The sequence below is a fragment of the Indicator indicator genome, chromosome 34 (genome assembly GCF_027791375.1).
Source record: "Indicator indicator isolate 239-I01 chromosome 34, UM_Iind_1.1, whole genome shotgun sequence".
Taxonomy (NCBI): domain Eukaryota; kingdom Metazoa; phylum Chordata; class Aves; order Piciformes; family Indicatoridae; genus Indicator; species Indicator indicator.
In genome coordinates this window covers 498,913-637,756 of record NC_072043.1, presented here as the reverse complement: position 1 = coordinate 637,756, position 138,844 = coordinate 498,913, and the positions used below count along the sequence as shown (strand labels likewise).

At 53.9% G+C, this 138,844-nt stretch overlaps 1 protein-coding gene across 1 annotated transcript; it reads left to right on the top strand.

Moving 5' to 3' along the window:
• The first annotated feature begins 42,023 nt into the window (after window positions 1-42,023).
• On the top strand, window positions 42,024-117,009 carry CADM1 (cell adhesion molecule 1). The gene is made up of 13 exons (XM_054395551.1): window positions 42,024-42,109; window positions 72,966-73,165; window positions 73,404-73,556; window positions 77,255-77,392; window positions 79,121-79,276; window positions 86,843-86,942; window positions 89,832-90,004; window positions 93,725-93,796; window positions 102,640-102,672; window positions 107,735-107,788; window positions 109,636-109,716; window positions 115,529-115,660; window positions 116,783-117,009. The coding sequence occupies exons 1-13, from the start codon at window positions 42,024-42,026 to the stop codon at window positions 116,899-116,901; spliced, it is 1,497 nt and encodes a 498-aa protein (XP_054251526.1). The 3' UTR covers window positions 116,902-117,009.
• The last annotated feature ends 21,835 nt before the right edge of the window (window positions 117,010-138,844 follow it).

Sequence of the window (138,844 nt, the reverse complement as noted above, 5' to 3'; positions counted from 1 at the left end):
ATGACTAACATCTCAGCTCTGCACTGCCTTGCATAAACCTATTATGAGTGTAAGGCAATGTTCGCTCTGAAAAGATTGATGGCCGTGGTGGGCAGCGAGGAGGCAATGCCTGCCAGGGAGTGCTGCTGCCTGCCTGTGTTCTGAAAGTCAACCAGAGAAAGCGAAACATCTCCCCCAGCACTGCTGAGCCTGGCTCCTCCCAGCCCCCAGCCTGCTGGGGGAGCAGGGGGTGCACTGTGAGAGGAGGAATGGGTGAATTATAGGCTTTTGCTAATGGGCTCAGCACAAAGAGGTTGTCTAAAGGGAGGTTGTCTAAGAGAAGAGGTTGCCTGCAGCCGTGGTGAGCAGCCTGGGAGCCCTGGCAGCAGGGGAGCTGCATGCTGGGGGCGAGTGGAGGAGCCACACGAGGGGCATGGGGGAGCCTTGCTCCGTTAGGTGTGTGGCAGCTGAGGGGTTTCCAGCCTGCCTTAAACCACGGTGGTGTCAGTAACGTGCTCCCTGCATGCTCTGTGTCCCCATGGCTCCAAAGCTGGAGGTGCACAGCTGCAGTCCAGTGCACAGCTGCAGTCTAATCTGTTTGCTGCACACGTGGGCGGTGCAGATGTGTGTCGGGAGGGCAGCGTGGGCTGGGTCATGCCAAGACAACGTGGGCAGATCTTCAGCTTGCTTCCAGACCTCTTCTGTGTCGCCAGTACAGACTGTGGCAGTCTCTGCTTCCCTCTCCTTTCTGGCTTCCTCTTTTCCAGCCACTTGTCTGTGTGTCAATGACTTTAGCACCATGTGGGCCAACTGTCGAGGTGATAAAAATCCATTTGTGTGCCAAATGCTCCATCCTGGCTTTGGGAGGCCATGAGGAAGGGTTACCAAAGATGGTCATTCTCTGGGCAAAGAAATCTACCTCAGCTCTGGGGAATTTGGAAATACCCAGAGGTTTTGGGATTCTTGTGAGGTGATTCACTCTCAGGACACAGGGAATGCAGGGAAATGAGGGGAAGTGTAAGAATATTTGAGTAAAAAACCCCAAACCAAGCAAAGAAAACCACAGGAGATGTTCATTTCCAAGTGGAAATGGAGCAGTTTTGGCTTAACTTCTCAGGGACAATGGACTCTTCAGTTTGCTAAGGCTGATCTCTGCAGACACACTGTGGATAAAAGCTGCTGGAAAGCAGATGAGGTAGAGGAGTCTCTCCCTCAAACCCCTCTCCCAGGACAGGGGTGATCAGGAAATGCTATTTTAAGGAGAGGAAGCCTCAGAAAACTCCAGCAGAGGGAGTTTGGCTTTCCCCTGTCAGCCGTGGGCTTGCCAGGGCATTGGGATGGTGGCCTGGCCACCCCCTGCATTCCCATTAATATCTGACATGAATAACCAGGCCCTTTAGCCACTCAGTGCCTAATCCCTTCTGCAGATTGCAGGTTGGCTAATGAAGGGATGCTTGGAGCACTGCAGCACCTGGGATATTTGGAGATATTTTTATTGTACTCAGAGTAATCGTGGAGATCTGATAGGGAGAGACACAAAAGGTGAGTTGAAAGCAGACAAGAGCTGAATCATTGAACTGAATTGAGAAGGAGCTGCATTGTGTGAGCTGTAATGCTCCTTTCCATTCATTACCCCAATTATCTTTGTGGAACCCAAAGCCTTTAATTGGCCTCACAGCCTCTCCAGGCTGAATAGATTGCATTGTTGCCATCTAAAACAAAAATACCCTCTTATGCATTGCAAATACTGCTACGTGTTGCTCTCTGCTTCTCGAGAGGTTTCTTTGTTTATGTGATGGGCGATTAACTGAATTATGGATCTTCCCCACGTGGTGTCAAGCTAAAGTCAAACGAGGAAGGATTCTTCCCTCTGCATCAGATGAAATGGGATACAACCCTGGAAAACACAGCCCAGAACACCAAAGCCCAGTGGGGTCAGGGCCACTGCAAGAGGTTTAGGAAGGCTTGGAAGTCTCTGGGTTGTTGGGATGGTGCTGCTGGCACTGCCTGGCAGGTGCCTTCTCCCAGCTTCGGTGAGCCAGCTCCCAGAAACGGCTTAGGTTTGGAAGGGACCTCAGAGATCTTCTACTCCAACCCTCCTCCCCTCAGAGTCTTCTCCTCTCCAGGCTGAACACCCCCAGCTCCCTCAGCCTGCCCTCATAGCAGAGCTGCTTCATCCCTTGGATCATCTTTGTGGCCCCCTGTGGACTTTGTCCAACACCTCTGTGTCCTTCTCATGTCCTTCTCACCTTGTCTTGCTTTCTGTAGCCCTGCTCTTGGTGCATTCCACCTGGCAGGTGCTGCCAGGGCTCATTGCAGGGCAGCAATTGCAGCTAGGCCCTGGTGAGCCCTGCCCATTCCAGCAGAGCTCATTTGTTCTCCATTAGCAGCAGGGAGGTGCAGAAAGGTTTGGGTTTTCCAGCCTTATTCCAACATCCCCTGGGGCAGCACTGATCCTCTGCTGGTCTCTGGATGCTTCCCACAAGGGCAGGCTGGTGGCTCCTGGTCTGCCCAGCTCATTGCTTCCCATGGAGATGGGTTTGTAAATGCAGCATCCCTGCTGAATTGCTGCTCCTTGTTGGCTCATCTCGGCTGAGGGTGGAGGGGGACGAGGCCTGAGGCCCTGCCACACAAAGATGCTGTGTGTAGCACTTGGCAGAAGGGCTTGAGGCTGGGTGAAGAGCTCCCCTTGCAGCCAGTCAATGTCTGTGGTGTTTTTATAGCTTATCTCCATTCATCTCTGTTTGCAGGGCTTTGCTTACCAGCCCTTAATGTAAACACTCTGGAGACACAGCTCCAACTGCCTGCTGCAGATCCTGCTTTTATAAGGTGGTGCTGAAACCTCCCAGCACCAACCTGAGAGAGCCCTCTGGTCAGCACTGCTGGAGGCAGCTGGCAGCTTCTGTCACCTGTGTCAGAGCCTTTCCAAGCACCACAGCCACCAGTGGGGGCTCAGCAACATCCTCTGGCTGTGGAGCTGCTGCTTCAGGCTCTGGTGTGGGGCTGAAGTGGGTCCTTGCATGAGCAGTGCAGCTAATGGTGCCAGCTGCTGGGCTCACCACTGGGTTCCCCACGGTGCAGGTTGAAGCTCTGTTTGTGATCTCTCTCTGCCTCAGAGGTTCCTGCCTGACCAGGGAGTCTGCAGACCATGTGAAGATCACTCTTTGGTCTCACTAATTGGCCATTGTCTGCTGAACACAAGTGACAGCTTCTGCCAAAGTGCAACCCAGAGTCCTTCTGGACAGAGCTCCTTCAAACCATTCCCCCTTGTCCTGTCTCCAGACACCCTCAGGAGATGTCCCTCTGCAGCCTTCCAGCAGGATCCCTTCAGGTACTGGAAGACAGCTCTAAGGTCCACCTGAAGTCTTCCCCAGCCTCATGAATGGCCATGTTCCATGGCTCTGTGATCTGCAGGGCTCTTAGGAACTCAGTGTCAAGTACTGCAGAATATTTTGTGGGTCAGAGCCTTCTCTTGTTTGTTTTGGGATGCTTTATGACTGGGGGGGGAGGAAAAAAGGAGTGTTTAAGAAAGCTCCTTGGAGAGCATGAGCAGAAGTGAATGAAAAGATAAAGGCAGAACTTCCCAGGGGAGATGTGGTGTTTGCTTGGGAAGGAGATGAAAACCTGCCTCGGAGCATCTGGAGGCTGTGAATAGCAGGGGGCTGCTTCCCTCCCCTCTGCTCCTGCTCTCTGGCAGCTTGTTCACACGTTAAAGACTGTTAAAGAGCCTGCCCCGGGGGCAGCTCCTGTGCTGGGGTGAGCTGTGAGCCTGCAGTCACTGCTGAGGGCACTGCTGGATCCAGAGATCCCTTCTAACCCCTACCATGCTGTGGTGCTGTACCAGCAGTGCTGTTTGGAGAAGCTGCTTCTGCCTTAAAAGTAGAACTATCTCCTTGAGAAAAGAGGCATGAGAGGAGGGCCACAGGAAACCCATGCCAGGATGTTAAGTTTGAGAAACTGGGAGCCTTCTGAGAAGGCTGAGGGTCAGGCAAGAACCTGAAGCTGGCATGGAGGGTGGGAAGCAAAACACTCAGCTCGGTGGTGTTTGTTTAACAAACACTTTGTGCTGGTTCACAGTGAAGCCCCCTGGAGCTCTGCAGACCTTACACAGAGGGTGCATTCCATGGTCCTTTTGGCTCATTCCTGGGCAGCTGAGGATCAGCTGTGCTCTGCCGGCTGGTGTGAGCAGGGCTGTGATCAGCTCCTGCGATGACAAATGGCAACTGTCGCTTAATTTTTATCCCCAATTATGGAGCTCCAGGCTCCATTTTTCAGGTGCAGTGCTGGAGCCATTAAAAAGAAATAAGTAAACTAGGCCCTGTTCCATCATTTTTGGCAGCTACCCAGTGGCCTGCAGCCTTAACGTGAGCGTTTCTCTCGCAGGTATTTGTCATGAGGCTCTGAGGTGATGGTTTAACACTTCCCTTGTTGACTTGGCTCCCAGAAGTGAGGAGTAATCAGGAGCCTGGTGTGGAGCAGGCAGGGCTCTGTGCCAGTATTCAGAGATTCATAGATTGACAGAATGGGTTGAGTTGGAAAGAACCTTAAAGAGCATCCAATTCCAACCCCCTGCCATGGGCAGGGACACCTCCCACCAGCCCAAGTTGCTCAAGGTCTCATCCAGCCTGGCCTTCAACACCTCCAGTGAACCTCCCTGTGCAACCTGTTCCAGTGTCTCCCCACCCTCACTGGCAAGAATTTCTTCCTTATCTCCAGTTTCAGTCTGCCCTCCTCAAGCTTCAATCCATTCCCTCCCATCCTGGCACTCCCAACCCTTGTCAGAAGTCCCTTCCCAGCTTTCCTGGGGCACCTTGAGGTACTGGAAGGCTGCCCTAAGCTCTCCCTGGAGCCTTCTCTTCTCCAGGCTGAATAGCCTCAGCTCTCACAGCCTGTCCCCATAGAGGAGGTTCTCCATCCCTCTGATCATCTTGGAGGCCTCATCTGGCCCCTCTTCCAACAGTCTGATGTGCTTCTTGTGCTGGGGGTTTGCAGGTAAATCGGTGCTGGATACATTGAATGCTTTCAGGCAGGAGGTGACACTGTTGCTCCATTGGTTCTTCTCATCCGATTAGAACTGGGTGGACTGGGCTGGGCTTTGAGCTGCTGGGTGGTGCAGAGGTTTGTGCTCACAGCTGTAAGTGGAGGCTGCAGAGCCTTTCACAGCAGCATTAATGCACCGTGCAGAGCTTTAAGCACTATCAAGCCTTGCCAGCTGCTCCTGGCGTTTTCCTTGGAAAGCAGTGGAGGCCACGGCTCCAGGATGCTGTAACCTTCAGTGAGGAGTCTTCTCATCCCCTCTCTTGATGGGAGGGGATCAAGGGTCCTGTGTCATCTGGCCAGGCAGGATTTCCAAGCTGTTAGCTTAATTTCCAGCAGCAAGCATTAGTGGAGTGCTGCAGATGACATTTGTAAAGGTCTTCTGAGGGCAGCTGGGTCACCTCAGGGGAAGCTGTTCGTGGTGTGGGCTTTGCAGTCACTGCAGGTTTGCTAAGGAAGTTTTAGCTTTGCCAGGAGCCTGCCCTGGGGCTGTAGCAGACCCTTTCCCTCCCAGGCTGTGTGTGGTTTGTGAGCGCAGAGCTCCTGTGCAGAACGTTTTAAGAAGGAGCTTGGGGGTGCTCCTTGTGAGTGCCTTCAGTTCTGCATTTGATGTTCTGCTCTTCAGTGGCTCACAGAGAGTCTTTATGACCTTAGGCAGTTGCAGGAACAACCTGCAGGCTGCTGTGTGTCTCTAGCAGGTGGATTTGTATTTGTGCAGAGATACAGAGCAGCCTGAGAGCTGCTGAGCAGCTGCTGTGCTGGGTGCGTGCTGGGCTGGTGGGACACAAGTCCCTTGCTGCTCTTGACATGATGAAGATGCTCCAGTTGGTTAAGGCAGCTCCTTCAAAGGCAGCACTGCAGATTAGCATGCGATAAACTTCCTTCCCAGAGGGGATGTTTTGACAAAGTTGTTGTCTGCAAGGCAGAGAGTATATTCTCAGCCTGCCATCTCTGAGCGGAGCACGTCCTGGCTTGCCCCTGTGTGTGCATGAGAGAGGAGGAGAAACGTGAGGTCAGGAGTCCTCCCATGCACCTGCTAGGTGTTGGTCCTTGCCTACATTCTCCTAGGACATAGATTCATAGAATGGTTTGGACTGGAAGGGCCATTAAAGCTTAAAGTTCCAACCCCCTACCATGGGCAGGGACACCTCCTACCACCCCAGGTTGCTCAGGGCCTCATCCAGCCTGGCCTTGAACACCTCCAGAGAGGGGACTTCCACAGCCTCCCTTGGCAACCTGTGCCATTGTCTCCCTACCCTCACTCTCAAGAATTTCTTCCTCATCTCAGTCTGCCCTCCTCAAGCTTCAATCCATTCCCTCTCATCCTGTCACTCCCAGCCCTTGTCAGAAGTCCCTCCCCAGCTCTCCTGGAGCCTCTTCAGATACTGAAAGGCTGCTCTAAGGTCTCCCTGGAGCCTTCTCTTCTCCAGGCTGAACAGCCCCAACTCTCCCAGCCTGTTCCTATAGGGAAGGTGCTCCAGCCCTTGAGAGACAGTGGAAGTCCTTCTTGGGACTGTGCACCTTCTAGATCTTGGTTCTTCCCCACATCCTCTTTGGACATGGAGACCCCAGAATTTCAGTGGGCAATGTGGTGCTGTGGTAGCAGCTTTCTGCATGAATGGTGAGCAGATGGATAAGCACAGGGAAAAATCCCACCCCAAAATAGACATCCCAGGTGTCATCCTCATTCACAAACCACTTCATCTCACACTACCAAGCCCCATGTCCCACCTGGGGTGTCAGGTTGAAGAGCTTAAGTGTCCTTGTGTGACAAAAACGCCTTCCAATCTTCCTTTGTTGCAGATCAAGCCTGGCTTTGCTAAATGCCAGCCTTGCTGACATCAAGTTTCCAGTGCAGGTGTCGAGCCCAGGATTTGAAATGTGAAGTTTCACATGAGGAAAGCACTTCATGTCCTTTTTGAAAGTTATTTTTCTGTGTAATGGGATTGGAAGGAGTGAGAAACTGTAGCTCCTTGCACGCTGCATGATTTAATTTTTCTGTGCAGTGGAGAAGTTCACACCTGATTGTGTTTGCTCGTCCCTCTCTGTTATTCTTTGCAGTTCTGGGCTCAGGATTATTGTGTCTGCAATTCCTGGAGCTGTTAAAATTACTGCTTAAGGGAAAGCCCTGGTGTGAGGTTGTAGCAGGGTTATTAAAATCTATGCCCCTTTCAATAAAGGGATCTTGGAGATTTATTTCCCTGCAGCAGGTTTTGCTTGGTGCCTGTCAGTGCTGCTGGCCATGGTGGTGCTGGGTTGATGATCTGAGAAGGCTCTTCCAGCCTTTATGAGTCTATGAAACTCTTCCTGGTACAAGCAGCCAAGCTAACAGGCAGGGAGCTGAGAGGGGCTGCCTCTGTTTCAGACATTTCAGGTAATCCCTGGTTTGGTTTTGAAGACCCTGGGCTCCTGTAACACTTCCTGGCAGCCTCTGCCTGCCTTTGCCTGTCCTTACAGGGTTGGATTTGTAGTTTTTCCGACTGCTGGGTTTAAATCTTCCCTGCTGAAGAGGTGTCTGCTGCAAAATGGGATTTGAACACACGTGCAGCACGTGGCTGTGGGCTCCAGAGCTTTTTCCTTTCCCCGACCTTGGCTGGGGAAGCCCAAGGCTTCTGCAGGCATCCTTCAAGACAGAGCCATTTGCTGCAAAGGGGAAATCATTTCAGGGTGTTGAGCTCCCAGTCCTCAAACGCTGTGGATAATTTGCCACTCTCCACTACGAGCAGTGTGTCCCTGGCTTGGATTTCCTGCTGAGAGCAGTCCTTGAACAGAGCTCTCCCTGCGCAGCTCCCGCGCTGCAGTGGCACCGGCCCCACCATAAATCCAACTTCTCGCTACTCCGGAGCCACCACCTCGGGCTCGGGGCTGGCGTTTCCTTCACGCTGCTGAGCAGCCCTGACACTGCTCCTCTGATTTGTGGCCTTGTTTGCTTTGGGTGTTGCTCACTCTCTGCTGAAAACAATCCCTGCGGCGTGGCTCTGTGCATCGGGCAGTAACCGGAGCCTCGCCGCCGAGCTCCGTGCCGGCACCGCGGGGCCCCGGCACGCTGTGTCCATCCGCTGCTGCCACAACCACCGCCAGAGCGATTGCAGCCTTGCCTCCTGGCGCTGGGCAAGGTCAACTCTGTGTCATTGTCACTGTCCCCGGCGTGCCTGGGCCGTGCTGCCCTGTCCCCGTGGCTGTCGCTCGCCCAGGGGCTGGCGCCGATCGGTGGCGATTTTGTCGTGGGCCAGAAATGTGCCCTCAGCTCCCGGGGCCCTGCTGTGCCAGTCCGGCTCCGCCAGGACTTCTGCTTGGCAATCAAAGGCATTGCCAGGGGGTTTTGTGACCACCTGTTCAGGGGGAGGTTTTTAATTACCTTTTTGATGGCTGGCCAGTGTGATAATGCCTGAGCACGTTGCTTCTCCTCTCTTTGGTTCCCCCAGCTTGAGCACAAAGCCAGCATTAAATTGCCTTTGCAGAAGTGCTGCAGCCCGTGGCACGGTGGCTTGCCCCATCTCTTGGTTGCATCTCACAGCTTCCAGTGCAAGGAAGTAGAATTTCAAGGGAGAAACCTCAGAAAAGGCTCTGGGAGCAGCTGGCAGCCTCCCTGCTGCTGGCCCTACTCAGTTTGTGTGCTGGAGAGTGGCTTGGGACAGGCAGTACCTTGCTCTGACTTTGATGCCAACCACCCCTGCAGTTACTGTGCCCTGTCCTTCCCAGCACTCTGCTGGGAGCCCAGCTGGGTGGAGGTGCTGGGGGACCCAGACCTGCTCCTGCCCTTCCCGGGATGTGTGACCCCTTCCCAGGGTGAGTGCTTGGCAGCGGCCCTGCAGATGAAGCATGGGCTGAGAATGCAGCCACTTAGGAGACGTGTGAATAACTGGGCTGTAGCCCCTCAGGGCAGATTCCTTCCAGTCTGCTCTGGAATATCTTCTGTGACTTCAGAAACAGCTTGGGTCCTGCTGAGATGCCACTTCCAGGTGTAGATGTGGCACTGCTTTGTGCCCTGCAGCATTTCATGTCCAGAGTAAGAGCTCCACCAGTCCGTGACACCTGGGCCTCCACGTTCCATTAATTTATGGCTTGGTTGAGTTTCACCATGGGATGTTGAAAGAGGGAAGGATTAATCTGTGGGATTTGGCTGCTCTGTCCTGGTGTTTGTGTCACAGCAGCAGAAGCAGCCTTAGCAGAACCAGGTAGGGAAGGTCTGAGGCTGTGCCTGGAAACTCATTCCCAGAAGTTCGTATTGTGCCTGACACCCTGGAGGGTGGGAATTGACTCTTTGCCAGTGAGTTACTTAAACTTGGGAGATGTTTGCATGCAGTAAGCTCCTCTGGAGTGCTGGCAGCCTGATCAATTCTGGGCCTGCTACAAACACTGCCAGGCTCAAATGTAATCCTATTAAAATAATTGAGTATTTTCAGGGCGAAGAATCCCCTCAGCCCCTGTCCCTGCTCACAGCAGAAGACATGAAAGGCAGGCTGAAGTGTCCTCTGCATATCATTGAGCTGGAATTCCTCTGGAATTCCCAGGGGCCAGGGCTTGGCTGACTGCAGACAGATGGAAAGCTGGCAGTGGAGGATGCAGCGTGCAGTGCATGCCCATTTTGTGCCCTCCTTGTGGGTCCTTGCTCCCTGTTTGGAGTGGGCTGACCCACCTCGATTAGGATGGGAGACCACTGTTATCCTCTGGGACTTGTACCTGGAATGTGAGGAATGCCAGACCTCACCCAGGGTGTCGTCTGGCACTCCCAGATGCATCATTGCTGTGGGGTTAACAAACAGGAGGCTGCTGAGCCGAGTTTCTGCTTCCCTTTGGATCCTCAGAGGCAGCTTTGGGTTTGGATGTGTGCTGGCAGCTCCCCCACTGCCTGTGGCATTCCCTGGTGGAGGCATGGCTGAGTTCTTTGGCTGCTGTTTTTTCAGCAGAGCTGGGGCAATGCACTCTCCTGCTGGTGAAGCCCCCAGCACATCAAAGCAGAGCCTCTGTTGGCTTTTTAGAGAAGACAGCTTCTCCACTTTGCCTTTTGATAAGCTTCAAATGCAGGCATGGCCTGAATTTACAAAACAGAGAAAGAGAAGGAGAGGAAAAATATCTCAGAAAGCTTTTAAGGTGTCTTTGACAGCAGTAAACTAGAGAAAATAAGCACGAGTTCCTGTCTCTCCCCTTTGCTTTTGTAGGTCACTTCAGGGGAAATCTGAGCAAATCAGAGAACTTCAAAACCAAGCTCCAGCCCAGTTGCTTCCACCATCTACCCAAAAAAAGCTCCCAGCACACAACCCACAGACCTCAAATTCTCTTTGGCAGGATCCTGTGAAAACCATCTTTGAATAACTTGCCTCAAAGAGGACACCAAGTTCCCTTGGTTTGGGAAAGCAAGCACATTTATTTTTGTTTGCAGAAGCTTTGCCTGGTGCAGGGCTCTGGCAGGGAGCTGACCTTGCTCTCTGCCTTTGTGGGTTGAAGCTTGGAAGAGGGGAAAAGGTGGGCATGAGATTCTTTTTTGGGTTGAGCCTTGGAAGCTTGAAATGGGGGAAAATGGATATGAGGAAGAAACTCTTTGCACTGAGGGTGGGGAGGCACTGGAACAGGTTGTCCAGGGAGGTTGTGATGCTCCCTCCCTGGGGGAGTACAAGACAAGGCTGGATGAGGTCTAGTGGGTGGTGTCCCTGCCCATGGCAGGGGGTTGGAACTGGATGATCTCTAAGGTCTCCTCCAACCAAAACCATTCTGTGAAGCTATGACAAGGGGGGCATGAGAGGGGAGGATGAGCTGTGTAGGTGGCTCTTGTTATCTGTACCCTAGTGACCATCAGGTGTGATGCTGCTCACCCTGCTTTTTCCTGAGGAGCATGACCCACAACTTGAGCAGCAGAGCCAGCTGGGCCTCGGCACGGTGCCTCCCCCGCCAGCTTGGCTTGCCTTGAATCCAGCTGGTTTATGGCACACTGCTGTTGCTGAGGCAGGCTGGGAGGTGGTCACATAACTCAGCAGGGCTTGCGCTTGGAGTGATTTAGGTGGGCTGGATGATGGCCCAGGGGCTGGCTTGATCTGGAGCTCCTGCTGGAGCTGCCTTGGGAAGGGGCTGCAGCTCCTGAGCAGAGTGGTACCAGCACTGCTGTGGATGCCCCTGGTGTGTCCCTGTGCCATGGGGACAGCTGTGTGGCTGTGGCCAAGATACCTGCTCTTGGTTATCAAGGGAGAGGCACTTTCCTGCAGTGCCTGCTGTGAACAGGCTATGTGATGATGCTCTGGGCTGGTTATGTGGAGCTGTGGCTCCAGAGATGCTTCCCTCACCGTGGGATGGGGCTTTGGAGGCTGCTTTCAGGTGCTCACCAATTCTGGCTTGAAACGTTGCTTTGCTTGGATCATTGTTGGAGTTCAGTCTGCTCAGAGCTGGCTGGTAGCAGGGATCAGCTGCTCCAGGAGCTGCCCCATGTGTTAGGCATGAAATGGTGTCAGTCAGGAAAGCAGGGAGGAGGAAATGAACCCCTCCAGATTTCTTGGAATGGGTTTGTCCGTGGAGCTGAGCTTGTGGGAACAAGTTTGATGCCATCACAGCTCGGTGATGTGCATCACTGGAAGCGGCTCTGAGCCCTGTCCTGTCCTAGCCACGCTCTTTGTGGTGGGAAATACCCTTGGAGTGGGATAACTTCACAGGAACACTTCCACACAGACCATCTGAAGACAAAAGCTCAAAAATTTACTGTCTTCCCAGGCCTGCTGGCAGGGATGTTCCAGGAGCTGCTCTCCACCTCTCCTCCGGCGGCACTTTGCCTCCTCGCAGCGCATCCAGGCAACAGACTTCAAAGGGTGCTGCGGGGCCGGGCGCCTTGCAAACAAAGAGAGCTGTTTGCAGAGAGTGCCGCGGCCAGGTGAGGAGGAGACGAGTTCACAAACACGCTGCCAGGGAAATCTTCTCAGCACAGCACCGGTTACAGCCTGCGGCTCCCAGCACACGCTCGGAAATCAACCTGCCGGCGGCTCCGGCACGGCGCAGGCAGCTCCTGGCTCCGCTGTGTGCAGCGAAGCGCTTGGGCAGGCAGCAAAACCCCAGCCGTGGCTGAACGTCCTGAAGAGCCAAATGCTGGAAGCTGCTCGGCCGGAGGGGTCAGCAGCAGCAGAAGGCTGCTAGCAGAAGGGATGAGGCTGAAAATCCTCCCTGTTAGTGCTGAGAAGAGGCTGCCTGACGAGTTCCAATTCCTGAGCCACACTTGAGAGCTGAAGCTGATGCCCCTTCGTGTCCCAAATCCCAGGCTGCCCTATTTTGCACCTTGTGTTTCTGTGCTGCATGGCAAGGCTAAGACTTGCAAAATATTCCAAATTACTTTGCAAAGGAGTGAAATGAGAATAGAGACAGCCAGCAGAAGACTTAAGCCTGAGATCTGCCAGGGAAAAATAGAAAAAGGGATTAACCTTCCTGGCTGGCAATTTAAGAATACTGGTAATTGAAGGAAACAAAATCTCCTTTTCAGCATTTAACCCAGGAGGAATAGAACTGAGCGGCTCTCAGGGCCACCAAAGCCTTTTGGACATACAGCCTGTGGCCAGATCACCAGGAACCTGCCTCTCCTAAACCTTTACAGAGGTGCATGGGACACAGGGATGGTGCAGGTGTTTTTCATAGAATGGGTTGGGTTGGAAGGAACCTTAAAGTTCCAGCCCCCTCGCACAGTCAGGGACACCTCCCACCAGCCCAGGTTGCTCAAGGCCTTATCCAACCTGGACTTGAACACCTCCAGGGAGGAGGCATCCACAGCCTCCCTGGACAACCTGTTCTAGTGTCTCCTCACCCTCACTGTCAAGAATTTCTTCCTAACCTCCATTCTGAATCTGCCCTTCAGGGGTTTTGGGCAGGGGGTCCCAGGCACCTTCTGCTTGACTCCTGGAAAGTGAGCAGCGGCCAGAGGCTGCCAGTTGCTGCCTTCCAAGTTTTGCCTGATTCCAGGCTTGCCATGAATTGCAAACCTGCAGGCTGTCACAGAAGCTCTCTGTGCTGCCATGCAGCCATCCTGCTCATCTTTCCCATCCTGTCTGCTGTGCCTCAGAGCCCTGGGAGCTCCCTGTGGCATTGGAGCTCGGCAGAACACTTTCCTCCGTGTGCCGCTTCCTGTGCTGCGTCCGAGCCGCAGTGATTAATCATCCCTGCTGCCGGGGCTGACATCCCGAGGTGGGGAAACGACATCCTAAATGAGCAGAGCTGATTACCTGGGAAAGCAATTCCTCACCATAGCCCTGCTAACGACTGGCTCCAGCTGCTCCAGGCCCCCAGCCCCGGCGGCAGGCTGCAGCTAACAGTCACGGCACAGCTGCCAAGTTTGGTTGTCACCAGTTACAGCCAGGGAAACTCTTCACTATTCCTCTCCCCTGTCTCCCTGGGAAGCTGGGAACCTCCCATCAGAAGGTCTTCAGCAGCTTCTGACAGCAGAGCTGAAAGTTAGATCTGGCCTGAAAAGAGCAAGCTGATATTTCAGTCAGGGCTCTGCCAGAGCAATCTTGTAGCTCCCCTGTCCCTGTTTCCAAGCAGACTCAGCAGCCTTCTGGCCCCAGGGCTGCTCAGGAGGGCTCTGCCCACCAAGGATGGGCCTGCCCCAAGGTGTTGGTACACTGAGGTGAAGCACAGACACTGCCAGATCGTAGAATCACAGGAGAAAAGGGGCAAATCCTGCTGGCATTGCCATGGGCTACGTCCCTTCAAGTGTCCTCTGTTCTCTGACACCCCTCAAGGGCTTTGGACTCTTCCTTCTGCCCACAGGGTGCAGCTCCATGCTGGGGTCCGCTGATGCTCATTCCCCATTTGCAGCTGCTCTGTAGCAAGGTTTTGTTGTTCCAGCAGGAAAGGGCAGGAGCTCTTGGTGTTGCTTCTTGTGTCTTTGTTCCTGGGGGGTTAAGGAAGGAGTGAGCAGGGGGTGACCAAAGCTTCAGGCTTTGGGAAGGGTTTCTCCTGCCTGTGCTGTCCCTTACATCTTTTTGCTAGCTGAGATCCCCTCCAAGCTGTGCAGATGTTGCCTGCTAATTGTTTGCCTTGGCTCTGGGAAGGTGACAGGGCCCCAGTGCTCAAGTAGAGTGGCAGGAGGAGCAGTAGCTAAGGTTACACCAAGGCTGTCTGCAGGAGATGTCCTCCTGCAGGTTGCTTGCACCTTGGTTTTGCCTCTGCTTGACCTTGTAGCTGAATGAAGCAGGGTTGGTGGTGCAGCCAAGGGTCAGGTTGGGAGGCTGGAAGTGCAGCCTGACCAGGGTTGGTTGGTGGTTGGGGCCTTTGTGCTGGCACCTTCCCTGCCTTGCCCTCCTGCTCAGGCTGAAGCTGGTGATGAGGAAGGTCCCCAAGAGCCAAGCTGGGCTGCGTGTTGTCAAGGAGACAAGCGGAGGCTGTTGAGCTAAAACCCTGCTGGAACTGGCAGGGCTTCCTCCTGCTTCTAGAAGCACTTTGGGGCAGTGAAGTTCTCCAGATGTTCTCCACAGCTGTTGCCTTTGCAATAGACATTTCCAGGCTGCACACCTGAATACCAAGGAGCAGGCTCCATATCCCCTCCCATAGCCCTGCTCCCAGGGAATTCTCAGCTTGCCTCAGAAATGCCATTTCCTAGTGGCCAGTCTTGCTAATAACTGGGGATGATGAGAGGACAGGAGCAGGGGCTCTGACTGGAAAGGAAACAGCATTTAAGGAGTGGGAAACTGAAGATGCTTTCCATAGGCAGTGATGGAAAATCAGCCTTCTAAATCCAGGGGCTGCTGAAGTGCTTTCTCCAGGGAGGAGGGAAAGGAATCACTGAGCAGGAGGTCTTCTATCTGCAGAGGGAATCAAGCTTGGCCTCCACCAGCCATCTACCACTTTCACCTCCTGCCTTTGCTGGATTGGTTAGCTACAGGTGTGAGGACACAGGGACTGAAGACCACGAGGAGCACTTCTGTACTGCTTCCTACTGCCAGAGGGTGGGCAGAGCTCTGTGACCACCATGAACATGTCTGGAGTTTGGGAGCAGGGAGCAGTCTGCAGGTGATTCCAAGTGGTGATCCTCAAGGACTGCAAGGCAGTTACGAAGTGCAGGGACTTAGAGCCCTCCTAAGAACCTTTATTTCTGGATCTCCTTGCCTGAGTGGATCTGGATGATTCCCATAATGTTCCCGTTGGACATTGCAGCTCTGGAGCAGCTCCTGGCACTCTTCAGCAAGAGACTGAGATGTAAAAGCAGCTGATGGCAAAGCAGCTCCTGGTCCTGGCTAACCTCACAGCAGGGCTCTGCTCTCCTGACTTTGCTGATTGCAGAACTTTGTTGTCTTCTGTCCAGCATAGAAACAGAGAGCCTTAGCTCCAGACAAGGAACACAAACCCAAGGATGGAGAGGATGTTGCCTGTCTCTCCAAGCAGAGGACAACCAAGCCACTGAGAGCCTGGCTCTTCTGCTGCTGGCCTGGGCTTGGAAGGACCCCAGATGTGTACCCATGGGCATGGCTGCCTCAACGAGAGGTGACAAATTAGTGACAATTAGCAGGGCCTCTTGTTTTACCAGCACAGAACTCACCTTTGTAAAAGCCAGTTTGGTTTCATCTGTGGCCTCTGGAGCTCTGAGCTCGTTCCTAATTGCTTGGTTTATAGGCAGAGGGAGGCTGCACCAGAAACGTCAGCGCAGAGCCTGGGCTGGGGCTGCTGCTGTGCTCCAGCAGTCGGCAAAGAAGGGGCACCACGGAGTGCCCAAAGCCCCCCAGATCCCAGCTTGGGTGAACTTTAACGAGGCCAAGGGCCAGGTCCTGCACTTGGGTCACAGCAACCCCATGGTGAGTTACAGACTTGGGGATGTGTGGTTGGAAAACAGCAACTTAGAGAGGGACCTGGGGGTGTTGGTTGGCAGTCACTGACCATGAGCCAGCAGTGCCCAGGTCACCAAGAAAGCCAATGGCATCCTGGCTTGGATCAGGAACAGAGTGGGTGGCAGGGACAGAAAGTGACCATCCCCCTGTGCTTGGCACTGGGGAGGCCACACCTTGAGTGCTGCGTTCAGCTCTGGGCCCTTACAGGAAGGACATTGAGGGGCTAGAGGTGTCCAGAGAAGGGCAGCGAGGCTGGAGAAGGGCCTGGAGCACCTGAGCTAGAGGAGGGGCTGAGGGAGCAAGGGGTGTTCAGGCTGGAGAAGAAGAGGCTGAAGAGGAGGTTCAGGCTGGATGTTATGGAATATTTCTGCTCTGGAAGGGTTCTCAAACGTTGGAACAGGCTGCCCAGGGCCATCCCCAGGGGTGTTTGTGGCACGTGGGCTCGGTGCTTAGGGACATGTTTTGGTGTTGACCCTTCAGTACTAGTTCAGAGGTTGGACTTGGGTGATCTTGGAGGTCTCCTCCAACCAGGCACGTTCCATGATTAATAATGCAGCCACTTCCATCCATCCCATAACTAAACACAGCAATGAAATTTGATGTGGAGTGGGGAACATCCTCCGGCTCGGAGCTGCTGCGCTTCCGCCGAGTGCCACAGATTGTGTTAAATGGGCCTGAAATAATCTGCAGGAGGAGAAAATCGTTTCCTATCCTTCCTGACACCAAGAGTTTGTCACAGGCAGGCGGCCCCAGCCCTGGCTTGTTAGGGAAATCATTAGAGTTTGCATTACAAGTTTGATGCAAATCCGCCGGTTTGCCTTGATTAGGTTTACATGAACAAGCTGTAATTAGAGGCTGAGGTGATATTAATGTGCAACAATTAAATCTGTAATTACTAAGTGTAATTACCAGGTGTAATTAAGGCTTTAAGAACGCCTGGTCCCAGTCCCTGTGCCGTGCTGACGTTGGGGGTTCCCTTCCCGGTGCCGGTGTGCGGAAGGGGTTGGGGGCTCCAGCGCTTGGAGATGGGCAGAAGGTCCCTTCCCAAGCAGAGCCCAACCTTTGTGTGGGTAAAGGGAGGCTGTGGGGAGAAGCTTCCTGCTCAGAGCCTTGGGGACTCTGCAGGGCTGTGCCTGAGCCTTGCTCTACCTGCTGCAACTTGGAGCTCTGCTGAAGAGGGTGACTTGAGTCTGGAGAATAGGCTGAGGGGAGACCTCACTGCTCTTTAGAACTACCTGAAGGTAGTGAGGTGGGGTTGGTGTCTCTCCCCAGTCTCACGTGATAGAAGGAGAGGAAAAGGCCTGAAATTGTGCCAGGGGAGGGTTAGGTTGGAGAGGAAGAAAAATTTCTTTGCTGCAAGAGTGGTCAGGGGTTGGAAGGGGCTGCTCAGGGAGGTGGTGGAGTCCCCATCCCTAGAGGTGTTCCAGAAACCTGTGGCCGTGGCACTTGGGGCTGTGCTTTGGTGGCTGTGGTGGTGTTGGGTTGCTGGTTGGACTGGATGACCTTAGAGAGCTTCTTAGAGAACCCAACCACTTCTGTGATTCTGCCTCTTCAGCCTCCTCTCCAGGCTGTCCAGAGGTGTCTGTTGTAGCTGGTGCTGAGGACAGCTGGGGGTTGGCTGCAGGTGGCTGTGTGGAGATGAGCTCTGCTCTCCTCTCTGCTCCGCTGCTGTGAGGAGGATTTCACTCTAGGTCCTTTCCATTGAAGCCTGGGCCAGGCAGCAAGAACACCTGGGGGGGACATCTTGAAGAGGGCTACCATGGAGCAGATGAAATAGCAACATTTTTTGTGCTGGAAGCATACCAATGAAGGGCTTGAGGAGCCTCCTCAGCTGGGGTTTTCCCTCTGCTCAGGAAGCATCCAAGGAAGGCAGCAGGTCCAGTGGAGCCGGAACAAACCTGCTGCCTGCTCAGCTGTGAGGATGCAGCTGTGATGCCCACAGCATCCCAGCTGGGAGAGGGAAGAGAGCGTGAGGCCATGGGAATGAGTTTTTAGCATCCTGGTGGGAAGCCACTTGACGGAGAGGCAGAGGACCTGCTCTGTGAGTGTGCAGTGAGGATGGATGTTCCCCAGGAGGACAAAGTGAGAATGGACCTCCAGGACTTCCTCTGTCTTAATGAAAGTGATTTACACAAAATGATTTACAAAGCATTTACAAGTGGCACCCTCAGCTGCAGCGTCCAGAGCTCCATGCTGAGCTTCAGCCTTCTTATTGCTGGGAGAGGAAAAACTCCTCCAGGTGCTTCAGCTCCTGCTGGACACCCACATGCCCCTTCCTGCCATCCATGGGCCTGAGTGAATGCAGAGCCTTCATCTTCATCATCCAGTCGGATGATTTTCAGTTATCCTGCTCCTGTTCCTGCTCTCACCCCTGAACCACAGGTACCCTTTGAAGTCGCTTGTGTAAGGAACCCTTTTTCCAGGTGGCTTCTGTTCATCTCCTCATGCCCGTGGCCTACCAGGTTGAAGCAAATAGACCTTGCTGCTCTGCCTGGCACTTGCTGCATTTGCAGTTGGTGCTGCAGAAAAATAACCCACACAACAAAGCAAAGAAAACAAAAAACAAACCAGAAGCTTAAAGTAGAATTGGGGACCTCAAGGTACCTGCTTGAGTTCTCCTGGCAAAAGGTCAGAGGAGCTCTGTGATGGCTGAGCTGCTGAGAGGTCTGCTGAGGATATCTTGGGCTGGCTTTGGGAGTGCTCAGAAGGGTTTGTTGTGGTTTGTCCCTGTGGTGGGAGGAGGGTTTCAATATCACCAACCATGGAAATGTGCTCGTGGAGGTGACTGTGAATAATGAGCAGATGAGCTGGCAGTGTTCTGCTTTCACAGCAGCCTTGTCACAGCTCCCATAACTGCAGCCCTTTGTTTTTGGGTTCCAGTGGATTCTTCTGCTGGCTGATAAGGCAGCCAGCCCTCTTTGGGGGAAGAGGGGGAGCACAGCCTCTCCTTGCTGCCTTCCAGCTTCCCAGAGCTCTTCCCAGAGCTGGGATTGCTGATGCCAAAGCACCACTCACTGCCTGTGGCTGGGAGGATGTTATTGTGCAGAGTTGAAACTGACCTATTTCCTTCAGGCACAGAGAGGTGAATGTTCCAGAGTGTAGGAATGATTGGAGAAGTATTCTGCACCAAATGCCCTCTTTATGTGTGTGTGTGTCCAAATAAAAGGCCTCAGAGGTCAGCTGGGTCTTTGTTAACCTCTCTTCTCCTTCAGGGTCCAAAGGTGGCTGCAGGGCCTTGCCCAGGGGGTTCAGCAGGGGGCTGCTTGTGTCAGTTGTGTTGTGGTGTTGCAGGGTTCCATGAAAGCTTCCTTCCTGCAGGGTTTTGTGCCTCGGGTGCCAGGGCCATCCTAACCCTGAGTGTTCTCTGCTCTCTCTAGGTAAGTGAACACCTTCAGCCACTTCATGTGCATGGTGATGTTCTGCATGGGACAGCTGCAGAGCTGGAGAGCATAAGCCTGTTGTGAGCCGAGGGAGGCGGCGTTAGGAAGTCTGGAACTGCCAGGTGATGCCAGCTGTGTTGTGCCCACCACGTGGACCAGGGTAGGACAGCCTCAGGTGCTCAGGGACGTCAGCTTTGGGGGTGTCCAGAGCCTGCTGGGGCAACCAGCAGCCTCCGAAGTGCCCTTAACCTCAGATGGCTCCTTGGCTGTTCAGAAAACTGTGAGAAAAATGCTCCAGCAGCTTTTGGAGGCTTCTGGGTCTCTCCCATTTGGGTGAGGAAAGGAGGACTCAAACACTTCCTCTTTTGAAGACTTCTTCCCCTCCTCTGTTCCTGTTTTGTAATTATTGTTTCCCATTTTGTGACTCTTGCTTCCCATTTTCTGTGCTGTATTTAGGGACATCACTCTTCCAAGAGCTCCTTTTAAAGCCAGCTCAGTTCCTCAGCTTGGGAGCGGAGCAGGGAGCAGGAGGCAGGGAGACTGTGCTTTGGTTTCAGTAATGCTTCGTCTGGAATTGAATTCAGAGGAGTGCCTGGAGAAAAGGAGATCTCTCTGATCAGATTCTTCAAATAGTTTTTGTCTTCTCTAATCAGCAAGAAAAGCTCATAGAGGGAATTCTGTCCTGGAAGGGGAATTTTAATGGCAACAGATATGCAAAGCGGGAGGGATCTCGTGTGAATAAAGAAGGAGGTGGTGAGCAGTGGATCATTGCCATGCTTGGGGAGCACAGCCTCTTGTGGCAGGGACAAGGCTCTGCTTACTGGGGAGAGTAAACCCTGGAGCTTTTGGGGTGGTGAGGATCTTGGGTCCCTGCTGAGCTGGGCAGAATGGTGCAAAGGTGCAGGAGAGGTCCCTCATGCCCAAGGAGTGGCAATGCCCAGGCTGCCTTGCTCAGCCATGATGTTCCCAAAGGATGGGGCTGGTGAGCTGCAGCAGGAGATGGGCTCCTGCTCTTCTCCCCAGACGTCTGGAGAGGTCTGTCAAGGAGAAGGGAGGAGAGGACCAAGATAAATGAGTATGGTGAGCAGGACCCCTCTGGTCCCAGCCACTGGTGCAATGCCTGTGAGCCCCACTCGGAGCAGCAGCAGCAGTACCCTGGCCATGGCGTTCAGCCACCGTAGGGAATGCATCCCTCTGAATTCCTGCTGGGAGCTGTTCCATCGAATGGCTAATTGCTGGAGATAACTGAGCTCGTTCAGAACTTCTCCTCTGCTTCTGCTGGGCAGCCCTAATCCTCTATTTGTGCGGCTGTCATTCCCATGGCAACAGACGAGTGTCTGAGGAGGAAGATTATTAAATACAGAGCAGTGCATTAAAATAATGTGAAGGTTCTGACTCGGAGACTTTCATACGGGGGCAAACTTCAAAAAAAGAGAGAGCAGGGCTGTGCAGAAAGCAATTTGCTGCTTGCTGCTGGGCTCTGCTCCCGCAGCCATGGCTGGGGAGGTGTCTGAGCAGCAGCTCCCTGGCAGCCCATCTTCTCCCGCTTCGCAGAGAAATCCTCAGCCGCTGCTTGTGTCGTCAGTCGGTTGCTGTGGAAACCTTGTCACAAATGTCTCATGACCTCAGCATGGGTTGGCACAGGGGGAAGCTGTGGGCTGAGAGGAGATATTAGGAATGATTAGTGAAAGGAGGAAAACAGCCCCCAGCCAGCCTGGGAGCATGGAGCAGAACCCAAAAGAGGGGAAGGAGGCCGCTGGTGCAGGGTGGGTGCAGCTGTGCTCACCTTGGACCCTCGTCCCTGCTGGCAGAAGCTCAACCACTGTGCCCCGACAGAGCCCTCACCTGGTTATTGACCTGTTGGGTTCATGGCAGTGTCATGAATCTGAGGTGGCAGCAGCCAAAGGAGGAGCAGATCATTCCCTTCACCTTGTGGTGTGACCAGCAGGGTTGGGGGTTGATGGTCACAGCACCTCCTCAGGTCTTTGGAGCATCCGGAAGCTCTTCTCTGCCATGTGTCACACTTAGGGGAGGCTGGAGCAGGACCTCTGCTGCAGTAAAATGAGTTTCCCAAAGAGGGGAATTTGCCCCTGTAGGTGCTGATGCTGCTTCCCTGGACTGGGAGCAGGCTCTGCTGTAGGGTGGTAGCTGCCTCAGCTCTGCTTCTTGCCAGGACAGGGAGAAGAGCAGTGTAGGGCTTGGGGCTGGATGTTGCTGAACTGCTTGCCTTAGGCTTTCGGAAGGTGCCTGTGAAAGCTCCTGGAGCAGGCAGCAGAGCTGATGGTGTTGGATTGTCTGATGTCCAGAGGTCCCTTCCCGTCTCTACCATTCTGTGATTCTGTCTGCTGCTGGGCTGTCATCTTCCTCTGGGGCTCAGAAAGGGGCTGATGGGTTTGGATGTTTTCCTGATCTTTTTCCAAGATGTGCGTTGGGACACAGTGTTGGAAATTTGATATCTGTCCAGTGCCAGTGGCCAGCAGTGTCAGGGACAGGCCTCCAAAGGGGCTTCTCCTCCTGCTCTCCGCTCTGTGTGTGTGGAGGCTGCGTGGGCAGGGCTGAGGACCGAGGTGCTCTGAGCTTGATCTGCAGGAGTGGAACTTGGAGCAAGTGCTTGTAGCAGGCTGTCTTTGAGCTCAGATGTTGACTAAACATCAAACCTAGCGAGGCAGGGGGATAAAAATAGCCAAAGCTGCTGCTGCTGCTGCAGCCTTATCTCCTGGAGCAGGTGCTCAGAGCAGCGCAGCCGCGTGGGAACGGCGCAGCCCTCGAAGCCTTCTGGGGGTCCCTTTGGAGTCCTGGTAGGATCTGTGCACAGCCTGAGCTGTGCCATAGCAGTGTCCACAGCTGGGGGTGTGTGTGGCTGGCATGCTCTGTGTGGCCACTGGAGGTGGGCAGCACCTTGTCTCCATCCCTCACATCTCCAGAAGATCCTGCAGAGTCTGTTTTGGAGATGATTTGAGGCTGTGGCCAGGGCAGGATAAGTAGGCAGTGTGGAAAACCCCACTCAGGATGTTTCTTGTGGTGGGCTGGGGCAGTGTTCGTAAGAGCAGCACAGATTTGTGGAATCATGGAATGGTTTGGGAAGATCATCCAGTTCCAAGCCCCCTGCCATGGGCAGGGACATCTCCCACCAGTCCGGGTTACTCAGAGCCTCATCCAGCCTGGCCTGGAACACCTCCAGGGAGGGGAAGGGACATGCACAACTTCTGTGATCTTAGAGGCCTTTTCCAACCCTGATGATCCTGTGATTCTAAGTTTTCCCACTCATTGCAGGGCTGTGTGTCCACTGTGAGACTCCTCCTCAGGTGGATCACAGGTGGGGGAAACAATGAAGTTGGCAGCAAAATCCCCTCTGAACGTAGGGCACCCTGGCGGCTGCTGCTGCTGCTGTGTGAGTGCAGCCTTGCCCTGCCTCCCCAGCCAGCCTCTGCCTCCTGGGGATTTGTGACCTTCTATACTTGTCTGTTGGATGGGAAACATGTGCTGGCAGTGGCTGCCCTCACTAGGAAGGGAGCAGGGTAGTGGGAAGAGAGGTGCTGGCATCACATAGTCCCCTTTGCTCAACTCCTTTAGCTGGATCACTGCTACTTGACCCAGGGTTGTTGTTTGGGATGTGAGGGTTTGAGGCTGAGTGCATCCCAGCCTCTACCTCCCCTGGGAGGCAGCCTAAGGCCATGGGCTTGCAGCTGCACGAGGCACTGAGCTGTGGTCCTTGGCATGCTCTGCCCAGTTGTGATCTTCCCCTCAGCCTTGCCAGTCTGAGTTGGAGGTTGTTGGAGGCCACGAGCCGAGCACGACCCCTCAAGTCATGTGCCTGCTGTGGGCTGAGTGCCTGTCAGCCAACCCTCCTCACGTCCTCTCCTCTGCCTCCCCTTCCAGTTCAGCAGCCTTGCCACTGTGCTAATCCCTGGGCTGCAGGAAGAGCTCTGGAGCAGCCAGGCAGGGCGAAATCAAATTGGCAGCAGGGTCGCTGGTGACGGAGAGTTGAGATGCTACCTTCCCTCAGTGTCAGCTGCCTTCCAGAGCAAACCAGTTGGAGGTAAAAGTCTTCCTAGAGAGAGGGGGGAGAAAAGCAGTGAGGCTTGCAGCAGAGCGCTCAGCCTGAGCTCATTGTGCTGGGGCTTGTGCAAGGATCTCTTCCCACATTCAGTGACACCACTTGGAGATGGTTCTGCAGTACATGAGGAGGAGGCTGATTCTCAAGGGGGGCAGAGAGCTGCTCTGGGGGTGTTCTACAAAGCCCAGGCAGCAGGGAGGTGGAGTGCAGGGAGGCTGTGTGTAGAGGCTGTGTTGGGAGGCTGGTGGCTGTGTGGGGAGGCCGTGCTGGAAGGCTGGCAGCCAGCAGGATTTAGGGGCAACTTGCCTGCATTTCTGCTGGTTTTAGAGGAGTTCTCTGGGCTGTTTCTAGTTGTGCTTAGTCCCTGCCGCCTGGCACAGGTGGGTGAGGTCTTCCCAGGCAGTGCTGCTCATTGGTCTCTTCCTCAGGCTTGGAGGCAATCATCAATGTGTAAAGAAGGTGCAGCTTTGGTTTGCTGTCAATTGTGGAGGGGTTGCATCTCTGCTGCTGGATTATTGACAGCCTTTGAATTGATCCAGTTTGGAAAGTGGATGAGGAATTAGCATGGACACCTCGCAGCTGAATTATTAACTGTGTGGTTGGCTGCTGGCTGCACTGCACTGATGGGGAAGCTGTAATTAACCATTGCAGCGACTGGGGAGGGGCTGCAGAGCTCCTGTCAGGCACTGCCCTCATGGATTTCCCTTCCCTGTGCTCTGGATGTGAGGAAGCTTTTAGGGGGATGAGAGAGGAAAGCAATGGAGCCCTCTTTGCTTTCTCCCTCCTTCTCCCAGAGGTGTTCTGGTGGCTCCCTCAGCTTGCTGGTGCAGTGATCCTTGCTGCTTGCCCTGGTGAAGAGGAGCCCTTGGGTGTCCCAGGGACACAGGCTCCTTGTGAGACCTTGCAGTGACAGCACAGAATGGGATTTCAGCTGTGGCTCAGGGGGATGGGGATAAGTGGGTTTCATTCCTTCCATGCACAGACTCCCAGTGGCTTCAGCCTGCCCTGCAGTGCTGTCCTCTGCTTGGCCTCAGGCCACCTCCAGCAGCCTGGCTGGGGCTGGCAGTGCTCTCTGATGCTCCTTTCTGGCTTTTCTTAGGGCGGTGCAGCCCTGCCTGGGCTATTTGTCCTACAAACTACAGGTGCCACTGACACTCTGAGAGAATCAATTTCTCCAGGAAGATCCCAGCAAGGCTCAGAGATGAGCAAAGGTTCCTCGGTTCAGTCCCCGGGATGCTGGCAGGTGTCCACAGATGCCAAAGACATTAAGGGTGATGGGCAGACACTTCCTTGGCACAGCTGCCCAGGCCTGGTGGAGGCATCCTCTGGATGTCTTGGGAACTCACAGATGGAAAGCAGCACGACATAAACACTTGGTAGGAGCAGCCCTGCAGCCCCCTCCCCCCCCCAGCTCCACGGCAGAGCCTTGGAGGGACAAAGAAGCACTTCAGTGAGAGGTCAGAGTGCAGAAGCTTGTGGCAGAAGCCTCTCTGCCAGTTTTTGGTCTCTCAGCCTGGTGAGGCAGCAGTGACCATGTGCTGATGTTGGCATCTCAGAGCTTTGGGCACAAGGGTGTGGTGGGTAGTAAGCAGGGATTAGGGAGCAAATCCCTGGGTTGTGGAGTGCTGCCAGCTGTTAGTTCCAGCAGACCACAGCAGCCTGGTTTCTGGTGGGGCTCTGGGTGGTTCTGCACCAAAATAACTTCTTGAAAGCTGGGATCACATGGCTCTGGGTGATGCTGTAAACTGGGACAGGACGGATTGCATCTCCACAGCAATGTGAGCTGTGACTCTGTGGTACTGGGAGCCCCTTTGAGACAGGCAAGGAGAAGCTTCTCATGCAACAGAGCCAAGCTGTCTCCTCACACAGCATTGCATCAGCTCTCTTCAGTTCCATGTGGTACCAGTAGTGGATTTTGCTGGTTCCAATGCAGTTCCTTTTTGCTACCCACACAGCCAGCTGGGCAGCAGAGGCTGAAGTGGCTGGGAGTGCCACTTTGCTGCCAGGTGTCTGAGGAGTGCTAGGAGCAGGGGAAGCCATCCATCAACCCCACAATCCTGAATTTGAGGCTTCTATTTAGATTAAGCAGGTTAAGAAAGATGGATGGGGAAGGAGTTTCAACAGTGCTGTCCCCACACCAGAGTGCAACAGAAAGGCTCTCGGAGAAGGATCCAATTACAGCAGCACAGGGCTGGAGCAGGAGCTGGGTGAGAAGGGAGCTGAGGGGAGCAGTGGATGCTGGAGGTGGATTGATGGATTTGGAAGGTAAAAACGTGGTGCCCATGAAAGCCTCCTGCTCACATCACATCCCTGCCAGCTGCCAGCTTGTTTGCTGTGGTTTATGGAGCCCTGCCTGCAGGTTTATGCTGCTTCCCACGTGCTGCACACACAGTTTATGTGTCTGGCACACTTCATCCCTGCCTGTAAGGAGCTTGAGGAGCTCATTGTGTTGTGGTTTTGTTGGGAATTGTTCGCCTGCTGGTGCTTTTTGGGTGCTGGTGCCCTCTGGGTGAGCCTTTGCTCTCCTTGCAGCCCAGACCTGCTGGTGCTTGCTCTGTGGCTGAGGCTGTGCTGCATGGTCTGGCTTGCAGGCAAATCTTTGCGGGGATTGGGTTTGCTCAAAGGACAAAAGCCTCTGCCCCTTGGTCCTTTGCCTTCAAAGATTCTTTTGCTGGAGCAAGATTCTGTCAGCAGCAGGGAAGCTGCTGCAGCAGGTGGCTGGGGGTGATGTTGGCATTTGGCACCTCAGGTGCCCAGGATGAGGAGAGCTGGAAGCCCAGCTCTAGCCTGGGATGAGCTCAGTGTTCTCCCAGGGCTGTGTTCCTGAAGTGCTTTAACAGGACCAGAACAGGGAGGGTGGTCTTCGAAGCATCAGAAGAAAGGAAGAAGGCTTCTTGATGTGTAAAGGGTGAGCTCTAAGAGGCGAAGGCAGAAGCAGCAGCTGCATTCTGTGGCTTCCTGGGGAAATCACTCTGTGCCCAGGACAGATGTTAACAAGGAGCTGGATGTTGTGCCACGATGTGAGGTTCAGGGGGCCATGGGCTGTGAGGCTGCCCATGCCAGGGCTTGTGAGCTTCCTTTGCTGCAGCTCAAGCTGTGCAGTTACAGCCAGGCCCTGCTGCTGAGATCTTCTCTTCCTCCTGACATAGCTGCAGTGGCTCCAACTTTGTTCTTCTCCTCCCAGTCTAGCACTTGGCAATTAAGAAGCCCATCTGATGTTTGTGCTTTGATCTTCTTTGCCTGCCTCTAAGAACTGCAGCTGCTGTGGTGCAGAGGAGGGAAGGTGTTAACCATTGGACCAAGGGCTGGGGCAGTATTTTGTTCTCAGGGCAGTGCTTTGATGGTTGTGTCTGTCCAGTTTTCTCCTCATGAGCCCAATTTCCTTAAATAAATAACCCCCCAGACCATCCTCTGATGGTTTCTCAGCTGAGGCAGCTCTTGGAGGGACTTGGAGAGCAGCAAAGACATAAGGGGATTTTGTTCTCAGCGGTTTGTTCTAATTGAAATGATTTTTCCCTTCAACAACTTCTTGTTCTGCCTGTTCAGTTGTGTTCTCCTCATTCTGACAACTGCAGAGCCCAGGTGACAATTCTGGCCTTGCTCAGCATTCAGTCTTGGGCTAAATTCAGATGCAGGGTCAGCAGCTGGTGTGACTGTGTCCATCCCTAAGATTTCTGAGCCTTGTGTGCAGGCTCTCTGCCAGAAAACTGCTTGGTGCTGGTTCAGGCACTGCAGAAAAAGAGGCCCCAGGCTGAGGCTTTTGAGCTCACTTTGTGATCCTTTTTCTCTGGGGCTTTGTCACTTGTCTGTTTGTCAGGAAACAACAGAGAGGACAAACCAGGCGACCCCCACAATTGTCTCCCTGCAGTATCTCCCCTTCCAGCCCCTGGATGTGCTGCCTCCAGGGGATACCTCACCTGCAGTTCCCCCTTTCCTGTGCTTTAGGCAGGTCTGAGTGTGTGTGGGACACTTCTGCCATGGAGACACAGTTGCCATGCCACGAGCCAGGTCCTCAGCCTTCCCTCCTGGTTCTTGGAGGTGGTAGCAAAAGTTGTGTAGGTCAGCTTGGAACCATCATGCTTGCAAGGAAGAAATCTAAACTGACTTCAAAGGACAACTCTGACACGGTCAATTAATAATTAAAACAGTTTTTTAATGAGCTATGCAATTACCTGTGTGTCCCTGGAGAGGATAGTTTATGGTATTATTGCTCAGTGCCCTTTCTTTAGTCATGGCAGATGACATCTGTAATTTAAAGCAGGCGAGACATTAAAGTGACAGAACTTTCATTAACCTTGTCTGAAGTTTGCTAATGACAAATGTCTCCTAAAAACAGCTATTGTCACACCTCCTTCCGGGCCAGGAGAGGAGCCTCTGCTGCTACAGCCTGGGGCCTTCCTCTGGGCTGCTCAGCCTGCATGAGGCCTCCTGATGGCCAGAGGAGACCCTTTGCTTCCCTGCTCATCCCAAACTCTTGGGCTTGAGGAATGGCTTCAGGCAGAAGCTCAGGTGTGCAGCTGTGGCTTGGGTTTGGTTTCTTGAGATGAAAAATGTGGTCCTGAGACCCTTTTAAAAGCAGGACAGTGGATGGGAGAGGGCTGGAGGTACAGACCCTCAAGCTCTGTGCTGGGCTGCTGCTGATCCTGATCAGATTGCTGCACCTCTCTCCCTAGCTGTGGAAGGAGTGCTCTGTGTGTGCTCCTTGTGTGCAGGAGTGCTCTGTGTGTGCTCCCTGAGTGCAGGAGAGCTCTGTGTGTGCTCTGTGTGTGCTCCCTGTGTGCAGGAGTGCTCTGTGTGTGCTCCCTGAGTGCAGGAGAGCTCTGTGTGTGCTCTGTGTGTGCTCCCTGTGTGCAGGAGTGCTCTGTGTGTGCTCCCTGAGTGCAGGAGAGCTCTGTGTGTGCTCTGTGTGTGCTCCCTGTGTGCAGGAGAGCTCTGTGTGTGCTCTGTGTGTGCTCCCTGTGTGCAGGAGTGCTCTGTGTGTGCTCCCTGAGTGCAGGAGAGCTCTGTGTGTGCTCTGTGTGTGCTCCCTGTGTGCAGGAGTGCTCTGTGTGTGCTCCCTGAGTGCAGGAGAGCTCTGTGTGTGCTCTGTGTGTGCTCCCTGTGTGCAGGAGAGCTCTGTGTGTGCTCTGTGTGTGCTCCCTGAGTGCAGGAGAGCTCTGTGTGTGCTCTGTGTGTGCTCCCTGTATGCAGGAATGCTCTGTGTGTGCTCTGTGTGTGCTCCCTGTGTGCAGGAATGCTCTGTGTGTGCTCCCTGTGTGCAGGAGTGCTCTGTGTGTGCTCCCTGTATGCAAGAATGCTCTGTGTGTGCTCTGTGTGTGCTCCCTGTGTGCAGGAGAGCTCTGTGTGTGCTCTGTGTGTGCTCTGTGTGTGCTCCCTGTGTGCAGGAGTGCTCTGTGTGTGCTTTGTGTGTGCAGGAGTGCTCTGTGTGTGCTCCCTGTGTGCAGGAGAGCTCTGTGTGTGCTCCCTGTGTGCAGGAGAGCTCTGTGTGTGCTCTGTGTGTGCTCTGTGTGTGCTTTGTGTGTGCAGGAGTGCTCTGTGTGTGCTCCCTGTGTGCAGGAGTGCTCTGTGTGTGCTCCCTGTGTGCTCCCTGTGTGCAGGAGTGCTCTGTGTGTGCTCCCTGTGTGCAGGAGAGCTCTGTGTGTGCTCTGTGTGTGCTCTGTGTGTGCTCCCTGTGTGCAGGAGTGCTCTGTGTGTGCTTTGTGTGTGCAGGAGTGCTCTGTGTGTGCTCCCTGTGTGCTCCCTGCATGCTCCTTGCGTGCTCCATGCTTGCTGGCTGCTCCTAGCCCTGGTTTCTCACTGGGGCTTTGCTCCCCCATGGTGTGTGGAGCAGAGGTGCCCTGCACTGTCTGTCTGCAGCTCTGCCTTGCTGTATGCATGGTGTGGAGCTGCCTGCTGAGCCCTGCTGATGGCTTCTCATTTGGTTTTATTTTTCTGTGCCGCTGCAGTTCCTGACCTGGGTGGCTTTTGGGGGCTGGTGTGCTTGGGGGAAGGTGAGGCAGGGAGGGACAGCTTGCATCCCTCCCTGGCTGAGAGGGTTGGGATGCTCTCCTAAATGCCTTCTTGTAAAGCATTGGCAGATCTGACAGCTGAGCTCCTCAGCAGTGACTTCTCTGCTGTGGTGCTTCCTGGCAGAGGCCTGGAGAAGTTAATTTAGTTTCCACTGGAGTTTAGATTAAAGACAGAAATTACCTGCTTGAATCATGAGCAACTTTGCAGGGAAGGGATGAGCCACAGGAAAGGCTGGTGGGGAGAGATGCATTAGTGAGGAGAAGGCTTTGAAAAGGGTAAGTTGGATCTTAGCATCTCAGTGCTGAATGTCAGGCTGCTTGGAAATGGAATTTCTGCAGCAGCACAACAGGGCAGACACTGCAGCAAGGAAACCTCTTTGGCATTCTCAGTCTCCAGTATGGAGCAGGCAGGAAGCACCAGGAAGCAGGCTGTTTGTGGTGGCAAAGTGGATTTCCGGAACTTTCTCCTGCCAGAGGGTTTGGTTTGGCCTGAAGGAAAGGTTTGCTGTGCTTGCTGAGACCCCCTGGGTGTGTGTGCAGACATCTGGGTGCACCTACACCTCTGTGTGCAGACATCTGGGTGCACCTACACCTCTGTGTACACCCATGGGACTGTTGGTGTGTCTGGGTGCCAGGTGTGAGGCTTTGCTTGCTGCTCTGTCTCCACTTGGTCAGGGTGTGAGGTGCAGCAGGCTGTGATTCAGGTTTCTCCTACTGATCTTCTCCGTGCACGTCTGCAGTTGGCCTCTCATCGGCCTGAGATCGATGCCAGATCTAATTTAAGAAGGAAACAAAACGCCTGCTGGTAACTGTGAAGGCAAAACTCAGGCAGCCTCTGCTTCCCACACTCTCTTCAAGTTCCCTGGGAACAAAGCTCCAGCAGAAGTGTCCCTCTCGGGTGCAGGGTGGGCTCTTAGGAGGACATTAATTGTAGAGCTTTTTCCTGAGTTCCTGGTTCTGCTGCAGAGTGCAGCTTGTCCTGAGCCACTGCTTCTCCACAAAGCCAGGACCAAACAAAGCAGATCCTGTGGATTACCAGCTCCGGAGCACGGAGAGGGCAGAGGAGGTGCTGTGGGCAGCAGTGGCCTCAGCCAGCTGGGAAGGCAGCATGGATTGTTTGCAGCCTTGCCTGGTGATCCCAGGAAGGCTGCTGAAAGCCTCTGCACAGCCAGAGGATGAAGCTCCATTTCCCACCTGGCAGCTCTGACCTTCCTCCTGGTGCAGGCAGTGAGCCAGGAGGGGATCAGTCACCCTGTGTGGTACTGGAGCTGCTGGGATAGATGGGGAGCAGCTGCTCCCTGTGCTGACCCAAGCAGGGCACAGTGTGTCCTCCCTGGCTCAGTGTCACCTTGCCAGGCCTGTGCCCATGGATTGCCCTCACTGCTTGTGCCAGTGGGCTTGCAAGGGCTCCTGGCTCTGGGGACAGGACTTGGGTAGGAAGCAGCCCAATGCTTGGAACCAAACCCTTTTGAATGGATCTGAATCTCTCATTTCTGAGAGGGGAGCTGCTCTGGGGTAAGAAGTGGGAGAGGGCAGAAGACTGAGGTGAGGGAACCAGGACACTGGTGCAGCTCACACAGGCACTGTGCCAGGTTGGTTCCCAGCCTGTGGTGCTGAGTCCCAGCAGTGCTGGTACTGAGGCCTGTGCAGGAGAGGTGTGACCATTGCTCTGCTCTCTCGACCTTGGGGTGAAGTCAGAGTGGCTGTTCCAGGAGCATGAAGGGAAGTTTGTGTGAGGGGTGAAGATGTGCCTGCTGGGGCTTGGCTTTGCTTCAGGGGATGGTGGGCTGCTGGCTGGGCACTTCCCTGCAGTGGCAGCTCTTGACTGCATGGTTTTCTTGCAGGCAGATCAGCTTTTGTCAGTCCTGGGGGTAGCTGAAGCAGCAGCAGGCTTGGTCTGGAGGCTGCAGGAGTAGCTGCTGCCTGGCTGCCCACACCCACGGCTGCGCATCCTGGGGTTTATCAGCACAGAAATACCAAAGGTGCTGTGGTTCAGGACTTGTGCTGTGGGGGGAGCAGGGTTAAGCAGCATCTCACACCTCTGCCTTCACATCTCATTATTCACTGCTAATGGCAGCCCAGACCATCTGTCTGGGTGCAGGGCTGTGACAGGCATCGACGGCTCCCAACTTTCCGAGATGTTTATTTCTGGCATCTTCTGCTCTCGGCCTCCCTCTGCCTCCTGCAGCTCCTCAGCCCTCACAGGCAAGGAAACCACCAGCTCAGGGGCTGCTGCCAGGAGCTGCTTGGGATGGTGTGGCTGAAGTGTCTGCTCTTGGGGCTACTGAGAGCTCAGAACCTTCCTTCCTTGCCTCTGAAATTGTGTGGACTTGCAAGCAAGTGCCCAGAAAGCCCCAGGAGCTGTGGTCACACACTGGAAACACCTCATGGTGTGCTCTCCCTGCTCCTGGCAGGTTGTGTGGTCCCACCACATGAAGGCTTTTTCCTTGGAGCTGTGTGTCTGCCTGAGGCTGGGGTGTGGGAAGCAGAATAATCTGTGGAGAGCTGGCTTTGAACTGGAAGCGGCTCAGTTTAGATCACAGAAACATGAAGGCTGGAGAAGGACCTCTAAGATTGAGTCCAACCATCAACCCAGCATCACCAGGGCCACTAAACCACATCCCAGAGGTTCAGGTAGTTGTTTTTCTGCATCCCTGCCGAAAATCCTGCTCGGAAAGAGGATGGAAATCTGCACTTTCCTCCTGCTGGTGAATCTGCAGGAGAACAACTGGTTCCATACAGGAGGCTGGTCTGGAAATGAATTCCCTGGGCAGCTGGAGGAGGGGGGGAATGGTTTTTATCTTGGTGAGTGGCAGGTCTGAGACAGGAGGTGAAGCAGTCCTGGTGCTTCTCTGTGCTGATGGATGCCACCGGCACCTGTTGTTTGGTGCCGAGTGAGAGCAGCTGAGCCTGGCCCTGAGCACTCTGTCTTCATTGCTGCTGCCTTCCTGCCAGCATCTCCTGGGCTTCTCTTGTCAGCTGCAGCAGCCTCAGCCTGTGCATCACTTTCCTCCTGCTGGGCTGGGGGAAGGGGATGCATGTCCATGGCAGAGGAAGGTGCACATCCCCTTCCCAGCTCTGGATGAGAACCCATCCAGGTGAATAATTCATCTGGAGGTTCTGCAAACCTTGGCCTTGCTCCACGCAGCAGGGAATGGCTCTGTCCATGTGGGTAGCAGGAGAACATCTACATCCCATCCACATCCCCTCTGCTTGGGAAGAGGTCACTCCAGAGGAGGATGCTGAGGGGAACTGTGGGATCAGATGAAATTCTAGACTGGGGTTTGAGGTTCTGGAATGAATTAATTTGGATGCAGTCATGAAAGCTGGTAGAGGAGAGAAGTTTTTGTAGGACAAGGAAGAAGTTTATGAAGCTGCCCTCTGCAGTGGATCTCCACTGGCCCCACGTGGCCCCACATGGCCAGCTGTGTGTTTGGCACTGAGCTGGGACATTGTTCTGGGTTGTAGGGAGGCTGTTTTTAGGCAGCAACATCTGTGGAGCAGCATTCCCTCAAACTTTCACTGCCTTCTGACAAGGCACAGCCAGATGTGACTTGAGCATAGTGGAGGGAGAGGAAACAACACAGGGTTGTGTTTACCAGAAATGCAAACATGACCTTTGCAGGATGAAGGCAGCCTTCGGTCCCACCCCGGTCACAGGCAGCAAGGGAAGATTGATTTGATTTGATTTGATTTTCATCCTTGGCATGAAACCCCTCCCAGCCCCAAGTCCTGGTGTGATGCCTTGGCAGGAGTCATGCTGAGCAGACCTCTGCAAAGATCCTGCCTCCTGTCTCCTAATTTCCACCCTGGAGAGGACAATAGTTGAGCACTGCCTGCATGTTCTCACCCTGTGTGCCACCTTCTGTGTGGAGGCTCCCTGGAGCCATGAGCTGGCCTCTGCCTGGGAAGGTTGTTCTCACCCTGCTGCTGGTTCTCACCTTCTCTGCAGCATCCAGCTGTGGGAGCAGAGCATTTCTGCTGACTGGGAGTTGCCAGGAGCCCCTCACAGTAGCTGTGGGGTTTGGTTTCCTGTCCATGTCATGGACAGCTTGCCATGGAGAGTCTTCTCCTCGCAGGATAAGGAGTGAGGAAGCTGGAGAGCACTGCTGGCTTTTTATGAATGGTGAAGGCTTCCTCACTGAAGCTGTTTGGGTGTCTCCAGTTTGGAAGCTGTCACGGTTCCAGGATTGCTTCACCATCCCTTACTGGGGGAGCAGCAGCTCTTCAGCTCCCAGCCCTGCCGTGGCACAGACTCCCCTGCAGCGTGGTAGAGGTCTTGCTGCCATCACAAGTGTCCCATGTGGGAGGGGAAGGCTGCGTGGGAGCGGCTGGCAGCTCAAGCTGCTGTCACAGACAGGCCTCAAAGACAGATCTGGCTTGGAGTCAGCTGTTAACTGCTACAGCCAGGAGCTGATTTGTTCCTTAACTCCAAACCATTGGACTTGTCCAAGGAGGAGGAAGGACCCTGAGGCTGGTGGTGGCTCTTTGAGACCTCCTGGGGTGGTTTTGTGGTGCCAGTATCACCTCTGAACCATCACAAGCCCAAGTGGAGGAGCCATGGCAGGCTGTGTGGGGAGTTCTGCTGCAGGGAGGAACCTGCTGCTGAACTAAGGGCATCTCACCCTTCAGCAGGCTCAGGTGGAGCAAACCAGCCCCCAGAAGATGCTACCTGCCAGGCTTCTGACTTCTGCTAGAGCAGGAGTCAGACCTTGACATTTGATGTCTCTGAAGCAGGTTTTGGCTTAAATTCAGTTGTTTACTACTGCAGTCAGGAGCAGATTTGTTAGACAGGGCTAATTATATGTGCATGTTCCAAAATCATTTGGAAGCTGTAACATTTGTTGCTTTTCAAGCGCTTTAAAGGATGCAAATATTGTAGGCGATGGAGGGAGCTGATTGCTGCTGCAGCCCACAAAGGGTGGAGCAGCCAAACGTGGCTTTGGAGGTGGCCCACAGCCAGTCCCTGAGGTCCCTTGCAGTGAGGGGGAGGAGGGCAGGGAGGGTTCCCTTCGGTGCTGTTTGTGTGAAGCTGCAGAAGCCCTGGGGAGAGTGGAGCAGGTGGAGCCTTTGCTGCTGCCCTGAGCAGGGATTTGTCAGACAAGGACTGGGAAGGTTACCAGGGAAGGCTTCCAGCTGCAGATGCAGTGAGGAGTGCTGCTGCTTCTTGGCTGCTTCCTGGGACCATGCAGCAGCTGATGGGCTTCACGCCGTCGTAGCTGCACAGAGAGCCAGGGGCAGGGTCCCCTTTGGCAGCACTCTCAAGCTCCAGCCTCACAAACTGGAGCTCCTCGAGCCACAGTGCTTGAGATGTTTGTGGGGTTCCAACTCCAAAGCACTTAGCTGGTGCTCCTTGAACACTATGTGTGTGGAGAGCAGCCTTGGTTAGCTTGTCTGGAGGAAAGGAGGCGCAGGGGAGACCACTCTCTACAACAACCTGAGAGGAGGTTGGAGCCAGGTCAGGGTCAGTCTTTTCTCCCAAGCAACAAGTGACAGGAAGAGAGGAAATGGCCTCAAGCTGCCCCAGGGGAGCTTTAGGTTGGATGTTAGAAGAAACTTTTTCCCTGAAAGGGCTCACACAGGCTGCCCAGGGAGGTGGTGGAATCCCCATCCCTGGAGGAGTTTCAAAGAAGCAGAGAGGTGGTGCTGAGGGCCGGGGTTCAGCAGCAGCCTTGGCAGAGTTAGAGAAGGGTTGGGCTGGATGACCCCAAGGGTCTTGCCCAGCCCAACTGATTCTGTGACACCCTGGTGGCAGCACAGCGCAGCCTGGCTTCCTCTCTTCTGCCCCACACAGAGTGAAGGGAAACCTCTGGAGTTTGGTCTTTTGGATGCTGTGCTGAGAGTCCAACATCCCCAGACCACCTGAGCAGCAAAGCCTGATGGTGCTGGGATCCCAAAGCACCTCCTCTAGGGCCAAAGTGTCCCAGGGGATGAGCTGCTGGGGAGCCATGGGTGGGATCGGAGTCGCCGCTGCTCTGAGTGCTTTCAGCCTGGGTGGGTTTTCAGCAGGCTGCTGATTTTGTTTGTTTCTTTGCTGGGCACCTTGTCATCTGCCAACCTCTCTGAAATGTCATGATGTAATTATTCTGGCAGGCAGGCTGGGTGCCTTTATTTGGGGGATATTAACCTTTCTAAACAAAGGAAATGTTAATACATGTTGGAGATGCAGCTAATGGGGGTTCATTTTTCTTGTTAGAGCAGACTGGAGTCCTGGGGGGACTGGGAAGGAATTCAGCAAGAGGAGTGATTGCCTTCAGCTAATCCAGGCCAGCCGAGGCGAGCACAGGGCCATTATCAGGCTGCATGCACTGGAGAAGGGCTTGGGCTCTCCTTGGGTTTGGTTTGCTTGGGCTCCACTGAGTTGGAGGAGGAGAGCAACTCACTGAGCTGGAAACAAAGAGGACACTAGAATGGCTCAGGGTGGAAGGATCTCAGAAATCTGCTCCAACTTCCCCACCCTGGGCAGGGACACTTCTCAGCTAGACTTAGTGCCCAAGGCCTCATCCAGCCTTGCCTTGAACAGTGCCAGGGAGGGGTTACCAGGAAGATGGAGACTCCCTTCTGACAAGGAGTGCCATGAAGAAGCCAAGGGGTGATGGGGACAAGGTACTGCTGGAGACATTCCCATTGGAATCCAGAGGAAAATGTTTCCCCATGAGAGCAGTTGAACACTGGAATAATCTCCCAAGGGAAGCAGTGGAGTCCCCTCCATTGGTTAGATATAAGACTCAGCCTGGCAGGGTCCGGGACCAGCTCATTGCAGCTCTGCTGTGACCTGGAAAGGTTGGAGCAGATGACACTTGGGGTCCCTTCCAACCTGGTACTCTAGGATCTTTGCCTGAGAGCCTGGGAATTCCAGCTGGCTTTATGGGCAGCTGAGCTGAATGGTTCTTGAAAATTGGACTCTTGGTCTCTCCATTTCTGGGAAGTTCCTGTTGCCTCCTCTGCTGGGGACTGGAGGCTCTCTAGGTGGGAGCACAGTGCTGGGATCATATTTTACAGCACCTGGCTGGAGCTGAGTGCATTAATTAAGAGTGGATGTGAGCAGGCTCTGCTCAGGGCTGTGTGCTGCTTACCAAGCAGCCATTTGGCTCCTGTCTCATTGTCAGTGCAGACACCACTGCCTTTATGAGCTGATGCTGCACTTCAGGTCCTTCCTCTCTCCCCACAGTGCCTTGCAGCCCAGATAAATCACCCAGGTTCTGAGGGATGCCTCTGTCAGTTGTGTTTGTGAGGAACTCTTTCCAAGCTCTCCCTCTCCCCTGCCTGCAGCCAGCCTGGTGTGCATGGCAGTGCTGTGGCTGCTCCAGCACTGTAGCTGCAGTCGAGGGGAGCAGCACTCCCTGGGACCAATCCCAGAGCAGGATTGATGCATAAAGCAGGAGAAGTGGAGGCAAAGTCTCCTACGTGTGTGGAGGACAATTGGTGCCTGATTTATGCTCCACTTTTAGTGTTGGGGTTTGTGCCTGGTGGTGAAATGCTACAGTAGCATGGCTCTCCTCAGCGACACGCTGCTAGCAGCCCTGCTGCTGAGCCTCCAGATCAGCCTCCTCCTCAGCCTGGCATCCCTGCAGTGTGCTCTGGGTGACAGCAGTCCTGCTTCTGACACCTTCACAAGAAGTCCTCAGGTAGGATTTTCCTTCCTTTCCCCTCCCCAGCCTCAGAGATGCTCAGGAGCAGCTTCCCCTGCTGCTGGGCAAGGAGGGAGCAGCATTCCATGGGCTGAGCAGAGGCCAGGCCTTAGCCTGGCAATTTGCAGGCTCTGGGAACAAACTTGTGAAAGTTCTCTGCAGCAGCAGGAGCCTCTTTCTGCAGCAGCTTTCCTGCAGCTGCTGTCACTTTTTTCCAGGCAAGGAAGTTCTGGGATTCTTACCTTGATGCAGCTCCTGACGGCTCCATGCTCTGTTCCACTTTTCCAGGGAGCCTCTCCCTAGCTGGGTGCCACCAGTGAGTCACTGCCTGCCTTCATTCCTGGTGGGTCCCTGTCTGCTTTGCCAAATCCCCCAAGCCTTCTTCCCGAGCTGGTGCTGGGTGGTTCACCACCACCCTGAGCCTGGACACAGATTTTCTGTGGGATTCTTGGGTTTCTCTCAGGCACTGCTGAGAAAACAGTGGCCATATGTAGCAGCCTCTTGTTCCAAAGTGGGGAGAAGCTGTGGAGCAAAGTTCTCCCAAGTCTGGCTGGAGCTGACATGGATCCACAGTGCTGACGCAGAGCTGAAGCTCCCCAGGAGCCAGCAGTGCCCCCAGGAGCCAGCAGTGCCCTCATGCAGCCCAGCAGGCAGCTGTGTGCTGGGCTGCAGCCAGAGCAGTGTGGGCAGAGGGCAGGAGAGAGGATTCTGCCCCTTGGCTCTGCTCTGCTGAGACCCCACTCCCAATCCTGCCTCCAGCTCTGCTGCCTCAGCAGGAGAAGGACACAGAGCTGTGCACTGAGTTCAGAGGAGGCCACAAAGATGATCCCAGGGCTGGAGCAGCTCTGCTGTGAGGCCAGGCTGAGGGAGCTGGGGGTGTGCAGCCTGGAGAGGAGAAGGCTCCAGGGGGACCTCAGAGCTGCCTGCCAGGACCTGAAGGGATCCTGCAGGAAGGCTGCAGAGAGACTTTTGGTGAGGGTTTCTGGAGGCAGGACAAGGGAGAATGGTTTGAAGCTGAGGCAGAGCAGGGTTAGACTGGAGCTGAGGAAGAAGTCCTTCAGCAGGAGGGTGGTGAGACTCTGGCACAGGCTGCTCAGGGAGGTTGTGGCTGCCTCCTGCCTGGGGGTATTCAAGGTCGTGTTGGATGAGCTCTTGAGCACCTGAGTCTGGTTGAGAGGTGTCCCTGCCCATGGTGGGCAGCTTGGAGCAGATGATCTCTGAGGTCCCTTCCAACCTGAGCCATTCTGTGATGTGCAGGAAGCTCTGCAGCATCACCACAGCTCCACATGATGCTGCCAAGCTGCTTTTGGCTGTACCAGGAGCTCACCAAATGAGCTCACCAAATTCACCAAGTGAATGACTTGGTCAGGCAGGGAGGGCACCATAGGTGTGGGAGGGTGCCACCAGGGAGGACACCAGGAGGCTGTGGGTGCCCTGGCAGAGGCAAGGACAGCAGGGGGGAGGAGGTGCATTATGCAAATGTGGAGCTGGTGGAGTTGTGCTGCTTTTGTAGATAAACACCCAGACAGCTGCTTTCAACTTCACATTCTTTAACCTTGTCCTGTTCCTTGCTGAGTGCTGACACTTTGAAGGCAGATGAAAATCAAACTAAACTTAGCAGCAAGCAGAGCTCCTCTTCTTCCTCCCTTCCCCCATGGTGCCCATTCCAGGCTCTGCCTGCAACGGCACCATGGGGAGGGGAGGAGGAAGAGGAGCTCTGCCTCAGATGTGATGGTGAATCCTTGGTGTAGCTGCAGCCAGCCTGGGGAGCCACCATGCTTGGACCCTACACTGATGGCTCCCCACAGCATGGGTAGAGTGCCTGGCAGGGAGGGCATGGTCTGCCCATTCCTGCTGTATGGGTTAGTTTGGGGGTGTTTGGGAAGGGGGAACAGATGTAGATGGCCACTCTTGAGGTCATCTTCAGTCCTTTCCAGATGGGAAAACTACTTTCTGGTTGTCTTCCCTCACACTTTGGGACCTCTGGTTGGTTTGTCCTTGAGAGAGGTGAGGTTTTGTTTGGTCTTGGTAGAGGATGGAGCTGATCAGAGGAACTTTCCTAACCCTGAGTGCTTCGTTGCAGTGCTGACAGCCCATGTGCATGCTGCTCCTCTGAGGAGCCTCCCTCAGATATTCCCCAGCCCCCTGAGCCTCCCCCGGGTGGTTGTTTGAGCAGAGATTAATTGTTGTGCTGTGTGGTGGTGGCTGTTCAAACCTGAGTCCTCAGGGGAAGGGATTTTTTGTAAGCCTCCAGACATAATTGGAGCTGTTGTCTGCATTTCAGCAAACAAATGGATTGACCCTTGGTAGCTGTGAGCTCTGCTCCAGATAAAGACATCTCAGCTGCTTCAGGTGCCCTGGAAGTGGGCAGGAAAAGAGGTGGGATGGGTAACACAGGGTACCCCAACTGCCCTTTGTACCACTGAAAAGGGAGACTTGAGGGTCAGGAGACGATGGCCACCAGCATCCTGGCCTGGAACAGCAATGGTGTGGGCAGCAAGAGCAGGGCAGGGATTGTCTCCCTCGACTTAGCACCAGGGGAAGTTTAGACTGGACATTAGGAGAAACTTCTTCCCTGAGAGTGCTCTCAAGCACTGGCACAGGCTTCCCAGGGAGGTGGTTGAATCTCCCCATCCCTGGAGGTGTTTCAAAGAGGCAGAGATGTTTGTCATCAGCCTGGGTGGAGTTAGAGGATGGTTGCCCTGGATGAGCTGAAGAGCCTTTCCCAGCTGAAATGGTTCTGTGTTTCTGTGCTCTTCCCCTTCTGTCACTGGGAGCTCTGGGAAGGGTTTGGTTCCCATCTGGCTGCTCCACTGCAGACAGCCCCTGCCGAGCTGCTGCCCAGCTGAGCAGCAGTGTGCTGGGTCAGGAGCCCTGCCTCCCCCGGTGACCTTCACAGCTCTGTGCTGCTGCCAGCTGATTGTTCATTGTTCTCCAGCCTTTCATCTGGCACCATTTGGTTTGCATTTCTAATGAGGAGGAATTGGTGACAGCTCTGGATTAAACAACCCCCATGGCTGGCCAATTAAAGGCCTCTGAGTGCTGAGCTGCTGCTGCATGGCAGGGCTGCCTGGCTATTATTAGGCTGCAAGATGCAGCTGAGAAAAGAGCCTGGCTATGCCCTTATCTCCTGGAGCCACTTGAACCTGCTTGTGCCCATCTGGGCAGCAAATGTACCTCTCCAAATCCTATGCCCAGCACCAAACAGAGGCCAGGCCAGTGCTGAGCTGCTGATGCTGAGCCCTCCTGCCCTGGATCAGGATGTGCTGGGTGCCATCGGGTTTTGCTTGGGTGAGCAGAATCTGTTTCCAGCAGCTGTGGGACAAAGAGGAGCAGCCCTATAGGGAAGTTTGTGTCTGGGAGGTTGCAGGGGGGGGTCCAGTTCCTCTGTCACTGCTGTGCAATGCCTGGGCACAGCCCCTCAGGTGCACTGGAGCTGTCCTCATTCAGCCATGGCACTCTGCATGTGCCAGTGGTGTGTGAAGCACCCAGCCTGTGCTCATCTCCCACAGCAGTGGGGGGCAAGAGGAAGGGGCCAGGCTCCTTGCAGTGGTGCCCAGTGATAAGAAAAAAAACAACAGGGACAAGCTGGAACCTAGGAGGTTCCACCTCAACATGAGCAGAAACTTCTTTGGTGTGAGGGTGCTGGAGGCCTGAAGCAGGCTGCCCAGAGGGGTTGTGGAGTCTCCTCTGGAGACTTTAAAGCCCCATCTGATGTGTTCCTGTGTGCCCTGCCCTGGGGGCTCCTGCTCTGGCAGGGGGATTGCACTGCATGATCCCCAGAGGTCCCTTCCAACCCCTCTCATTCTGTGATTGTGTGAAGCTGGAGTTGAAACACAACTTTCCCAGCCCAGAGCTTCATTTCCTTCTGGCTCTTGTGAAGCCCCTCCAGGACTTCTGCAGGTTCTCCCCCACAATTGCTGTGTTCTGTAGCTGCTGTGCTGATAACATTCTGCAGCCCTGGCTCCCCAGCATGACAAATTGGCAGTGTTTTTAGGCCCTCTATTAGCTGTGTTCCCAAGGAATCAAATTAAAGTCATCTTCTTTTATAGCAGGGTAGAAGCTGCACATGCAGCTATTTTTTATGGCCAACAGAGTTCTTAAGGTAAGTTGAAGCTGTTCCAATGGCTGCTCCTCCACACAGCACCAGCCCTGACGAATGGCTGCTGTGACTCCTTCCCTCAGCAGACGGGTACAGAGTGAGGATTTTCCATGGGCTGCTCAGAGAATGCATAAATTTCTAGTTTGGGAAGAGGGAGGTAGCTGCTGAAACGTTTAACCTGACAAGAAGACAGAGGATTGCTCTCTGATCTTGCTGGCACTGTAAGGGAAAGCTCAGCTGATGAACTTTGTCAGCAGCTTGCTGCTGCTGTAGAGTTTTTGATGGGAGGAGCAAATAAGCCATGAGAGAAAAGTTTCTTGGCAGGAGTTCTGCCTTTGTTGCCCCAGGAATCATAGAATCACTGAACCACTCAGGCTGGAAAAGACCTTTTAGATCATGGAGTCCAACTGCCATGGCCACTAGACCACGTCCTGAGGCACCACATCCACAGCTTCTTGAGCACCTCCAGGCATGGTGACTCCACCACCTCCCTGGGCAGCCTGTGCCAACCCCTCACACTCTCAGTAAGGAAGTTTGTCCTGATGTCCAGGGGAGGGCTGTGGGAATGTCTTGTTCTGAAAAGCAAAAAGCAAACTGCTCCAGCAGCAGCCTTCTGCCAGTTCAAAGGGATGGTGATGTTTGGGTTAAAGCACACAGCAAGGAGCCTGCTTGGGCTGCCTGAGTCCCATGGGAGCAGCAGAAAGGACATCCCCAGACCGGGATGATTTGGCATGGAGCTGCGGTGCCAGCAGAGGTGATGGGAATTAAAGCCCTACTCTGGATCCTGCTCTGGGCCCATGCTCTCCAGGCTGGATCCTTTGGGGCATCGTGGAGCACAGGGTGCAGACCTAGCCTCTTCCCCAGCATCCTTCTGGATGGATCCTTCTGACTTCGCTTGGAGCCAGGCGATGTCAGCACGAGGGCCTCAAGCTTTGCTGCTGTGCACTTTTTTTCCTGCATGGAATGAAGTTTTATTTAGCAGGATATTAATTGAGCATTGCCCTTCAGAATGCATCCTCTGATCCTTTCAGTTGGGGAGATGGATGAGAAAGGAGCGACTCAGTTGAAAGGCAAAATGACACTTGTGGCTCCCTGGCTGCGCCTGCAGCGCTTCGACTTTCATTTGTAAGAGGGGAATTTGGCTTCAGATTTTGCCAGCTAAAAAGAAAATATTTTGATACAAGCTCATGAGTCATGGAGATAAAAGGGAGGAAGCCTGAGCACTCGAGCTGCCTGAGCTTCCCAAGCAGAGAGGGAGAGGCTGAGGCTGACATACGGCACGACAGGGCTGAGGGCTGAGGAGCAGCTTGGTTGCTTCTGCAAAGATGGGAAAGGGTTCTGGGCAGGCCAGTGGAGAGGCTGAAGAGCGTGAGAGGGCTCTTCCAATTCTCATTCTTGAAGCACCACTTTTGAAAGGATCCTCCTGTCCTGCTCCTCTCTCATGTGGCTGCTCACAAGAGAAGGTTCTCGTTTTCCACCCCAAAGATCAGCTGTGTCCTGTGAGGTGGTGGCAGGAAAAGTGGCTCTGAGACTAAACACAAACGTGTCAGGCTGAGGCAGCTGAGCAGAGGAGAAGGCAAGGGAGAGGCTCTCAGATGGAAACCAGGTGGCTGCACCTGGTACCGTGTGCCTGGAAGGCTCCTGTCTGGCAGAGGCAGAGGAGCAGGCACAGCTCTGCCCATGTGTGGCACCCAGTGGCCTCTGTGGCACAGGACCCTGAGCGCTGCTTTGGCACCACACTGCTGCTGGTTCTGTGCTGATGTGCAGATGAGAAGGCTTTGGTTTTCTGGGCCCTGTTTGTTCAGTGTAATTTCAGCTCTAAACAAATGCAGTGGCCAGAGAGCTGTAAAATGTGCAGGCGAGAGCAGGCCTTTAATATTCATCATCTTGAAGTGGCACCCAGTGGCACCCAAGAGTGCCTGGGCAGAGCTGGGTGCCAGGCAGACCAGGGAGCAGGGAGCCTGCCCTGCTGATTGGTATTCGAGATGCAAATCTGAAATTAGTTTGAGGTTTTTAAAATGGATTTTTAAATGCCAGGCACATGAGAGGTGGAATTGATATTGATATTAATATTAATAGGCTTTAAAAGATATTTAGTGAAATATTTGTGTAATTTAATTTTCTTCCTAAGCAACTCAGGAAAGCATCTCCTGGCCATGGGGCTCAGGGAGCTCTGCTGCACAGCCTGGCTGAGATGTCACCATCAGCTGAGCCTAGCTGAGAGGTGTCCCTGCCCATGGTGGGGAGCTTGGAGCAGATGGTGTCTAAGGACCCTTCTGACCTTAGCCATTCTGTGATGATGACGATGATGATGACGATGATGATGATGATGATGATGATGATGATGTACCCAACATGGACAGGGGTGGCTGAGTCCTCCCTCATGGGTACATCCCTGTTCCTGCCCTTTGGCTGCCATCGAGCTGTCAGCATCAATTCAGTGCCTACTGAGGGGCTGTGCCCATCCCACTGCTCTGGGACAGGAGTGTGGGGGAGAAGGACTTCTCCAGCTCCAGTCCTGGCACACTGCTGAATGGGGTGAGGAGCAATTAGCACAGCTCGGCCCAGATGCAGGGGGAGGGCTTCTTCTGGGGGCCTGCAGTCCCACAGCAGGGAACCTTCCTCCGGGCACAGGGGAGCTGGGGAGGAGCAGCAGTGGTATCCTGCAGATATAAATAAAATGAGGACAGTTGCAGCAGGAGGAGGAGATGGGAGAGAGTGAAATATTAATGACGATATAAAGCTCTGCACCTACAGTGAGAGCAGAGTGATGTTCCTGCTCATGTCTTCATGTTCAGCTAGCTGGAGCTTTAAATTTTAAAGCCTGGGTGGAGAAGAGGGGCAAGGTTAGGCAGCTCGTTAGAGAGCTGGAGCTGTGCTCAGATAGCTCAGCAGCTGGAAGGGGAAGGAAGCCTTTGGTACAGAGATCTGGCAGCGTCCCTGTGTCTGAGCTTGGGCTGTGGAGCACCAGGCTGCTGTCCCCCCCCCAGGCACTGCTGTCCCCAGATGCTGCTGCCCTGGCGCAGCTCTGCCTGGGAGCAGGATGAGGATGGGGCTTCTGGGTGGGATGACTCTGCTGGGCACCATGAGAGTGAGGGCAGGGCACCCCTTACTGACCTGGACAGTACCCACTGGGCCATGAGAAGCTCAGGGAGGTGAAACAGGGCATTGGAATGCAGTGTGTGGGTGAGCAGCATCTGCCCAGGTGGCATTGGTGGCAATGGACTTGTGAGGCAAACCCACCATGAAAGGTCTCCTGCAGGGAGTGTCTGGGGGCAGCTGCCCTGCTGGGGGCTGTCGACCATTGTGTGGGGCTGCAGCGAGATCCTGCTCTGGGCATTCACTTCAGCCTGGCTGGGCTGGCAGCAGTGAGGATGTTCTTCTGCAGGAGAAGTCATGGTGCAGGAGAGGTGTGCTGGCACCTCCACAGCTGCTGCAGGTACCTGTCAGCTCTGGCTCCCAGCTCCTCTTTTCAGCAAGGAGTTTGCCTCCACCTACAGGAAGCAAAAAGCAAGAGAAAGGCCACAGTGGCACAGCCTGGCAGTGCTCATCTTCCTGAGGAGCTCTGGAGAGCATCTCAGTGGTGTCTGGGGCTGTGTGGAGCACTCAGAGATGCTCCTGCAAGGTGCCATGGCAGCCTGGAGAGCTCCTACCCATCAGACAGGTTTTAATTTGCCTTTTCTCATGGTCCAGACCCCACAAGAAAGCAGGTGACGAGCTGCTAATGGCATTGGGGTTGGCATTTGTGAGGCTCCCACTGGGGTTGGTGGTCGAAAGACAAAGCAGAGCCCTCTAAGGGGAACCTGCACGGTGCTGGGAGGCTCTGGGGGAAGCAGAGCTTCCCTGCCTGCTCTGGAGGCACCACTGACTGGCTGGAGTGGTGGTGGTTCTGGGGCTGAGCTCAGCCAGGCTACTGCAGCCCTGTTCCCTCTTTGCAGGGCTGGTTCCTGTTTCTCCCTACATCAGAAGGGGACACTCAGGGGCTGCTTCCTCCTGCTCTGCACAGAGCCTTTTGCTTCCTGCTTCGTTCCCAGCATGGGGAACAGCCTGAGCCAGCCTCTCCTCGTTGGGTGCACAGAAGCTGCTGTGGGTGTTGGGATGATTTTGCAATGTGGCCAGTTTCTAACTCAGATGTCCCTGTGCAGAGCACTTGTAGGAGGCGCCACACCAGGGACCTGGCACCTCTCAGGCATTGGTGGTGTGGTTGTGTGCAGCTTGGTGTGAAAGCAACCAGCAGGGAGCCAGGGCAAAAGCTCTGAGTTCAGGGAGGGGGAAGTGGTGGAGTCCCCTCCATTGGACAGTTTGAAGACTCAGTTTCCCGGGGTGCTGGGGCAGCTCCTGTCAGCTCTGCTGTTACCTGGAAAGGTTGGACTAGGTGGTCCTTGGGGTACCTTCCAACCTAGCGCTCTGTGACTGTGAGATGTTGTGGATGGGCAGGTCCTGGTCCTGCTCTTTGGAGCAGAGTTCTCTGGATGCTCAGAGCCAGAACAAGGGGGGACGTGGATGGCAGGGAGGAGATGCTTGCTATAGCTGGAGGAGCAGTCTGTCCCCTTCGTCTGTCAGTCCAAGAGCCAGGCCCTGGAGCTGGTGCCACCCTGCTGGAGAGGTGTCCTTGTGTGGTGGGCAGCAGGAGCAGTGCCTGAGTGGTGCCTGGCAGAAAGGAGCTCCAGGCTCTGTGTGTCCTGCTGAGGCTACCTGGGAGCAGAGCTGCGAGCTGACCTTTCTCTTTGTGAGCTGGAAGCATGGAGGAGCTGTGGATTTGGGTTTAATTAAGCAGTAAGGCCCAACAGATGGTGCTTTTCTGGGTGATTATGGAAGGTCTCTGCCGTGACTGAAGGCGCAGGAACGCGGCACTGGGCTGCGTGGTGCGGCTGGAAGTGGCTGAGGTCTCAGGGACTTGAGTGTGGTGAGACGTCTGCCATCACTTCTGCTGCCACTCAGGCATCTGCTGCAGTGCTTCCCCACCCCTGTGCCTGGCAATGCTTCCAGGCCCCTCTGGCCAAGGTGCTTGGGTGCTTCTGGACAGTCACAGAGTCATTAACATCTCTGAGGTCATCAGGGCCAACCTTCTACCCAGCACCTCCATGCCCACTAGACCCTGTCCCAGAGTGCAGTGTCTACTTGGTTCTTGAACACCTCCACCTGGGGACTCCACCACCTCCCTGGGCAGTCTCTGCCAATCCCTGACCACTCTTGCAGCAAAGGAATTTTTCCTAATCTACAACCTAACCCTCCCCTGGCACAGCTTCAGGACATCTTCTCTTATCCTGTCTTTACTTGGGAGAAGAGACCAACACCAGCTGCATGACAGCTTTGCATGGAATTCTCTCTGCTGGGTGCTTCTCTGCACGCTTGCAGCTGCCATTTTGAGGCTGGAGGACATTAAAAAGCAGCAGAAGCAAGGAAGGATGTGGAGTTAATGGGGCAGATCTGGCCCTTCTGCAGCTCTTGGAGCAGGGGCCAGGCACTGAGCTGGAGCTGTGGCTGCTGCTGCTGGCATGCCCCAGCCTTCCCCTTTTCTTGCCCCCAGCACCATCAGGGGTGGGAGCTGCTGGCAGCCTGGCCCTGAACTTGACTCCGACAGTATCGGAGATCAGTCGCTAATGCTCCTCAATTTCTCTCATTAATGGAGAATTTGAAGAGCTCAAACTGAAATAGATTCACTTGCTGGCTGTGAAGCTGTTAGAGGGATGATCTATGAGAGGATGTTGTGGTAGCTGTGGTCTTCCCAGGGAAAATCACCTGTTGGGCTTCCATCCCCCGCTGCCAGAGGAGATCCAGGGTTGTGCCTCAATGGGGTCCATCCCCTGCTGCCAGAGGAGATCCAGGGTCATGCCTTGAATCAGGAGTTGTGCAAGAAAGCTTTAAAATTGGAGTTGGAGAGGCCTTTGTTCCTCCTCGACCTTGCCACTGGTCTAATGAGCTGTGTCCTCATTAGCCCTTGTTGTGGGGTGGTCGCCTGAGGAGGGATCTGGTGTGCCCCACGCAGGGTCACTGCCCCTGGCACGGCCGTTCTGAGGGCACCAGATTGGATCCATGCAGCACTGTGGAAGGCAGCTCGTGGTGGCAGATGAGCTGGCATGGTGCCACTGTCAGAGACAATGTCCCACTTCAATATCCTGCACTGGGCTGGGAAGAATAATTGCTGCTATGAAATAATTCTGCAATTAGGGCTGTAATTAAGGGCAGTTTGTTAATGAAGGTGCTGGGTGAGTGATGGCTGTGGGGTGCTCATGTGCCAGGCGATTGGCTGGGGCGCTGGGGGTGGCTGGGGACTCGGTGACACAGCTGCCAGGCTGGCAGGATGGATGGCAGTGCCGGCTGCTGCTGGTGATGAAGTGCTGTCATTAGCCTCCTGCCCCGTGGGAACTGGGCAGGCAAGGAAAAGGAAACTGCAAACATGCCAGGGAAGGCAGTGGCTGGCCAGGGCCCCTCTGCCCCACCGTGCCCACACCACATGCAGATGCCCTTCCCCAGCTGATTCTGTGCCTGCTTCTGAACCTCTGGGTTTGTTTTGCAGCCACAGGAGCTTCTTTGGGCTGAATCTTTGTAGCTCATTTCAAGCTGCCTTTGCTTTTCCTCTTGGAACACAAAGCACTGCAGGCTGGGCAGGTCAGGGAACAGCAGTGCCAGGAGAGGCTGAGATGTTGGCTGGGAGGTCTGGCTGGGGTCTTGAAGCAGTCTTGGGTATAGGTTTGTATGTTCAGGGGCAGGAGTTAGACTGCCCAATGCCTCAAGGCATTGTGGGGAGGCAGCTGGCCATAGCCTGAGGGGCAGTGAAGGTTCACTGGAGCCCTGATGCCATCCCTGAACCAATACTTGAGTGTCACTCGGAGCTCTTCGTGGGGCTCATGGGCAGAGCTTCCAGCATGAGAGAAGGGCTGTGGGTGTCTCATTGTCCCTAAACTAGAGGAGACTTTCCCAAGAACTCCAGGTACCAGGTTGCTCTTCTGATGGTTTTGGTTAGCAACCAGAAAGCCAAATTCCCAGGTGGTGTTTCTGTGGGCAGCAGTTACAGCACCTCTAGCCAGGAGGTCAGGAGTGTTGCCTTTTCCTAGTGGGAGCAAAGGGGAGGAAGCTGTGGTAGAAATGGGAACAGGACAGATTTCAGATTCACTGAAGAGCAAAGCATGGCTCAGGGGATGAGGTCTGAGGTGCCAGTTAAAGCCCAGAGGCATGCAGTGTGCCCTTTGGTGTTTGGCTACAGAGCAGCTCTCCTCTGGCTTCCTTTACCCCACCACAGCCTGGGCAGGAGAAGGCTTCCCGCCAGCAGCAGTCCTTGGCAGGGCAGGGAGGTGTTGTCTTTGGAGTCATTTCAGAGATGAGGAATTTGTGTTCCCAGCCTCATCACTGGGCTGCTCAGAGCCTTTTCTTTTAATTGGATTTGCAAGCATCCCGGAAAGGATGCTTACGTGTGCCCAGCAGGGTCTGTGGCACTGCAGAGATGTTCTTCTGGCTATCACAGAATGGGAGGAGTTGGAAGGGACCTCCAGAGATCCAGTCCAACCCTGCTGCCAGGGCAGGAGCACCCAGGGCAGGTCACACAGGGACACATCCAGGTGGGTTTTGAAAGTCTCCAGAGAAGGAGACTCCACAACCTCTCTGGGCAGCCTGCTCCAGGGCTCTGTTACACTCACCACACAGAATTATCTCCTCATGTTGAGGTGGAGCCTCCTGGGTTCTAGCTTGTACCCATCAGGGTGAAGCAATCCTGGCCCCACAGGTCAGTGTGCTCAGACTGAGGTCCAGGAAGGGCTGACCGAGGTCCAAGAAGGGCTCAGAGGGAAGCATTCCTGCAGTGGCTCCAGGTGTCTTTCACGGGAACGCTGGTGGGGAGGGAGGGAAGCAGCCTGGCTGCTGGGTTTACAACAGGCTTGTCAGGGGCTGTGTGGATCTCCATGATGGAGATGGATCAGGTTCTTCTCCATGCCAGTTGCTGTGTCAGGGCACTGCTAATTCCCAGGGCCCCACGTGCCGGGAGCCTGCCTGCCTGCAGCCCGTGAGCAGGCTCCAAGCCGCGCACAGCAGATCCGATCCAGGCAACTTTTCCGTTCTATTTTTGGAGAAGTAGTTAGTAAAGGAGAAGGGAATTGATTTTGGTGTCAGAAAGGACATTTCTGACAGGAGCATACTTTGAAATGATTCAAGGCATCTGTTTCTGTTGCAGACACCCAACGCTGCTAAGAGCTGTACCTAAATTAAACTGTTGGAGATGTCAGCTCCGGGTGCTGAGGCAATTTGCATCCCGCCAGCACGGGGGGAATTTTTATCATCTGGTGAACAAAGTCTCTCCCACGGCAGCTATTTCTGTTGGACCTGCAGACCTTCACGTGCACTTTGGGTGCTGGTGGTGGGAGCAGATGGGGCAGGGTGTGAAGGTGCAGGCAGGCTGCTGGAGCTTTGGGCTCAGCGGTGGCTGTGCTTGGTGGGTTAGTTTTGGCACCTTCCTGCTGCGGTCATGGTTCTCCCACGGCAAAGTGCTGGGAGAAGTGCTTCAGCTCCCTGAAGCTGGAGAACACCTTCCCCACAGAGAGCATGCCCCATCTTCCATGCTCTGCTGAGGGCCTGAAGAAAGCTGCTGTCTCAAGGTGGATGATAGATTGATAAGAAAGGCTTCTAGAGCTCCACAATTAAAAGGTTTTTTACTTCCCCCACTTCCGAAGAGCTCTGCTGGTTTACTGCTGGAGCCTTGGCTGGGAGCCTGGCTGACCTTGGATCCATGCCTTTGAAGCACCAGCAGGGTTTCTTGTGCCCCATGGTGGCCTTTTGTGTGCAGAACAAGCTGCTCTTGTGGCCATCAGCTTTGCAGAATATGGGGTTTGGTTAAGCCCTGACTTGAGGCAGTGGATTACCTTTGATCTCATGAATCAATAAGCTATTGATCAACTGATGGGCAATGCTTCGGTGAAGGTGAGCCAAGGAGGGCTGGCACTGGTGAATCTGACTCTGGCTCTGCCCACAGAGGACAGCTGCCTGTGGAAGATGTCCTAGGTCAGCCCTAGCTTCCCAGGGCCTTTCCTCCTTGAGACTGCAGCATTCAGCTGCCCTGGCTGCTGCCAGAGGGAGCATAATTCCTGCTCATTGAGCTGCTGACCGAGGTGACCCAAGAGCCGCTCTGAACCTCGGCTTCATTAGGTCTGTGAAGGTAAAGAGTGCTCCTGAGGGACCAGCTCTGCGTTCAGCTCACAGCTCCTCAGAGAGCCAGCAGGCAGCTCAAATGCACATTGCCATTGTCCTCCCCATAGCAGTGTGAAGGAAGGAGATAAAGCAGAGGACCTTGTGTGCTTGTGGCTGAAAGCTGCCGGACAAGATGTCCAGGAGCTGTGTGCAGGCAAAGCGATAGGCACGGCGCGGGCAGGGAGAGCTCTGCTCACCGCCTCCAGGAGATGGTATCTCAGGAAACAGAAAGGGCCTTAAGCCCTTGAGCCTTTGAGTTCCTGACCGTGTGGCCTCCTGCATTCTCCACAGGTCTTTCAGTGCAACCCTGTGGTGCTGCTGCTGCTGGTCTTTGGCATTCCAGCTGCACGGCTCCAACTGCAGCGATCGATCACAGCCCTGCCCTGCCTGCTGTATTGACAGGCAGCTTAAATAGGGCTCATTTGAGGAAGTGCAGCATGGATAATTAAGCAATGCACTCTACAAGTTGGTGATCAGCTTCTGGTGGAGGACCAATAATGAATAAAAAGTACATTAACTAAATTAAACTCTTGATGCCCGTAGGTCTGTAACTGTAGAGCTGCCTTTATGAAATTCATTACAGTTTCTAAGAGTCCTGTTAATCAAAAGGCTCCTGCAGAAAACATTCTGGGAATTAAAGTTTATTTTATTTCCGTGTTGTTTAGGGCAGAGATGAGCCTGGCTGCTGCTGCTCTGCCTGAATGCTTAACTGCTCTGACTCCAGGCCCATCAAATGCAGGGGAATGGAATTTAAACAACTAAATGGTCTCACCCCCTCCCTGAAATCTGCATAACGAGAGTTTGCGGTGGCTGCTAATGGCCTCTCCTCCTCCGTGCTGTGCCTGCCTGTGTGGTTAGTGCAAGTCAGCAGATTCCCAGCCTGGCTGTCTCAGCTTCTGCAACCAAGGGATGCTGCAGCAAAGTTCCTGTCAGTGAGTGCTGCTGGAGTACCTGCTAACTGCTCCAGCTTCATCCCCTGTTGATGGACACACCTGTGCTTGGATTTCTTTCTCTGGGGCACTGAAGTTGTGTTGTTTTCCATGGAGGACACAGAACCCAGGCCAGGAGCTGGGATGGCCTCTGTGAGCAGGACCAGGGACATGTGTGCTTCCCGAGGTGCCCAGCCCTGGAGCCAGGCTGGCTGCAGTTAATTGGTGTCAGAGATTCATCTTCTTCACGCTCCAGAAAGCAGCTCTCTGATTCTTGTACCTTTTTTTACCCAGTCCTCATCAAGCAGCCAAGGTACAGCAGAGAGGGAGCTGAGCCAGGCTTGCTCCAGCTAGACCACGGTGCAGGCAAGGTTTGGGATCTCAGAGCACAGACATGGGCAGGACTCGTCCCTGGCACAGCTTCACCACTCACCAGGGCATGCAGCAAAGCTTCCCCTGCTCCTGCCTGCCTCGCCAGGATGCTGAGTTGGGGCTCAGCACCTGCTCCAGAATGGGATTTGCATGGCTGTGATCATGCTCCAGCTCTAACTGTGTAATTTAAGTGCATGTAGACATGTGCTCATGAGCTGCCCTCATTGATGCCCTGGAAGCTCTTTCCCTGCAGACCTCTCCACCCAGCAGACACTCTTCTTTCCATCCAGGTGTGGAAGTGGTTTGGACCAACATGGGCAGGCTACAGAACCTGTGTTCGCTCCCCCCCTGCCCTCCCAACTTTTATTTTTTGCTGGTGAGAGGCTGCCAACAGCAGACTTGGATGGGAGCCATTTATTTGTGGCACAGTCAGTCTTCCCTTAGAGAAAACCACCAGTGAATTAGCTTTTGCATAGTGTTTCAATCAAAGCACTTGATCCTTGTTTCTGCCAGATAATCCTAAGAACTTCTTATTTGGAGAATAGAAGACTGTGATGGATTTAATTCATAAAGGGAAGCAGCCGTAAGGAATGTAAATGTAAGAGCCTGATAAGGGAGGATTTCCTAGTTGCTATGACAACCCCTGGGTCATGAGCCTGAGAAAATGTAAAGTAAGTCCTGGAGCTCTGAAGATGATTATAAAATTTAACTGTCATTCTTCATTTGGATTTGATGGCAAACATTATTTACTTAAGTTTATCTCCAGGCAGGCGAGGATCCTTTCTTCCCACTTTAGATGGGAGCCTTGGATCACAGGCGAAGGTGTCGCGTGGCGCTGACGTTACAAAGCCAGCCTGCTGCTTGTCGTTCCAGCCAGAGAGCTTGCATGGCATATCCCCCTGGATTCGGTCATTCCCCCCCAGGAAGCAGAGGTGTTATCCCCTGCATCCTCAGGAAAGCCTCCCTGATGCTGCTTGGCACCGAGGGATGCTCCCAGCATGGGGTGGCTGTGCCAGCTGCAGCTCCTCTGCCCCGGGGATGCCCTCCCTGCTGGTTCCTTAACCTGGAATCCAAATGTTGGCTTCCACAGGGTAAGGACTGCTCACACCTTAGGAGTTGTTCTGCCTTGTGGTGAGGAATGAGGAGGCATCTGTGGCCATCCCACAGCCCATCTCACCAGGGCACCAGAAAGTTTGGTCTGTTTGGTTCTCTTCTTTGTTGTTCGGTTCTCTTGGCTCTGTTTGTTTGGTTCTGTTTGTTTGGTTCTGTTTCTGTCCTCTGGTTTAAAACCAGTGGATGGTTCCTCTCCCAGCCCATAGAAGTTGAGGGCTGAAGGAGTATTTCCAGCTGGAATAGAAGAAAGATAAAGTATTGCTGTGTGAGCTGCTGCCATCCCTGGATTAAGGGCTTGGGGAACTGGGCACTGCCTGGGTGTGTGGCAGTGATGGAACAAGCAACTGCCTGCTGCCAGGTTGTCCCAGATATGCTGGCTGCTGCAGAAATGCATATTAGGGCTGTACCAGCCTGTCTTAAGCTCTCCAGAGAGAAATCAGGGACTCCCTGGCTTCCCAGAGTCCCTGCTGTACATTTAGGTTTCAAGCATTCCTGGCACCGTGCAATCAAAGGTAACTCCAGTGAGCACCACTGTGCTGGGTGCAGAGTGAGGGATGCCAGCCCTGCCCCTCTGCAGGGGCCTTGGGGCTCTTCTGGAAGGTGGAGCTGATGCTGTGGGTGGGAAGGGTGAAAGCAGCTGTGCAGAGAGGACCTTGGGTGTACAGGGAAGTTTCACTGAGATGATGAGGAGTTGGCACAGGCCCAGGGAGGTGGTGGAGTTGCCATCCCTGGAGGTGTTCAAGAAAGTGTAGGTGTGGTGCTTCAGGACATGGTTTAGTGGTCATGGCAGTTGTGTTAGGGTTGGACTTGATGATCTTGAAGGTCATTTCCAAGTTTAGTGATTCTCTAAGATACAGACAGTGAGTTGTCCCCCATGTAAGGTTAACCCTTCTGCATCATCTCCACCCTCTGCTCAGAAAGAGAGGACAAACTGTGAGGCTGTTGCAGCTCTGCTATCGGAATGTCTGACTCAGAAGAAGAGCACTGAAAATCATCCAGAATCTCAATCTGAACTTTTTTTTTTCTTTTTTTTTTTTTTAACTCCATTTGAAAGGTTTTTCTCTTGCTGTTCAGCCTTCCTCAGGGTGATAAAAAGTGGAGTCATTTGATTCAAAGAGTTCACATCAACCAAATTCCTTTCAGCGGCACCACGAGTTAAGGCTCTGCTATTTCTGAGGCCACTCTCACAATTGCAATTGGGGGAACTCTGTCACCTTGGTGGCTTTCATCCTGCAACAGAGCTGGCATGGATGGATTCTGGTCAGGAGCAGAGTTTAGAGCCATTGATAAAGAGAAGGAGCTCTTGTGGAAATGGAGCAGAGAATTATTGCTGTGCTGAAAAAGCAGAGCTCGGTGCTTTTGCTGGGGTAGGGACTCGGGCACTGCGCTTGTCCACGTGAAGATTGAAGCAACCTGAATCATGGAATCACAGAATGGTCTGTGTTGGAAGGGAGCTGTGAAGGTGATCCAGACCCACCCCCTCTGCAGTCAGCAGAGGCTTCCTCAACTAGATCAGGTTGCATGAAGTTCCCCTCGGTGCTTTTTCTCTCACTCAGCAGCTTGTCAGGGAACACATCCCATAGACAAGGGACCAGATCTGAACCAAGGCAGACACAGTTTTCCACATACAAAATCTGTCTGGGCAGGGAAGGAGCTGCAGCTAGTGCCTCTGTGTGTCAGTCCTGTGCAGCTTCCCCCAAGAACTTCTTTCCGGCAATTCTCACTTGCTCTCAAAGTGGTGCTTTTCTGCCTGCAGCAGAGAGATGTTGGTTTCCCTCTTTGTAACCCAGTTTAGCTGGCATAAAAATAAAGCTGCGCTGTTTGCATCTGCCGATGCTCAGCTCAGCTGAGCCCAGGAGGAGGGGTCTGGGCTGCTTCCACACCCAGCTTACTTTCAGGGGCTGGGAAGTTTGGGGTTTTTTTTTTGCCAGGTTTGGTTCGCTTTGCACACTTTGCTCATGCTCAGATGCAAAAATAACCTTTTTCTTTGTCTGTGTGAAGGCCTTGCCCACTGCACATTTGCCTCTTCCTTCCTTCAGCAGAGTGGTTCTGGGGATGGTGGTGGGGAGGTGTCCTGGTGCTTGGCATCACCTTCATCAGAAAGGTGGAGAAGGCTCCAGGGAGGACCTTGGAGCTGCCTTCCAGTACATGAAGGCATCCTGCAGGAAGGCTGCAGAGAGACTTTTCATGAAGGTATCTAGAGACAGGACAAGGGGGAATCATTTGAAGCTGAGGGAGAGCAGGGTGAGGCTGGAGCTGAGGAAGAAGTTCTTCAGTGAGGCTCTGGAACTGGTTGCCCTGTAGATGATCTCCAAGGTCCCTTCCAGCCTCAGCCATTCTATGATCTGAAAGGGCATTTCCAGCCTAAGTGTGATTCTATGAGCACATTGCAACTGACCCTTTCCCACAGGAGCCCTGGACCAGCCCAGTGCAGCCTGACCCCACAGCACTGGGGTCACGCCAGACCCTCCTACAAAATGGGGATCTGGAGCAGCGTGCAGGAGGCTGCACGTGTAAAGGCGAGCCCGGAATAGCTGCTCCCCAGGCAGTAACAGGTAGCTGCCATTCTCTTCAGCTGGCACAGCCGCCGGCGCTCCCGCCACGGGAGCTGGCAGAGCCTTGCAGTGGTGGGTGGTGAACAAAGGCTGCTCTCAGAAACATTTTCCAGACAAAGCGAGAATTAAAAGCAGGGAGCTGGTGTAAAGCACCGGTGCTAACGATCCGGGTGGAGGGAGTTGCTGGGAACACCCATGCTCGGCTGATAGTGGTGAAATGAGAGCTCTGCCTGCTCTTGGGCTGCTCTCTCCTCTCTGCGAGGTGTGGGTTGCTCCTGAGCTGCTTTGCCTCCTGTTGATACCGCAGCAGAGATCGATGGTGTGAGAAGGTAGAGCAGAATTGGCTGCTAGGGTGAGGCCTCTCGGCGGCTCAGGTGTGATGGTGCTGCTGGACCCCCCAGCCCAGCATGGGCATTCTGCAGGATGTTGCCCTCTGAGCCAAGCCTTTGACTCATCTCTGACTAGCCTCCAAAGGGCTGGGGGTGGGTGCAGAGGGACGCTGTCCCCTGACAGGTCTCTTTGGAGAGCTCCAGCCCCTGACGCCAGCTCCGGCACTTGCCTCCCATAGCCCCTCCCGCGCTGCCTGCAGCTCTTCCCTTGTAAACACTCCGACGGTGTTGGTCCTGACAGCTCCACGGAGCCCACTCACCACCCGCCCTGCCAGCAGCAGCCAGGGAAGGCTGCTACTAGCTTCCCTCTTTTGGCAGGGGGAGGAACACGGAATGTTCTGGTGGGTTCTGCTTGCTGGCAGCAGTGTGGGCACTGGGGTGGTGTCAGCCCCACAGGGGCTGTCAGTGCTGCTCCTGTGCTGTGGGTTTGTGTCTCTTTTGCCCTGAGTTCCTTCTGTTCAACGTTTCCTGCAGACAGCAGCACACAGAAGCCATCAGGGCTGTGTTGTGTCAACCCTTGTTGGGATCAAAGCACTGCGTTCATGCCACCTTGTTCCTTATCAGCAGCACTTGTCTGTTTGTCTGTCTGTCTGCCTCCTAATTACCTCAGACGGATCCCTCCAATTGCAGGTGGCTCTGTTTGTGCCACCTGCCTCTTCATCCTTGTCACTCAGGAGTACCACAGGCCCTTGAGCAGGAGATGCCCAACTGAGCTCAGCTGAGGAGCAGGAGACCTGCAGGGACAGGTTGCTGTCCCCAAACTCCATCCTGGCTGGACACTTGGGACCTTCTCACTCCCATTACTGCAGCGCTTCAGCGTTCATGGCAGAGAAGTTCAGCCCTTGAGCTCCAGAGACTTGGTAAAAGGTTTGCATTTAAAAAGGTGAGCTGAGGGAGTCCTTCTGAAGGTTTAGGTGGTGGCAGGGGTGTGACTGGGCTCAGGAGAAGCTCAGGGGAACCTCTTAGCTAATGGTCACACCCCACTGTCACACACCTGCAGTTTTCATCGCTCTCTGCCTGTAATTGCAGGGGCTGAAGACCCTCAGCAACACGAAACCCCAAAGAGCTCATGGAGACATCGAGGGGGGCTTTGGTAAAGTGTGTTGTGATGGCACCAGGACTGGGTTTAGTCTGTGGCCCAGAAGGGCAGTGAGTAGATGAGGGGCAGCCATGGCTGTTCTCTGGGTAAGGGCAAGGTCACGGTGTAGAGTGCAGCAGGGAGGATCTCTGCAGGACCAGCTCCTGTTTGTGAAGAATTAGAATGAGGCTTGGGGGTTTCTTTCGTTTCTGCTTGTGACCTTTAAAGATGCTGCTCCTAAATTGATAAGCAGGCTGATGCTTTTAGCAACCCAATCCAACATTTCTTCCTCATAGAAGGACCATCTTTCAACCACCGTGGGGACCGCTGCCAGAAACTCTGCCTGTCTGTAACCCGCCTGGGGAAAAGCAGGGAGGCACTGAGGGGATCTGAGCTGACAAACAAGGGAAATGCAGCTTTATTTCAAAGGAGGACAAAGATTGATTTCCCCAGAGCCTCAGCCTCAGAACTTTCCATGCATTACTTCTTCCAGCTCTTTATCATGAGATGCTGCTGTTCAGTGGGACAGTAGAGAAGGCTCAGGGAGGTTGCCTGCACATCCTGAGCCAGGAGATGCTCTTTTACCTCTGTGCTGGTGAGGTGGATTGCAGAGCCCATGCAGGTGTCTGTGGGTTTCATGTGGGCTGTGCTGGTTCTGCTGGCTGTCCCCCTGCTTCTTGTGTGCCTCTGGGTGTCCATAGGTTCTCTCAGCTTCCTAAGCCTAAGTGCTGTTGTAGTGGGCTTGGGCCAAATCCACAGCTGGACCTGGATTTTTCCACCCTCTCACGGCTCTGGTGGGTTGCTGGACTCCCAGCAGTAGGGATTTCAGGAAGCCCCAGCCCAAGTGGTGAAAATAGCAACAGCAAATGTGCTGAGCTGAGAAAAATACTTTTGTTTGTGGTGAACAGCAGTCCAGTGTCTTCCAGGTGTGTGCTGCTGCATCCCAGTGATGAGCAGAGGATCCCTGATGCTGCCTGGCTCCATTGGTGAGACGAGGGCAGGGCTGGCATCCCCAGCTTGCCAGCCTGGCTAAGAGGCTTTCCCTGTGTTTCTTCTGTGTTCCTAGAGTGCTCCTTGCATGCAGGCGATGCCGCTGCAGACACCCTCAGTGCTCAGACTCCTCCAGCAGGACTTTCTGGTGCTCTGCCTTCTGCTGGTTGCGTTCTGCAGTGGATCTGGGGTTGTTCTGGGCACTCACACAGGAGCCTGCTTTGTGCAGTTGTAAATTTATTGCAGAGAAATCAGCGCTCTTCTGGTGGTGTCTCCTCGTTGCCCTTGGCCATCCCTTATCTTCCAGCCCAAGCAGGAAATGGAAGGTGTGGCTTGGATCCACACTGTTCTAAACCACACCAGAGCTGTGGGTAGCTCCACCGTGGTGCTTTGTTGGCCATCAATAAGGGGATGTTGTTGCACAAATGCTTCACTCCCGGCTATCCCAAGACCATTTTCTGACCAGCTTCTCAGTTTTGTGAGGTTCACCTTGATTTTCTCTGTGATGCCAAAGCTCTTGCCCATAACGTGGTTCTCCTCTCCAGTACCTGTTGGTCTCTTGTGATGAAGGCTGCCCCTAAGCCCTGATGACTCTGACCCCAGTGAGGGAGGGGGTGAGCCATGATACCCAGCCTGCCCCAATTGGCTCTGCAGCTGGATATTGCTTCCTCTCAGCAGCAAGGTGTTTGCTGAGCTAAGATGCTCCAACTGCTCCTTCTCTGTGGTCAGAAGATGCCTTCACCTTTGCACTTGGGCAGAAGTTTAAGCAAGGAGCTGAATTTCTTTCCAGTCCCTGGACAGCAACAACTGTGAGCAAAAACCTTCAAGTGGTAAAAATGGGTTTGGGGAACAAACTCAGGGTTGTAGAATGCTGTCAGCAGCTGAGTGGTGTGCTGTGATCTGGTGGTCAAAGTGACCTTCTGAGGCACCAGAGTGTGTGCTCCCCAAGCCTCTTGCTAAGGAGGGGCTCTGTGGTCACCTCGCCACAAGCCACTGTGGCTCAGAGCCAGGAAAGGGCTCTTGCTGGAGTGGAAGAGCTGGCAGAGTGCAGGTGTGGTGGCTGTGCCCTCCGTGCTGTGCCCTCCGCACTCGCTGGAGCTGCCGCCCGTGCCGGAGCCGTGGCAGCCGCACCGGGCCGGGCCGGCCGAGTTTCCTGGCGCCGAGCCAGACATCTGGGGTTGGGGTTTTCATGGCTTTCTTCAGCAGGATTAGAAGAGCTCATAAAGCAGCCTCTCCGGGGCATTGTGCTCAGAACCGCATTCCCAACCAATTACAGAGCTGGGCGCCGCGGGTAATGAGCCCTGGCTCGGGGAAGGGACGGGGAAGACAAAAGCAGAACTTTGAATGAGAGCTGCGGAACCCTTCGCCGTGAATAGCTGCGGGCTGTTAATTGGGATCCCTTTGGAACGGTCCCGTTGGCGGAGCTGCGTGTCCCAGGCTCAGCCGGGGGAGGGTGGTGGGGCTGAGGGAGAAGGGCTGAGGAGCTGCAGCCCCCCTGGATCTGGGCGCTGGGGGGTTCCAACTGAGCACTTTTCAGAGCAGAAAAGCACCGCGCAGTGCCTGCTCAGCCGTGCGGGGCTTGTCCTGGCACAGTGAGCACACAGCCTTTGAGGGAGCTTTGCTTCCCCTGCCTTCAGCACCGGCCTCATTAGCTCTGATGTTGGAGGAGATGGAGGAGCAGCTCCAGCTCAGCTTTTTATTCCCTAAGGCCCGGAGCCCAGCAAGTCTTTGGAAAGCTGCAGTCAGGATAATGAGTACAGGCTGAACACTGGTGAGGGGCTCTGCCATACAGGCTGGTAGCCCTCCTCTGTGCCTCATGCCAAGGGTCCTGTTCAGCTTATTGGTGTGCATGAAACCAGGGCTCCTCCACCCTGCCAGAAAGCGCTGGGACACAGCAGGCAAGGATACAGGGAGAATGTGGCTGGAGCTGCCCCATGCATGACCCTGCTTTGGATGCTGCTCACAGCTGGAGACCAGTCTCAAAGCACCCAAACCACCTCGTCTGCAGCCAGCTGGGACTGGCAGCTTGGAATAAGGCAGGAGCTCTGTGGTCACCAGGTTCAACCCCATATTTGCAGCTAATCCTGAGCAGAGTTGCTGAGGTGATGTAAGAGTGTGGTTGGAGCAAGGGCAGGTCACTTCCAGGTGAAGTGTGTCATGGTGTGGATTTCATACACAGCCCCTTGCTTGCCTGCAGCTGTTGATGATTCAAGGGCTGTACTCTGGTGTTTGCAGGCTTTCTGCTTGGGGATGTTGCTTTTGGAAGGTACCAAGGCATAAGTGGAGTTGAGTAAAAATTCTTTTGGCTTCTGCAGTTAATTATTGCCAGGTCTGCTCGGAGGTGTGCATCTCCACACAGGCAGCTTGCCTAGCAGAGCACGTTTTGCTGGTGTTTGTTTAGAAAACAAACCAAGAAACCCTCTAAGCCAGCACCAAGAGCTCATCCCACTGGGATTTTGAGTGTGGTGACAGCTGCAGTCTGAAGCCAGCAGCAGCGCCACTGCCCTCAGGAGGTTTTGTGTCCTCTGCAAATCGAGGGTAAATGACCAGAATCTCATGAGTTCCCCCTGGAAATGTCTGGTAGGAAGCTGGGGGGGTGGCAGTGTTTCCCATCCTGCAAACCAGCACTCACAAGCTGGCAGCAGGGCAGGACCTGCTGGGCTCATCCCTGTCAGTGCTGGATCAGACATTGCAGCCTACTCCCAGCATCGCTGGTTTCTGGCCACCGGTGGGTGAAGAGTGAGGAGTTTAATTCCTTCTGTTGTATTTTGGGTGGAAACAAAGAACATGGCAGATGAATTTTCTCCTTTTCTGATTGCCTCCCCCTGTTTGATTCCTCTATTGTTTCCTTGGATGTGTGATGATGGAATTTGACGTCCCCCATTCTCCGCTGTCCCCCTGCAGTGCCTCCCCGTCCGTGCCTCCTGGGCGTGCTGCAGCACCCTTGGCTTTGTGCAACCAGGTTTGCTAATGAGCAGAGGGCAATTCAGCTTCTTGAGGAAATTACAGGCAACGGCATCGCCATAAAACCTCATGATTCATGATGGTTTGTTTTGTTCTCATAACACAACCCCAACTCAGAAGCCATTCATCACCCTGCAAAGGCTGCTCCTGGCTGTCTCTGGGCAGCAGTCGGAAGATAATTCATCCCCAGCCGCAGAGGAGCTCACAATCCATCCCCAGCTCCATGTCTCTGGATTCAGGGCGGTGACAGGACGATGAGCTGCTCCCAGATCAACCCCAGGTGGTAGCAAAAGGGAGGTTTCCTGGTTGGAGGAGCCCAGCTCCTGTTGGGTGCTCAGCAGATGGTGCCCATGGCACAAAACTGGAGTGCTTGATCTCAGCAGCTGAGCTGCATAAACCCTGCTGGCTCCACGGCGATGGGTTTGAAGCAGCAGCCCCAGGAGGCTGCTGGAGGAGCCCTGCTCCCACCCTGCACTTGTTACAGAAGATGCTGCTGCTCCAGCCTGGTGAGTTATTAAGGTAACTTTGGAGGTGGAACCCACAAGCACCTTGCAAGGACTTGGTGATCTGTGGTGCCTGCAGGCCAGTGCAACCCTCCCAGACAGCAGCCAGCCTCCCTGGCTGAGAAACAGGCACAGGCAGCAGTTTCAAACCTGGAACAGGCTGCCCAGGGAAGTGGTGGAGTCCCCATCTCTGGAGGGGTGTTCAAGAAACCTGTGGGCTATGGGACATGATTTAGTGGCCATGGTGGTGTTGGGTTGAGGGTTGGACTCAATGATCTCAGAAGCTTTTCCAACCCAAACAATTCCATGGTATTCCTGACAGGCCAAGGCCTGTCACAGGGCTCTATAAAGGGTTTCAAATGCGAGTGAGGCAGGGAGGGAATTTCTTTTGCACTCTAATGAGAGTGCAGCTCCTGAAGAAAATGGCTGCAAACTTCAACTTTCCTGACCATGCTGCTGAGAGATTTCTTGCAGAGCTGTTCCAGTAAAAATAGGTTTTAACTCTTCTGCCCTTGATGTAGTGAGTGGGGGGCAGCCTTCCCATCAGCAGAAAGAAGCAGCTCTCCAAGCTGCTGGGCTTTGAGAAGAGTGGTGAAGAATGGGGTAGGGTTCAGGTTATTCTTTCAAGAAAAGCTAAGCAAATGTCTAGTAGATTTCCAGCTGCTGTTGGCAACATCTGTGAAAGGTCTCCTGACTCTCTGGTGACATCTCAGCAGAATACTGGAGTGTGCCGAGCTTTGAGGGTAGGATAAGATAAGCTGGGAAAGTGTTTTGGGTTTGCAAGACAATTACTGTGTTTACACATAAAAAGAGAGGAGGCCATGCATTGTTCTCTCCAGCCCAGCCACCTCTGCAGGGTCCCCACCACAGCAGCAGCAGCAGCACAGGGTTGGTGCTGTGTGATCAGAAGAGTCTGACCTGGGGATACAGGGAAGGGGCTGCTCCCCCTTGGGCAGTGCTGGCACCAGCGAGTGGGTTTGTGCCAAGCTGCAGCCATGAAGCAGTTTATCAGGGTTCTTCTGGCTGCTGCTACTGCCCAGGCTTGTGCCCCTGATGATGGGGCTTGGCAGGGAGGAAGGGGACGTTTGCAGTGGTGGTTGGGTTCTTCCCTAAGCACCTCCTGGCCCCACCGTTCTCAGCTCCTTTCTATGTACCTTTTGCTTCACAGCCATTGCTGTCCCAGCTGCACTCCCATCAGAAACTGTCACTGCATGGCTTGGACTGGATATCTGCAGAGGTCCCTTCCAACCCCCTCCAGGCTGTGGTTCCATGATGGGGGTAGCAACTGCTCCAGTCCTGGCCCAAACCTGCTTGTAAAGCCTTTGTGGCTTCCCATCAGGGCTGCAGACTGTGCCTGTAGCTGCTCTGGGTGGACAGCTCCGTGCCAGCCACAGCTTCAGAGCCTTCAGGAGAGGTTCCGAATGCAGAGCAAGAGAGCACTTGGTGTTTCAAGCACGGCTTGACGGCTGCGGTCCTTCCTTCCTCACCCCCCGGGGCGCAGCCACGGAGCTGGCTCCCGGCGCCCTGCGCCGCCGTTGCCTTGCCAACACGGAGCGGAGCAGACGTCGGAGCACAGCGAGGTGGTTGTGCTGCAGAGCCGCGGAGCCAGGCGGAGCAGGGCGCAGGGGGAGAGCAGCAGGAGGACCTCAGGCTCCTCGCAGCACTCCTGCAGAAAGGGGAATCCATAAATACTGGCAGCAAGGTTCAATATTCGCTCCTTGCTGCTTCTGCCGTGGCACAACAGCATAATTCTGTAATGAGGGGTGATGAGGAAGCCTCCCTTCCCAGCCTGCCTTTTTGTGCCTTTTCTTCTTTCTTGAGCTGCAGAGTCAGGGAGCTCGACATGGTTTACAGTCGACTGGGTGCCTGCGATCCTTATTGATGGAGCTGATACCTGCTGGTGTTTACCATGTGAATATCAAGGAGGAGCAGTAAATTGCAAATTGCTGCTAATGGGCTTGGTTTGCATGTTTTAATGCTTCTCAGGAGACAACCAGAAACGTTGAGCTTTGAAAACAGAGCTGGCACAGCAGTGTCTGCCAGCACACGTTGCTTCTGTTTTCCTTTCTTTGCAGCTCACATCCCTTCTGTGGAGCTCAAACAGCCCCTGAGCTACAAAGCAGGCACAGAAATGTCCCTTTAGCCCAGAGCTCTCTCCTGCTGCAGCAGGAACATCCTGTGGCGCTCAGGACACCACGGAGTGGTGACGGTCCCCCTGTCCCTGAGGAGGAGGTGGTGGTGACATGGCCCTGCTCTTGGGCAGAAGGGCTCTTGGTTGTCGGTTTGCATCCTGCTCTGTGTTGGCAGCCAGGGATGGGTAGCTTGAGAGGATGAGAAAGCAGAAGGTGCTAGAACAAAACAGGAGCCTAACGAGCAAAAGCAGAAGGTGCCGGTTCCTGCTGCCATGAGCTGGTACCCAGCAGCTCATGGAATCACAGGATGGAGTCACAGGATCCTTTGGGCTGGAAGAGACCTTTCAGATCATTGAGTCCAACTGTTAACCCATCGCTGCCATGTCCACCGCTGAACCATGGCCCTCAGCACCACATCTACATGACTTTTAAACTCCTCCAGGGATGCGGACTCCACCACTTCCCTGGGACAACCCTCAAAGGGAAGAAATTGTTCCTCGAATCCAACCTAAACCTCCCCTGGGGCATCTTGAGGCTCTTTCCTCCTGTTCTGTGGATGGCTGTTTGGGAGAACAAGCCCCACCTGGCTCAAATCTCCTTTCAGGAAGTTGTAGAGAGTTGGAAGTTATCCCCTCATCCTCCTTTTCTCTTTCCTGCCTCCTTTGCTGCAGGTCCCTGGAGCGGTGCTGGCCATGCCGGTGCTGGCCTGGCAGAAATGCCTTTGGTGAGTAGTTGTTGGAACCAGGGTCAGGATGTTCTATGAGGCTGCTGGTCCTGCCCGTGTCTGGGGCTTCTCCAACGCTTCGTCAGCCTTGGTGCATAGCAGGCACATGGGACCCATCCTGCTGAATGCGGTAACCTGGTAGAAAATTAACATTTCAGTGAAAAAGATGAAAATATGGCAAGAGAAGGCTTTGCTGGCTGCCGCCTGCCTGCGAGCCGCCGCTTCAAAGGCAGCAGCGCAACAGAGTCGTCAGGAGCTGTAGCTGTCTCCTTCTTTCTTCAGGCAGTGTTTTGATAAATGTTGATGAGTTTAACTGTAAAACTAAATGACATTTAGAGCAGGATGTGTGCTTTGCCCAGCGCTTAATTAGCTCTAATGGTGCTGGGTGGAAAATGCCTCCTCCGTTGCGCTCCTGCTGGAGACGCCAGGCCTGAACCTGGGGGCCTGTGGGGCCTGCGCCAGGGCGGTGCCTTAATTAAAAATTAGAGACAATCTGTGTTTGGAAGGCAGCCTTGAGGGATGTGAGATGATGCTGAGGGAGGTGGGTTTTTTTCATGAGCAGTGCAGGGTCTCTTTTCCCTCCCTTCCAGCTTCGACCCTGTCCCAGGAGCCAGCGCCACACCGCAGGGTCCCTGCGGGGAGAGCCAGGGATGGGTTTGTGCCCAGCGAGCTGCCTATGCAAAACCAGCCCCTGGATTAGAGCTTTGTGCTGCTGCTCATCTGGCAGAGCACCCAGAGCAGCAGCAGTGTGCTCAGGAGCATCTGCCCTTTCTCTTATTATCATGGCTTTAGTCAAAGCAAATCCCACAGATGAAGGGGAACCAAAAAATCAGACAAAAAAAAACTGAAAAAAGACATTTTGTTTCCCTGTGCCTGGCTGGAGGAGCTGCTGGGGGGTGCTGTGGGGGCCAGGCAGGTGCAGAAGCTGCAGCGAGCAGATTAATGTTCCACGATGTTAGCATTGGTCTTTTGCTCACATTTATAAATCCAAGGGGTGGCAGTTTGAGAGCTGATTCCACATTTTTCTGCCTCTTCTGTAAAATAATAAATATGGTAAAATAGCTCTCAGAGCTGCCTTTATCGTGGGGATGAATCAGGACAGTTGGTGTTGTAAGAGACTTAAAACTTACAAATATGTTGCCCTTTGGGCTCCCATTCATCATTGTGTCTGATCCAGGATCTAGACTAACAGCTTTTGTTGGAAGGTACCTTTTTATCCCTCCTCAGCAGGATAAATTGAAGGCAGGTCTCACTTTGATCCTGCTGCTGCTGCTGCCATTTATTTTTCCCCTTTCTTTGGGGGTGCATCCCCCTCGCTGATGGGGTCTGCAGATCAACACCAGATCTTGTCTCTGGTCTCTGAAAAGAAATAAAGGGGGGAAGGACCCTTAAAAAAATAGGAAGGAAAGGGAAAGGGAAAGGGAAAGGGAAAGGGAAAGGGAAAGGGAAAGGGAAAGGGAAAGGGAAAGGGAAAGGGAAAGGGAAAGGGAAAGGGAAAGGGAAAAGAAGAGACTCCAAAGCCAGGGCACCTTGCTCAAGGAAGGCTGTGTGCAGGTGATGTGTGGCGGTCTCAGGGGCCTGGCTGGTCCTGCACCAAAGGGCAGCAGAATGCCTTCAGTGCAGGCATGAAGTGGAACATTCTCAGCTCTTTTATGGGAGTCAGAAGGTGTTGAGCAGAGGCAAATAGCTCCAGCATCCTGCTGCCAGGGCCAAGGCACACTGATGGCACCAAGCCTCCAGCTCCCCTTTGCCCAGGCTCAGGTGTGGCTCCTCCTCGGCTCCAGCAGGATAAGCTCCAGTAATGCTTGGACAGACATATCAGAGGCAGGGTCAGGTGTGCAGGTTCAGGCTGCTGTGCTTGGGAGCTTTTATCACTGTGCTGTGCTTCTGGCACTGCTGCTGTTTCTGTCTTGTGCTGAGATGTTGCTGATTCAGTTTATTGAGCCTGGTTATGTGTGAAGCCCCCAGCAACTGCCAGCAGCAGCTTCCACCCCTAGCCCTGCTCTCACTGGCAGATAGCAGCAGTGCTTTTTGCCTTATCTTGGGGGGAAAAGGGCTGGGAGAAATTAAATGTGTGAATTCTAAAGGCTGACAAAGCCAGAGGCACCTCACTTCTGAATCTTCAGCTACCCAAAGGGTTTGCTTTTTGCCCACTGCAGGCACAAGGCAGAGCAGGCAGACAGCTCCTGCAAAGATGTCTCACTTAGGTTTGGGTGCAGCCAGAGGAAGGCTCTAGGACCCTGCAGCAAGGGGTTTCAGCCTGAGCTGGCTGGGAGCAGAGGTGCTTTGCCCTCGGGTAGGAGAGTTCCAGCATCCATGACTGGGAGATCAGATCCCATCCCAAAAGATAAACACTTGTGAAGGAAGAAACTGGGAGCACTGGTGTTTGAGTGGGAATCGGGGTCTGCTTTTCAGTGGCTGCAAACTGGGATTAGCTTTAAAGGGCAGAATATAAACTCAGCTTAATCCAGGGAGAACTCATCTGGGCACCTGGGAGGCTGCACAGAGCAGGCAGCTGAGGTGGCCACACTCTGGGTCCCTGCAGCTGGTGGATGTTTTCCTTCTTATTTGCTGTGAGGGTGAATGCTTTGGAGAGGAGTTCTGCAAGGGTTTTATTGAGGGCTGGGAGAATAACTTCTGTGGATAATGCACAGGCAAAGTGCTGGGGTTTGCAGCTGGCTGCATTCTGCCTTAGCCTGCGAATGGCAATTGGCCAGGACACCCCAGGAAAAACCTCATTCCAGCTGATTCCCTGTTATCCCACCATGCCCCAGGACATTTCTTGCATGCTGGTTATTAATTTTTTCATTTATTTGTTGCCTCTTGCAGGGCTTCAGCTTGGGTGTGCAGGCAGTTAGGGGGGTCTGTCCTTTAGGAAGGAGAAAGGGCTGCTGGTGATCAACATTCATCTCGGGTGCTTTATGGAAATAAAGATTTCTTGGGTTTAAAGGAGATTATTAAGCTGCATATGGTGACAGATGCTACTGGCAGTTAAAAATAAAAGAAAAAGAAATGTTAAAAAATCTGCAAGAAATGGGTTGCAGGTAAGGCTGCAAGAGAACTCTGCTCCTTAGAGTAAAACCAAACCCAGAGTCTGACTGGGAGTTTTTCTTCTTACTTCCCATTGTTCCCTGGGGGTGGGGCTGGGGGTGTTGTGCCTCAGGCAGCTGCTGTAGTATCAGAGGGTTGAGTGTGCAGCAAAATAGCTTTCAGTAGGAGCAGCACCTTCAGGAGGTGCTTGGAGATCACAGAAGGTATCTTGGAGATGGAAGGTTGGGGTGGTTGGTGTCATGTCTGGGTGCGCCCGCCTGCTGTGCCCCTTGTCCAGCCCTGGCACCTGATGGATGCCCAGGTTTGCTGGGCAGGGAAAGGTGGAGGAGGAGCAGCTTGGGTGAGCTTCCTCCACAGGCCAGTTCAGAGTGTGCCCAGTGCCGTGCTCAATGGGCAGCATGTGACTGCTGCCAGCCAGGAGGAGGAAAGGTGACAGTGCAGGTGACAGACCTGCAAACACCTAATCCTCACTGTCCATGCTCAGTCTTAGCAGGGGCTGCCACAGCTGCAGGCCCCCCAGGAGAGCCAGGGAGGACCCTGAGGCAGAGGAGCTGTTGGCCAGACTTGTGCTGACTCCATAACCGCCCCGAAGGTGCTCAGTGTCCATGCAGAGCAAACCTTTCGGCAGAGCTCCCTCCCTGCTGCCCGCCAGGCTGGAGCTCCTCATGGAACCAGGCATGGCAGAGAGGGGAACTTCCACCTGTGCTCACACTCTGGCTTAATCACGGTCTCCTTGCTTAGATCTCTGCCGTGGGTGTCCTTGGCAGTGCTGTCTGGGAGATAAAATGCAGATAAGGAATTGTGCAGGAGGTGCTGTTAATAATAAATGAGTGTTGGCCCTAATTGAGTGTTGCTTAAACACAGGGGATGCAGGCAGCAGGCTGCTGGCACCAGCTCCTCTTGGCAAGCTGCTACTCCCTGGCTGATGCTGCTCCTGAGCAGCAGCAGGGGGACCAAAGCCTTGGGTGTTAGGTGGCGCCATGATGGAGGGTGGCTGGCAGTGAGGGCTGAGTGGCAGGAGGGGCACAAGTCAAAGGGACCCAAACCCACCTTGTGCTTTTCTGGGGCTGTGCACAGCTTTGCCCTTTGCTGCACTTTTGCTCTCTTTTCTGTGCCCTTCCTCGCTTTCCCTTTCAACATCCCCCTGACAGCCCCCTTGGAACCCACAGCCCTCCTCATCCTCATCCTGCCTCCTATTCTCAAACCTTTCCACCAAAAGATCTGCATCCCTGATGTTCAGCAGCCAAGAAGCATTGCTCACACAGATGTCCTTTGGTGATGCTCTGATAAACCTCTGACCTTAGGACAGCAAGACACACTTTTAAGAAGTGACCTTTTATTGTCTTGATGATGGACCATCAGCTTCAGGAATAAAAGCAAGAGATCAGCTGCTTGTGTTTTTTGAAAGCTGTTCTGGAAAGGTCATTCAGCTGCTTGAGCATCCCTGGGTAGATGGAGAGATGGATAAATAGAGTAGAAAGCTACAGCAGCAACATCTTTTATTTAAGAACTGTCCAATGGCTGAAGAAATCAGTTCTGAACCAGGCATACAGCTTCCCAGCTGAGCCACAGCAGCAGAACCTGTACCTTCTGCTTTTAGACAGCTGCAGCTGCCCTGTGCTGAGCATGACTTGGAGGAGCCTTCCTCCAAAGGGTGCAAAGCTGCTGGACTGAGGCTGGAGGGTGCTGGGTGCCCTGGGGAGAGGTTGCTTTGTGTCATGATCTGTGGTTAGAAATGAGGAATCTGAGGCTTGCAGAGCAACAGGCTTGCTGGCAAAGCCTGATGCTAACACTAAGCTGTGCCAGATCCTTCCCCGAAGCCTCCCAGGTGCCTCCCTGGTTGTGCCCATCCGGGGCAGTGGCAGATGAGGGGGAAGCAATGCCCAGTCTCTGCCACCGGCAGCCCCTGGGGCACAGGCCATGTATGGCCCTGGAGCTTCATCTATCAAGAGCTGGATAAGAGAAAGACAAGCTGACAGCTGACCCCAGAGAGGGACAGACCATAAACCTGCTCAGATGGCAGGGGGAGAGGGGGCCAGGTGCTGCTGATGGCAGCACTCTGGGCTGGAAAACCCTTTGGCCAAAAGCAGAGAGGCTGTCAGGGCAGAAAAAAGGCTTTTGGCCTCGAGAGCAAGGGGAGCAGTTTGGTCTGACCAGTGGATGGGGTGAGGCTCACTGGTGTGTGGCAGTGGTGACCAGTGGATGGGGTGAGGCTCACTGGTGTGTGGCAGTGATGACCAGTGGGTGGGGTGAGGCTCACTGATGTGTGGCAGTGATGACCAGTGGGTGGGGTGAGGCTCACTGGTGTGTGGCAGTGATGACCAGTGGATGGGGTGGGGCTCATTGGTGTATGGCAGTGATGACCAGTGGGTGGGGTGAGGCTCACTGGTGTGTGGCAGTGGTGACCAGTGGATGGGGTGAGGCTCACTGATGTGTGGCAGTGATGACCAGTGGATGGGGTGAGGCTCACTGGTGTGTGGCAGTGGTGACCAGTGGATGGGGTGAGGCTCACTGGTGTGTGGCAGTGATGACCAGTGGGTGGGGTGAGGCTCACTGATGTGTGGCAGTGATGACCAGTGGATGGGGTGAGGCTCACTGATGTGTGGCAATGATGACCAGTGGGTGGGGTGAGGCTCATTGGTGAGTGGCAGTGATGACCAGTGGGTGGGGTGAGGCTCATTGGTGTGTGGCAGTGATGACCAGTGGATGGGGTGAGGCTCACTGATGTGTGGCAGTGATGACCAGTGGGTGGGGTGAGGCTCACTGGTGTGTGGCAGTGATGACCAGTGGATGGGGTGAGGCTCACTGATGTGTGGCAGTGATGACCAGTGGATGGGGTGAGGCTCACTGATGTGTGGCAGTGATGACCAGTGGGTGGGGTGAGGCTCACTGGTGTGTGGCAGTGATGACCAGTGGGTGGGGTGAGGCTCACTGATGTGTGGCAGTGGTGACCAGTGGGTGGGGTGAGGCTCACTGATCTGTGGCAGTGGTGACCAGTGGATGGGGTGAGGCTCACTGGTGTGTGGCAGTGGTGACCAGTGGATGGGGTGAGGCTCACTGGTGTGTGGCAGTGGTGCCTCCCCTCCTCCCTCATTTCTGCAGCTCGGTGCCGTTTGCTGGCAGCCGGCAGCAGGCGTTCCCCAGTGCCATTCCATCACACAGAAATTCGCATATGTTTAAGGTAAATACAGCCTCTGGTGTCAGTTTGCAGCCATTGTCATCTTTTATTCCTACTCTTTAAGCCATAAAGGTGGCTGTAGCCTGTTTTTCCCCCACAAATTTAATAGCTAAGCACAACTGGCTGTCGTTTGCAGTTTGTTTTCCCAAAGTATTTCACAGCACAAAGCTGCTCCCCCCAGGCACTGATGCTGAGCCTGGGGGCTCTGAAGGGCAGAGTCACTCAGCAGGGAAGGGTGAGCTGGGGACAGGAGCTGGCTTCTTGCTGCTGAGAGCCTTCTCATGGGTGTGAGCTCCCTAAAGTGTGTGCTGAGGGAGAGGGGAAGCAGGTCCCTGCCCTCACAGGACCTGAGCAAAGCTGTTGACAAGTACAGGGAATAGCTGGCACTGAGGATGTGAGTGGCAGGGGTGGCTTGGAGAGTCCTCACTGCACCTTGCCTCTGTGTTTTCTGTGGAGTTTGTGACTGACCTGTGCCACGGGAGCGGCCCTGGGCACGGCTGGTGCAGAGCGGTGCCCAGCATGGGCTGGGGCTGCCCACGGGAGCTCAGGGCAGCAGAGCTCAGGGGCTTGGCAGGCAGCAGCCGGATCAGCTGCCCTGGGAGCTGGAATGAGGCAGGGCTGGAGCTGCTTCAGAGCCTGCATTCAGCCTGTCCTTATGTGCACCCTGCCGCCGCTAACCCCAGGTCCTCATGGAGGACAAGAGCCTTCTGGAGAGGCAGCTCAGTGCCAGCCTGGTCCAAGATCTGGACTTCTAAAGCCATCACTCAGCAAGCTTAATGTAGCAGCATCCGGGCATGAAAAGCTTCAGTGGCTTGAACTTCAAATAATTTATTTCTAAATTACTTCTACTGTAATTCTTATTAATTCCAACAGGCTTCTGAGCTGATGTGAAATTCAGTAAACGCAAGGAGCAGTTTAATGAATTGAAAACAGGATTGAGTCTTTTAAAGTAAATGTAAAAAAATATGCTTGCAATAATTGCTGAGATGGAAATCGAATCTTAATGGCTTTGTTAATGGTTTGTAGTGAATATTGCGTGGAGGAGAACACATCGAGCTGATCCTTGTGCAAGAACCTTGCTTGGAATGGCTTTGATAAAACCATTCCCCAGCAGCAGTTAGCAACCTTTAAGGTTTGTGCCTGTTAAGGGATGGGACCTGCTCTGCTGCCACTCCCTGCAGCAAGTGGTGGAGCTGGCTCCTGGCTGGCAGTCGTTGGGGCGTTGGGGTCTGCGTGGGTGGTACAGTGGGGCTGGGGATCTGTCCCCAAGTGTAGAAGGGGACATGTGTGCCTGCAGCCCTGGTGCTGCTGGGGATATCAGGCAGGGCTGCAGTCACTCAGGAATGGCTACAGGAAGAGGCAGGATTGTCCTGCTGCAGGTGTCTTTAGTCAGCTTTGAACCTCGTGGGCTGGGCATGAGGGCTGCCACCACACTGACAGGAAGCTGACTTGATAAGTGCAGGGTTGTGTCTCCATCCTTGCACAGGCAGGTTGGCAAACTCAGGTGTTAACAGCAGGTAACACTCCGTGAAGGATGGTGGCAGTGTGGGGGGATGGTGGCTGGATGCTCCTCTTCTGCTCTGAGGGCTTCCAGCAGGATCAAGCTGCAGAAAGAGCTGCAGGAGCCCAGCAGACACCCATGGACAGACTCTTTGCACCTCCTGCCACGGGCCTGCAGGACTCAGCTCTGGGGGGTGAGAGTCTGTCTGACAACAACTCTTTGCTGCTGCTATTTAGAGTTCATGAGAGGTGAAATTTGTACCCAGAGGGCAGGAAACTGTGGCCAGGCTTCAGCCTGGTGCTGTCAGGGCTGGGAAGGTGTCTGAGGATGCAAGCTTTGTGTCAGAAGTCTGTGTTCAATGGAAGATAGGAGAGGAATGGAGAAAGTGCAGGCAGGGAGATCACAGGAGGGAGGTGAACATCCCCAGGTGCACTGCTTGCAGGCTTTGTGAGAATCCTGCATTTTGGCATTATCCCTGCCAAGCTGAGGGGCTGCCCCTGCTGCTCTGTGTGGAGAGGGAGCTGTTAATGAGCAGAAGCCTTCTCCTGGCCACCCAGCCCTTGGCCAGGTGCCCACCTACCCTCACTGCTGGGCAAATTGGCTTCAAATTCCTCCTGCTGCCCCTTGCTCCTGGCCCATCACGCCTGCCAGGTTTGAAGCAGACTCCAAGTCATTACCGAAAGGGACCCCAATTAGTGTTCCTCTGGCTGGTGTCCCTCGGGTGGTGTCCACTAGTCCTGCCTTGGCCTCTCACCCCTTCAGCTCACTTCCCAGTCTCAGTGAGATTCCCAGCATGATGGAGACCTGGGCTCCAGTTCCCATCCTCTCACACATGGAGCAGCTTCTCAAACCTGCACGTGAGGTGAGGCTTGGATTCAATAGCAGCAGAGTTTGGGAGGTGGTAGCCTGCAATGACTGCAAGGCTCCCATAGCATCACTGCATCAGATTCTCTCTTGCTGCCTCTGGACACCAGCAGTGCCTCCTGATGCACAGGGCGAGCCAGCTCGGCTCCTGGAGGTGTCTGCTCCAGTCAGAGGAGCAGGGCTGCTTCCAAAGAGCTGCTCTGGGGAGGAAGGGAGTTTCGACCACTTCCATGCCATGTGGCTTGCAGCTGGTTCCTGTGAGGCTGGAACCAGCCTGAGGGCAAGGAGAGGTTTGGGGTGGCCATGGAGATCTGTTGGTAGCCCTCACTGGCTCTGCTGGTTGCCTGCCCAGGGTTTCCCCTGCAGAAGGCTCTTCCTCAAGAGGCTGCTTGGTGAAGACCCCAAGCTGACCGTGGCAGGGTCCCCGTAGGTTGTGCTGCTGTGCAGCTCTTTGTTGCCAGGGGACCCTTGCTGCCCTCACCTCTGATTTTGCTCTCTCTCTCTGCTCTTTCAGGCGCTGGCCAGAATCTGGTGACGGAGGACGTGACGGTGGTGGAGGGAGATGTGGCCACCATCAGCTGCCGCGTCAAGAACAGCGACGACTCTGTGATCCAGCTGCTGAATCCCAACAGGCAAACCATCTACTTCCGGGATTTCAGGCGTAAGTTTCCTCTTCCCTGGCAGGGAGCAGCTCTCCCTGTGCCTGGTGATTCCCTTCTGCTGATTGTGTCAGGAAGCAGAAATGTTTCACAGATCCAGAGCTGGAGGTCAGCAGCAGGGCTGCTGCCTTCAGGAACCTGTTGGGTTCTCATCCCGATGCTGCTGCCCTTTCTGCAGAGTTCTGTTGTGTGGTGAGAGGGGACCAGCTCTGCTCTCATCGTGGTGTTCTTGCTCCACAGCGCTGAAGGACAGCAGGTTCCAGCTGGTGAATTTCTCCAACAGTGAGCTCCGAGTGTCCTTGACCAATGTGTCCATTTCTGATGAGGGAAGGTACTTCTGCCAGCTCTACACTGACCCCCCCCAGGAGATCTACACCACGATTACAGTGCTGGGTAAGGACCAGAGAGGTGCCAGCAGGGCTGGGGTCTGCCCAGACACCCAGGGAGAGCCACAGCTCTCCAGCAGGGACTGGAGCACTGAGAGCTCTGCTACTGGAGACCAGCTCAGCTCTTCAGCAACTCAGTGCAACTTAGGGCTCAAACCTACAGGCAATTTTTGGCTTCAAAGAATAAGCAGAGGTGTAAGCATGAGGTGTTCTCCACTTCCAAGCCTCTTTTACTAGGGCAGGTCGCTTGGAGAGGCTTTGAGGCTTTCTTGCCCCTCAGGGAATGGGGTTTAATACCAGCTTTCATCTGCAGGCAGCCTTGAGAATGAGCTCTTAGCTCTGTAACTGCTCTGTGTGTCTGAGGGAGTAGTTTGGCTCCTCAGGCCAGTCTGAACCTCTGACATCCTGGAAGTGATGTCTGTGCAGCCCCAGGCTTGGCAGAAGGGCAGGAGCCGTGCAGCACAAACCCTCCTCTGTCTCATTTCTGCTCTGCCCAGGGCAAGAGGAGGCAGCATGTGCCACGAGGAGCAGGGACAGAGCTGCAGTGGTTGTGTCTCGCTTGGGGGAGAGAGGAAGGAGTCAGCTGGAAAGGAGAAGCTGTAGAAAACATCTTTCAATAATTCTCTGATGTGCAGAGGGAACATCGAGGGATGGGAATGCTTCCCAGCGTGGTGGAAGTGCTATTTATGGATTTTGTGTTTGCAGCAATCAGCCAATGTGGCCACATCCCAAACCCTTCCTCGGGCCTGGGGTGTGAGTGGCTGCAGTTCAATGCCGGAGCTTTGCCGGCCATGATGCTCCTTCAGGACAGGTCTCACCAGCATCAGTGCTGGCAAACCTCCTGCTGCTGTGCAAATGTGAAGCTCCTGCAGGGCTGTCAGTTGATTTGGTGTGCAGGGGAGTCTGGAGCTCAGCTAGTGGGAAGTGAGAGCTTCTTGTTCGCCTGAGCCAGCTGTGTGTCAGTACCGCACCGCTGGCATCCAGAGCCTGCTCCTTTGTCTCGGGATGGCTGTTTGCAGAGCCAGAGCCAGCCCTGTCCTGTCCCCTCTCTGTCCCACACCCAAACCTGCTCCCAAATAACCCCGTGGGCTCTTCCCTGCCCTTCACTCCCCTGGGCTTTACCAGGTGCAGGTGGGGCCACGGTGCCGCTCCCTGCTCCTGCTGCTGGAGCTGTTCTTGCAGAGCTTCCAGGGCTCTATTAATAGGAGAACCTGAGTCACAGAGGGGGAGTTAATGTGAGATCTTGCTCCCTGATTAGTCTAAATCTTCCTTCTTTCTCTTAATGAGATTTGCTGCTTAGGTTTTATACATTGTGTAAGTAATGTTTATAAGCAGTCCTACTACAGCTATTAAGGTTATCAACATCCTCAGAGTCTCTGAGCACTTCCCCTGTTCAGAGCTCTCCTCTAGCTCTCCTCTCTCATCAGACACACACAGACAGAGCCGGTTGGGTTTCATTTCACAGCCAACAGTGCTGAGAAGTTGTTTGAAATCACGGCTTTTGCTTTGATCACCTCCAAGCCATCACTGCTGCCTCTGAAAGGGTTTGTTGGTCTGGGGTCCCTGAGGAACTGAGGGGACAGTTTGTGTTACCACCCCTTGTCCCTCAGCTCTTTTTGAGGAGGGGGTTGCAGCATGGCTGCTGTGTGCCTGCCTTTCCCTGGCATCCATAAAGCACTGAGTGTTCTGCTTTCACCTTTGTGGCATCTTCAGGCCAACCCTGAGCTCACCAGGCAGGCAGGACAATGGCTGTTGGTACTGGAGGACAATACCCTGGCTGGCATTTGTGTGGAGAGGTTGGGTGCTGTGGCACCAAGGGTGGCATCTCCTTCCTGTTCCCTCTGTTGTTGACTCCCTAATTAGGAGAAATTTCTGCTGGCTTTGCTGTGCCATGAGCAGGAGTGACCATGACCAAGACACCCTGGTCAGAGTTCCCTGAGGGAGATGTTCTGTGGCAAGGTTAAGCTGATCCTGTTCCTGGGCTGTGACCTTGACAAAAGCCTGAGCTGAGGCAGAGGAGTGTCCTCCACCCATCCCCCTGGGAACCTCTTCCCCAGTACACATCTCATGGTCATCACTCAGGCTTTGATCTGCCTGAGGCTCTATCAAAGAGCAGTTGTGCTGCTCTGCCTCTAATGATGCTGGCTTCAGAGCAGGGAGCAAAGTTTGGAGGCATCCTCCTCGGGAGTGGGCGTTGGGAGGCAGCTCTGCGCTGGCTCAGGCTGCGCTCCCCCCACTCCCCGTGCTCTCCCTGGCTGCTCTGACACACTGTGGAGATTTGTTGCTGCCTAATTGGAAGATGTGAAAGGCTCAAATATGGAGCCTGTTCTGTTCTTTTTAGGCAGAAGCCACAAGTGACTAATTAGTCCATTTGATCATCTGGATGCTATTTGTACATATTTGTTCTTCATTAGCTCGGAACTGTGTTAGTCACATCTGAACCATGCAGTTGCTTAATCACATTGATCAGAGCAAGGTTGAGGTTCCTTTGGAAGTTCTAGGGTTTGTCTCAGGCTCTAGCTCTGCACTCTGTGAGCTCCTGATGCTCATTTTTGTCTGCTTTTTGCCTAGCTAGCTGTGGGTTCTTCCCTGGGGAAGAGATTTCTCCTGCCCATGTTGGAAGCTTTCAGGGAGTTTGTCACATTCCTGGCTGTGCTGCAGTGGTTGTGATCCCCCTGAAGTCACAGCCTGCTACTCAGTACTCCTGGGGTAGTATTCATGGTGTATTTGCCTCCAGCTGCACCAGAGGAGGTGTAGGTTGGAGATTAGGAAGAATTTCTTTGCTGCAGGAGAGGTCAGAGATTGGAACAGGCTGCCCAGGTAGGTGGTGTAGTCCCTGTCCCTGGGGGTGTTCAAAAAGCAAGCAGATGTTAAAAAAGCCATGTGGCATTTTGGGACATGGTCTAGTGGTCGTGGAGGTGTTTGGTAGAAGGTTGAACTTTGAGGTTCTTAGAGTTGTTTGCCAACCTTAATGATGCTGTGTTTCTGTAGTCATGTTTAAAAGAGTCTTGGTCTCCAGAAGATCCATCTCTGGGGCACCAGCACGTTCCCATCGCAAGGTAATTCCATGTGCTGTGGGTGCATGTCCCTGGGTGTGGAGCTCTCCACTCTGGGGTGGTTTTGTGCTGGCCTGATGGGTTCCAGAGGTGAGGATGTTCCAGCCCATGCTGTGCACGGCAGCTTCTCGAGCCTCTTAAATGAGCTTGATGCTTGCTAGCCGCCTTCCACTGCTGCCAGCTGAGGCTGGGAGCTCAACAGCAGGAGAGAAAAATCGCAGCACGAGGTTAGAGGCAGGGTAAAGCAAAGCACTTCCAAATGTCAGCCTCTGTGTTTCCTCTTCTTGTCAGAGGAGTCAGGGAACTTGCACAGCGTCAAGCTGCAGTTCCGAACAGCAGCAGCACAGGCAAGCAGCATGGAGTCAAAAGCTCTTCCCTGGAACACTGCCTGCCTGGGAGAGAGCAGAGCTCCACAGCTGAAGAGTGGTCATTCATGAAGCGCTGATGGTTGTTGGGTGGGGAGGGAAGGTGCTGGTTCTGCTTACACTGAAACCACCCAGCCAAGAGCTGATCCCCTGCGAGATCCCAGGAGTGCTGTGGCCAGTCTCCTCAGGTAGATCTGATGAGTTTTCCTGAGGGTTTTGCCTTGTGGTGGTGATCAAAAAATGTCTTTCTCACCTTGTGTCTCCTCTCGTGTTTGCCACTGCAGTCCCCCCACGCAACTTGGTCATTGATATCCAGAAAGAAGTCGCCGTGGAGGGAGAAGAGGTTGAGCTGAACTGCACTGCCATGGCCAGCAGACCAGCCACCACCATCAGATGGTTCAAAGGGAACAAGGAGCTGACTGGTACGTGTGGCCCCTCAGCCACCTCCTGTCTGCAGCCAGCTGCAGTGATCTGTGTGAGGCTGGGGGCTTGTCCTCAGCACCAGCTTGAGGGGAAACAAGAAAAAGAAAGGAAAAAAAAAACAAACCCATGGAAGGAGCTGCTTTGAAGGGCAGCTCAGGAACAAAGGACTGTGTGGGCAGACAGGTGACTCCCCAGCACAGAAGGGCTGAACTCCACTTGGTCCTCTGCCCACCTGCCAGACTCCAGGTCTGGAGTCGCTCTGTAGCTGGAGGTGACCTTGAGGACAGCCCTGGAGCCGTGCTCTGAATCCCTCCCGTGGCAGAACTGGCTGCGCCGTGCCAGCGGGGGGTGGGATGCTCTCTGCTGAGGCCTCTGCAGGTTCCCAGCTCAGCCTCACGTCTGCCTCTCTTGTTTGTGGAGCGTCTCTCCTTGTTCAGCTGAATATTCATAGCTCCTGGCTGCTGGGGCTCCCCGAGCTCTGCCTGCTCCTGCTGTTTGCACATTCGAGTCACTGCCTCTGGTCGCTGCTGACATGCTGCTTGTTGGGGTCTGTGGGCACATGTGAGCTGGGCTGGCAATACTTCTGTGCCTCACTCCCCAGGACACTGCAGAGCTCTCTGTGTCTCCCCCCCTGAAGCACTGAAGGGCTCTCTGTGGAGTCCAGGCTCATTGCTTCAAACCTACCCCCAACAAAGACAGGAGAAAATTCCCTCTCCAAGCCCAACACCTACAAGCATCTGAGTAGGAGCCCCCTGCTGAGGCCATGCTGAGCAGGGCGGAAGGCAGACCTGCTGCCTGGGCAGCGATGCCCAGCACCAGTTGGCATCAGTGTCGCTTTCTGGGGCTCCTCCCCATCCTGGTGGGCAGTACTACAGCAGTCTGTGATCCTTCGTGTCTGGCTGTCCAGCCTCTGGACGCAGTGTTCCTGTGGTGGCAGCTGAGTGGCAGCTCTCCCCTTCCTATCTACAGACTGCTGAGCTGAGCAGCAGCCCCCTGCAGGACTGGCCCACCCTGCTGCTTCTTGGGAGCTCTTCTGCAGGCAGAAGTGGGGAAGCTGAAGTCCCTGGCTGGGGGCTGGACAGCAGGGAAGCAAGGCTGTGCTGGGCAGAAAGCCCTTCCCCTAAACATCAGGGGGTGCCACTTTCTGTGCCCTTCCTGTTTCGCTTTGCTGTGTTACAAACAAATGTTTGTGTTTGAAGGACCTCAGCTACCAGATGGGACTTCTCAAGAAATAAGTGTTTGAGGGCTAGCAGCAGGGCCTGCCAAGCTCCTGGAAAATCCTTTTGCTCCTGCCTTGTCCTTTCTCCCTCCTGGTTTCTGTTGCCTCATCCTCCAGGCAACTGGTCCCAAGCCATGCTCTGCTCCAGCTGCCACTGCTGGGCTCTCCTTCCTATGGTGCTGGAATGCTGCAGCCTATCAATATGACTTTCAATTAAGTTAATCTGTTTAATCACTTTTCTGGCTAATTGTTGATTCAGGAGTGGGAGGGGATTTGTTGTGCATTGATTTAGGAATTTGGGGATTTGGGGCTGGTGTAAGGGGATCGTCGATTGCAGCGGGGACTTCATCTGGCAGCAGCCTGATGGAGAAGGATGCTCCTTCCCCTCTCCAAAACCTCCATGGGCAGATGGGGGACACTTGGCCAAAGGGCATGAGAAGGCGGGAGGTGCCCATGGTGCCCATGTTGTGGTGATGCTGACTCCCTGCCCCGTCTCCTCTCCCAACAGGCAAGTCAGAGGTGGAGCAGTGGCTGGACATGTACACAGTCACCAGCCAGCTGGTGCTGAAGGTGGGGCGGGAGGACGATGGGGTCCCTGTCATCTGCCTGGTGGATCACCCTGCGGTCAAGGACTTGCAGACACAGCGCTACCTGGAGGTCATGTGTGAGTAGCAAACTTCCCATTCTCTGGCCCTAGCAAATTGCTCACCTAGGAGTTCAGGAGATGGTCACTATCTGATGAAATCCCAGGGGCTTTGTGTCCTGTTCTCCTGTCCCTGGGTACCACTTCATGGGTTAAGCCATGACTCTTCCAAGCCCTTCTGTGGTACCTTCTTTCTCTTAAGGAATAAGTTTCTGTAGCTAGAATTTGCACCATCAAAGGATCCTGTCTGGGCTTTGTAATTGTCAGAACAGATTAAATCTGAGCATTTTCCTCTTAGCAACCTACTTGCTCTTTGAAAAGTGCTTCTTTACTCCCACATCAAAGCAGGTGGCCACCACTGTGAGTTTGCTGGCAGAAACCTGGTGCTGAGCAAAAGGAGCTGAGGGCTGTGCATTGTGAACAGGCAACACTTTCTCAAGGCTTTTCTAAACCACAGTTCCAGGAGCTGTGTGGCATCTGCAGTGACACCGCTGCTGGAGGCCACCACCTTCTGCAATGCTCCAAACATCCTCAGTGCTCACAGTGCACTTCACTTCCTTTAGGAGCTGCTCTTCTGATGGTGTTAACAAGGTTAATGAGCAGGTACCTACAGATCCCTGTGGTCCCAAATGCAGCCATGCCTGACCTTCAGCTGCTGGAGATACTCCAGAGTCAAAGCTGTGCTCAGAAAAGAGCTGCTGAAGGCACAGTCAGAGCCCAGGGTACCAGGGTGGTTCTGAGCACTTGGTTTTGTAGATTCACTCCAAGCGTAGGGTGAATGGAAAGGAGAAGAGGAAGTTTTGTGTTAATTCATCCTGTCTGCCTCATTATGTGCTTTGATTCTGAACATCTTGGTTACAATTCTCCTATCTGGGAGAGGAGCGGGAAGTGATGTTCCTGTAATGAGGAAAACAGAAGTGATCAGATACCAGCTCAGCTGGCAGATCCGAGCTCTGCTAATGTGTAATTCATTTATGCAAACTTAATGTCCATTAACATTTCTTGTAGAGCTCCATTAGCTTTAATAATGCATCAGCACCTTTGTGAGGCTTGATCAAATACTGAATAGGGAGGAGAAGAATCCCAGCTCCCTGCCAGGCCAAGGGGATGCAGCCTTGCTGGGCTTCTCCCCTTGGCTCCTCAGCCTCCTCCAGAATTCCCTTCAGAGACTCTGCAGCCTGATAGGTGGATGGGTCAGGGAGGCCTGCACAGAGCTTGATTCTTCCTCAGATAAATCCCTTCCTGGACATTTTCGTTGGCAGCCTTTACAGGCCCTGCAACAAGGGCAAAGCAGAGGCAGCTGCAGTGACCTGGGTGTCCCATGGGACACACAACCTTCAGCTAACAGGCTGGAGGCTGCTGCTGTGTCCATTGCAGGGGCTTCAGCCCTTAGCACTGATCTTGGTGTCCCCTATGGTTGTTCTGGAGCTGTTGTCTTGAGTCTCACTGGTGAAGAATTTGTGCTTCCATTGTGCTCCAGACTAAGACTTTTAAATTCTGCAGGTATAAGTGTGTGTGAGAAACCGCTGAAGCAGTTTCTGCACTCCTGGAGTGCAGCCTAAGCCTTGCAGAGTTTTTCTCATAGTATGGTTGTTATGCTTGAACAAAATTGACTTTTTGGCCTCAGGCTGCACCAGGGGAGGTTTAGGTTGGATATTAAATGAAAATTCTTGACTGGAAGGGTTCTCAAACACTGGCACAGGCTGCCCAGGGAGGTGGTTGCATCCCCACCCCTGGAGGTGTTTCAGAGAGGCAGAGATATGGTGCTGAGCAGCAGGGTTTAGCAGCAGCCTCGGCAGAGTTAGAGAATGGTTAGGCTGGATTACCTCAAAAGGGCTTTTCCAACCCAAATCATTCTGTGGTGCTGATGACATTGGCTGGGGTGGAGCTAGCACAGAGCCTCCTCCTCCGGGGCCTGCTGAGGAGGGCTTTGCATGGGTTGGTTTTGTGTTCTGGTCTGAGCTAAACTCTGAGCTTGTTCAAAGGGATCATGTTCATATATGGGGACCTGACCCACGTTAGTCCAGGCAGCTCCTGCAGCAGGCAGCAGCAGATGGCCTGAGGGAGAGCAGCAGCAGCTGAACAAGTTGTGCACGACAACCTTGCGGCTCCCAGCAATTAGCAGCTGCAGGGCTCCACGTGCTGGACTGCGTCCAGACATCTGCATTTAGTACCTGCTGTTGGACCTGAACCTAGGCTAGCAAGGGCAGCTGCAAAGCAAACTTTTACCCTTCAGCTCCAAGCTGGTGCTGTGTTGGCTGCTGGAAGAGCCTGAGCAGGAGGAAAATCCTCTTGGATTGCCTCATGGATGAGCAGCTTGCTCAGAGCTGCTACAGGTGTGGGCTTGGCCTCTTAGGGAAGGTGAGCTCCTACCCTCAGGCCTAACTGATCCCTTCTCAACTGACTGATCCGGAGGACAGGACTCCTCTCAGCTGGGGTCTGTGTCCATCTGCTGACCATGAGGTTACCCAGCTGCCAGCTCTCCAATGTGGTGGCCATCAGCCTTCACTAGGGTCCTGTCCTCACACGCATGGTTCCCCCCTGCTTCTCCTGCAGCCAGCAAGGTTTCACTGCAGGTCTGCTGGCTGTGTCCCTCACTCAGGTTCCTGCTGCTGCATTCTCCCTCTCAGTCCTGCTCGTTCCCACCAAGGGCACAGCAGTTCCACCTCTCCAGAACGCCTGCAGGGCACAGCAGAATCTTCTCCTCAGCAGCCCTTAATGTGTCCAACTCGAGCATGAAAAGTGTTGGGGAAGGACAGGAGGATGATGGATGGAGCCTTCACAGACAGGGAGGGATTATTTTGTCTAAGTTGCAGAGGATGGAGAATGTTTTTTGATAAGATGCAAGAAAAAAACAAGCAGGAATCAGAAGTCCTGTGTGGTTTGCACAGCAGGGAGGGGGGTGGGATGCCTACCCCAGGGAACTGTTTAGATTGCAGCCTGCAAAAGGGAGCAGCCCCTGTGCTGATGAGGGACCGGTGTGGTGGCACCCAGGGTGATGAGGGACTGGTGTGGTGGCACCCAGGGTGATGAGGGACTGGTTTGGTGGCACCCACGCTGTGCTGCCTGGCTGGGAACCGTCCCCGTTCCGGCTGGAGCCGCTGCCTGCCGTGATTCACATCCGCCAGCAAGGGCCGGGTGTAATTTTAGCAAGGAAATGAAGCAACAAAAGGCATTAAAATGTCATTAAGGAGCTGAATGGAAGCAGTTATTCTCGGAGACGTCTCAGTTCAGCCTCTGTGGTACTTTTCCTTATCTCCTTACGTGACACTAGAAGGGAAGGTGCCCAAAGCTTGGCTTGGCATTTTCTCAGGACTGGTTTTGCTTTGCTCTCCTGAAGTTGTCACCAGCTGCATACTGGGCTCTGTGCTGTGGACACGTGTCCCTCACACACATGCACCAGCAGGGTCTGCCCTGACCCCTGCTGGGAGGCAGAGACTCTCTGATGGGGGAATTTTTGCACCCAATTATGACAGAGCCTGGCCGTGCGCAGATGCCACTGCACCCCCAGCCCTCCCCGTGCTCCTTTCCAGCACAACTATTAATTGCTGGGTCCGCAGTGAAGTGATTAACATCTCTGTAATTTATCATCTGGAGATTTCTAAAAAGGAACAAATGAGTTGTTTTGTTCACTGAGGTGTTGACCCCTTCAGAAACTTTGATTTAAAGCTTTTTTTCGCTTTGCCTTCCCCCCCCCCCCCCCATTTTAGCAAATATGAAAAGCAGCACAATCAGCCAAGTGTTCAGTTATTTGATTTTCTGGGGCATTAGCCACTCTTGTTTGTGACATTTCCCAGTTGGGTGCTCGTTTGTGAGCTCATTAATAAGGTTTTTCTGGGAAGAATGTTGTTGGGAGTGAGGAGCACACAGCACAGCCTGGACTCTGTCTTCCGCGGGCATGTTCCAAGCCAGCACTTCAGGACTTCAGAGGGGGAGGTGTTTGTGCCACCTCACCTATGCCACCCCCTTTCCTGCCAGGGCCAAGCTTTTAAATGCCTTCAGTCAAGGGCAAAATTGGCAAAGCCTTGTCAGCCTGTCAGCCACTTCACTGATGAGAACAAACTGGGAGGAGTGGCTGACAACCCTCAGGCTGAGCTGCCCTTCAGCCAGACCTGGCCAGGCTGGAGAGCTGGGCAGGGGCAACCTCATGAAGTTCAACCACAGCAAGTGTAGAGTCCTGCCCCTGGGGAGGAACAACCTCCTGCAGCAGGACAGGTGAGGGGGGCCCTGTTGGGAAGCAGCTCTGCAGAGAGGGACCTGCAGTAATCATCAAAAGGGTTTCAAAGCCTGGAGTCAGCAGCTGCTGTCACAGTGCAGGCAGAACGCTTCCTGCTGAGTCCCTGGAGAGGTCCGATTTGGGTTTTGTCTCTTGGCAAACAGTCCAGCGGTGCAGGAGGTGCTGAGCTGCAGTCCCCCTGTCCCAGACCACAGCAGGAGCCTGTCAGAAGAAACAGCCACCTAGAGTCATTTGTAGTTTGTGCTCATTGCCCCTTGTCCTCTCACTGGGCACCACTGAACACAGCCTGGTGCCATCCTCCTGCCACCGTTTGTGTCCTCTCGCACACTACCAGCCAGGCTTTATCTCAGCACCAGGTGTTGGCTGGAGGAGCCCCCAGGGTGTCCTATTGCTGAGGAACCACGATGCCAGTCTTGGGGTGAGGAAGGTGATGTTCTGGGGTGGGGTGAGGCTGGCACACAATGGGATGGACTGAGGGGTGAGGAGCTGGCACTGTGCTCGCCAGGCCAGCAGCAGTTGCAGCGCTGGCAGGCTGGCAGCATAGGGCTGTGGTAACAGAAATCTCATCAGAGGCAGAATGAGTTTGTAATAAGTTTTTCAAATTGGTTGCTGCTGCAGTGTAACCTTTCGACTGCTGGTATTTAACCTTGTATCTCACTCTTAGCTTCTGAATGAATCCAGCTTAATAAAGGTGCCTTATTAAATTACCAGGCTGGTTTTTAAGCCTCTAGAAATAGGCAGAGTAGGAAATAGCTTTGGGTTGTTAGATCTAATTGGCTGCCAGTGGAGTATGCAGTGGCTTGGATGCAGAGATGCAAGTGTTGGTTGTTGTGGAGTCCTTCAGCGCTGTGGCATCGCCAAGTTCGGCGGCGATGCTGCCGGAAGGCACTTGGTGGTCAGAGGCCTGCTGCTGCTTGCCTTATGTCCTGGTCGCCATCCAAGAGAGCTGTTGCCCTGGGTTATGCAGCCACTAGAACATGGCCCTTATAATAAAGTGGTTAATAGGTGGCAAGTGGCTTTGGAAGCCATCACACTACACCAGCGCAGGCTGGCAGCTCAGCTCAGGCTCCCACGGCGCTTGGCATTCTACAGAGCTGCACTGACAGAGTCCATCACCAGAAGAAAATGGACTGGCATGGAGCTGGGACACTTGGCAGTGGAAGGAGAAGTTAAGGTTATCTAGCAGCATGTCTGTAGCAAAGAGAAAATAGCACCACCCCCAAAATTCTTGCTGAGAGCAAGTGAAATGCTTTTGGTGTGCCACAAGCCTGATGAGAATGTGAGGCCTCTGGAGCCCTGCAGGCTTGAGGAACACTCTCCTAAGTGCCTGCTGTACTTGCTGGTGAGCCCTGCCTGTGAAACCTCCACTTGGAACTCTTTTGCCAGCCCCGCTGTGTGCCTGTGTGCTGCCAGGCTAGGGTCCTGCTGCAGGTGATGTCTCTGCAGTGCACAGATCAAGATTGTCCAGGTTAACTCTGCTGCTTTCGTTAATGAAGACCATGGGGCTGAGAGGCTGATATGGAAAGGCTCCGAGTGCTCAGCCCGCAGCTCACCTGGGCACAGCCAGCCTGCAGGGAACTCCCCCTGATCTCCATGACTGCCAAAATACTGGAGTTTGTCTGATGGAAGGGGCTGGGAGCAGCAGCAGAGGCAGGGGGATGCTGCCCTGGGCGTGCTCAGCACCGGCTCGTCCTGTTCCCATCCGCACAGGGCTGAGGAGCTTCTCCCTCCTGCAGCCTGGAGTCTAACGGCATCCATGGCTCTGGCACGGGCACTGAGCTGCTGCTGCAAAGCAAATAATAAACAGGGAGCAGATGGCTGGGGGTGGGTGTGGGCAGGGAAGGTGGCAAGGCTGAGCACGGCGCTGAGCCTGCTGCCGGTGAGTTCTGCATGGCTCTGGGCTCAGCTCCTCTCCTCCTCTTTGTGCATCGTGTCAGAGGCTGTGGCTCAGGGCAGTGCTTCAGCAGCTGCTCTCTGACCTCCCCAGATTCTCTCAGGTGAGATTGTGCCACGTCCCTCCCAGGGCTTCCAGGTATGGAGCATCTTGGCTGTGCCCACACCACACTGTGCCAGGGAGCCAGGCTCACTGGGAGCAGGTCCCTGCTCTGGGATCTGTCTCAAGGGCACACTCAGAGCCTCTGTCACTCACTCCTGAAGAACGTTCAGCTCCGACCTGGACCACACTGGTCACTTCCACCTCTTTATTGTGCACATCCAAGGAGTGTTTTCTGCACTTCCAGGGGAACTGGGACCCTGCCCTTGGGCCGTGTGTCCTCCCCAAAGCCTGGCAGTCCCTGTGCGGGTTCCAGGGTTTCATTGCTGCGAGCAGCATCTGTAATGGGGATTAGTTATAAAATGTTTGTGGTGCAGGCATCTCAGGAGAGGATTTACTGGTGTAGCTTATTCCATTACTGAAAATTATGAGAGTTTAAATTGGTTAAATCCTGACACGGGTTTCCTTTTTTTTTTTTTTCCCTGCCTAATCTCTATTATTCCATAGGCAGCATGTTAATGACTTAAACACAGTTAATAAAATGCAGCCAGCCAATATTTTTGGTAGCAGTTTATTCTCAAAGGAAATAGAAACATCTAAATGCTTCCAACCTTTATGCATCCTGATTTTTTTTTCTTTTTGCCTCCTTTTGCTCCTTACAGTTGAGTAAATTCCTGAAAAAAAATGTATCTATGGCTTAATGGTGTTTATGGTGGGGAATTGATTTCTGGCACTGATAAGGCTTTAGCTATAGCTCAGGTTGCATTTTTAATCTGGGCTTCAGTTGTAGGAGGTAATGAATTTTTTAATTGTGGGCCCCAGGTCTGGGCTGTGGCTTTGTTTTTCCTGCAGGGTCTCACTGAAGTGCTCTCCAGTCTCTCCCTCGCCGTCAGCGCTTTCATTCTCTGTGTTTGTTTTAGGCTTTAGAGGAGCTTCAGATGGACGGAGCAGAACCTTGTCTTGTTTGCCCAGGAGCAGCAGAGGCTGCAGCTCTTTTTTATGTTTCCAGCTCGTAAAGCCCAAGGCGTTGGTGTGCATGGGCACCCTGTGGGGTGCAGCATGAGGAACCCATCCCTGCCCCACAGCAGGGGGGCACAGGGGCACCTTTCAGCTGCAGCGAGCTCAGAGCGGAACTCAAGAGAGGCAAAACCTCTTTGCAAGAAGCAGTGCTTGGGTTGGGTGCCAACTGCTGCCAGCTACCCCTTAGCCCACTGCTTGCCACGTGCCAAGGTGGTTGGCCTGGTGGGGACCAGGAGGACAGCAGACGTTGGGTTGGCTGCTCCTGTCCAGCCTGGGCCATGTGGAGATCCCCAGAGCTGGGCAGGGCGACTGACGAGAGGCTGTTTGTGTCCTGCAGATAAACCCCAAGTGCGAGTGTCCCAGAACTACCCTGTGCAAGGCCTGACAAGAGAAGGGGAGCCGCTGGAGCTGACCTGCGCAGCCTTTGGAAAGCCACAGTAAGTGGAACCCTTCCGTGGAGCAGGCTGCAGGCTGTGCTGTGCTGCAGGAATGTGCCCAGGCGCAGCCTCTGTCACTGGTGCAGGTGTGGGGGTGCCCTTTGCTGCTGTGCATACGATGTGATGACGTGAAAGGGAGGGAAGCCTTCTGTACCCCAGCACCTGCTGCACCCTCAGACATCCTTTCACTTGAATTTATTGCCCTCTAACTGGTGTCTGAGGGATCTCCACTCAGCTCCCGGGAGGGCAGCAGAAGGGAGAGGCCTTGCTTCCATGCACCCCTTCCCCAGGGAGTGTCTCGGGTGGCAGCAGGCTGCAGTCCTTCTGCAGAAGCCAGGCCAGGGGCTGACTCCCCAGGTGGTGCCAGCACGCAGAAGTAAGGCTGGCACCATGGAGCTGGGCACGTGTGGCAGTGGGGTGGGTCCTGGGGGTGAGGCAGTCTGTCCTGCCTGGACTGGCTGGGTGTTGATGTTCATGCCTTCTGCTGCCCTGTGTGGGTGTTCATGAAATGCAAAGTTTTATAATTTCTCGTCTTCTTGCCATGCCGTCAAGGCTTCCTTAGCTAGTTGAGGAAATTCATGCATCAGGAAAATGCTGGCAAGGGAGGGCAGATTTTCTTCCACACTTCCATTGTTGTTCCAGTTTAAGTTTTGTTGACTTCCTTTTTGCTAAGAATGCTCTCTCCTCCACTCGGATTTATGGCTGTCAAGTATTTATTCTCCTTTTTTATTTTCATCATGTTCATGAGATTCCTGCAAACATCCCTGAGATCTGTCAGCATCTCCTTGGTAGCATGCCCAGAGCCAAGGAGCTGCTGCAGGTGCTGCAGAGCCGTCCAGGCTGACAGTTCTGCTGCCGTGGGCAGCGGCAGGCAGGGCGTGAGGAGCAGCAAGAAGGCTGGGGGGATCCTGGCACCCTCCATGGAAGTAGACCTTCTCCTCCCAGGTTGCCTTCTCGATTCCCACTTCCCAATTTCTTCCACTGGGCATGGGGCTGGTTCCTTCCCCTCACATTAGAGACTGGCACGGCCCCTGCTGAGTTCCATTTGAAATCTACTCCCTGCCCAGAGCCTGTCAGAGCTCCTCTTCCTTCCTCCTTGTGGGGGTAGCTGCCATTCCTCCCTTTTGCTCTCAGCTGGGAATTAATGACTGGGCTGCTTTGCTTTTCTTCCTTGCAGGCTCTGAGTAAGACACAGACCCTCAGACAGCACCCGGCAGCACACCGCCGCACCTTGCCTGATTCCAGCCATGTGCTGGGGACCTGCTTATGTAGGGCACCTCACCCGTGCCTGGCAGGAAGGAGAAAACAGAGTGAGATGAGGGGCGGTGCTCAGCTCTGCCTTTGTAAGACAAAGACATTTCACCCAGTCCTTTGCAGAGGGTTAGGAAGCAGGGGAAGGTGTCTCTGGTTAAAGAAAAACACTGCCTTGCAAAATCTGGCACCAAAAGCACTGGGGGAGGGAAGCTCAGAGGAGAACAAAAGAGCACAGATTTGTTAGATCAGACAGAACCGCCCCCCCGAGGACTGTGACAAAGCTGGGAGGATCTCAAAACAGTCACTTTTAGGGCATCCAGGGTGAGACAAGTCTCTGAGAAGAGGCTGTGGTGTAGCTCACGTGGTGTTGGACACCTTGGGACACCACAGTTGCAAATGGCCTTGTGCAAGGCACAGCCAGGAGTGGCAGAGTCCTCTCCACCTGCATCGAGGTTAAACTGCAGTTCTGCTCCCTCAAGAGCGGCTGCTGCCCAGGCTGTGGCTTGTGTGCCAGTGGTACAGGAGAGCACCAAGCCCTGGTCCAAACCCAGAGGTCAGCTTTGTAGCAGGCAGCTGATAGACAGCAGGGTTTGCTCAGTGCTGTGGCTGGGCTGTGGAAGCTTCAGGAGCTTCTCCATCCCAACATCCTCTCCATTCCTCCTCTGGGCAGGAGAAGAGGCCTGAGCTAGGTGAGACCTCCAGCAGCACCAGCTCCTAGTAAAGCCCAAGGTGAAGACCTTGGCACTGGACAGGCTGAAAGCTACCAGTGATGCAGCAAGATCCCCATGGCTGAGCTCCCAGCTGGGGCACCCTCAGAGATGCCTCTTTTTCTTGCTGAGTAGCTGATCTGTCGCCTTCCTGCTGCTTAAAGGCTACAATAATACATAAAATAACGGAGAAAGACTCCCCCAGGCCCCTCAGTGCTTGCTGTCTGTGCTGGCTCTAACCAGAGGCTCCCTCCACCGCCAATCGATGCAGCCATGGTGCTGGTGGTGTCTCCATTTGCAGAGGGGTGCAGGGCAGGGGCTGCCGGTTGGGGCTTGGGGGAGAGGAGCAAGGAAGTCCCTCTCTTATAGCAGCTGGAATGCCGCTGGCGAGCAGCAGGGCTGGCGCTGAGGGCCACAGGTCCATGGCCTTGCATGGGGGAGGGCTCAGGCTTGACCAAGAGGTGCTCCTTCTGCCACACACCATCCAGGTCTGCGCTCACCACTCCCTGCGGAGGCTCCTGGAGCCACAGCCTCCAGGAGGTGCAGGCTCTGCTCTCTGAACAAGCGAATGATTAACCACTCACTAATGAACTTTCTTCCTGCTTGCATTAGTGTTTTCAGACAATTTAAGCTCTGGATACAGTTTCCTGTTTTGGGTTAAAATAAAGTTAAATTGAGGAAGCCTGACAGCATCTGGGCTTGAGTAGTGCAAAAAAAAAAAAAAACAAAAAAAAACCCAAAAAAAAACCAGCAAAAACACAAAAAAAAAAAAAAAAACCCACAAACCAAAAACTCCAAAAAGTCTGTGTTGTTTCTTTGCAGTTTTTCTTGGTTGGGGCTTTCTGTCTGTGGATGAACTTTTGAAGATGCCATCTTTACCATAGGAAAAATAGTAATGTGACTGTTTCTTTTTCTCCCTCCTCTGTAGGCCTACGGACATGAGGTGGTTAAGAGTAGATGATGAGATGCCTCAACACGTTGTAGTGTCTGGTTCAAACCTTCTCATTAGTAACCTAAACAAAACAGATAATGGTACATACCGCTGTGAGGCTTCAAACGCGGTGGGGAAGTCCCATGCGGATTACATGCTGTTTGTATACGGTACGTGAGCACAACCCACCGGTCCTCAGCCCCACCCACCCCCCGCCGCGCCGCCGCGTCGGACACCACCGCGGCCACCCCCGCGGATACCGCCGGCTTGGTGCGAGGGTCACAGAGCTCTGCTGCGCTGCGGCAGGGGCTGCAGAACCCTCCTTCTGCCTCCCCACCTCTCAGTGCCTTGCATCGGGAGAGCTCCCTCCCAGGGAGCAGGGCTCCGGGGCTCGCCTCAGCCCTCACCTGCTGTTGGGGGGAGCTGAGGGAAGAGCCAGGGCAGGGGCACGGGGGGAACTGTGAAGTTCTCTGGCCTGACTGTCCTAGAACTTCTCTGATAGCTCTTTCCTTTCAGTAACACCTCCTCCAGGCTCTGCAGCAGTGCTCCAGGGTGGGGGGCAGGGGAGATTCCAGCTCTTTCATCAGCAAGTTAAACTCCCCAGGAGCCAGCCAAGGGCCCCAGATAATTACAAACCAGTAGAGGAGCTGGGGGGATGCGATGCCTGCAGCCTGTCTGTTGCAGCTGAGCAGACACTTAAAGACTCCTCAGCACCTTCTCAAGTGCCACTAAGTCACTGAGTTCCTGCTTTAATTTCCCAGTTCCTCTGCCTTGTTTTGCCACTGCTCCAGACCTTGTGCTCCTGGCACCGGGTGTTGCACATCCTGAGGACTCAGCAGGCACTTGGAGAGAGCTCCCCCAGTTTAAGGGCCTTGGGCTGCACATTTCAGCTCTGCCTGTTTCAGGGTGGATATGGTGTGGCTGGGCTGGCCTCATGGTGGGCATTGCCTCCTGCTTGGATGGGACAGGAACTTGCTTTGGTGTGAAGTTCACTCCACTCAGAGCTCTGTAGTCCAAATTCCCTCAGAGCAACAGTTCTGACCCAGAGCAGCAGTTGGCATCTCCTGCCTGTGTGTCCCTTGCACCTGAGCCACTCGAAGCCCAGTCTTAGAAAGCTGCCCCAAAGCTGAATCTATGCCCAGCTCCAGCCTTGAGCTGGAATGGAGCTCACCTGCCATTCAGACAGGTGGCTTTCTAGTTCCTGTAGCTCCCAGAGGCTCTGGGTCACAAAATGCAGCCAGGTGTGTTTGTGGTGGAGTAATTTGTCTGCTCGTGGTGTAAAATAATGCCTCATTTACCTCGGTGCTTAAAAAAACTCCTGTGGGGGATGGAGGAGCTGGAAGAGGACAGGGCGGTTCCCCTGGGATGAAAATCAGGGAAGCCACTGCCGTGAAGCAGTTGTAGATGAGGCAGTTTCAGCCCTTGTCTAGTTTCGTGTACCTGGTGCTGGCCTGTTGAGTGCAAGATGAGCCCTTGCCACTGACAAGTGACCTGGTTCTAGAGCTGGTGGGAACTCTCTCACCCATTACTCTGCTCTTTGGATGTGGGCAAGAACTTCCTCAGCACTGCTCCCCTTGGGTCACACCCACAGGAGGAGACCCAAGACAGAGGTGCAGCTTCCCAGGGGGTGGGAAGCTCTGGCTCAGGCATCCAGCAGTTTTGGTAAGCTAGTGGGGGGCTTCTCATGCTCTGTCAGGAGCTTGCAGACGGACCAGGGGTTTACATCCCATCGTGTCCAATTTCTGCAAGTTTGGGAGTGTCCTGCTAGGTTCTGGCACTCTGGACAGCGTGGAAAATCCTTTTGACTCTGACAGGAAAAGGGAAAAGTGCAGAGGCGTTGGTGTGGAGGACGCAGTTGAGCTGTGGCCACCATCTGAAGCCTTCTGTTCTGCTGCTCACAGGGAGGGTGCTGGGCTCACCCCACTCTTCCTTCAGTGGGAAGCATTCACCCCTCCAGCCCATGGCACCTGCTGCCATGCATCAAAGATCACAGCAGCTCTGGGCCTGTGTCCCTGCAGATGTCTCTGTAGGCAGTGTGGTGCTGGGAGGACATCTCACCACACATCTGGGAGTACCTCGCTCCTGGCTGGTGTGGGGATGCCCCAAGTCACCTTAGGTTCAGAACTAGGGGAGGTGTAGACACATCCCCTCCACACCTGAGGTGCTGTAGGGAAGCAGCCATAGCCCCAGCAGGGCCAAGGTCTGACCCATCTCCAGAAAGCAGGGGTGATAGTTCCACAGCCAGGAGACAGCTCTGCACTCCAATGCTTTTATGTGCAAATGGCTTCCAGCAGCTTGCAGAATAACCACTGATGAGCTGTGCTTAACCTGCCTCTGCCTGTACCTGGTGTAAGGAGCCCTCAGCACAGCCACACCCAAAACACCTCAGCTGGTCCAGTGCCTTCCACACCTTTCCTCCTCATGGGAGTGGGTGAGCAAAGCTGCACAGTGTGCACACTATGGCCTGGCTCTGGCTTGTGTTCAGGGAGAGTCCCTAGTGTTGTCCCAGGCAGGTTGGTGAAGGTTCAGGGACCTTCTGCCCCTGATTCTGCTGTGCTTCAGCTCTTCCATCTCCACTCTTCCTTGGGAGCTCTGTGTGCTATGAGTGAGCAAGAAGTGCCCTATCCAAAGTGCAGAGACTAGGATGGTCCAGGTGCAGGGGGGAAAGGAGGCACTCATGATATGCCTATAGATAAACTCCACAGCAAAGCCAGCTCTGGGGTAAAGCTTCTTAACTTTGGGGAAGTTTCATGGAAGATAATAAAGGTGCAGCCTATAATTAAAGTTCAGCTGTCTTAATTAGGGAATCTGAGAGAGCTGGCTTGGAGATAAAAGAGTAGCAGATGTCTCCGTGATGAGAAGTTGACATGAGACAGAGGAAACCTAAAATCAAAAGCCCATGAAATGTTTCATGCTCCATTATTGCTGAACGAAGCTGCAGTTCAAAGTCTTCCTGACTGCTTAGCGCATTCAGTTTGATCATCTGGGCACTGATGCACACTTCTGCCTTCACATCTTCTCCTATCTACCTTCTCCTGCCCAGGCGTTTTGATGAGGATGTGCCCCTGCACGTAAGATAAATGCCCTTGAAGAGCAGCAGCCTGTGAGCTCAGCAGGTCAAGCAGGTCTGAGGAGTGGCTATCAGCCAGAGAGGAGACCCCAGAGTCCCTGATGCCCTCATGGCCCAGCCAAGAGCCTTCTGCTGGCAGGGTCAGAAAAACTGGGACTTGGGTTTTTAATAAGAGCTCCTGGAGCAGGTCCTCAACCCTGAGATTGGTGTTCAGTCCCCATCTGTGTTCGTGAGGTAGCTCTGAACATCCTGCTGCTGCTGGGCTTGGACAGAAGAGAGCAGTGGACTTTGGAGCCCTGGGCAGACAGACACTGATGTGCAGTTAGGCACAGTGGAGCCCCTCACAGCCTCCCCTCCCCCTGGGTTTTCCCATGCATACGCAGGAAGCCAGCAAAGCTCCCCTGTGTCTCTCTGTCCGTGTGCCCTGGTCTCTGTTGTGGCAAGCGTGCAGTTTATTTTCCTTATGCCTCTCCCATCCCATCTCTTTCTCATTGACTAATTTATGCTGGGTTTTATTTGTTTTGGTTTGTTGTTTGGTTCTTTTGTTTTGTTTTGTTTTGTTTTGTGTTTAGCTGTGGAAGGCCAGAGGGGGAGAGTTTTGGGGCCAGACCCCCAGCTGGCACTGGCAGCCATGCCCAGCAGCTGGGGGTCTGTCCCACTGTCCTTAAAGCCAGTGGCTTTAGGGCAGGAACGGTGCCCACCAACCGAGCTGCTTCTTAGCCTCCTTGTTTTCTTCTGATCACAATTGAGCTGCTGTTGTGTTCTGCTTGGTTTTTCTTAATTTGCTTTTTTATTATTTTCCTTTTTATATTTTATCCAGATCCCCCCACAACTATCCCTCCTCCCACAACAACCACCACCACTACCACCACCATCCCTACCACCATCACAGGTATGGTACCTTCATAACCATTGGAAATGTCCTGAATGTTTATTGTCTTTTGTGTATGTAAGCAGAGCATGAAGCCTGGGGAAAAACAGCAAACAGGTCACCTGCATTGTCCCTTTTTGACTCTCCACCCCCCCAGGGGACAGCTGAGTCCTGGCCCGCGGTGCAGGGTGGGATGCTTCCCACTGCCACGGTCCCTGGAGCGCAGGAGCTGCCGCGGCACAGAACACTCTCAGCTCAGTCCTGGTGCCTAACATTAGCTGCTTCCAAACCAAGGGGACAAACGGCCTCACAGCTCCTTTGATTTGGGCAGTGGTCTCAGCCTCAACCCCCTCAGTGCCAAGTTCTGATCCGTTTCTACTCGGGAGCAGAAAGTTTGGTCTTCAGTCTTTGAACTCACTCTGGGACTCCAGGTGCTCCTTCTACCCCCCTGCAACAAGCCCTCTCCCTTGTGTTCCAGAACAGCAAATCCCCCCAGGCCTTTTTTGCTGAGCTGAACACCTTCTGTAGGACCCTTTTTGAGGAGTTGGCTTTTAGCCTTCTGAGGTTTTCCCTCTCCTGTGAGAAGAGAGGAGTAAAAGCCAGCAGCTGGTCACGAGCTGCCTCTCTCTTTCCCACGCATCCACCATGCTCCCACACTCGACCTGACGCTCTCCAGGCACAGGAAAGCCCTTTCTGATTTGTTTGTAATCATTTGCATTGCCATTTTCCTGCTCTTCTGTTTCAACTGCTGCTTGTGCTCCTGCTTTGCTTTGCTTTGTTTTTCGGAGGCAGAGGTGACAAACGGAAGGTGGGGACGGACCATTGACTAGCTAATGGCACCACCTTTACTGTGGCTGTAAACCCTCCCCTGTGGAAATGCCTTCACCTTTGATTTGCTTTTATGAGGTTGCTCAGCTGACTCTACCTGGCCTGCCCAGGGCACTTTGTGGCTTCTTTCCTCCTGAGGTTTGTGCAGCCAAGTCAGACCCTGCTGGCACGGACACGCAGTTGAAGCCCTCCTGCCGAGGTGCCTTACCACGCGCCGCCTGCCATCCACCATCCAGCCCTTGCCATTCTCTGACTTCCTCTTTCCAGGTGCTTATCAGTAAAGCCAACCCCCAGGCACCCACCTTTGGATACTTGAGCCACCCTCCCACTGTCCCATGTCACGATGTGCTTGCTCTGTTTCAGTTCTGGTTTCAGCTTCCCTTCCAGAGCAGAGCTGGGGCTGACCAAAGCCTCCCTGTGAGCTGCTGGGGAGCAGCTCTGTGCACTGGGGCTGGGCTGAGCAGGGTGCAGTTGGTTCTCTTTTATTACACGGTGACCTGCAGCTGCTTTCAGTGGACAGGGCAAAGCTCACAGGAAGAATTTCCCCTGGTGCTCAACTGCTCCTGCCTAGTTTAGGTTGGTGCCTGCACAGGTTAACCATGCTCCTTTTCGTGGGACTATTCCCAGCCTGGCACATCAGGGATCTCCCCAGGACTGGTGTCCAAAGCATGCACTCTCCTCAGCTGCTGCTGGAGGCTCACAGGCTGTGGTTGCTGGCAACAAAAAGGGGGTTGTGGTTTGCTCCTCTGCTGCTGTGAGCTGTCAGTAGCCTCTGGCTTGGAGGTTCCTCCACACTGCTTTGTTGGCTTTCTCCTAGGAAGCATGAGGGGAGGGGGATGGCTCCTGAAGTCAGAGCTGGCTACTCCAGGCCTCCTGCCCAAGATGATATCAAGGGTGGCTGTGGGCTGGCTGCTGCAGTGGCATTGCCTGGGTTTGGCAGCAGCCCTGCAGGGTTTCTGCTTTGCTGACAATGCTGCTCAGCACCCTCACAGCTACAGCTGGGTGCTGCTTCCTGGTTCCATGTCTGTAGCTGTACCAAATCACTCTTGACATCCTGCTCCAGGTTTGCTTTGTACAGGGAGCTGAAGGGATGATGATCTTCCAGGAAGGGAGGACCTTCTGGCATGACATTTTCCAGCCTTTCCTTCTGTTAACTTTCCATCAGAGCAAGCCATTGCCCTGAGGATCAGCACTGCCCCGTGCAAGGGTGTTGCCCCATGGGGAGCTACAACTGCACTGGGAGAGAGTTAGAGGCCCACCAAGGTGAACTGGGCAGCAGCTCTTTGTTTCCTATACAGGCAGAATTGTCGCTTTGCTTTTCTCTCAGCCTAGCAGAAGGACCTCAGGATCAGAGGCATGTGGCTGTCCTACAGTTTTCTCTCCCCTTTATTTGCAGTGATGGAGGATCTGAAACCCAAAGTTTACTGACTTATTGCTGGCAAACCCAGGTGGGTCTCCATTGCCTCCTTGGTGCCTTTCTGTGTTGGATCTGAACTGCTGGAGAGGTCAGAACTGTGATGGGACCATGACATGGTCACTGCTTCCAGCAGTTCCTGCTCACAGTGCATAGGAAGAGGAGGAGTTGATGCTGATTAGGGACATTTCTGTGTTCTTCCCTGACACCCATCTAAGGCGGAATCTTCTTGATGTGTCCTCCCATCTTCTGCCCATGATTCCACCTGCTTGTCCCACAAAGGGCAGCTGAGGCTTCTCCTCCTGCTCTGCACAGACACCAGCACACGGTTGTTTTCCAGCCAGCAGCCAGGCAGTGGGGAGCTGGCAAAAATTCTGCTCTGCAAGAGCTAAGAGACTTCATAGCTGGGAAAAATGAGGTCAAATTAACATAATCTCTGGGATGACACTGCCCAGGAGAGCTGGAACACTGTTGAGCCTCCGGAGACAACCGATACCTGAATTCCTGCTGCCGCCGGCGTGCCGCAGTGCACTCCCAGCACAGCACAAGACCTCGGTGGCAGACACAAAGGTGTTGCCTGTGTCGGCTGGCAGCTGGCTGTGAGGTCTGCCAGCCAGCCAGACTGGCAACCAGTCTTTGGGGTGAGGAGGACTGGAAATCTGCTTTGTTTTGCCTTTCCCCCCAATTTGTCCCATGATTCTGGCCTGCTTCGTGTCCCCTGATGCTGTGAGTAGCTGTGAAAAGCAGTTGTCTTGTTTTAATGTTAAAGACCTGCCCTGACCCAGCTTCTCTGCCCAAAGCTCAGGCTGTAGCTGTTCTGTCATCTCCAGCAGCTGCCCCAAGGAAATGACATTCTTGGAAGTCCTTTTGAGTTACTGGAGATAACTCCTGGGTTCCTTTTCCCTGAGTAAAACCAACAGAGCAATCTCAAAGGTCTGCGTTTGCTACTCCAGGAACCTGGTAAGTGATTGCTCTGGTGCAGGCTCTGATGACAGACAGCTTTTTCCCTTGCTTACCTGCAGTGTTTCTGCTCCAAATATGTTCTGACATGACATGGAGATGCCATCCTGTTCCAGGGAGTTTATCTCCAAGTGCTGATGGCTGCTCAGGAGGCTCACAAATGGGAGCAGACAGGCACCACAATTGCAGCATGGTGCTAGGCCTCTGTGCTCACAGGGTGCTCTGTGCTCTTCAGTGTGCTCCAGTCCCTTTCCAGACCTACCAAGTCCATGCCCAGGGTGAAGGGTCCCTTCGTCAGCCTCCCTTGCTTGGCATGTCCAAATCTTGAATCAATACTGCTTGGGCTGGCCTGTGGAGCCACTAGATGATCCTTCTGCAGGCTGCAGGTTTTCATCAGCAGAGGCAAGAAAGGCTCTGTGTGACTTGAGGGCATCCGGAAACCAGCAAGCTCCTGAGCAGGAGCTGCTAATTGATGCTGAGGCTGAAGATCACATCTTGACCAGGGTCATGCAGTAGCTGAGCTCTCTTGGCCCATGCTGTGTTGGGGCAGAGGGCTCTGTCTCTGCTTGGCAGAGGCCAGCTAGATGCCAGCTCTGGGCACCCATTAGAAACCACACTTCTGTCATCTTGGCCCCCTCAGAAATAATAACATGTGGAAATCTGAAGTGTTTGAGGAGAAAGAGGGTAGCAGGTCCTCAAAGCTTGGATTCATATGCTGGAAAACTTCCAGATGAGGAAAACGGTGCTTGAGTCCTCAGTGGAAGTTTGGTCCAGCCCAGGTGCAGCTGCTTGTCTGAGTCCCACCTCTGCAGGGGATTCATTCCAGCAGGTGTCTGCAAAGGTGATGGCGGAAAGGGTGCAGGTCCAGGTATTGCTCACTTGCCCTGCAGCTGGTGTGGGAGGTGAAGAGGCTGTGTGGGGAGGACTCAGGTGCTGGGTACCCACAGAACCCAGCTTTGCACCCCCTAGGGGCAGCCAGGCATGCAGGGTGCTGCTGGGTCAGGAGTGGGCAGAGCATTTGCTGCCAGTCAGATCAACCCAGGAGGGTGGTGGCCAGCTCCAGCCTGCCTGGATGGGCCCATTCCTAGCCCCCTCCTCCAGCTTTGCCCTGCAGAAGGAGGGAGATGTCTACCCCAGGTGTGCTGCCAGTGCAGAGGGGCTCAGCCCTGTGATTCCTTCCCCTAAAATTCTTTATTGCTTAACTTTCGCTTTCTGCCAGAGCTGCTGCATGGCCCTGGTGAAATGTCAAGTTAATTTGGAGGTGATGCTGCACCCTGTGACATTTTCATCCAGGATGTGACCACGTTAAAGGGAATAAGGGAAGAGAGGGCAGCTGACAGGCTTGTTACAGAGAATAAGATGAAATGAAACTCAGTCTTTTAGTACCATGGGCACAGTGCTGTCACAGCTGCACTTAGCGCTGGTGACACAGTGCCAGCAGTGCAGAAACCATCGTCTGGCTGGACAGAAAGCCTGACTTGAGGAGAGTGAGGGTGGGGGAAGCTGGGCAGAGGACTTGTCCTTTCTCAGGTGACACAGGCTGCCTGTGGGTAGAGCTTCAGAGTGGTCAGGCCTTGTACAGTGTCTGTAGGATGCCTGGCAGCAGGGTGGGTGGCACCCTCTGAACCCAAAGGCTTCTCGGTCTCAGCAGAGGTGGGAGTGAACTTTACCCACAGAGCACGTTGGTGGCTTCTGCAGGAAGCTGGAGGCAGGTCTGATGCCCTCCAGGTCAGGGTGGAAGTGAGCCCCAAATCGTCACAGGACATGCCAAGGCGTGGCCAGAGCTGGGACACTAATTCTGGTGTATTTTTGCTCCTGTCACACACAGCTGCCACCCAGACTGGCATTGTTTTGGTGGAACATCTGTCCCACAAGTCAGACTGTCTCTGGGGTGCAGTACAAAGGCTCCCAGCACAAGCTGGAGCTGCTCATGGGGATCGTCATGGAGCAGCATCATGCAAAGTGCCTTTCTCCAGCCTTCTGAGGAGTGGTTAGCAAGGGAGTGCAGGGCTCTGCCTTTGCACCCTGCAGGTCTTTGGGGCACCTTTGCCCCTTGGGCTGCCCTCAGGATGTCATGAAGAGGTGACCTGCTCTGTCCCGCAGGTGTTCTGTGGAGTTCCTGTGGGGCTTTCATGGGCCTCAGGGACCTGGGACAAAGCAGAAGTCCTGTTTGTGGTGCTGCATGGTGAGTGGCTGGCTGGGCTTGCTGCTGCCTCTTTGCCCTGACAGAAGCATCTCCTTTTTCTGTTATTTTGAGGCTGTGCTGCTATAATTGGCCCTGCACCAGCCCTGTGCTGTTAAGCTCTGGTGTCCTGTGTGCTCCTGAAAGGCAGCTGAGCTTTGGAGCTGGTGAGCTCAGTGTTGCTACTGGGGGCTGAATGTTCCCCTTCCAGGCTCCTTCTCCTGCAGGCTGAGGACTGATTACAGCCAAGTGTAAAGGGCTCAGCCTGCCACATTCCACATACAGTTTGAAGTTGGAGAGAATCCATTTGAAAAGAGGAGGAGGCTGAGGGATGGAGCTCAGAACTCAAGTAAAGGCTACCCAGATGCCTTCATGCTGGGACTCTGAGGCCATGTGTGTGTGAGTGCTCCTGTGGCTGCCTAAAGAGGTGCTGAGTGCCTGCAGCTTGCTCAACTGGCAGGTAGCACCACCTGCATCACAAGGCCATGTGTGTTGGTGTCTTCATTCCAGGGCTGGCCACTCTAAACCCTGTTCTTGGGACTAGGGCTGAACAGAAGTCCCGGTTAAGCAACTTCCTGCAGCTTCTTTGAGGCCAATGCTTCCCTGCTTGGGACCCTCCTGTAGTTATCAACCAGCCCTCTGGTGAATTTTTGTGCACCTCTACTGAAAGTCCACTGCATTGCTTTACTCCTCCCTGTCCAGCACCTTTTGTTCTCGTCCTGATGAGAATCAAGGAGAGAAGCCTTTGTCTTAAGATGGGAAGTGCCTCATGGAGCCTCTTTCTGGGCTTCCCTTGTCCTCTCTGCTTTGCTGCACCTTTTAAAGAGCCCTTTCTCCAGCACTGACTTATGCTGTGAGGCATCAGCTTCCCTGGTTGTGCAGGTGCTGCACACACTGATGGCTCAGCACCAGAGCAGTGCCTTGGGGTGATGGCAAAGCCTTGCGTGAGCTTCATCCAGCCTTAGTTAGGAGCTTATCAAGGGCTTTCTTCTGGTTCCATATTTGAGGAGGAGAGATGATTTTTCTTCCAGGCCATGGGGCAGCAGGCCCTCCTCTGGGGTCTGGCCATGAGCCTGGCTGTTCTCCAGTGGGAAGCAGAGGTCAGCAGTGCATAGTGGAGTTCAGGGCAGTGGTTGGGAGCTGTGGGTTGTCTTGGCAGCAGCACAGCAGGGCTGAGCCAGGCAGGGTTTGGTGTCCACAGGGCTTGACCTGGGGTCCTTCATCCTGCCCCAAAGCAGCAGTGATGGTTTCTCTCCCTGCCTGTGGTCGTGTGCCTGTGGTGGGGCCATTCCTGGCTTCCCCTTAAAGTGATCCTATTCCTCTTGGGAGCACTGTGCATGTCCAACCCTTCTTCTCAGAGAAGCCTTGGGGACTGAGGACTTCTAGAGAGCTGTGGCTAACCTTTAACTGGTCTGTGTTTCCTCTTGCACCCATCCAAACCATTTGCTAATCATAACTTTGTCATTCCAGCTGCAGCCAACATCTTGTTTGACTTGGATCTGTGTCCGCACTTACAACCGCTTGAGAACTTTATTTTGTGTAACCTGTTGGTCTCTGTCCCCAGCCGGGGAAGCGAGATGCACTGTGCAGGTCCCACTCTCCTGACCAATGTCTCTTCCAGCACCTGAACTCGAGTTTGCTTTCAGCAGAGTCTCTACTCGGTGCAAAAGCTGATGTCACTTTTCTTGTTGCAGGAAGACAGCAAATTGAGGCTCTTTATTGATGCTGTCTCAGGAGTTAATGCTTGGGTTTGCAGCCCTTTCTAAGCAGCAACTTTCCCCCCACCTTCACCACCATTTTCCCCTTCACCATTTGCTTGGTTAAAGCAGGGCAACGTTGGGGGCTGGCTGCCTGGACACACAGGCAGGTCCTGCTCCTGTTCTCCTCCTGGCTTGGGAAGGAAGGCTTGGGAAGGCTTCCCTCATAGCCTCTAGCACAGCTCCCAGCAGGAGAACAAGCGCAGGCACCTTGCAGCAGGGTTAGGTTTGATAGCCAAGAGCAGCACAGCAGCTCCTGGCAGTGGGAGCAGGCTGCTGGTGGCTGGAGAGTTTGTTGTGCCAACCTGGGTGCAGTGGGTGACATTGTGCAGGGGTTCTCTGTTGTGCTTTCTCACTAAGGCATGTAGAGCTTGCACCTGTAAGTATTGTGTACTCCTTGTATGATTCTTGTCCTCACTGCTGCTGCAGAAATCCAGACCCCGGGCTGCCCTCAGCTAAATTGCCAAGGTCCTTCTCTGCCCACCGCTGGCTCCAAAGGTGCCAGAGGACTGCAGGTCCCAGGCCCCTCCAGGCAGCGTGGAGGCAGAGGGGATGCCAGTGGGTCTGTCACTGCTGCTAAACCCAAGCTCAGGGCAGGCAGCAGAGCTCCTCTGGGCACTCACTCTGTGATTTTACTCCTTTAAACATTGCCTGCTCCAAGCCAGGGCTCAGCTATGGCCCCAGGGTGTCCACAGGGATTGCAGGGCTACAGCTGAGTCATGAGGAGTCTGCGCAGCATGACCACAGCTTCATCCAGTTGAGGAGGAGAGGGTTCCAGTACCTCAATAAGCATCCATTGGATAATGAGAACAACCCTGGCCTGGAGCTCCTGGTGTGCAGGAAACAGCGCAGGGCACCGTCAGGAAAAGCCTTCAGGTTTGGGTCAGTCTAATGCTTGCAAACAGCTTAAGGAGCTGAAGCATCACCCTGTGGGCAAGGCAGCAGCCCCCAAGAGGCTTCCAGTGGTTTGCAGCATATGGAGTAAAGTCAGCTTCAGACTCTGGCCCCAGCAGTCTGGTGTGTTTGAACTGCCTGCAGTTGTTAACCAGTTCATGCCTTCAGTAGAGGCAGTGCAGTGTCTGCATTTTGAGAAGGTTTTGTAGACCAGAAGCCTGATGCACCCTGCCAGAGCCTGGCTTGTGGTGGCCAAGGGGAGCTGCTCACACCCTCAGTTCCAGATGGGAGATTTGGGGCAGTCTGCTCATTTTTAGCTTCACACCTGTCAGCAGTCTGGGTTCAGAGGCTGCGCCAGCAGGTTCCCTGCCTTGGGTGAAGGAGGAGGAAGAGGGCTGTGGGGAGAATCAGGTCCTGGCCCCAGGGCTTTGGTGAAGGCAATGTTTGAATGAGTAAAAACTCTTCTCCAAGTGTCAGCTCCTTGTCCTGGTCCTGAGCTTCTGTTTTGGTCTGTGCCAACACAAGCGCTGGTGCAGGTGTGCTCCCCACGCCCTGCTCCCCTGACTTTGCAACCACCAGGGCAAGGTCCTGGTGAAGAGTCCAACCCCTGTTTTCCTCAGGCTCATAGCTTCTGACCTGGAGGCATGTCTTCTAAACAGTGCAACTCACTTCAAATGCTTTTTGCCTTTCATTTGATTATTGCTTGTCACGCAATGTTCTTTGAAAGCTTGCTCATATATTATCTGTTCCATTTTTCCCATTTTCCCTTTTTTTGCATGCTGTTCCTCCTGTTTCTTCCCTTCCTCCAATCCTCTGTTCCCGTGTGTAGACACAACGGCGACGACAGAACCGGCAGTTCACGGTTGGTATCACATTCCTGTTTCTCTTATTTCTCAGCCCTGCTGAGTGGCAAGACAAGCCTGGGAAGGGGAAGCAAAAGAGGGAAGCATAGTCTTCAAGGGAAAACCGTGCTCCAGGTGGACTGATCTCATCCATACCACATGGCTTTTGAGGCTGGAAAGTCTGTCTGCTCTTGTCATCTCTGTTGTGAGCTTCGCAGCCGCTTGCTGCAGTGCCAGGCAGGCACCAGTGCCCCATGGGGACAGTGCATGTGTGCCAGGGCAGTGAGCTGTGCCCACGCACCTGGGTGTCCAGGGCACTTGCTTCACGCGTGGAAAAGAAACCCTGCTTTGGGAAAGAGGGATTCAAACGTCATCATTTCAGAGGTGCTCCAGATCTTGAGCGTTTTCCCCTTGTTTTGAGTTTCCAAGACTCAGGGTCCAGCAGGACACCCGGCACAGGGCAGGTTTGGCTGCTGGGGGTGCAGGTTTGCAGGCTTGCAGTGCAGAAGGAGCTTTGGAAGCAGCTCGCAGCCCTTCCCTCTCAGCATAGCAGTCTAGCAAACTCCTCACCCCTCTTGTCTGGCTATTAGCTTGACAGCTTCCCAGCTTCCTACATTTTCAAAGGCAGCCTAAATAGTCCCTCCAGACTGGAAGTGGAGCAGATCCTTTTTTGGCATGAGCTCACTTCTCAGCTACACAACCAAAACCTCTGACAATGTTAATTAAGGCTAATCCATATCTGAGTTTTCTATTTTGGTTTCCCTTAGCTGGGATAACTCTGCTGCTGCTCTTCCTGACAGCTCATAGTACAGAGCAGCCTCCTCTGCCTGCCTGCTCCCAGCAAGGCAGCTCCTGGAGGTGGGACTGAGTAAAGTGATGCTTGAGTCCTCATGCCCTGTGTCAAATGGAGGGACATGCAGCTCCTGTCCCAGATAACCCACTGCTTGGGTGCATTTTCCCATTTGACATAAAAATTGGGACCCTTCAGGTGTCCTTCCATTTTCTGTCCCAATCTCACTCCTGTTTTCTGCACCTTGCCAACTGCCCTGTACATGTTTGAGGTCCAGATTCAACCTCAGTATTTTGTAGCCACCGCAGTGAAAGTCCTGGCAAGGTAGTAAAAGGCCAAGTAAAATCCCATCCTGTGCTGCTCTGCCACTCATGAGAGTCAGACAAAGGCACAATGTGAGTGTCCCCAGCCCTGAGCCACAGGAAGCCTTCAGGAGCTGGCTCTGGAGCTGGTGGCACTAACTCCCTCCAGGTCCCACTCCGGTGGGAAGGGCCTTCTTCCTAACACAATTCCCGATGGCTTTCCCAATTTTCACTCATTGGAGAAAGCCCCAAAGCCTCTTTTTAACTTGAGGAGGGTCTCTGAGTACCTCTAGCCCTGTGAGCAGGCTGGCAGCTGAAATGCCAATGGCAGGGAGAAGTCACCCTGCTGAAGTGAGCTGCCACAAACCTTCCTGCCTCAAAACCCAGCCCAGCTACTCAGCCCCTGCCCACAGGGGCTGCTTTTCCCATGAAGACTCTGGGATTTCTTTCCAAGCTTGTGTTGCTGGAGTGTGTCTGGAGTACACCAGGTGTTCCTGTGTGTTGGCCATTTGTACTTACTGATGTCTGATGGGAGTGAGCATGTCTGGGAATGACTCGAAATGCATGGGCATGAACTGCAGCCAAATGGATTTTCTCCAAAAACAATTTCAAACAAATTGGGGGAAGGAAAAGCAAAACCAAAACAAAGAAAACAAAACAAAAAACCAAAACCCAAAAAAAGAAAAAAATAAGAAAAAAAAAAACCAAAGAAAGAAAACAAAAAGAAAGCTAAGAAAACAAACTGTGAGGCTAGTGTGGAGCCAGCACAATACCTCCCTCAATTAGGGAAAGGACTTTTGAGTCATGTCATGTTTTGGAGTGCATCCTAGAGGACTGGGGGGAAGGAGTCCTGTGTGTGTGTGCATGTCCGAGCGGGAGCGGAGCCCCTGCCAGCCCTACTGCCCTCTGGAATGGAGCTGCCGGCAGCGATGCATGAGTGACCCAAAGCACGAACCTTGTGAACTCCTCTGTTGGTAATTGAGAGCTTAACTGTAAATTTTCTGATGCACTTTCTCCTTTTTCTGCACTGTTCATTGCCAGAACTCCAATAACAGCATGGTCATGGCCGGCAGGAAGGCTTTGTGCTGCTGCTGCCCCACTCTAAGCCGGGTTTCCCCAGCTTAAGCCCTCATTTTGCCCTTCCTCTTGCCAGGGTGCCAGTGAGGCTCAGATGGCTACACACAGCTGAGCCCCAGGCAGGCCATGGTGAAACTGGGGCAGTCACATCTCTGAGAGTCCACCACTGCTCACTGCAAAGAATGCTCTTGTTCTGCCATGCCCACCCTTTGCAGCCTCCTGCCCCTCTCCCCCTCACAATCAACCTGCCACTTTTTGATTTCCCAGCTGGGGAGCTCAGCCTTTGCCAGGCCACGCCCTTGGAGGAACCTTTTCAGGCAAGATGCCCAGCTCATGTTTTGTCCCTTGGCCAGGCAGGACCTGCCCCAGCAGCCATGACCTTATCCAGGACCTCTTTTGCTGCAGCAAATCATGACTTCATTTCACTACTTTTCCCAAATTTTGGGGCCTGCTCTGTGAGCTCAAAGAGCTCCTGAGTGTTTTTTTCAAGCCCTGGGGCTGTGCCCACTGCCACAGGTCATGCTTGTTGCTTAGGGATCCTTGGGCAGCCCTGTGCAGGCTCGGCACTGAGGGTGCTCAGAGCTACTTTCAGCTGCCCCCTCCCCACGACAGAACCAGGTGCTACTGCCCCTGCCTGGGCAGAGCTTCTGCGTGTCCTCATGGAAAGGTAGGGTGAAAAGAGGCTCCTCTGAAGCTGCCAAAGCAGGAAGCCTGGAGTGAAGGTTAAAGTTAGGAGCACATCCCAGTGCTGAAGGAAGAGAGCCAGGACAGTGCCTTGCCCACGATGCAGCAGGTAAATTGTTCTGTCCCCTGCCAATCCTCCCCCGAAGGCACCTAGGAATTTTTAATGAGAGCCTTAGCAAGGTTCAGTACCAGAACATTTCATGCTCCTTTGTTAAGCTCCTGTTGCTTTTTGGGCTCAGCCTCTAGAAGGGAGCTTGGCTGCCTGGAGCTGAAAGCTGGCCCACGGCAGAGCTCACCACGTGCAGCAACAGCACACGAGAACCTCGGCACCCTCTGCATTAATGCTGGCGTCAGCCCTGCCTGGCCACCTGCCTCCTCTCCTTTGGAGAGTGCCCTACTTAAAAGTGCACCTCGGAGTAAATCCATCGTAACCATCCCGTGCAGCTCCGGTCCTTGGGGCAGCTGAATAAAACATCACAGAGTGCTCAGCCCACGTGTGGGGGGCTGCACAGTGCCGCCAAGCCTGGCATGAAACAGAATCCCTAAGTGGTTATTTATAGTTGGAGCCAGGCAGAGGTTGGCTTTTTCCTGGAAAAGGGAGGTGGCTCTGGTGCCAGGCAGCCCAGCCTTGCCTGCTGTGCCCGTGGCACTGCCAGAGTGCCTAGGTGGGCAGAGGGAGCCTTCATTGGTGGCCCAGGAGTTGCAGGAGGCTGGGGATGCAGCAGTGGCAGGAAGGGGCTGTTAATGGCTGCCATGAAAGTTTAATGAGAAAATAAAAAAGTAATTTGCCTCCCATCTGAAATGCCTCACACAGCCTGAGTGCCCTTGGGTGGCATTTCTAAGTGCACCAGGTGCAGGCAGGAGCTTAATTGTTGGAATTGTTGAGTTTTCTTTTGAAAAAAAAAATTCACCTCATGAAAAATGCAGCTTTGCCCTTTCTCACGGCAGAGGAAATGTAGCTGCTTTTAAGTGAGAGGGAAGAGTCTGCAGAAGCAATCTGGGAGAGATGAAAGTTGAGTGGTTCCTCCAGTTTGGGAGTCCCAGGATCCTGTGAATCAACTGTGATTAGGTTTAGCTATTGGATCACAGTGAAGCAGGGAGCTCTCCAAAATCCAGGAGCTGCTCACAGGCAAAATCCTGCCCCTTAATCCAAACAGCTTCCCGCTTTAGGAGGTCATTCAGCCCACAGATCCCAGCTGACTTGATGTTTTTACAGCCAGCCCCTGGAATCGAGTTCTGTTTGCAGGGAGCTGAGCTCTCTCCACAGAAGTGTCACTTGCTGCTGCCCCGGGGGCAGAGCCTGCACCTGGGCTGTGCTGTGCCAGGCTGCTAACCTCTAGATTCATCAAAAGTCACTTTTCCAGCAGCCTGCAGCTTGTGATGTGATGCCAGGCTCCCCAGTGACCAGTGGTGGCTCTTCATGGGAGATGCTTTTTTTCCCCATCAGTAACTCATTTGCTTTAGCATCCAGCAGTAAGAGTCAGCCATCAGCAGGGCCAGCCTGCTGTGAGCCCTCATTTAACTCCATCCCTGTCACCTCCAGACACTAACCTGTGCTGGGAAGGTCACCCCACGTGATCTTTGTCCTCTTATGGACCCCCAACGTTTATCTCTCAGAGCAGAAAACCACAGCTTTACAGCCAGCATTAGCTGCCTGTGGTGGTCACGAGAGCATCTCCTCCCCTGCTTTCTCAGCTTTGAAGAGAGATTCTTTTTCCGGAAAGGCTCCAAATCTGGGCACTCTGGGGCAGATTTTTGGCAGGGATGCAGCCTGCACCTGCAGACACTTTGCAGCCTCCACAGGCGATCCGCAGCGGTCACTGGGTGCTGAGCTGCCTTGTGAACATGACCCCAAAGGATTGGATTTGGAGGGAAATCGGGAGGCCAGATGTGCACAGAACCAAATCCAAGCTGGGCTAAATTGGGACACCCCTCCCCCCGAGGTGACTAAAAGGCAGAGCCTGGGGGTCTTTGCATGCTGTTATGAATGAGTGGGTTTGATTCCATGTCTTGTGTGCCAACAGTGTAGACTGAGGAGTGCTTCTGTCTGTAATAAAGGACGTTATTGCAATCCTGTCACACAGCTTGCCCTGCCCGAGGTGGCAGAAGGTGGCAAGCGATTGGCTCCTCAGCTGCTCCCCCCAAGACCTTCACCCTCAGTTCTCAAGTGTGCTGTTTTTCTGTCCCTCGAGAAGCGCAGAGCAAAACCAGTTTGTTTTTACTTGTAAGGCTTTACTCACTTGCCCAATTCGGCAGAGGAGCTGGACTATGGGGATCTCTCAGGTAAGGGCTAGTCCCTAGGTAAACTGCTGCTCTTCTACGCTAGACCCTGGTCCCCCCCGGTTTGCACCGTGGCCGTGTCGCATCCTGCAGTCGCTGTGGCCTGGCCGCTCCTCCACCGCTCACTGGCGCAGCTTTGATGTTGCTCTTTCTGTTGGGGCTCTCCTCCCTTTTTCTGTTTGGTTTTGGCACCCATTTCTGTGTGGCACCCTTGAAGCTGGGCTGGAAGGCGTGCTGAGCAGGGAGAGCCACTCCTGCAGGCTCCCTCCCAGCGGTGGGGCTGGGAGGTTTTTGAATGCTGATTTGGGTTGAGATTGGAGGTTTGGGAACCACTCGACTCTGCTGCCTTGGGCGAAGCCACCTTGAACGGCACAGCCAGAGCTTTCGTGGCACCAGAACCAGACTGGGGTAAAAAGGAGGTGATTGTCCTGTCAGCAGAGACAAAGCCAGGTAAATGGTTTGAACCTCTTTTTATCCCTTAAGAGCTGGTCCTTGACAGTCAATGCTGATCCAAAGGAGACATTAAAGCATCTGCAGTGGATGCAGTTGGTGTAGTCAAACCTGGGGTCGTTTGAACCTCTGATCCTCCTGTTTTCCAGAGTCTCCATAAGTGTTTGTAGAAATTCATGCCATTTTTTTCCTCCCACGTCCCAGAGCATCTCTGCCAATTCCTTTTCCCCACAAGCAGGCTCAGAGGCCAAGTCTCCCAGGAGGGCAGCCCCAGGTGAGGACAGGCCCTGTGCTCAGCCATGAGGCAAGACCCAGCCCTCTGTCTCCTGGGAGGGTCATGGTCCGACACCATTCGCTTCAGGGGTTTCAGCACGGAGCAAACATTAAGGCAAAAAAAGCAACCACCAAGTCCTCATCTCTCCTGCCCAGTGTTTTCCTTCTGCCCCATCACACCAGCAGCACCTCCTCCTGTGAGCCACGCTAGGGATGCTTTGGCCAAGAGGTTAGGAACACTGCGGTCCCTGGGTGCCTCTGCTGACACCTGAGCCATGCTCACCTCTGCTCTGGCAGGCTGGGCAGCTCCTGTAGGTAAGGAGCTCTGGGTGCCAGTTCAGGATTGCTGTGTGGATGGCAGAGGGGAGTTCTGCTCTCCTGAGCTTTGTTGCTGCTTCTGGTCTGGAGGTTTTGAAGTACATCTTTTGGGGAATGAAGAGCAGCTCGGGAAACAATTCCACCAGGGAATTGCTCAAAATGGGTGTCTGCTGGCCCTGCTGTTCCCCAGAGCAGGACATTCCCACATGGCACACGCCATAGAGAAGCTGTTCCCATGTGGAATGGTGACTGCTGCTCTGCAGCTCAGTGTTTCCCTGCTCCTGGATCTGGACTGCAGGCCAAAATCTCCCCAAAGCTTTCAAGGAGCAGAGTGAGCACAGCTGCTGCTGGCAGTGAGCACCTTGGAGCTCTACCAGACACCCATTTTGCTGTCCCCATTTTGACTACTGATGGTTTTTTTCCTAAGAATTCCCAAATTTTGCTTGTTGCTCTCTGGGTTACTGGTGTACACCCAAGGGGTGATCACACCAAGTCACTAGAGAGAGCCCCAGGCCATGCTCTGCCCTGCATCCCATCACCCATGCCCAGTCTTGGGAAACTGGGCACCGCGGTCCTGCTGGCAGGTTGGGGTCAGCACATTTGGGCTGTTGGAGGGCTGGTCCAGGTGAGTGCTGGAGCTGAGCTCTCCGTGGGGAACACTGCCCTCTGCTCCAGTGGGACCGGCCGCAGGGAGCCCTCAGGAGCGGCCCAGGGGTGCAGGGGGATGCAGGGGTAGGTGCCCTCAGGCTGGGCACACAGAGGCGGTGCGGCTATGGTGCAGTGTTTGCTCAGTCTGCTGTTCCTTCCAGGTACTCCTGTCCTGCTAAATGCTTCAACGGAGGCTCTGCCAACCATGCACTTAAGTAACACATCCCTTGCCTTCCGCCCAGGTAGTTTCCAGAGCTGTGTTGCTTCCCCTGGTCGAGCTGTGTGTGTCTGTACCACTGCAAACTTCCTCTCCTTCCTGAGGCAGAGCCTGTAGGGTACAGAGAGGGCTGACCTTGTGCTCAGGGCTTCTTATCCTGCTGCAGCTGCTGCCCAGCCCAGCCTCGCAGGAGGGATTCTGGCAGTGCCAGGGATCACCAGGGCAAACTGCTGTACACAGTGTAGCCAAAGCTGGCTGTGCACACACGCAGAGTACAACCACAGCTGGCTGTGCAAACACACACACAGAGTACAACCGCAGCTGGCCGTGCACACACAGCTGTAGCTGTATCTGGCTGTACCTCACCTGCTGCTGTGTATTCTCACCATAGTCACATAGGGCCCTGATTCCCCAGCCCTGCATGCAGGCTGTGGTACAGTCTCTCTGCTTTGCTCTAGGGTGTTGGTACACCTCTTGTAAACCAGAGAGCAACCAAGAAGGACCTGCATAGCCTCCACCTCGGGTCTGATTAACTAATCCAGGCCTGATTAGCACCTTTGCTCAAGGGGGATGCTGATGAATCAGTAGCTATCGATTGTGAGCAAGGCTTCACTCTCTAGCAGCAAGGAGTCTGCAGGAGCACCCGGGAAGCATCCAGCACCTGTTGTAGTGATTAAATTTATTAAAACACAGCACATGATTTGTTATGAAGTGATCTCAGAATGGGTCACTGAAGGGGAGCTTATTGATTGCAGAAGGATTAACTCCTCGAATTTTTCTGCTTTCAATTAGACCAAATTCAATTAGGCTCCGACAAACAGGTTAGCGCCACGCTCCAGCAGCCCATCAATGCAGCAGGGCAGGAGAGCACCCAGTGCCACACTGCAGCAGTGAGTAACATTCTTGCTCATCTTGTCACTGAGATTTCTGCCCTCCCACACTGTGGGCAGGTGCTTTATGGTGCTTCTGCAGCACAAACAGCCTGTGCTTCCTCCAGCCCTGCCCACTGGCACCAACCCCAGCTTCTGGTGCTTCCTCTTCACTTCAGAAGCTTCATTCCACAGAAGAATTGACCACAAATTCAGGGGGAGGTGTTGTTGCTGGCTGTCAGCTTCTTCCTACCTTGTGGCAAAGAGGATTACTTGCTTTACCGGCTTTTGAGGTGCACACCAGCAGCTTCAGGCCATCCTACATCGTGCCCAGCAGCGGCATGTGGGCAGTTAAGTCACAATGGTCTGTTAAGTATTTGATAAACTAAACTTTCAGAGGAGGGAGGAAACGTGGCCAAGTTAGGCATTCTTTAGAGAAATGGGTGCAGGTTTCCTTTGCCCAGCCTTGGCCCAGATGTTGCAGTAATATCTGGGAAGGATGGTGGCTGTTGGTGGAGTTGTGTGTAGACTTTCCAGGTGCACACAGACACCACTTCAGGCCATACTGTCCTACATTGGTAGCTTTGAATTAATTTTCACCCAGAAAATTCAGATAAATTTTTGTGGGAGTGCAGCAATAAATCCAAGTGAGGCAGAATTACCATCTCTGCTCTGCTCTCACTAAAATCCCCAGCACCTTTCTGCTTTTACAGCACAAGTGAGTGCAGGACAAGCTCAGGGCTGCTCAGAGATGCTCAAACAGACAGGATCCAAACCCATGCTGGCAGAAGGGCCACAGCTGCATTGGCTTCACCCTCTGGTGCTGAGCAACGGAGGAGCCTTAATCAGGCATGGTGCTGGAGCATGCAGAGAGAGTGGGCAGAGATGCTGCTGGAGATCTTTATGACCCCCAGGATGGTGCCTGCAGTGAGGGAAGGGCTGGGGGGCCAAGCCCAGCCCGGGGTCTGGCTGCTCCTATGCAGGAGGTCACTAGGGAAGAGCCTTCGAGTATGACAGGATGCCCGCTTGTGCCAATGGCTCCGTACCCAAGGACAGTTCCAAGCCTGGCTCTTGGAGCTGTGGAGGCCCTGTCCTGACAGCCAGGGGAGCACTGAGGTTAAAAACAACAAGGTGTGACCCTGATGGGTCTGCTGCTTTTAGAGCAGGTGTCATGAGGATCAGCTGGTACAGTTAGCCAGGTCCAACCTAGTGCTGCTCTTCATCTTGAGATGCTGCCACTTAGGGAGAGAGTGCAGGCTCCAGCATGCACAGTACATGTGTCTATATGTATTTTAAAGCCTCGTTAGAAAAGAATTGAGTGGAACCTTTTTATTGAGTGGCTGGGAGGAGCAAAGCTTTCCATCTGCTGAGCCTTGCTGCAGGTGCTGACCCACATTCATAGGGCAGTGCTATTAGAATCTGCCAGCTCTGCTCACAGGCTCCAGACAGCCCACAGAAGGCTGCTTTTAAACAGTTACCTCTGCAGAGGTGTCAGAAAACCTCAGATCATGAATGCTTTGCTTATTTTCCCCCCTGCAAAGCCCCCCACAGCTCAGGGCCTGCAGGTTCCAAACGCAGGTGTTAGTTGGTAGCAGTTCCAGGAGTGGTACCCACTTGGGCATCAGCTGGGTGTTGCTCCTGGCTGGCAGAAGCTCCATTAGCTGGTGAGCAGCAGGAAGCAGCCCAGCTCACCTTTCTCTTCTCTCTGCCTGCTGTCTCCTGGATTGCGTTTCTTGTTTAAAGGAAAACTGCAGGGGTGGCCATCAGTGGCATCATCTCTTGTTTGCTGCCTGCAGCAGCAGGTGGCTGCAACAATCAACCCAAACCAATTCCCAACTTCCAGAGGCTCACATTGGCCACCACTTGAAACGGGGCTGGGTCCTCCTCTGCTGCCTGCAGAGCTGCATGTCGTGCAGATATGTTCCATGCCACAGCCGAGGAAGTTGTGGTTTCCCTCCAGGGCTGGGCATGGCTCTGCTGGTCCTCATGGCAGTGTAAAGGAAAAATTGATTTGTTTTTTTCTGCAGACACTGAGTCGTTGCTCGTGGGTTGTGCCACGGTCGCTGCAGTTTTCCTTTAAGGTGCTTTGGTGCCAGCAAAGCACTGCCCCAGCCGGCGGTTCCCGCTGTGCCCTGTAGCCGCAGAGTAGCCGCCCAGGTGGGCACGTGTTGCTCACAACATGCTGCCAGGTCTGAATCTTTCCCTGGCTCCTCCCTCCCTCCTCCTGCCCGCCCCAGAACCAGAGGCAGAACAGCCAAGCCTGCCGATTGGCTTGGGGGCCAGCAGGCTCTGGTATGTATTAACATCTTAATGGGAAAGCGCTGCCTGTGTACATTTACCACTCTCTGACAAGAGGGAATTAAATGTCAGAAGGATTTGTAGCATCTATAATTGAATTGGTGCTGAGAAAAGCAAATCTTGGGGAAGAATAACATATTAGGATTAGCAAATAATGTGGCGTTTTGTCAGTTGCTGCCATCTCATCTGCTTCCTCTTCAGTAATGAAGTTGTGATTCCTGCTTTAATCACAGAGATGAGGCAGGGATGGCTTTTGTGAACTTGAGACAGCAGGCTGTAGCAGATGCCAGTTTTTGAGGTCAAACCTCTGTTTCTTGGCACAAATGTGGGGAGTTCTTCCTTTTAATTCCCAAGGAAATGAGGAGTGGCAGGGAAAGGAAGTGTCCCACAGGTGCTACTGGAGTGCAAGTGGAGGTGCCCGGAGAAGGCTGACGTCGGGGCAGGTGCAGCCTGGGTGAGATGTTGGAGGTGATGTGGAGGAGGAATAGCAGCAAAGGGGCTGATGTCACACTGGAAGGGACACCGCGATGGAGCCTCTGGCACAGCTTCCAGTGAACCAGACTTGGCTGTGCAGCCACAGTGGGTGTGGTGGCACCAAGGCTGCCAGGACAGGAGCACCCAGGCTTGGTCTTTCCAGAGCTTGAATTTATGGTGATTGTGAAAACACATCTCTTGATGCAACAGCCTGCTGGGGGCACATTACAGAGCTGTGTGTTTATCGCCCTTGGCTGCTCCAGATGTCAGCGAGACATCCATCCTCCTGGGCTGGGACATGGCTGTCTCCTGCAAGCAGCCCAGGTGGGATGGGTGCTGAGGTTCTGAACAAATAAAATAAAAGTTGAGTGGAGCTTGTCTGGAGCAGCTGCTCCAGCAGCAGAGCCAAGTCTGGTTGCGTTACAGTGAGCAGCTCCTCAAGGGCCAGGATTAGGGGAGGCAAAAGGCTGCTTTTAGTTGCCCAGGGTTGCCCATTTTGCTCAGGCATAGGTGACATGGCCCTGAACACCTCTGGTTTGCAGCAGAATCTCTTTTGGCCCCAGTTTTGAGCTTCTCAGGGACAGTTTTTATGTGACAGGGACTCTGCTCTGGCCCCTCTCCTGGGTCCAGCCTGGGCATCCTGCTGCCCATGCCAGGGCTTGTGTGTTTTGAAGCCATTCAAAGAACCACCCGAGTTGGTTTTTTTTTCTTCAGTTGTTTTAATTAAAGGGCACTTCACGGTGCTCTCAGTCAGGAGTTATTTGCTTGGGTCCCTCAGTCCTTAATCTCGGAGCAGAATTGGAAATATTGATGGGAAGCGTAAATCCCAGGCTGCTGCTCCAGAGCTTTGTATCGGGTCTGAGCTCAAAAGAGCACCATTACCTTCAGCTGTCACGGAGCTGTACGCTTGATCGATAAACTTCAAATATTATTAGAGGTGCAGGCTTCAGAGATTTGCTCTGTTCTGTGGAGGGAGACGGAGATAAATCTTTCTTAAAAATTGCCTCGCATTTGCACTCTGAGGCCTGCTGGCAAAACGCATTCCTCCGAGGTGCCCGGGCAGCCGCGTGCCCGACAGATTTATGGACCATGTGCTTCTTGTAGTGAAAGATTTAAATGGTAAATCCTTCACATCTGACTTCACAAATCATGTAAAGTTAAAAGATTTTTACCGTTTCTGTTGCTGCTGTGCTTAAATAGTGAGGTATGGCTGGTAAATCATTTTAATGGAGGTGTCACACTTGACTCCAGGAAAAAAAAAAAGAGAGAGAGACAATGGTTTAGCTTCTATTCCAAAATGTTAATGTATTAATCAACGGGAGAATAATTGGGTTTTACTGCCTTATAAATCTGGGCTGCCATTAGGGTTGCGGCGAGAGGTGATGTAGCTGCGTTCTTAAATTAAAATTGTTTACCCTGCGATCCATCCACTTCACACAGCCATGGCTCAGCAGAGCCGAGCCACGCCCCCGACACATCCCTCACTCCCCGGCTGGCTGACAGCATCCCAGGGGAGAGCAGCTTAGGAAGGAAAAGGAACTGCACAGCAAGGAGGGGAAGCGGTCAGAGGCACCGGACAGTTGGTGCTGCCTCTCTGCTCCTAAAGGGCTGCTTAGTGCTGGGATCAGCAGCTTCGTGTCTCTGGACTTGGAGAGCTGCATCGGGCAGCAAGGATTGGGCTGGGGAGAGGCTGGTTGCAAACACCTTCACCTGCTGGCTTGGTCATTTCTTGGTGAGGGAGCTCTTGGGGCCAAAGACGAAGTGGTCTCACCAGGGCACTCCTTGATGGTGTTTCTCCAGAGTTAATGAGGAACGTTACTCTGTGGTGCTGCTGTTCCCTGTGCCTTGTCCCTGGGGAGGGTGACCTTTGGGGAGCCTTCTAGGGAAATTTCCCAAAACATGTCCCTGCCAACGACTCCATCGCTCCTCTCCTTCTCCCAGCTGTCTTCCACCTGCGTAGTCGTAGTGCTGCTGCTTGTAGTGGAGACCACCTTGCAGGTCGAGCTGCCAGATCAGTTGGGCTCAGGACAGAGTTCCTCTGCCCAAACTCATCTGCCTAGCTAGCTCTGTGCTTCACCCCTTTCCCTCTGGAGAGCACCAGGGTGGCTTTTCCAGTCCCAAGAGCAGCTGCAGCCCGACCCTTCAGAGCGCAGCATAGCAAGTCCCGAATTCTTATTCCTCTTCTGACCTCCACAGATTCCCGCGCGGGTGAGGAGGGAGTGATCCGCAGCGTGGACCACGCCGTGGTCGGTGGTGTCGTGGCCGTGGTCGTGTTTGCCATGCTTTGCCTGCTCATCATCTTAGGGCGATATTTTGCCAGACATAAAGGTAAGACAAGGCCTGACACTGGGCAGTGAGAGGATGTAGTACTCATTTGTGGTGCTCGTGGTGATGCCCGAGGCGAGAGCCCCCTTTGCTGCTCTGGAAGAGTGCCTCCGGGAATGGGACAAGGAAGAGGGCTGAAGCAGCCCTTTAGTGTCCTGTGCTCCCAGGGCTGAGGGCAGGGGGACAGAGGTTTTTCCCACAGACTTACCCATCTGCTGGCAAAATGAGTGTGGGTACTGGTGGAGGCACTGTCCCTTCCAGGGCACCTTGGCAGCAGGGTACCTGCAGATGAGGTCTGTTCTCTTTCTGGAGCAGCTTCTCAAGCTGAGCTCTTCCCAAAGAGCGCCACCCCCACTGCCTCCCGCTAGTGCCAGGGGCAGCATTTCCTGTGTGCAGCAGTGCAAGGGAGCTGCCCAGGCTCAGCTCACCCCAAAGGTGACCACCAGTTCACCATGAACGTGAGACTGGGGAGGCCCTCGCCAAAGCCCAGCTGACCTGAGCCCGATACACGTGTACCTCGCTGGCTTGGCTTTGTGTGAAACCTTCTGGGGACTTGTTGCAGCTTCCAGAGCAAATCCAAATCCCTGCAGTTGTGACTGTCCCCCAACATGCACGTTTGCAAAAAGGATTTAATGTGAAGCAGGGTTTTATGTGGTACCTGTGGAGAAGCTGGCAGAGGATGGGAGGCTGGGCTGGGGTGAATGACCTTGAGAAGAGAGGAGAAAAGGGAAAAACAACCCTAAAGCACATTGGAGGAGGGAGAAAGTGGAGCTGAGAGATTTCTCTCCTTTAGGTAAAGCATAGAATGAAATTTTACTGATCCTTGTGTGCTTCTGAGAGGGGGAAATGGCTGTGACCTAATTTCTTTCCCGAGTGAGACACCACAGAGCGTGGCACTTCCCTGCCTGTGAGAGCCGGGACATCAGTGCCCAGCGTGTGGTTGGCCTTGGGGGTTCTGGCACCAGCTGCTCCCGGAGCATCCAGAACCAGGAGCTCCTGTGCTGGGCAGCATCAGCAGGGTTCCTTCCTGGCTCTGTTCTTCCATGCCCACCCTGCTATTTGCAGCCTTGCTGCTCACAGCTCCGTTGCTCACTGCCATAGCAGAGCCCTCTGCTTCCCATCCAGGTACATACTTCACCCACGAAGCCAAAGGAGCAGACGATGCGGCCGACGCAGACACAGCCATCATCAACGCAGAGGGAGGACAGAACAACTCTGAGGAGAAGAAAGAGTACTTCATCTAGAGCAGCCTTGGTCTCCATGAGGTGTCCAACCGTGGACGGTTACTACTGGCCCTATTTAAACGCTACAGAGACAGTGATGTGGGAGGTTGCAACCAGCTTGTGTCTTTTTTTTTGGTATTGTTTTTCTTAGAGAAAGAAAAAAAGAGCCAGTGGGAGGAGGAGAAGTCAAGTGAGGCTGGGAGGGTCCGGGATTTGCTGTGTAAAAATATTCCTCGTAAAGTACACTCTGCTGTTCGACACCTCCGTTTGTTTGGGTTTTCTTTTTTTTTTTTTTTGCCAAGTTCAGCTTGGATTTAGTTTAGTGAAGTCATTTGCAGAAGATTCTGTGCCTTGTTTAATTTCTGTTCATCGGGGTGGGGGGGAGGCTGGGAAGAAGAGGGGCTTCTGTGTGTGAGTTCCCTTCGGGTTTCTGTGGCTCTTCGTTTCCCCTTTCCTGTTCTGTTTCTGGCGTTGCCTGCTGGGGCCCCAGGGAGTCGCTGGCTTTCTTTGGAGGCATTTCTTTCTTTTTCCCTTCACTGTTTTGCGTTCGGCGCTCACCGGTGGAGAACCAGCACATCTTAGATTCCATATTTCACAGTCCAGTGTGCCCATGTCCTATCCTCTCCATCATCACTAAGGCTTGGATGAGGCAAGGAGCTGTCAGTGGCTGCCCACAGGTGCTTCTGGTGCTTTCCACGGCGGCGACTCAACACGAGGCTGGAGCTTGGCAAAGGCGCAGGCGGGAGCAGGAGCTGGAGCTGGGTTTTGCTCCCAGGAGAGGCACAGGTCCTGCTGAGAGTCCACCCGCTCCTGGCCGGGCTCGGCAGGGACGCTGGCTCGGGCCCTTTGCCATGCCAGGTGCTTCATCCTGCTTGCCTGGCTCCCAACCCGCTCTGCAGGGCAGGCGAGGCCCTTCGGGGGGATGGGGGCTGCGGGCACCCCACTTTTGATGTCCTCCCCCCTCCTCCCGCAGGCGCAGGGCGCGGCAGGCCGGTCGTCTCCCCCCCCACCCCAGCTGGAGCCGAGGCCCTGGCATGGCCAGGCCAGCACCATTGCCTTTTAACAGCTGCTGAGTGAAGGTGGGAGCCCAGCACTAGCGCTCTCTGACTTCTAAAGCCATAGGTGAAACGGAGACTCTAGGGAGGTCAGGACCAGCAGGGGGAGAGGAAGGTGGTCAGATGACATCTGCTGACCTTTTTTTTTTTGGTGAGAATCATGGATTCAGAGCAATTTTTTTTTTTTTCATTGTGTTTCTGTGGAAAATGTCTGTGGATTTATTTAATGGAAGCATTAATCCTAGCGTCAGGTTTGGGGTTCTTTTAGGGGTTCGAGGGGAATGTTTTTGTGCATTGATTATTTGGTTTGTTTGTTTAAACTGATTTTGGCAGAACCATGACAGTGCAGGGGGCAGTCCTGAGGGCAGGGCGTGGTCCATGGGTGTTGAGTGCCTCCCTTCAGTGGCAGCATTCTGTCCTTCCCCTGCTCAGGAGAAGACCCTTGTGGGGATTCCCTTTCTCATGTCGAGTGCAGCTCTTTTCTGAGCCTTCAGCACCATTGCCAAACCACACCGTGGTGAGAAGCAGTCAGCAGGTTGGGGTGGGGTCGGGGGGGGTTCTTTCCCTGCCTGTGGGGCGCAGGATCGGCGTCCTGGTGGTGAGCAGCCCATCTTTGTTTTGGAAGTGTACCTAGTGCAGTGTGACCGATGTAACTTTGACTTACAATGTTGACATGTCTCAGGTTCATGTGTTTCGGTGTTTTTTCCGTCTCAGGTAGATTCGCAAAATTTCAGCCCCCACACACATTGGGTAAAAAACAACAACAAAAAAACAACAACAAAAAAACAACAACCCCCAAGAAGGAAATCAAAGCAGGATCACAAAGCAGGAAATTCCGCATTTTAGTTGTATATTGGTTTCTGTATTTTTTCCTCAGTATCCAGTGCACTGTTTGAACTGTATTGTTGAGTATTACTTTGTACAGCTTTAGATCATTAGGAGTTTGAAGCGTGAAGAAAGAACAATCTTGTTTAGAGGAGTGCTAGGGACGAAGGGTGCGGAGCCAGTGATAAACAACCTTGTTCTTTAGTCACACTGCCTCCATTATTTTTCCCCCCTTAGGCCAGTTCTGTTTTAAGGTGTCCATGGAAGATGTTACAGTGTAAGAAAATACATATCCATCCCTGCACATTCACATTTTGTATTGGTTCATGTATCCCATTTTTACAAAGGAAAAGAAGTACTATAAAATATCTGTCTTCTTAATAAAAAAAGATTAATGTTACAAAGCTGCAGCTCCCTTGTGCACTCTGTGTCCCCTGGGCTCACCTGCCGGTGCAGGGGTGGTGCTGAGCAGAATCGGGCAAGGATGATGATGGTCCGAACCAAAGGACACCTGATGGTGAGGTCTGTGCTGGCCAAGCACTCACCTTGCTGTGGGTTTGGGTAAAACTGTTCTGCATCATCCCAACAGGTCTGCGACCCCTGCCCGGCCCAGTGGGATGCTGCAGAGTGTGGAAGGGCTGCCTGGCATGGGGAGGTCCAGCCACCTGCAGCCCTTCTAGCATAGCTGGAAGCAGGCTGTGCGTCTTCTCCTGGAGTTGCAAAATACCAGCAGCACTTCCACTCCCCCATGCTCCCAGCACCTCATCTCAGATTAGTTAATCTCCAGGCTCAGCCTTGCTGTGAGCACCTGGAAGTGTGGCCTGAAGTCAGCAGTGTGCCGTGGTGTCTCCTGCTGCTCATCCCACAGTGGTGCTTACCCCGGGAGCAAAGCGAAGCGTAGCTGAGCTCACCCTGAGCTGCAGCTGGGGCAGCCCCGGACATGAGCTGCTCACAGCAGACAAATATTGAAATCCCACAGCAGCAGGTGAGTGCTGAGCTCTCTGACCTCCTTCACTCATGCTTGTCTCCAGCTCCATCCTGGCCGTTGCCAGGTTTTCTTGCATCTCCCTTTATAAGGCTCCGGAATTCCAAATCAGTTTGTGCTCTTGGTTCCCTTCAAAGCACCAAGGCTCAGGGAGAAGCTCTGCCACCACCAACCCCTTTTGCCAGGGCTCAGTCCCAGCATATCTGCTGCTCAACCTGGCACCATTCCCTCTTCCAACACTGCCCTGGGATCGGGTTCTGAGGCAGCTGCAACACCAAAATTAGCAGCATCAATCTTTGCTGGTTTGGAGAAAGGAGGAGGAAAATAACTGCTGCTGAGGAGAGCCCACCAAGAGCCCTGCTGCCAGCTGTGTGGTGGCACCTGCAGGCTGTGGTGGGTACCTCCAGGTTGCAGTGGACACCTGCAGGCTGTGGTGGGCACCTCCAAGTTGCGGTGGACACCTGCAGGCTGTGGTGGGTACCTGCAGGCTGTGTGGGCACCTCCAGGTTGTGGTGGGCATCTCCAGGCTGTGGTGGGTACCTGCAGGATGTCTTTCATCTGGGCAGTTCACACAGAGATGTCACAGCAGGTAAGGGCTCTGTGAGTGCCACACCTCAGTTCTGCCCTCGGGTTGCAGCGAGATGCTTTGAGTTTCTGTGTCACAATGGGGAGAGGTCTTCGTCAGTCCCATTTGGGTGTGTTGCATTGCTGGGGTCAGCACAGCTCCCCACAAGCTCTGGGCAGGATTGGTGCTGGGCTGTGTCTCTGAGGCCTGCCCTGCTGCAGCTGCTGCTCGCTTGCTGTTAGTAATTGAGGGCACTCAGAGATGATGTGCCCGAAGCAGCAGCAAAGCTGAGGGAGGGCACCAAGAGCTTCAGTTGTGGCTGCTTCTCCTTGCCAGAATGAGCCCCGCAGAAGTGTGAGGGGACATTAACAGCTCATTAAGGATCCAGTTGTGATCCCTGCTGCCAGCTGAGCCTTGGTGAGAGCCAAGCAGTGCCAGCGGTCTGTGATTTATTTATGGCCAAAAGTGGCCTGGACCCAGCTGTTCCTCATTGTCTGTGGGCTGGCCAGTGCCTCTGTGCCCTGCTCACAGGTTGTTCATATTCTGTGAGTGCTGAGCAGAGCCCTCGCCAAGCCTTTGGAGCCACGGCCTGGCATGGCCCAGCAGCTCCCCGGCTGGCCATATGAAACTGCTGCTGCCTTTAATCTTGGCGATTTCACGCCGCAGCATCCATCTGTTCGGGAAAGGGCCCAAAGAGGGAGTGCTGCTTGCAAAGATCACAGATTTACTGAGCTGCAGCTTCAAAAGGTTGATTTCTGCCTCCCTTGGGAGCAGGGAGGGCCGCGTGAACAACCGCAGCTTAACCCTTCCTCCCGTGCGGCTCAGACTGGCACCATCATTGCTCATCCAACCACACTGCTGCCCTGCAGCCTAGGCAGCAGCTCTCTGTCCAACCACTGAGCACCACGCAGAGAACTCAACAGGCTCAGGAACCTCCTTGAGTTGCTCTGCTAGGGCTTAGCAAGGTGCAGGGTTTCCCTGTGCCCTGGCTCACACAGCCCATGTTGCTCCTCTCATCCTCTGCCAGGCAGGGCTTGCCAGGCCTGCAGGCTTTGCCACTGGGCATCCAGGCAGGGCACCCCTTCTGCCAGGCTGACCTGGCTACAGGTCCAGGCTCCCAGGGCTTGTGCCCTGTGCAGCAATTAGTGAGAAACAGCATCTGACTGCCAGAGGGCAGAACACAGCCAGCGTCTGGGCTGGATGATGGGAACTCACTTGCGGTTCAAACTAGCAGGGGGGAGCTGGGTGAGGGGTGGGCACGGCTGGCAGCATCGATCCACGCTGGCCACTTGCTTCTCATCGGAGGGTCCTGACCAGGGGCTAATGGCTTTTGCTGCAGCTCCAATCCCACTCTGCAGGCAGCAGCTGCTGGGTGCTGCGTGGGATAATGCTTGCTGCATCGATCACCCACCCCCTTCCACGGCCTCGGGGGGAAGCAGCTGTGCATGAGGAGTGATGCTGGCAACTGGTCCCTGTGCAGCAGCAGCAGCTTTGCTTCGTGAGGACCATTATGTGCCCAGGCTGCACGCCGAGCCTAGAAGGTAAGAGCAAAGCAGCCTGGCAGTGAGCGCTGGGGATATTAGTGGTGCTTACAGCACAGGAGCTGGAACCAGCCTGACTGGAGCCCGGGCAGAGCCAGGCCATCATTCTGGGGATGCCAATTTGCCAGCCATTTTCAGCAGATTATCTCCCTCACACACATTGCCCTCCTCTGAGTTTCAATGGCCCTGCTTTATCTGGATGTGTAATTTCGGGGAAGGGAAAAAAGCCCACCCAAATCCCATCTAAAAAGCACCATTCTGGCTGATATTTTAACATCTAAATCAGTGCAAATGAGGAAATCATTCCAGTCAATAAGAGTTTGGAGCGGCTGTGCCTGGTTTCCAGCGGCAGCCGTGGGGACATTCCCGGAGCACAACAATTTGCTCCCCAGAAAATGTGAGCAGATTTGGCAGGGCAGTGGGCTCCTTACTGATGCTTGTGGGAAAGGTATCGAGGAAAGGAGATTCTGCAGGCAGTCAAAGCTCTGCCTGACCTGCTGCTGCCCTGTAAATGGCAGAAGCTCCTCGGTCAGCTTCAGTTAAATAAAGAAACTTTAGTTAAATAAACAAAGCGCGGTTAAAGAAACAAACTGCGGTGAAATAAGCAAAGCGAAGTTAAATAAACGAACTTCATTTACATCAACAAACAAAGGGAAGTCACCAAACAGAGGCAGAGACTGAGCTCTGGAGCAGGGGGCAGAGTGGCACAGCACAGCCCCAGCCTCCCCCCAGGGAGCTGCACAGAAGTGGGATTCCCTCAAAGCCTTTGCCCCTCCGTGAAGCTCCCTGTGCCGCCGGGGTGCTGAGGGTTGGTGCTTGGGGTGTGAAGCCTGCTGCCTGCATCCCAGAGGTGAGCATCCAGCGGGGCAGCAGCGTCCCTGCCCGGGAGCCCTTGCATCGGCCTCCGTGCTGCGACAAGCAGGGTGAGCAGCACGGGGCCACCTCGCCCACCCGGAGCAGGCACGCACCAGACGAGCAAGCAGAAGATGTGAAGGCTTCCAGGAGTAAAGGGAATATTTGATCACACGCCCTCGGCTCTCCTCTGTTCTCGGCTCCCCAGCCTCCCTCGGGGCCGGCACCTCACTGCCTCCAGCCCTGCTCCTGTCTGCGCACCAGCGACAGGTTGGCAGCAACTCCTCAACATGGCAGCTGCAGAGGAATTTCAATCAGATGGAGAAGGTAATCTCCAGACTGTGACTCTCCTGTGCTCTCCTCCCCCTGCTCCTCTGCACCTCTCTCTGTCTGCATCTCCTCTCCACTGGATTTCTGTGCCCATGGCCAGCTTCCCATCTTCTCTGCCTGGGCCCTTTGCCTATCATCAGCACAGGAGGTGCAGCCTAGTGTCCCCTTGCTTGGCCAAAGCCTCTCTCCTTCAGCTCCCACCCCATCCTGTTCCTGCAGACTTGCCTCACATTCATGCTGTTCCCCAGGCACTCACATTTTGCAGGCTCTTCCATGCTTCCCAGAGAGGATCCTGGCATCAACACTTCTTCCTAGAGGCCTTTCAACAAGTCTGGAGCAGCCACAAGTCATGTGTGAATTTTCACACTCTGGGATGATTATTTATTTTCCCAGCATTGGAAAACAGCTCTTTGAAAGAGGAGCAGGCTCCAGCCTGGCCACAGCACCCCAGGGACCTCCCCAGCCCTGTGCCCAGATGCAGTAGGTGAAGCAGGTGATGCTTCCCAAAACATCTCTGTGGGCCCCACTAGAGGTGACACTCCTGGCCAGGGGATGCTCTGCCCGGAGCATCACTCCGAGGGTGCCCTGGAGCTGGAGAGGAGCTGGGCTCCTGCCTGCACAGCTGCTCCCTGGCCACCATCAGCCCAGTGAGGCTGGGCCATGTGCCCTGCTCGGGTGCTGCAGAGAGGGAGCAGGGAGAGCACTGCTGTCTCTGTGGCTAGGGGAAGGTGTGCGTGGCCCTGATTGCAAATGAAACATTAAGGCCCCGTGCCTGGCATTCATTCCCACTTGATTACACACCGGTGCGTAAACAAATCTTCACCCTGTTGCCTGAGGGCTGTCAATGATCCACCTTCTCCTGCGCTGCCTCTCCTCCAGCAGATCTATAATGCATTTAATCTTCACCAGTCACTCTCCTCACTTTTTAAATGTCTAATTTGCTGTCAAGCACAGCTCCAATTCTCTCTCTGCTGCCACACTAACTGCCTGGCTTGAGTCTGCCTGATGAGCCCAGGGCACACCTGGCTCTTTGGGGAGCAGCACCAGCCAAGGGGCACAGGGTGGTCAGCATCTCCATCCACATAACCCCCCTGGGAGCCTCCTTCTTTCACAGGTGCCATGGCTGGTGGGCTGTGTTTCAGCAGGGCTGGACAAACTTTCACAGGTTTGGCCATAGGTGCTCAGCTGTGGGGGTGGGGAGCTGTTTGCTGGGCATCTGTCTAGAAGCAAACCTGAGACCTGCAGGGTTTGGCAAGCAGTGGGAGGGAAAGGAAACTTCCAGCACCCTGGCATGCACTGGCCTCCAGAGCTGGGCACTGGAGTGGTTCAGGCAGTTGTGATGTGAAGGGAAGTGGGCAGCAGATGTTGAAGATGTTTGACCCTTTGTGTGTTTGGTGCAAACTCCTCAAGTTTTTATCTGTGGAGCTCACAGCTCTCCTTCATGTGCATCCTTCTTTCCAAGGTGATCCCTTGGCTCTAGGTAAGGGAGTAAGATGAGGACCCCAGCCCCAGGGGCTGTTGGGGTGAGAGGAGCTGGGGATGGGGACCTTGGGGGCAGCTGCAGGGGCAGAGGCTGCCAGGTCCAGTGCAGGATCCCTGTCCATGGTCCATTGCTTGTTTTCCCGGGATATGCTCACGAGTGAGCCTGCTTGGAGTGGAACATTCAGATTATCAAACTCTCCATAAAGCCTGCAAGATTTCTTCTGCCTCTCCATGCAATGTAGCCACGCCGCCACTGCCGCTTTATTGCTCTGCCGAGGTCTGAGGCTTTTCCTTCCCCCAGCTTTTATCTAGTCATGACTCCTACAATATTTAATCTCTATCAGAAACTGTAAGCCTTGTATTTATTTTATGGGTCAGTTGTTCATCCTTCTCCCTCGGTGCTCTCGCTGGTGGTAGATAGTGTGGAAGGGGGGGAAAAAAAGCCAAGGGGAGGGAAAGAGAAGCAAGCCCTGCTTGTTTCTGCCCATCAACATTTGTCCAAATGACAGGCAAACAAATCAGAGCTCTGAAGGCTAATAGCAGGCAGATAAATCTGGCAGGGAGCAAACGGCTGCATGAAAGGGATGCTGGAAATTTCCATCCCTGGACAGTATCTGGAGAGGGAGCACAGGAAGGCTGTGAGTGGTGGCTCGGGGCAGCCTCTCTGCACATCCCCACCCTTCCTTGGGAGGGCTTCAGGTCTTGGTCAGTCTGGAGCTTGGAAACCTGCCTCATTGTCAAGGCAGCCATGGCCAGAGCAGCTAATCTGAGCCTGACATCAGGGTCCTTCACAGCTGAGAGGCTGTGGGTGGTATAAAGGGAGTTCCAGTGTCTGACTGAAAGGAGAAGGACCTACAGCTCTTCTGGTTGTCTCCTATCTAGAAAGTCATCACTCAGTACTGAGGTGAAGAAAACCCAGGAGCACATAAGGGGACTGGGAAGGAAGGATGATGAATGGTCTGTGGATGCAGAAGTGCTTGCCAGTTTGTAGACCCTGGCTGAAAGGCAATGAATATTTCATGTCTAAAGCACTATCTGAAGCGTGGGCAGGCAAAGACTCCCTTTTTCCTCTTCCCCCCCTCCCCTCACTCTTTTTTTATTCCCAAAGTCAGGAAAATCTGTCAAAACATTTATCAGAAATCTGTACAAAGTGGCTAAGCACAGCACAGAGCTGCTCTGTGCTGAGTGAGGGGAGCCAGCAGTGCCACTATGGAGCCATCACCAGCGCTCCCCATAAGGGTTTGCTGGGAGAATTCAGGTGAAGCAGGAACCACCTCTGGGAAGCAGGGTGCAAATGGGTTGCTTTGGAAGGGGAACACCCTTGGGGCCAGCTGGCTGTCCAGTAAACAGGGCTCCTAACCAAGGTGATGGGTGCCTAGCAGCACAGCTGTGCCTGGGGGTGGCAGAGACACTGTGCCATGTCTGCCTGCTGGCTCAGAGCATCCTCCCGAGGCATGCTGCAGAGCTGGGTGGCAGTGGCAGATGGCTGAGGGCAATGGGAGAAGGAATTTCTGTGTGTGCATGGCAGGCAGCATGGGGTGCTGTGACTCTTTCCCTCACTGGGATCTGTCCCTGTCATGTTCCCATTCCCGCCCTGCTCTGCTGCAGTCCCTGTGTGCCCAGGGTGATGCAGCGCTGCAGCTTCTACCTTGGCCTCAGTAATGATGCAGCTCATGCAGGGTTCAGTGCTGCTTCCTACAGGCAGGAGAGCTGCAGGCATTTGCACCATTTGCAGTGTAGTCCTCACTGGCTTTCTTCCTGCAACGTCAGCCTCTGCTGCTGGCAATAACCCTCCAAGGGCGTGGGCCCCACAGGTTGCTCTGGTCTCTCATGGGCTCTGTTCTCTCATGGTTTCTGCAGCTCCAGGGACACTGCTGAGCAGCCTGGCTGCTGGAGAGGGCTCTTGGCTTTGCCAGCTCCTGCCCACAGTGCCCAGCAAAGGCAGTTGAACCAGGCCAGTCCCAGGACTGCTGGCCCTGCCAGGGACGGCAAAGCAAGCTCAGGAGCTTTGTGCTTCTGGGGATTCTCCCTGTGGCTTCTTGCACCAACAGGAACCCCTCTGCTGGGGGTTCTGCTGGCAGCACAGTTCCCTCGGGAGCATGGTGTGCCACCAGCTCCCACTGATGTAGAATCAGGAGGAAGCTGTTTCCTCTGTGCCAGGTGAGGTTGCTCCTCCTGGGTAACAGCTGGATCTGCTCCTGCAGTGCTGCCTGAGGTCACCTCTCTGCATCCTCGCTCCCGAAGGTGCAGAGATTGTTCATCAGCTTTGCTTCCTCCCTTTCATTTGGGAGGGTTAATGTCTGAGTTCTGCTGTCAGCTGTCTCCCTTCACTGTCTTTGCGCTCGACCTGCCTGGAGAGCTGGACAGGAATCTGGGAAGTGGCAGCTGGGCAACAGGAGCTGCACAGGTGGCTGAGCTGCTTATCTGCATCACCTGTAGAAGCTGGAGCCAGGCTGCTGGTGGTGAGGAGCAGGCAGAGGCAGGGATGCTGCCTCCACAGCACTCTAAGAGCTGCTCCATCATCATCACTCCCAGTGCAGGGCAGTGTAGTCACCTCCTGGTGGCATCACCTCTGCTATGCTTCCAGATGGGTTTTGATGCCCTCTGCAGCTCTCTCCTTGCATCTCAGGCCCCTTCTTCAGCCCACCTGCCATCACCCTCTGAGCCAGCCAAGCTTCACAGACACAGCATCTCCTATCTGAGCACATGAGTGCATGGGTGTGTTGAGCACAGACTGTTGGCATCCCGGGCTAGATGAGCTCTGGTTGGGCTGAGCAGATCCTCTCCAGGAGGTGGCAATGCCCATGTGTGTCCTAAGCTCTACTCCTCACTTCCTCTGAAGGAGAGTGGGCTGGTCCTGCTCACTTCATTTTCTTGGAGGAGACCTGGGAAGGTGTAACATGAGCAGGAATCAAGTCCAAGGGCTGTCTGGAGACAGCTCACCCAGATACGGTGGAGACACAACATTTTCAAACCTCATTTAAGTGAACACAATGAGAGGGCTCTTGGGCAAAAGGAGAATTAATTAATCTCCTTCCTATGTAGATACTTTTAATTAAATGTGAGTGCGTGGTCCTTTTAAAAAAGCACATCTGGAGAGGCACTGGCACTTCTGTGCCAGCCTGCCTAGGGGTAGGGAATGGGCTGGGATTGGTCTTTCAGAGTGGTTTCAAGAGGAACATACACCAGAGCAGCACAGGTCCACTTCCTGAGTGGGCACTGAGCCTCTTCTTCCTTTCATCCCTCCCTTTGTAACACAGTCCAGCACAGGGAGCACAATGATGGGTGTGGGAAGCTCCCTGTGCATGCCAGAGGATGCAGAGGAGGAAGAGCATCTTCTTCCAACAACATCTGCTTGGGGGTACCTCCCAGGCAAGGTCTCCAGAGATGGAAAGGCCATCGGTTTCCCCATCAGTGCCATGGGGACAGCAGTGATGGTGAATGCAGCAGGGCACCTGACACCTCTGCCAGGTTGCCCCGCTTGTTCACTGCAGCTCAGGTAATTGCTACCTGCAGTGCTGCAGAGAAGCAGAGCTGCGAGGGCTGCTGTGTGTTACTGGATGAAGCTGAATTTCTTCCACAGAGCTCCCAAGTCCTTGAGAGCGGTCTGGCTCCTTGGTGCAGTAATATCAAGGAAGACGAAGCTTTACCTCCTGCTTATTACTGAGCTCCCTGAAGTCAGCAATGATTCCCTGACTCCTGGAGACCTGGAGCAGCAGCACGTGATAGATAGGCACAATTACATATTTATGAAGTGTTGGGTTTTGGCAGGCCCGGGGAATTCAGCCCAGTATTGCTCCATTTTCCCCAGCCCTTGCTTAAAATATGAAGCAGATAAACAAGGCAGGAGCTGTGCTTGCTCGCCAGTGAGTGTGCATTTCCCCCAGCCCTCTCCGGGGGCAGCAGCTCTTATCAAACACAGTTGGCATCTTTTCCCTCCTTATATTTAACAGGGGAACAAATGGAGCTGGCAAAGCTGCTGCGATTTGCCTGGCTGATTGCAGCCTTCCTCCAACAGTAGGATTTGCTCTCCAGCAGCAAAAAGTCGGTGGGGCTGGGCATGGTGCTGTCTGCAGGCTGGGATGGGTTTGGATGTTCTCCTGCTTTCCTGCTGGCGTTCTGGTGTCTGTGCCTCTTGCTCTGCCTTCCTCTCCCTCCAGCCACTCCTTACCCCGGTAGCTGCCCCCCCACCCACCAATCTCGTGTGTGAGCAGCGAGTGCGGTCAGCCGTGGAGGGCTGACAGAGCCGGGGATGGGTCGGGTGGCGGCAGCTGGATGCTGGCTGCATTTCACAGCTCAGATGACATCGTGCCGCAGCTGAGGCTGCAAGGGAGGCAAGTGCTGTACAGGGCAGAGGGAGTGCAATGTCATCAGAAGTGTGAGCTCTCCAGGAGCAGTCACAGTGCTCTCCAGAAGCTGCCAACAGTTGCCTGTCTTGCTCTGCAGCAGAGCTGGTGCCAGAGGCCCTTATCATGGACTGGGTTTTGCTGGAGCCTTTTCAACTGCTAGGGAAGGAGGTGGAGGATTCCTTTCGGACATGGGGAGCTGCCATGGCCAGGGACCTCCTGGCTGCTCCGTGGCACAGGCACCTGCCAACCCTGTGTCCGTGAGCCTGCTGCAAAGAGCAGGTGCTGCTGTTTGCATGCCGGTGCTTTGCTCCCCTTCCAAAAACCTAATTTAATTTTCCCAACCAGAATGCTCCAGTCTGCAGCCATATGGGCTCCCAGCAATCTGTGTTACTACCCCAGCAGGCTTAGTAAGTGTTCCAAGGGCCATGCAAGGAGGGCTTTAGGTGATCTTCCCTCTCCAAAAACCCCACGTTTGAGGTGGGTGAGAACCTTTGCCCCAGTGAAGAAGAAAGGGCTTATTCCCCTCCCTGCCTGCCAAGGGTCACAGAGCCAGAAGGAAATGAGCCCCAGGCTGGATGTGGGTCATCTCCCACCCCAGTGTCTGCACCTACATCTGTTTGCTTGGGTGGTGAAGCTGTCACAGTCCCTGGGCCTGGCAGCTCTGGGGGGCAAGGGCTGTACTTCCCAAGGCACCAGCTGCTTGCTGCCCTGGGGTCCAGGGCCAGTGATGGCTCAGGCTGCAGTGCCACTGCTCCCTGGCCAGGTGATGAAGCCTCTGCCAGGAGCAGGGATCAGCAGTGGAGTCCTCACAGATTTAGTGAAGGCTCACAGGAGCTCCACAGCTCATCTGAATATTGGCTGGCAACATATGGAGAGATCAGGGCACAGGGCCTGAGCCTCCACATCATGCTGACAGGAGTGCTACAGGAAGCTGAATACAGCAAATGCAGTAATGGTTTAAAAAGCCTCTTATCTATTATCACAGGAAGTCAGGAGCTCATCAGCCAGCTCCCAGCACCGCATTTCCCAGCCCAGAAACAGGTTGTGGCACACTTCATCTTCCCCCAGGCTGGGGCATCGCTGCCTGCTCCCATTTCCCCAGTGAAATGGCCTTGTTTATTGTGTGGAGCTGCTGGAATCAATCTGACCCTCTGAAGAGGGGTGTTCAGCAGGCGTGATGTGGAGCACCTGCATTAGGAGAGATTTGCCTTCATCGGTGGGTGGGGAGCGGCCTGGCCCTTCAGAGGGCCGTGAGCACTGTGACCACGGTTGCAGCGCCGCCGGCGGTGAGGCTCTCGGTGCTCCACAGAATGCTGCGGGGCACGGCAGCGTCTGCAGTCGCTGCAGCTTTGTTGGGGGTGGGGTTTGATGGGTAAGGTGAGAACTTTGGGTGCTTCTGGTCCTCCACTAGGTCCGTGAGGTGTGGGACATGCTGTCAGGCAGTAGCTGGAACAGGGCATCCAATTATTCCCTCTGTACCACGCACACAGGGTGACTCGCAGGGCAGTAGAGCAGTCCTGTGTGGGGCTGACAAGTCCCTGTGCAGACTCGAGCTGCTGCAGTGTGCACCACAGCCTGTCCTCCTTCCGCATCCGTGCAGAGGAAGAAAGATTTTTTGCTGGTGAGAGCTGCTGGGAGCTGTCTCAGATGTCATAGAATCACAGAATCGTCAGGGTTGGAAGGGACCTCAAGGATCATCCAGTTCCAAACCTCCTGCCATGGGCAGGGACACCTCACACTAGATCAGGTTGCTCAGAACCACACCCAGCCTGGCCTTAAATCCTCCAGGCATGAGGCTTCCACCACCTCACAGGGCAAGCCTTTCCAGTTTCTCACCACCCTCATGGGGAAGAATTTCTTCCTAACATCCAATCTGAATCTACCTGTTTCTACTTTTTTTTCCATTCCCCTTAGTCCTATCATTACCTGACACCCTAAAAGTCCCTCACCTGCCCCATTTTCCCCCTTTTTCCCCTCAAATCCCAGAGCACCTGGTCTCTATTGAGTCTCCTCCCACCTCAGGTGTGGTCACTTGGCCCTTCCCACCCACTCCCCTTTTTACTCCCCCCAGGAAAGGCAGAAGTCCCAAGCTGAGCCCATCTGGGCTGAGGGGTCCTCTTCTCATCGCTGGTGCACACTGGGGGACTGGGGTGAGGACAAAGGCTAGGGGGCCTGGTGGCCCCCTGGCTAGGTAGGAAGAGGGTTGATGACTCCTTCAGTATCATCCATGTGTGCTGGCTTGGCCTCCTTACTGGAGCCGAGCTCCTCTGTGTGGTATCGTCTTGTGTGGTATCGTCTTGTGTGGTATCGTCTTGTGTGGTATATCGTCTGTGTGGTATCTGTCAGCCTGCTCCAGGAGCTGTCTTCCCTTTAGACACCCCAGTGGATTTTCAGGCTGGTTCCACACAATTACCTGTTCCTCGGCAGCTTGCACCGGGGAGCGTGGCTGCTGGCCGCTGTCTGTGGATGAGCAGGGATGTGAGGTGGGTCCTCATCGCTGTTCGTTCGGGTGCTGGGTTCTGCTCCCTGGGTTTGTCCTTCATTCCCAGCATCTGTTGCACCAAGCACCGAGCTGAAGGAGCATATTCGGCTTTCCCCCAGGCCTGAAAATAGCTTTGTTTTATTATCCTGTCATGTTTTGGTGAAAGGTGGGAACATGTGTCCCCACGGTCACCCCTCGGAGGGACAGGATGCTAATGAATTGAGAAATGGCTGCGGCCGCCGCTGCCCGTGTCACGTTTTCATTAGCATCCTTCTGCCGCAGCCCGCGGTGATGAACGTTATCACCACAAACAGGGAGCCCATGAATAATGATTGCCTGCCTCGGGGGGAGGTGGTGCTGGTGCTTCTGGAGGGGTGGCACCTTTGGCTCAGCAGCAGAGCAGGGACCCCGTGGAGAACTTCCAGAGGCAGTTTAGATCCTTCCAGGCTGCCTTTGTTAGTGTTTATTAACCAGCTGTTGGCTCTGGCTAGAATGTCCTTGGCTTGGAGTGAGGGGGCACTAAAGGATGCCATGCTGGACAAACATGGAGCATCTTTGTCCACCCAGTGAGTGGTCTCATGGAACCTCTGCACTACCCCAGAGGTGTGCCTGGGTTGAGCTCCTCCAGATTGAAGCAGCTGGGTTATAGGGTGGTTGTCCCAATGGTACAGATGTTTCCTGCCTTCAGCAGGGAAGGGTCCAGTACCCTGGGAACGTGGAGTGGACAAGGTTTAACTCAGTTCTGCAGAGAGAAAGATTCCACCTTCCTTCAGCACATCACTAAAGCATCTCACGCTTCTTGATGAGGTCTCAAGCCAGGAGTTTCCAGTTGGTAGGACTGGGAGGCCTGCACTTGCAGCACTCACACCTGAACTTATGGCAAGCCAGGGCAAAGACAAGGACACTTTAGGGATGCCCATTTTCTCATTTTGGTGCAGCCACCTAAGCTGTGGCAGGGCTGTTGCTCTGCTGATGAAGCTCAGTGCACTCGCGTGGATGTTGGTGTCTGGGCTGTGGGCAGCCCTGGGAGCCAGTCTCACCAGGCTGGCAGTGCCATGGTGTCAAAGAAACCCACCACAGTTTATGAGGGGGCAGCTCCAACTCCTCCTGCCCAGCACCTGCCTACCCCACAGCCTCACCACCCTGCTCTGTGCTTGGCAGAGGGACTGGCAGGGTCTGTCCCTTTCCTCAGGAGCTTTTGTAAGGCAGCTGAGTCAAAAGCTCCAACTCTCTCTGCAGATAGCAAAGGTGTGGAGGGCAGTTGGAGAGGAACAGGGAAGAGATTGGCATGCAATATGCCAGCACCTGTGGCTTTGAGGTGCATGGAGGAGGGAAGCAGCCCCCTGCTTGAAGGAGGCTGAACTTGCAGAAAACCCAGAAACCCGCAGAGGTCAAAAGAATAAATTACTGCAATTTCTGAAGGTTTTGTGGGTTGTTTATCTCCCCTGTTTTCAAGTCAGTCTAATCAAATGCGGCTTTGCCACAATCACAGCTCGTGCTAACCTTCACCTGCAGCTATTAATATGCATGGTGCTCGTTAAGTGTTTGCTTAATTTTTATTTATGGAAAGTAGAATCTGCAAAGTGTAGCTGAGCTGGCTGCGTGTGAGAATGAGGTGCTGGAACAGGAAGCCAAAGCAGAGGGTGGGTTGCTGGGTGGGTCCTGGCTGGGGGATGCTTGGTCTATGAAGCCCCTCTGCCCAGGGCATTCGGGCAGCTTTGTGGGACGTGGGCTCTGCACTGAGTTATCCTGCAGCTGGTGGGGTAAGCAAGCTCAGAAAGCTTCCTGATCCTTAATTTGAGAGTCCTGGGCAGAGGAGACCTCAGGTGTGAATCTGGTTCTTTGGTAGCTTTACTGAGATCCCAAACAGGGTCAGAGGCTCCCTGCTCTGTGCACCTGCATCACTAGAACTGTCCTGCTCTGTGCACCTGCATCACTAGAACCGTCCTGCCCAGAAGCTGATGATTTACAAAGGCCATTAGGAACAGAATTGTCCTCAGCACACAGGTGAGCTGAGATGCCAGGGAACCGAGTGGCTTGCTGCAAGCAACCCTGGAGCTCTAGCATCTCAGGCATTAAACCAATCTCTTGGATCCCTGGACCAGCATCATCCTCAGCCCTGCCACCGGGTGGTCACCAAGGGAGCTGGGGTTTCACTTTGCTGTCTGGAGCTGCAGACCTGGCTGTGAGAGCAGGGGCAGCACGGCAGGGGTTGTGCCTGTAGCAATCTCCCAAGCATGCTGCAGCAACAGGTTATCTCCATGTGGCAGCCACATTCGTGGTTGCTCCCAGGCACTCATTTGGAGAAACCACAGCTGAGATGGGAGGGGAAAAAGGATCAAAGGTTGGCTCTTGGCTGGCTCTTGCTCCTCACAGCACAGTAGACATTTGGGGGGTAAAAGTATCATTATCTTCATTTTCATGTAGGACAATGAAGAATCAAGACACAAAGGCTATGCTTTTAATTTCTTTTCACAGAGTTCGAGCAGAAAAGTAAAAGAACGTAAATAAATCACAATTGGATGTAAGAAAGAAAAATGACTGTTCCAAACACTTCCATTGGGGAGATAGAAATGTTTAAGAGTCAGTACTCAAAACAAAGTTCAGTCTGTCTGGTGTTTCTCTGCTGGACAGTCTAGCAGGGTGCTTTCTGTGTTTCTCTTCTGGCTTTGTTTTGGAGATAACACACCTGCACACTGACCTTGAAAGCTGAGTTCTAACAACCTCTCTGCTTCTTGCCTTTTCTTGCTTTTGCCAGGGGGGTCTGGGGAAGGGGGAGGCAGGGGGACAGCTTTCCTGGCTTTGGCCAGGAGAGTTTTGTGCTGTTTATGTTAATTGTACATATCTGTAAATATTGTAAATCCTGTATATTTTGTATATATGTGTTGCATTCCATTGTAGACTGTAGTTTTTGCTTGTAAATACAGCTACATTTGCTTCTGAACTGAGCTAGTCTGGTGGTGTTAATGTGGGAAGGGAATTTCAGCCCACCACAGCCCAAGAAGAAGTCACAGCTGCTTCAAGAGTGTGCCTGCTGCTGAGGCAGTGCCAGCCTTGAGCTGTGGAAACCCCTAGACTCCTCAACTCCTCTTGGCTGCCCAGGGACTCCTGTAGACAGCATGGAGAGAGGCAGAGTCCCCAGACAAACACTGGGCAAACATCTCCACCGTCAGAAGCAGAGCCTGCACTGCTCTCCATGAGCTAAAGAGCTGGTAAGGGGAACAGGCTGTGAAACAGAAATCTGTGCCCCTAGCCCTGGGTGATGGCTTTAATGATCTGAACCCTGAGTGCTGCCCTTATCTACGGCAGAGCTGCTGGGGACTCACTCAGGCAGCGGCGGTGTCGTGTTCCTGGGAGAGTGAGTGAGGGAGAGGAGCTGCTGTGAGCAGGAATTTCCCTGCAAATGGTTCTTGTTTGTACAAGTGGCGCTGGGGAAAGGACAAGAGCAGGACAGGATTTATTGTTAGCAAAGCTGCTCGGAGGTCTCCAGCCTGGAGGAGAAGTTTCTTCCTCAGAGAGCTGCTGTGCTGGGATGCCGTAAGCAGCCCATCTGTGCCGACGGCAGTGCGGTCCCCGTGGCTGTGTCTCAGGAAGGATCCACTGGGATAAGGCACATCTGACGCGCGACTGGGAGGCCACCGCCGCCTCTGCAGGTTCCCAGCTCTGTGGTGGGTGGGGAAGGGGCTGGTGCTGCCGGCTGTCACCTTCATCTGACAACCTCTCCCCTGGGCAGTGCAGGCTTCCAGGACAAGCTGTGGTGGCTGGGAGGAGACATGCTGGCACTCTGTCACTTCTGTGCACCAGGATGGGGCACAGCAGTCCTCCTCTACACGGCCACCAAACCCCCACGTGGGAACTCGGTTTCTGCCCATCAGCCTCGAGGTTTATCTCTCAAGCTGCAGCACAGGCCAGGGATCAGGATCTGGAAAATTTTCCTCTCCACTCTGCTGCTGAGTGGTTCTTTTACGGATGAAAGGCTCCATGGCTCCCTTGTAGAAATCAAAGAGACGTCTTCCTACAGCCTGGCCCAAAGTGTGTATCACAGCCAGCTCCTGGCATGCCAGGGGATTCATCCAGTGCCATCATGGCCCCCTCCCACCCACCTCTGCAGCCAGTCTATGAATAGCAATCTATCAGGGGCCTCTAATTTGTGGGTTTCAGTGCAAGTGTTTGTACACCACCCTGGCTGCTTTCAGCAGTCGATCCTGATCTGGGAATTGATTCTGGAGTCAATATTTGCCTGGGATTTTACTGGGATCTCCTGGAGCAGCTGGTGGGTGGTGGCTCTGCCTGGCACATCCTGCCCAGGTCAGGCTCCGGCTCCTGGCATAATAGCAGCTGATGGAAACGCTGCTGATAGCAGCCAGCTCCTGAAACAAATCCACTGAGCTGTCTCCTGGAAACCCTTAAGGCATTCATAATCCCAGTATTTATGTATCTGAATTAAAAAAAGGGAGAAAAAGAGCCTTAACCTTGGGGGGGGTGCTCAGGGAAGGCAGAAAGGTTGCGGTGATTAAAGCGAGCTCCGTTCATTTGAGCGATATTAAATCCGACGGCATAATGACGAGCGTGAGATCTGATAGAATAGAGAGAGGGCTGAAAATAAAGGGCTTGTATTTTTCCCTGATGTAACATAATGGTCACATTTTTCTTTCACAATGGTTTTTCTGAGATAAAGAACAAATTATACTGATTTGATTGCTACTTAGAAATACTTAAAATTGAAAAAGACAGCAGGTGGGCATGGTTGGGAGGGATGGTTATTTTAGCATAACAGATGAATGCATAAAGCACTGCCGAGCCAAGCTTTTAATGGTGAGACCCCCCGAAAAAACCACATTCCTTGGGAGCCTTTGTGTGGGAGCTGGGGGGAGGGAGCGTGGGGGATGGAGGAGGACGGCCCTCTGCCAACAGTACTGCGGCCCTGGAGCAGGATGGGCCCCAGGAGCGGCCCTTGCACTGACCAAGGGTGTCCTGGTGGGAAATCAAGTGTGGACTCTGTGCTGGGGATGTTTCCTTGTAAGGAAGTTGGGATGACTTCACCAGAAGATGAGGTACCACCACCTGGGAGAGCTAAACTGGGATGTGGCACAGCCCAGGGTGCCAAGCAGGGAGGGACAAAGCCTCCTAAATCTCAGCCCTGGCTGGCTGTTGCCTTGCAGAGGAGTTGGCAATAGTCATCAGCTCTTCCCACCATGAGGAATAAGTTGTTTACTCAGATTTACGCAGCGGTGATGGATGTGCCTGGAAAGGACTCGGCAGAGCTCAGTTACTCCATGAGCACAGCACAGACCGGCAGCGCCGTGCTTGCTGCAGCGATTCCCTCAGCTTTAATTACTGCAGATTGCTGCCAGTGAGTGGCCATCGCTCCAGGTTGCTCCCAGAGTGGACACCTCCTGTACAGCTCCAGACAAAGGATTTTGGGAAGTGATGAGGTCTGCTGAGGCCGTGGGCTCTGTGAGGGTGGAAGCTCTGCAGGAGCCAATGGAATAGAGGCGTTGGAAGGGTCTCATCACAAGGAGTGCTCTTGGCTGCCTCCCCAGCTGACTTGGGCTGTGTGATCAGGGCAGGAGAGACTCTTAGAGGCTTCCAGAGAGTGAAGTGACTGGAGGGAGATGTTGCTTCCCAGCAAGGTGCTGAGCAACAGGAGGGCAGAGCAAGCAGCATGGAAGAGCTGAGCACCAGCAGACAATGTCGGAGCCAAAGCCGCAAGCAGCCAGTTGCAAATAATGAAAGGCAGGAGAGTTTCTCTGTCCCCAAAGGGGGTTCTGTACCCTACAGGAAGCAGCAGGCACAGGGAGAGCTGCCAAGCAGCCAGATGCTGGCTGCTCTGCGGCACTGGGACCTTTGCCCATGCTGCAGAAGCACTGGGGGAACTTGCAGGCATAATGTGGATATGTGGCAGAGCTGGCACAGCCTTGCTGGTCTGTGGCAGCCATGCCCAGCCCTGCCTGGGGAGCAGCTCCAGGGCTGTGGGGACAAGAGCCATACTTAGGGCCAACCCTGCAGAGGGCATCACCTATCCTCTCTGAGACCCTGTGGCAGGCAGGGATGGAGGCCACCAGGGCAGGTTTAAGGCCCCTGTTGGGTCAGTTTATTTTTAGGGCTGTGACTAAATGAGGGTTTGCTGCACTAACTCAGAATGTGGGCACCAAAACTCTGCTGCTTTCTGCTTCTTGTTTCGAAATTAAGAAAAGGCTCTGACCTGGGTGTCTGCTTCCAGCAGTTTCCACACCAAGACCCCATCACTTTGATGGTGCCATGAACGGGGCCAGAAAAACTGCCAGGACTGAAGCAGAGCTGTTAACTCCAAAATTTTGTTTCTATAAAATCTCAAAGTTTCATTTAGTGATAAAGCACATTTTTATGTTTCTATCCTAATGGTATTTTAAAAACATCTCAGATTCTCCTGGGACAGTAAATCAGATTCTTATCTCCGTGTTGTAATGAACTCCTTGTCCCAGCCTGCCTTCTGGAACCACTATTGCAATGGAAAGAAATAAACCCAGCAGACCTTGCAGCTCAGGGCTGACCCTGCTATCAGCTTGGATTCATCATGCCCTGGGTCTGGGGGAGGGCAGTGTGGTGCAACTGGCATTGGGGTGCAGTCTGTGTCCTCATGGGATGTCACAGGGTACACCCCATGGCCCCTTGCTGCTGTCCTTGGCCGGGATGCCTGGTTGCAGGCTCTGCAGGGAAATGTCTCTCTTCAGAGAGTTCCATAGAAGCCAAACTGGAGAGGGAATATCTTGTGTTCTAATTTACATAGGATCAGTAAGGTTGGGAAAGGCCTCTAAGCTCATCGAGTCTAGTTGTCAACCCAGCACCACCATGGCCACCAAACCATGTCCCTAAATGCCATGGACACAGGTTTCTTGAACACCTCCAGGGATGGAGACTCCACCACCTCCCTGGGCAGCCTCTTCCAATCCCTGACCACTCTTGCAGCAAAGAAATCTTTCCTAATATCCAACCTGAACCTCCCCTGGTGCAGAGTGAGGCCATTTCCATTTCCCACTGATGATAGGTGTTATGTTCTAAGGCAGAAGGACAGTTGGGTTGCCTGCCCTGGCCCCTGTTATACCTTAAACACAGCTGGACCTGCCAGGCTTGTTCTATGCCCCTGTTTGGCTGGGGCAGGACAGGGTTTATAAACTCAGGCTTTGTTTAAACCAGCAAACACTCCCGAGCTGCTGCTGCAAGGCTCTTCAGCTGCTGAGCCCTGATAATCACTTCCAGTCCCGTGCAGGGAGGCCTGTGCAAGCTGCTGCACTGGCCAGCTGGGAGAGGCTGTAGTGCGACCAGCACCTGCCTCACCAAGGGCACCAGGGGAGGATGAAGTGGGCAAAGTGGGGTCTGGCTGGTCAGAATGGCAAGCAGCATCCTGGCTGGGAGGGGACAGGACCTCATCCCATGGAGCAGGGAGGGGAGCCCAGCTCAGGACTCTACTCCAGCTGGGTCCACAAACTCTTGGCATGAGCAGAAGCAGGCAGAGCTC

What these genes read in the sequence shown, in the direction of transcription:
- CADM1 (XM_054395551.1), top strand. Translation starts at nt 42,024, where the DNA reads ATGGATGAGAAAGGAGCGACTCAGTTGAAAGGCAAAATGACACTTGTG. An exon ending in GACAGAACCGGCAGTTCACG is followed by an intron (nt 102,673 to 107,734) that starts GTTGGTATCACA and finishes TTTACTTGTAAG; the next exon opens with GCTTTACTCACTTGCCCAAT. An exon ending in ATCCCTTGCCTTCCGCCCAG is followed by an intron (nt 109,717 to 115,528) that starts GTAGTTTCCAGA and finishes TGACCTCCACAG; the next exon opens with ATTCCCGCGCGGGTGAGGAG.